The sequence below is a fragment of the Pempheris klunzingeri genome, chromosome 17 (assembly GCF_042242105.1).
Source record: "Pempheris klunzingeri isolate RE-2024b chromosome 17, fPemKlu1.hap1, whole genome shotgun sequence".
Lineage (NCBI taxonomy): Eukaryota > Metazoa > Chordata > Actinopteri > Acropomatiformes > Pempheridae > Pempheris > Pempheris klunzingeri.
Window position 1 is genome coordinate 15,945,512 of NC_092028.1, and position 121,896 is coordinate 16,067,407.

The following is a 121,896-nucleotide window of genomic DNA, read 5'->3' on the forward strand; positions in this document are numbered from 1 at the left end:
GTCTGTCAGAGTTGTCTGTCAGATCACCAGAACAGTATTATCAGACTTGTAGCCCCTCTTCAAGCCACTCTCCTGCACGCTCTGTAGGGCGTTCCCCCTCGTACAGCTCTACCCCTTCACCACTAATGACCAATCCAGAGTCATTTCAGTATGGCCAACCTCCCATGACGCCTGGGGCGGCGTCCTCCTCTTCATCCTCTTCAGCTGGTTTGCAGGAGCAAGCCAGTACCAACGCCATGTTGATGCCCCCACGCTCACACCCCTCACCCAACGTGCCCCACGGAGTCCCCCACAGTTACACAACCACGCCGCAGGTTCCCACCATGAAAGAACGCTTTTCAGAGAAGCTGTTGTCAAACCCAAGTTTGTGGAGCCTGAATGCCCTCACCTCTCAGGTAGAGAACATCTCTAATAATGTCCAGCAGCTTTTGCTTTCAGAGGCCCTGGTGGCCAACAAGAAAGGCAGCAAGCGCAGCAGTGGAGGGAGCAACAGCAGTGCTGGAAGTGGGGCATCCTCCAAAAAGGGTGAGGAGTACAAAGGTCCTCCATATCCAGATGGCGGTGGTGGCAGTGTGGCAGGAGGCCCCATGCAGGACCCTTATTCTACCCCACAACACCAGCCAATGCCCATGGAACTCCACGAGGGAGGCTACTCCAGCAGTAGTGATGAACAACTGGAGAGAGGCTACTACTACTGTGGTCAGGGCAGAAGTCCAGCACAGGCCCCCAATAACACACAACTCAGCGTGGACACAGCTTCTTCATGCTCCATGACATCTCCAGATGATATGTCCACCAGGTCTGGGGACTCAGGTCTGCACAACCTTACCCCCGACCCTACGAGATGCCAGTCAGGGCAGGGGGGAGATGGCATGAATACTCCTGTGAAGAGCATTGGCGATGAGAGGTCTCCTACAAGCATTACAATCCACAGTCCTATGAAACAGGAAAGGGACTCCCCTTCAGATATACAGCATATCAATGAGCCTGTTAAAGAAAACTTTGAAGAATCAGCCTGGACAGAGAAATCGGCTGAGAAAGAGGAGCTGACAGAAAAGACTCTTGACCGTGAGAGAGATTCAGACACAACTAAATCTACAGAGAATCTGGAGAAATGGTCAGATGAAGAGAAATGCCCAGCTCTCTACAGCAAAGTAAACAAAGAGATGACAGAAAAAAGCTATTGCTATAAGGAGACAGTGTACCAAGAGGTCCAGAGCAAATATGACCCTGATGCAAGAGACTCAGTTGAACAGTCCCCAGCAGCCCTCTCTGACTCCAGTCACAAGGAACACTTTGGCCAAGAAATGAAATCGGAGGCATTCAAATCTGAGTCTCCAACTGCTTCTGAGAGCTCGGTGAAAACATTACCTTTCATTTCCAGGGGTGACCTTGAGCAGGATCAATATTCCACAGAGAAGGAGGACAGCTCAGAGAATACCTCTCCAACCCCCCAAGTCGAGGCCTTGGATGAGAGCAACTCAGACAAGAGAGAGAGCAGAGATGAGATGGACGAAGAGGAGGGGGAAGGAGAGGAGGGGGCAGATGAAGAGGGAGAGGATGAAATACAGAAACAAAAGCAACACTCTGTTTCCCCTCCTCTGTCTGCAGAGGTTAGACAGGAACTGGGAGAGGGGGAGAAAGTGAGCCAGTCATCGACTGAGGAGCACATGAATAATAGAGATGGGCCAGAGAAGCCTCCTAGAGATCTCTGCAGCAGGACAGACAGTCAGAGTACGGAGCTCCATATTGACATTGATTCTGCAGGGGCGCCTGCTCATCCAAATGCAGCAGCTGCAACAGCAGCAGCTGATGCTTCTGCAAGGGAGTCAGCCATTGGTGACACGGCTCCTCAGCCTCAGTCTGCAATGCCAGTCTTCTCCGCTCTCAATGACAAGGCAGCACCTCCAGCACAGGCCAGGGATCATATTGATCACAGTGATGCTAAAGTGCTGGAGCCAGACTCTCCTCAGCTGCCAGGAAAGTCGATACTTCCCTCAGCCCCCTCCTGGGCAGACACTCCACCCTCCCCAAAAAAAGGTGATGAGGACATGGAGCCGGGCATCAGCTGCGCCAGTGCTGTGACCCCATTGGCCAAGCCAGAGCCTGTGGCCCCATCTGCTCAGCCAAGGGCATTTGGACGTAAGCATGCTAGGGGCAGAAGAAGAATCATGCATTCAGGTGTGGGAATCAGGCGACAGCTAGGTTTGGAGAGGGAGGGGGAAAAGGACGAAGAAGGTGCCCCCTCACCGACACAGAAACCCTGCATGCCTCCAAGCAAAACTGTGCTATTCTCAGATCAAATGGACCTAGCTCATCAGGAATCTATTGTGAGCCAGACTCCCAAAATGCTAACTGATGGTTTTCGTTCAAGAATGTGCACTCGCTCATTCAATGCACCAGACTTGCCACCCAAAGTTGAGCCTCATGTGAAGAGAAAACCAGGCCCAAAGCCAGGCTCAAAGCCCGGGCTGAAACCTGGACCAAAACCTGGACCAAAACCAGGGCCAAAACCAGGAGCAAAGCCAGGTCCAAAAGCTGGGCCTAAGCCTGGCCTAAAGCCTGGACCAAAGCCTGGACTAAAACCTGGACCTAAACCAGGACCAAAACCAGGACCAAAACCTGTGCCAAATGAACCAGAGCTGCCACTGAAAATTGAGACTCCTGTGAAACGAAAACCAGGGCCCAAATCAGGTTCAAAACCTGGGCCAAAACCCGGATCAAAACCTGGACCAAAACCTGGTCCAAAACCAGCTCTTAAGCCAGGTCCAAAACCAGGACCTAAGCCTGGACCCAAGCCTGCAGATGTTCTGCCCCCTGCTGATATTTCACCCATCAAGGCCCCAGTGGGTCGCCCCAAAGGCTCAGTTTCCAAGGCAAAGCTGGTACAAGACATTCAACCACTGACAGGACTGCAAAGCCGGGGCAGGAAGAGCCTAAAAGCTACAATATCACAAGTAAACCAGGAAGAAAAACAGGCAAACCACGAGGCAAAGGCACCAGAGAAGGAGGGTAAGAACATGGTGTTGAGATCCAGAAAGCCCTCACAAGAAAAACTGTCAAAAGAAAAAGAAAAAATCAGAGGGGAAGATATTGCACCCCAGACACTAACAGAAATCAAAGCAAGTGACATTTCTCCGAAAGCAGAGGAATCTGTTACTGTGGAACAAGCTTTACCTCCAATTTCTAATGCAGTCAAAAGCACAGATGTTCCAGCAGACCCATCCGCACCGCTTGACCCACCAGTCCCAATTACGCAATCTGAAGAAAAGATATCACTTCCATTAAAACGGAATCTTAGCCCAGAGCTTTCTACAATGCCAGTGAAGAAAAAGAGGGGTCCAAAGCCCAAACCAAAATCATTACCACCCAAACCTCCCCTGCTGGAACAGATTGTCTCTACACCTAAAGAGAAGTCTGTCCGGGGCCCCAGAAGAAAGCGAGGGCCACCCAAGAAAGCCCCTGTGGTCACTCCCCCACCCAAAGACACTCCTCCCAACATCAGTGACACTGATATCACAAGTGATGTGCCTGTGGTGCCTCCTCAGTGCCCCACTAAAACAAAGGTTCTTCCACCACGCAAAGGCAGAGGACAGAAGTATGAGGCCATGGTGCAGAAAATTACATCTCCTAGCTCAAAGAAACACCTCCCAATTCCCCAGATAGACAGCAATCTAACTGATGATGTGACAACCAAGGCTTCGTCTCAACATGTCTTAAAGGAAGGTGAGACATCTACGCTCATAAACAGCAGTGAGGTGATTGAGGGACAAGTGAAAAGCATAGAGTGTAGACAAGAAGGATTGAAACAGAGAAAAGAGGAGATGGCACAAGAAAGAGAAAAGCATGAGGTGAGTCAAGAGGCATTGATGCCAGAGGAGGTGAGACAGGGGGTGGGAGAAGAGGTTGTAGATAAGGAGGAGACGAGACAGGAAAATATTAAACCAGGGACACAGCACGGTGTTGGAGCTGACAAGGTTTGGAGCTCAATGGATGGCCCGGTGGAAGTCACAGCTCCAGGAAAGTGGACGCAACAGGCCTCAGAAGGCGTATCTACTGCAGCCACTAAGTCTGCCAGAACTAAAAGGAAGAGATGGGCCATGGTGGAGAGCACAGATGCCTCTGTAGTAGCCTTGGAAGCAGGGAACCTAATAGTTACAACGCCAAGGCTAGCTAAGCAGAGGGCCATTAAAAACAACCACGAGATGCACCTAAAGCAGAGGAGGAAGAAGAGAAAAGGCCAAACACCTCTAGAAGAAACGGAGACAGTCGAGGAGACAAATATTGAAACAACGGAACAACAACAGGAGAGGGTAGAAGAGAAGGTAACCCCCGCAGAGTCCACAGTACCTCTGCCAATCAGCCCAGATGAAATCACAGAAGCCCCCCAGGTGACCAGCACAGAACTCATCCAGAAACCCAGGAGAGGAAGAAAACCATCAGCAAATCCAACAAAGAGGAAACGAGGCAAATCCTCATCAGAGCAGATTCCTGGCAAGCCAGTGAAGGTTCACAAAAAGCCTGGGCCAAAGCCTGGGATGAAAGACGCCATCGAGGTTATTGAGGCAGTAGTAAGGGCTGCAGGATGTGAACGGGCTGAAAAAGAGGAGAGAGAAAAAGAAGAGAGGGAAAGAATGGAAAGAGAAACAGAGGAAAAGCAGGAGACGTGTATCGTGGGTCCTGTGGTCACAATATCAGAAAAACAGCCTGAGACAATTTCTGTGAAAAGAATCAGGCGCAAACCAGTCCATCAAAATTCAAAACTGTCTTTCTGTCCTTACGTACGGATTAACAACTCCAGAGATTTTTCCTCTTGGTGTGCCATCGTGAACAAGCCTGAGGATGCAGTAATATTTCAGAGACGAAGAAAAAAGGGCATACTCAGAATGAGGAATCCTTTCACAGTAGCAAAGATAGTGCCACACACTGCTGCCATGCTACAGGGACCCTTGGTAAATAAAGATCTAATTGACCGGTGTCTTACATGTAGCCTGTGTGGAAAGCCAGCAAATTACAGAGACCTAGGTGATTTGTGTGGACCCTACTACACAGAGGATGGCGTTCCACGGAAAAGTTTGACGATCAGGCACCCAGAATCCCTCAGGGAAGAGCCAGAGCAAACCACTAGTAGCAGCAGTGAAGAACCAGGCAACTCCTTGAAGGATGAGAGCGAGGACAGCACAGAAAAGGAGGGCAATACAGAAGCATCCACTCAAGAAGGCAGTAGTAGTAGGCACCATCATTGGCGCCACAGACGGGCAGAAAGAACAGAAAGAATGGGTCAGGAGGGTGGTCTGCGAAGATTAACCCTCCGTGAGAGGTTCAGGAGGATGAGGCAGCTCCAGGCCATCAGGACGGGGGCCTCAAGTGACCAAGAGGGCAGTAACAGCACGTTCCAAAGGCGACAAGTGGAGGCAGAGGCCAAGGAGCACTGGGCCCATGAAAACTGTGCCATCTGGACCAAGGGGGTAATTATGATAGCTGGGAGGCTATACGGACTGAAGGAGGCTGCCAACAATTCAGCCAAAACGGTACGATAGCAATCATCAACACTGAGTTTATACTGTTCTGTAATGTGCACATGTTTATGGAAGTTATCAGAGATACTGTGAACAGTCACTTTCAGAATATGTGAAGCTTCTTTGACATTTTTTTTCAACGTTTTTTCCTCTTTTCTTCTCTCTATCCCTATGTGCCCCTATTGGTCGATTTGTTTGTCTCTTTACTGGTCTCGGTCCATATGTCCGTCTGTCTGACTAACCCCAGAACTGCTACAAGTGCCAGATTGTGGGGGCGTCCCTCAGCTGCTGTTGGAGAGGTTGCTCTCATAAATACCACTATGTCTGCGCCAAAGAGATAGGTAAGAGACCACAGAGCGACAAGGGATGAAAAGGGAAGAAGAGTCAGGCAGAGGGAGGAGAAGCGAGGAGGGAAATTGGGAATGGGAAATTGAACGTGGGTTTAGTGGGCAATAGGGAGGGGAACAAATAAGGCAGGTAGGAAAAAAAAAGGAGAAAAATGAAAGGAGAGGGGAGAAAGAGAGGGGAGGGAGAGCGGATGTGGGTAAAACGAGAGAAGGAAAACGCATCAAGAAGTAACATTATTGAGTGCGAGGAGAGATGTCTGAGAGTGCTGGGGGAGAGCAAAAGAGGAGAGGAAGGAGGGAAAGAGGGAGGGAGCTTTGAATAAAGGGGATGATGAGAGGAAAGTGGGACCCTGGAGTGCGCAAGAGGGAGAGGGGGGAAGAGATAGAGGGGGGGGGGGGGGGGGGGGGGGGGGGGTGTATGTGTGCATTATTGACCACAACCCCTGTGGCTCCATCCATCCATTCTGCTGTCTGGGGACTGAACGTGCATGTGTGCGTGTTTGCATGAATTTATGTGTGTGGCTTGCCTAAATGCTTCATGATGAGTCTTACGTCTTACAACCACGATGCCAATGTATGCTCCCCTCAATGCTTGTATGTGTGTGTGTGTGTGTCCCTGTTCTTTGTTGTCAATATAAGTGAGTGTCTGTGTGTCAGCACATGTGTTGTATGGCCTCCCCTTACATTACCTCATGCCAAGGAAGTACAGTGTGAGGATTAGAAGGCCTGCCACGTCTGCCTAGCCAGCACAGGGAGCAGAGCGAGGCCCTTTTAATCCTGCTGAGTGCACCAGCCATATCTGACTGCCTGCCTGCATCGCAACTCATCCACTCAGTCTCTCTCTTTCCTCTGTTGCTCTCTCTCTCTCTCTCTCTCTCTCTCTCTTGCTGTGCACCTCTGTCTTGCTCATTTTTCATTTTAACCCCACCTCTATGTCATTTATCTGGATTTTTCGAGGGAGGTTGAAGGGCTTGTTGTGCGTATTCGCCTCGTGCTATTTGGTTCATTTATTGTTATTGTCTATCTGCAACACTGTAGCTTATTCTCTCCTTTTCTCTGCTTTCTCGGTCTTTGCCTAGGCTGCACATTTCACGAGGATGACTTCTCCATCAAATGTCCTAAACATGAGGTAAGAAAATGAAAGGCTCAAAACTTGTGAATACATGCACGTCAATCCTTACATTGTCCATTTTTATCTGACTTCTGCTGATTGGCTCCAGATTATTACTGCACCCTGCTTTAACATTACGTTATGTATTAAAGAAAGTGGGGGGGGGGTTGGATGGAGGGAATTTTTGGATCCAAGTTAGTGTGCCTTAGCATCTCCCAGGGTAACAACCTCTCAGACATGAATGTTTTCGTATGTGTGTATGCACAATAGGTTTCTTTTCCCTTTAGGATACTTATGCCCTCTCTGCTCTGAAAACCTTCTCCCCTCGCCTCCCTTCCTAGCCTACCCCCCCCATCCCACTCAGCTCCATCCTTCATCTCTCTCCTCTGCATGGAAAAAATTGAGTTCACACATTGCTGTCACAAGCAGCAGCACCGTGGTTGGATAGATGATACAGTGCAAAACAGAAAACACAAGTGCCAGCTCTTGTAAAACAGAGAAAGAATCGGAGGAGAAAACATCAGGGTTCAGGGTGGTGTTCATCCCTATCTACTCCCATGCCAATATGATGAGGATCAGGATCTCATTTTGGACTGACCGGTATTTTGTTACCAAATCAATATGTACCCAGTGACCTTGGCAAGCTAAACCCATATCACCCACCAGTGGCTGTGTGAGCACTTAGTTATGCCCCTTGTGTTTTACTGTCACTCGCTGTTATGACTGCAGAGCACTGCAATTACAATGGGTCACTGTTTTTGTGTTAATCTGAACAGTCCACACCACAGTCAACTTTCCTGCAAGACAGACGCCATCTGGTGGCGGCGTATTTACAGTGCAGCGCGTAGAGGAAGGTCAAATGCAGAGGGAGCTGGTGGCGGTGGTGGTGTGGGGAGGGAAGGGGGGTGGAGAGGGAGGGATGCTGACATTCAGCAGGGAGCAGCGGTGCATTGAGGCAGCAGTGGCAGTAGCCTCCCTTCCTCCCTCCCCTCTCTGCATCTCTCCGTCCTCCCTCCCTCTCTCCCCCTTCCTTTCCTGTTCTCCTCTGTGCAGACTGACAGGGATGAAAAGCTGGCTGCTGATCAAAACACCCCACCCAGCATAGCTGCCTGCTATCCTCCCCACATGCTCTCTCCACCCTTCCTCTCTCTTACTCTCTCCCTCTTTCTCTTGTTATTTTTTTTTTTCTGTTCCCCTTATTTTGCTTCTGCGCTCCCCCGCTGCTCCAGCTCCCTTCCGTCTCACTCCCTTCACCTCTCATCTCCTGCGAGCTCCCTTTTCCATTTTCAGCCATCCTCCCTTCATCCCTCCTCATCCCTTCCTCCCTCTTTCTCTCTCATCTCCTCTCTGCTCCTCTCCTCGCCTCTCTTCACCTCAACTCCCACGTCTAAGCAGCAGAAATAGAGTATGAGAAACAGAGAGAAAAGGAGAGCAAGACACAGAGAGATTGTTGTTAGCGGGCTGAGGCAGAGCTGTCATCAGCTCAGGGATCTGAGGGTCTGTGTGTGTGGGTCTGTGCCGTGCCAATTTACTCTGAGCAGCCTAATCAAAGGGAAGAGCAGACACACACACACACACACACACACACACACACACATACACACACAAGCACGCAACTACCCCACCTATGGGTCCCCCTCTGAAATTCTCCCTCTGCATGTGTTCACTTGGTTTCAGGGTAATGGAACAGACATATTGATGAAATTGCACACACATGCTGCCCTCAGCTGTGGATTTTTCGAGAGCTGAGGGGGACACACCACACAGGTTGATTAACAGGTTACCTGTAACCTCTCGCACGTACACGCATGGCGAGGGAGAGGGAGACAAGCGGAGAGACGGGGAGAGGAAAAACTGTTTTTGCGCTGCAGCTGAGTGGGAACAAAAGACGAATGGGGGCAGTTACATCAGAGAGCGACAGAATGAAAGCGACAGACAGAAAGAGAGAAGAAGGGCAGCAAAGGGAGAGACACTCGGTGATGGGGAAGCAGAAAAAAAAACAAGTGAAGGTGTAAAAAAAATGAGCTACTCCAGGGGATAAACAGAAAGAGAGGGAGTGAGGGAGGGTAATTTCAAAGAGGGAGTGGGAGAAAGAATGAAAGGGAGAGAAAGAGGGAGAGATAAGAGACAGAGGGCAGAGCTGCTGGTCTGAGTCCAGGCCATAAGGATGAGCAACTGGCAGTTCAGAGAGAAAGACGGTGAGAGTGAACGAGAGATACTGGGAGGCTGCAGAGGAGGATAAGGGGAAAGAAAGCACTCCACCATCAGCACCACACCAGCGCAATTAGTGGGCGTTCCTGCTGTGTCTTTCACAGTGGAGCTGGTTCACTGGCCAGCTGCATCCATCTCCCCACTTCTGCACACTGCAACCAGCTCGCTTTCATGTCTGCAGAAACACTCTGGCACACTCATAGATGCATGTACAGCACATGCGTGTGAGCTCCGAGTGGCGCATGGGGCGCCTCCACCTGCAGCATACCACCTGAACAAACACACAATTTAGCTCTTGTGTTCATAAAAACACTATCGCACTATACTTCAGACAGACCGAGCATGAAGGACAGTGACAGAAAATGCTGTGTGCAAGTATTATCTGTTGTGAGTGCAAGGTCAGTGTAGGCAAACAGGAAGCTCCTCAAAACCTCTGGCACATACCCTTCTTCATCTCTGTGCGTTTGTATTTATGTCAGTCTCTCTTCCCTTTTTCTGCAGGACCTGTAAGATATTCCAGTGCACCATCTCCACCACCGACACCACCCCTCAGCCAGTCAAGCATCACCTATCCGCCAAGGCAAACAAAAATGCCGCCCAAACAGCCACCTGTACCTTAAAACACGGTGATGACTGATGACGGACAGGCACATGAGCCAGTGGGGCTGAGGGAAGGGCGAAAGGCTGCGCTGTGGTGGAGCTAGGAGCAATACAAACCCCAGAGAATGGCTCCGCAGTGAATAGCTGCTCCCTGAACCCGGCCTGGAAATGTGTTTTCTCTACTGAGCCCCTTACTGGAGGGCAGAAGGCAGCGGCACTGTTTAACAGGAGGCTAGACTGCGCTTTAGAGACTGTGTACCCTGGAGCCCAGTGCACGGGGAAGCTGTTTGAAATGCAGAGCGAGGAACGTGTGTGTGTTCTGCCTTCGGATGGGTTGCTATCATATTCAGACACCTGGCGGACACTGATTGGGCCGGAGCATCCCTCTGGCCACCTTGTCTGTTGGCCAAGAGGTGTGTACGCGTGCGCGCGTGCGTGTGCGCGTACGTGAATGTGTGTCTGTGCGCGTGCGTTTGTGCGTGTGTGTGTGTGTGTGATAATCATAGAATTGTCATTCTACAACCACATCATCAGTGTGTTTGTGCATATGTGTCTGTGCGAGTGAAGAAATTCATCTCCAATCCAAGATGTCATGCATCAAAAAAGCAGCAGCCAACCACTGGATGTACTATCTCAATGTGTGCGTTTGTGTTTAAAACAAGATGAAACAAAAAAGGAAACTGTACATGATGATGTGCTTTACAGGTTCTAAATATTCTGATATTGAAGAGTTAAGAAAAAAATGGACGCAGTATTTTAATATAATGCTCTTATCTTCTGAGATGTATTTTGATGTGCATTATGACTATACAACATCATTGCGTCACCCTTGGTATATGTCAGGCTTTGTGTTACTCCGAAATTAAAAAAGAAAAATGAATTAAAAAAAAAAAGATGGCTCTGTTTAAGAGTGTAACTCCATTTTAACTGTGTGCACATTCAATATGTACAGTAAACGCCGCCATCATCAGGTTGCAGATCCGGGCTCCAAGGGTCCAGCCGGGAGTCAGGTCATCTCACTTCATATCTGTGTACAGTTCAGAAGTATTACTGTTAAACATTGCCATGATGTATGATTATCTCACTTACCACAGCAGTGCAGAAAGATGTACATTCGATTCAGACTTCATAACACACACGTCTGTTTGTGTATCTCAAATGTAGCCTCTTTCACTCTTCCATGCTATGTAACAATGCTCCGTGCAGGGCGTCAGTTAAAGTTCTGGTCATATCAAAAGGAGACATATTTAAGTATTAGAGCATAAAAGAAAGTGCAAAAACGCCACACCAAACTTTCTCTTTTATGAAGCTCATTATTTAATGGTGTATATAAGTATTTGATGCTGTTTAAATGTAAGATGTGATGTACTAATATAATTGTGTATAGTATTTCCTAGAGATGTTTATTTTCTATAAAATGGAATATGTTATTGCTTATAAAATGTTATTAAAAGAATCCATTGATGAAAAAAAATAACGACCTTTTTTGGGAATGTCACTTGTCTTAAGTTGGAGCATGCCGTTTTATTGATTTTCATGTCTCTTTGTTTGGAATCGATGACACAGCATCACTTTGTTTGAAATGTTTTTTGTAACGCCAATGTTAAATATACCAGCACCTTTCAATGCTGCTATGACCAATGCCTGCTCTTTTTGTCTTCACTGAACACGCACCGACATTAACATAACAGGGTATTTTCTCCCAATGCACTTATATTGTGCTGCTTTACGGATAAACACGAGTAACAGTGACCACAATAAGTCAGAAAGGCTAAACGTTCCATTATCTTAGCCATGATTCAGAACTTCCATTCCAATATTAATCAAAATGTTTCTCAAATTAAAACACTAAAAATCTGTATTTAAGAAAGCATATTAAAGGCAGCCATTATTATTATCAATTAGCATTTGGCCTTCGCTTACAAAAACAACGTTTTGAGAGAATAATTGGGTTCTGGCACACGCCAACAGATTAATTTATTTCAGCGTTTTTCCCAAAATAGGCATCTCCTGTACATTTTGAAAAAGTTTTGTCCCATTTTACATGCGAGCACATGACCTACTTACATAATTTTGAGCTTAGTGGAGGGAGACTTTCAACTACTTTGATTATCATCGTCGTCATTGTGTGGTAATCAAACTCTGTTAGCCAATTAAAACGAAAAGCACCACAGGAAACGCTACAGTCTTCTTTACAAAATGCTTTAATATTTACATCATAAAAGGATGAAACCAAAAGACAAGGAAGAGATGAAGAGATGTCAGTTAAAAGGACATGTGAATACCTTTATACATGGTTGCATCTCATTCTCAATCCCACGTCTTTCGGTATTTCACATTAGTGACACACTATAAAAACATACTGGTCCTGGGACAAACATACATGCCAAAGTTGTTTTGTTTTTTTTTACTTTTCTACAGTCCTCTAAAATGGTGGTTCTGTACGAGCATGAAACTACGACTGAAAGAGCGAGTATTGCTCTAAATGTTGGAGCTACAAAAGGAAAACCAGAACATTCACTACAGGCCCTCTTTGGAAAAAAAATAATGGTCAATTATTTTGAAATCTTCTGCATGACTTGTTGCAAAAGCACCAAAGGTTGCCGGTTGGTGATACCAGAATTGGACGCTGCCGGTGTCTTTTGATTATATAGTTGCATACGGAGTGCAACAGTGCAAAAGGTCGAATGAGTCAGACCATGTGACACAACTAACTTGATATCATCTCCATTTTGACGCTTGTCACCATGGCAATAGAGTACAGTAACTACATTATTTGGGCCTGGTCAAAAGCTACCGAGTGAAACAGATTTGAGGGAAGAAAATAGGCGTTTATCACTCTGTTTATGCAAAATACTGCTTAATCAAAGTTCATACAGATTATAAATACATTTTAAAATATGTACACAGCAAAACAAAGAACGACCTCTATGAAAATAACCTCATAAAGCCATATTATTACTCATCTCATAGATTTCAGCCTCGCAGGGCTAGTGCAGATAGACACAGAGCTTGTGCAGTGGCTCAACTCCCCTCAGATTATCAGTGAAACATGATTCAGATCAACTTTGACGCTAGCTGAACAACCTGCGGAGCGGCCTCCCACTGAACAAGCCCACGGTCGGACCAATCCGAGTTTTGGTCGTTTTGCTCCCACGAACAAGAGGTGCCTCACTCCGCAGCCAATCAGAGCAGCCCGCCACTCCAACCCACTGAGCACTCCTGCCTGTGGAAGGTGCATCTCTGTTGAACAGAGCGAGGGTGGGGCTGGACTGAATAAATGCAGGGCAAATATCTCTGTCATGCTTCTCACACACACACACACACACATCATTCACACTAAACCGGGGGTGGCTCCTCTCTGTGGTCAAATTGTGGCACTGCAATGTAATCTCACAAGGGGATTCAGCTCGTTAAGAGAGAAAAATGCTTCTTATAATTCTGGCAATAATCCACCGCAACAAGGGTGTGACTCTACAAGTGCCTCCTGATGTGGGGTTGGGCTGGCGGGAGGGACGATCCATGAAGAAAAACCGTTTTGATATGAATCTGAATAGTTTAATAAATCTGTTCCAACAGCTGCACGCCAAAATGCCAGACACTGAATGGCTGTGTGTGTCTGCGGGGGTTTGTTTCTTGTCTGTGTGTGCGTCTTTTTGTATGTCAGAGATGTTTCTATATACAGTGTCCATGCATGTCTCCCAGCCCCTCCCTCCCTCCCCCTCTCTCTAGCTGTTGGTGACGGTGGTGCCGCTGCCCAGCTTGATGATCATTTGCTGGCAGTCGTGGAGGGTCCTCTTGTCTCCCAGCTTCTCCAGGGTGCGGGCTGCGTCTGCCAGCATGCCCACCCTTTGGCCAGGAGCCGACAGAAAGGAGGGGGGGAGGTAGCGGCACGCCAGCATCACAGCCTCTGCCTGCTCCCGCTGGCCTGGCCGCGTCTCGCACTCCTCTGCACACAAAAAGCACAGAGAATGTCGTTACCGTGGCGTTCTGGGTGAGCTTCTCCATGCTGTCAGCCACCGACAGCCAATCAGGCTTTAGCAGCTTCATGCTTGATTACTGATGGGATTTAGCGAAGTGAACAACTGGGCAAAATAGATGAGAAGCCGATTAAAGCTACTGATTACAGCAATTCAGTGTCTCTCAGCTATCAACACTACTTTTGTTTAAAAAGTTGCACAAAAAGACAAATCTCCAAATCAGCGCTTGGAGAATAACAGCATCCCCAACTGATGTTTATTTGTAAGTTTAAAATATCTGATTCTTTCTTTGCTAAAAAAAGAATGAATCAGTATTTTAATGCTATTAATGAATTACAGCCTGGTAACGTACTAGTTTAAAATCATAAAAACAATGATGATTATGTTATTAGAACATCTCATGCGGCCAACATTACTTAAAATTCAGACACTGAAGCAAGTAGGAATTACTGACCAGTATGAAATGATGTTGCCATATTCATGAGGTTTAATTGGTGATTCATAAACAGCATAGCAATAGTGAAGTAATTTAAAAATAAAAAAAAATAGGTCTGCTCCATCCACACAATTCAAAATATGATGAACAGCAAAAAGCTCATAAAACAAGACCTGTCCTGCACACAGAGTTGGATGAAAAAGCACACACACACACCTGTCTTGGCTCCGGGCGTTGCTCTGCGTCTTAGTGAGCGATCCAGGAGCTGATGTGTGCGGGTGGGACTGGCCCCCGCCATCAGCCTGGCTGTAGCTTCATGGAGGAACAACTGGAAAGAGATGGAGGGAAGAAAGATTAGATGAGAGGGGAGGAGGAGGCAGAGGAGGAGGAGGAGGAGGAGGAGGAGCAGTGATGAGAACAAGTAATGATGACTCATCCAGCATATTCAGCTCCACCTCAGAGAGACTTTGAATCCTTGTGAACAACGCTACTAAACACTTGCCTCAGGGGCGTGTGTGTGTGTGTGTGTGCGTGTGGGTGTATGTGTGTTGCAACACCTCCCAGCTAATTTCTGCAGAGAACTGTACCGTGGACTGCCTGCAAATATGTGCACAGGAAGAATTTGCAGGTGTATATGCTATGTGCTTCTAATGTGTGGCCATCTGTATTTAAATTCAACATGTTGTTTCAGGTATGTGCAGCACATAAGAATCTTCGTCTTGATGGCCTGTCGACCTTCTGCTTGTCAGGTAAAACGTAGCGACTAATATCACTATACGTACTCTTCGCATCGCCGGCCTGAAGCTGTGCGCCAGTTTGCGTAGGGAGCTGAGATCTTGCTGGAAGCCTTGGAGCTCCGGCGGGGAGGCCTGGTGGACCCCCGCGGGGCCGCTGGTTCCCGCCGACCCTGACCCCGCCGGCCCGGCCCCTTGCTGCTGCAGACGCCACACGTTGGTCCTCATCACCAACAGGAGGTCACACAAGAGCAACTGGACGACCTAGAGAGGAGTGGACAAGATTATCCACAAACTGCAGTAAAGTAACACGACTGACTGACTGACTGACTTTTGACACAAAATTGAAAGACATGCTTATGAGAAAATGCAAGTTTCTACTACAACTGTTATTACGCTGAGAGTAAAGCAATAATGGGAGAAAAACACTTGACCAAAGGCGAGAGTGTGTATTTGCATTTATGATAACAGACATTGCAGAGAGTGATAGCAGGTAAATGAAACACACAAGATGTAACGACAACTACAACAGAGCTCTACTCTATGTTGAAGGGCATTTTCTACCCTGTGTGTGTGTGTGTGTGTGTGTGTGTGTGTGTGTGTGTGTGTGTGTGTGTGTGTGTGTGTGTGTGTGTGTGTGTGTGTGCGTGTGTGTTTTCTGCTGTTGGTGGCCCAGCTCTGTGTTGCACTGCAGGTACATTGCACTCCGCTGAGACACACATGCAATGCAACTACAATGCACCACAGCTCTGGCCGTAGACTTACGCACACTGTGAGCCACCTATCCACCAGCATCACCATCTGCTGAGCGCCAGAGGGTAGGACACCACGGTATCACAGAGAGGAGTAGCTACAGGAGATTCACAGTGTGTGGGTTTGTATTGGGAAAAGTGTGCACTCAAGCGGGGGGGTTTCTGTGTTTATGATTTTATACACGCACATGTGGGGGCACATCTGTCACTGTGTACATTCGCGTTTATGTTTTTTTTTGTTTTTTTTTTACATTTTTAATGAGAATGCCGTTGCCTTCACAAAATTTCTTTCATAGGAAGAATAAAAAAAATCAACTTGACTTTTATGTGTACTCTGCAAGTGCCTTTGAGTGTGTGAGTGTGTGTGTGTGTGTGTGTGTGTGTGTGTGTGTGTGTACCTTGTCTAAACTCGAGCTGTGGCAGTGTGGTCCTAGGTTGAGGCTGTCTCGGAGCAGGGTGCTGGCCTTGTCGCTGTAGCTCAGACTCAGCTGGCAGTTTTCTGGCTTGGACAGCAGAGCCCGCACTGCCCTGAAAGTGTTCAGACAAGCCTTGGGTAGGAGACTCCTAACAGAGAGGGGGAAAAGAGGCAGAGGACGCAGGTTAAAGTAGTGGAAGTGTGTGTGAGTGTGTGTCATGTTTGGCATTAGCAGCAATGAGTTATGCAAAACACTCTATGACGAGCTGCAGAAGTTCCGCATGTCCGACTTACTCTGCGTTTTGCAGACTGCGTGGTAAGTGCTCAACAGTCGGATACAGTCTCTCCGCCGCAGCGTCGTCTCCTTGGAGCCAGTTGATGATCACCACAGCAACCGAGGACCACCACTTGGAGTGGGGGTCGCAGCCTGGAAGTTTCAACAAAACCGTCAAAGGGGAGACACCCGCAGACAAACACGCAAATATTTGAATTCCCTGCTACACACTTTCATGTTTGACATGTGTGTGTATGCACACACAGAGCTGCTGTCTGTATTTTGACCTCTGAATCAATCTGTTTCTCCCCTCTGGCATAGTCACAATGTGCTGAGAGGAAGCAGCCATTTTGACCACTCCCTCATGAGGGAAAACTACTCCATTTAATATTCGGGCAACACTAACTTATAACGCTGTATGAGAGACCCGAGGCTCTGCCAAGGAAATTCTCACATTAAAATCCCTGCACAGCCTCCTTCCCTCCCTCTCCCTCCTTCCTTCCCTCCCTCCCTCCCCCCCTTCCTCTCAAGGTGATCACCGATTTGACAGCGCTGAAGATAGATGAAGCAATCTAGTGGATGCCTCCCTTTCACCTAGCCCCTTTTCGCTCAGATCAGTGATCAGTGAGGACAAAAGAAAGCAGTGGGAGGGGGGAAGTCAGCCCAGTGGAAATCAAGCTACTCCATCTCAATAGTGTAAAAATTAACTTTATCTCACCGCCTCTTATTTTGCAAGCACATTAAGGAAATCGAACAGTCGGGGCAAGTGAGGGAAAGATAGGGGGAAAGCAAATGCAATTCTCTTGGAAGAGATACGCAAGTCGTAATGATGTTAAGGAGCCCAAATCTACACTTGAATGTGTTGATGTACTCAAGCAACAGAAGTAGCCTCAGTCAGTGAGTGTTAGGTTGCCAAGATTTCAGAAGCCAATGTTGGGCTGGGATTCAAACACTGCTGCCATTAGCTGGCACTAATGTTCTCTGAATAAATGTGTTGTTGACAGAAATGACAGTTGCCACTGTGACTTACCAGTCACAGTAGCCATGTTGGAACCGATAGCAAAGGACTGAGAGGTGGCACCAGCCGCATCGGATGCACTAATCAACAACTGGAGGTACTCCAGGGCATCGGCATACTCCCTGAGGAGAGACACACACTGAATGGTTATTCATATGAACAGACAATAACAATTCCAAATCTGTTAATACCAAAGGCATTCTTGAATTATTTCAGATAATTTTAATTGTCAATAATGTTATCCTCATTGTTGTTGTTCCCCTTGTGTTTGTCTATTCACACTTAAATTGTGCCAAATCCTTGACCAACCATGAAATTACAACAAAATACATAAAAAAGGCAAACAAATTTCAGTGGGATGAGCAACATTAAGAAAAAGTTATTTAGAAGTGGTTCGTTTTCTCACCCTTCGCCCTGGCTGGGGCTTTTCTCTCCACAAGGCTGGGCCACACAGTACAGAGCCTTCTCCAGGAGGTGCTCCCTGAATGCCTGAGTCACCTGGGCCAGAGGATCCACTATGGGAGCACCAACAAACAATTAACATGAGGAATACAAGTCCTTGAGCGTGCATATACAGAACAGGGGTTTAGGCCATAGGTGAATAGGAGGATTAAAGGCATTAAATTATCCACTGTAGAACATAGGTACACGTGGAGTGTGTGCTGTATTTTTCTGCACTGACCTGTATTGCCAGCCTGGCTGTAGATGCTTTCTTTAGGAGTGCTGCGAATTGCCCAATCCCCGTCCACAAAGAAGCGGTGACCTAGCGGGTGACAGAGCCACTGCATAGCTGGAGGCACGCTGCCACTGGACGACAGACACGCCTGACGGGCGCTGCTCAGGAACACACGCTGTCAGACACAAAAAAAACAACCACAAAAAGTAGTTAGTTAAGTTCTTCGCTGTCATTTCTCACACAAGAGGACAGAATTACACAGCTTGTACTTTATTAATGATGTTTTACTTTCATGTCCCAGGGTCATTAAAAACTGAATGCATTTTAATTAAAGATTGAAGACAAATGAACCACATGTCAACTTAAAACTTAACTTAAAGCACAGTACAAATGACTGATCAAAACAGGTAAGCACAAACTGAGGAGACTTACAGAGGTAAAATGCAGGATCCTTGGCAGGCTGGCTTTGACCCGCAGAGCTGCAGAGACATAGACCTCCGCTAGAGAGGCCACGGGCAGACAGGAGCCAGCACACTCCGCCAGGTTCACCGCACTTAGAGCCATGTGCACTGCTGACAGGTGGCTACCATTCAGCTTACCTGTGTGCAGAGATAGAAGACAAGAAAAGAATATTTTCTAAAAATCTCATATTTTACATTGGACAACAGTCTTGCAATAATCATATAAAGAAATCACAAAAAAGAGCCCACGCTGTCTGGTATTAATTAAGCCAAGTGCTTTTACAATCTTAATCTAAACCTTTTATTGGCACTTAATCACAACACACAAGAAAGGGGACTCTTTAATCAGTTGAGCTTCTGTCACATTCCACCCTACAGTGTTCAGTCTGCTACACTGATTTAATTTAGAAACAGCGTTTTTCCCACCAACCGACCTGTCATGTGTAGCTGGTGCAGGCGGTGGTAGACCAGGGCGGCGTCCCGGCTGCTTTTGCAGGCGTCCTCCTGCAGGGGGCGATCAGATCGCAGCCCTCCAGCCCTGGCAGCCAGCCAGCGGCCCACCCAGAGGCGCTGGAGGCAGAATCTTAGCAGGGACCAGAGTGCAGCACAGGCCAGATCCAACTGGGAGGTGGGTAAGGGACGCCCAAGAGCCTTTAGACAGGTCCACAGGTTCTGACTGGCCTGAGCAAAATCTCCCTGAGGAGGGTGAAAGAGATCGGTGATTATGAGACGGACCAGATAACAAGAGACTCAGTCATTCATCTGTTTGTATCAGCTAAAGAACGTACTCTAGCTAGGTCCAGGTCAGCCTGCTTGCGGTGCCTCCAGAACAAGACAGAGGATCCAGAGTGTGGTCTGGTTACAGGCTCTCCATACACCAGCAGTCGGATCAGAACCCCTGACACCAGAATACCGTTCAGTAGCCACACCAGTATAGTTGGCAGCATCCAGTCCATCCAGCCCCACGAGTCCGCTGCAGAAAACATTTTCATCGTTTAGAATATGTCTAGCATATGTCAAGCAGCTAATTGTTGTGACCCTCCACTTGACAGTGGCTTTACTTTGTCCGGTACCTGAGATTTCCAAACCGAGGATATTCCTTCCTTGGTGATGGGTGGCAGCGGCTGCAGCACTTCCGGCTGAGCTGCTGCCAGCTGAGCAGAGAAGGGCAGCCAGAGGGTTGAGGGAGAGGAAGAGGAAGGTGAAGGTGCACAACGCCATGCGGGAACGGTCCAACATGCCGCCGGCGCTACCTCCTGCTGCCGATCCGTCTAAAGTGCCCACATTCGGCTGCCGAGTAGAAGATTGAAGGTCAATCTAGACATAGACAGCAGCTACGTTACATTTTCTAGATGTACAGGGCTCCCATGCCATCTAAATAGAGAGGCATAAATCAGCCATTAAGCACACTAGATTGTGGGCATTTAGGTAATTATGTGCCCTTTTAATACATGACTAAGAAGGGAATCCTCCATGAGGACACTTTAAAGGGCTACACAGTGCTTGCTGGGATCAAACACGGACTTGTTGTCAAGCAGACAGCCTCTCCGGGTCACCTAACCGGAGCCCTCATTTTATGTAAAAAAACAAACAAACATTGATTATCATCCTCTACTATTAATTTAAGTAAGAGCGACATACCTTGGTGTCCTCCCCCATCGGACTGTCAGGCTCTGAGTCGCTGCCACAGTGGGAGAAAGAGGTGGGGGAGCCCACGTCAGAGGCCGGCGGGGTGGGCAGCTCGTTCTTCACTTCAGCCGGTCCATCTACCTCCATGGCGACCAGGTCCTTGAGAGACTCTGAGGTAAGAGGAAAGGAAAGATGAGGGGACCAGTTAGAGGGTCAATCAGTGGCACAAAAGTAATGGACATGTTCAACCTTCAATTTCACTTACTTAGAGGCTATAGAAGACCATTTTCACTTTTGTCATTTTCAGGATAACAGTAGCTATCAATAGACCTCATCACAAAAGGTCAACCAAATGCCTGACTTTCAGGGAATTGAAATAAACTGCTGAAAAGCTCTTCTGGAATAAAAAAAGAAAAAAAAAGGAGAGAGAAAGGTTTTAAGCACATACTGTTTTTCTGGGCTGCCATTTTAAAAGCCATGTTCTCCTGTTTGAGTTTCTGGTTGGTCTGCTGCAGGTAACGGATGTAGTCGATGGCTTTCCTCAGCACTGCAGACTTGTTGAGCTGTGCGACAGCAGGAACACAAGCAACAATACAATTAGCTTTTTCTTTGTCTTGTTAATGCTGCCCATTGCCGCATCTCCCAAAAAGCCCTCACGCTTACAACTATTCATTTCAAATCTTTCCTGTACTATTCGTACCTTGGCCTCGGTACCAGCAACCAGATCCTTGAGCTCGATGATTTTGTCATTAATAGAGGAGCGGTAGCGCTTCTCGATGGCGTTGTGGGCGGTGCGCTTCTCTCCCTTGTGTGGCTGGCCAGCCGGCTTGCTGCTGATGGCGATGCGGTTGATAGGCAGCTTGTCAGCGTCCACCATGACAGGCACCGTGGTCAGGATGGTGCCACCGCCCATAAAGGCCTGAGGAGGTAAACAAGGAGACTGTTACCCAAAGAATGCACAGTGAAATCATATGTGACGCCCAATCAGCATCACTCAATAATCGCACAGTTTACATACTGTGTATTCAAGATAAAGTATTCAACAGAACCTGATGTATCTTTTCTTCACTGATGGCTTGATGATAACATAGAATTTCAATCTAAGGTCAAGGAAGTATTTGATCACCATAGTTGTGACCTTAGCTTCTTCTTACCTGCAGGGAAGTGCTCTGTACTGGGGTGGTCGTGGCCAACGATGTGGTAGAAGCCATAGTAGTGACGATGCAGGGGTCATGCTTCAGAGTGGTCAGCAGCAGTGACTCAGCCTTGATAAACTGGGGCTGCAGCAGCACCTGAGAAAACACACACACACATACAGTAAACATGGGCAGTTCTGCTTTTGGCTCCATACTGCACAAGCAAGCAGTATGGTGCATTTATTTTACATGTATGCGTCCATACATGTAAGCATACACGCTTACAGGGACTTGCTGTACGTGGGGTGCGATGGTTTGAGCTGGCGGGCTCGCTGTCGTGGCCAGAAGAGGAGACGTGGTGGTCAGCCCTTGGAGCGGAGTCTGAATGGTCACTGGCTGAACACTCGGAGGCGAGGACGACAAAATTGTGGTGGGTTGGCTCACACTGCTGGGAGTCACAGCTGGAAAACAGTTACGCGATTTTTTTTTCTTTCAGCCTCAATTCGAGTGTGCATAAAATGCATGAAGTATCCACAACGACAGTTCATCTCATATCATCTTAATTCAGCTTTTACTGCCGCACAATACAGTGTCAACAAAAACACTCAACAGGATATTCTACAGTGCAGTGTAGTAAAGTAAAACATTTTTACGTATCCTTAACACACTGTTAATCACTACAACATTTGAGCGAGTTTCCAGCTCTCAAAAACAATTGAGCAGCAATTATGTATTTGAGAAGTATACAAGAAGAAATTTGAAGCCAACCAATACTAAGTGTATGTTTATCTAAGTACTCTACACTGTGTCTGTATATGATAACAAGCGATGTGAAATAGCTCCAGTATTCTTTTTACCACTGCAATGTGGCAGTTTGTGATTTGTTAATGTTAAATAACATGTCACCTGAAACAAGAGTGAAATAAAAAGTGTCTTTTAATACATAAAGCATGTAAAAGCTTTCTAACGCACCAGTATGTGCACCAAGCCTGGACTGGAAGCGTAATGGTAATAGCCAATGGTGAATGAACATGAGTCATTTGTTTGTTTTAAAATGTATTGTTAATGGTACAACTCAAGAGACTACAACACTTTCCTCTGTGCAAGCCACAGTCTGTGGGTTTGTAGGCCAATAGGTGAAATACAATCTGATTAGAAATAAGTGATAGCAACAGTCAGTGTGCCACGTTATGTTTCTTATCAGCTCCACTGCAATCACCTATCAGTACCAGGGTGAAAAGCCACCTTGCTGGCCACTGGAACTAAACTAGAATGGGAAACACAAATCTGCCTTTAAACACATTGGCCCCAAGTGTTTTAATCCATTTCAGACCAATGAACTATTTTAGTAGGTGTGCACAAGAAGCAGCAGTAAAAACGTATCATCATTTAGCAGCACATCTGATGGATTATTACTTTTCCTTAAGTGTAATAATTACAACAGGCATTTTCATAACAAATAAACTCACTCTCTGTATCAATTCTTGTTCTTTTTCTAGCATTTTCATTCTTTGTTTCAAATAGAACAAAAGTTGCTCTCCATAGAGAGCAGAGATACTTAGACTTTCTTGATGCCAGCAGAATTGACTTTTAGATCATTTAAATTTAATCAAACAGGAACCTGACTGTTGAAGGGCAATTTTATTAAGTGAAGCCGACAGGATATATTATGGATTTTAGATTTATCCGATGGCAAACATCAGAAGACGAAAGAGAAAATAAGATTGCAATGGCCTTAAGTAAAATATCCCCATACCTCTTTAAAGCCTTTAACTTGGATCATTCACCTCAGGAGATTTTCAGATTTTTACCGTATACAATCTAACAATCAAAAAAAGGTCCCCGACAGGCACTATCATGAACCCTCATCGCTCAAAGAGTCCTTACCTGTGAAGCTGTTCTGGTTGATGTAGTTGGTCCGGACCAGTTGGGTCTGAGCTTGGGCCTGAATTTGTGTTTGGGGCTGAGCTGGAGTCTGGGGTGCAGGCGAGGTGAAGAGGGCCTGAGGCGTGGAGCTGAAAGCTGGGCTTGGTCCTGGTGAGCCATGAGGGGAAGCCGCCTGAGCCGGGGCAGACGGGCTGACAATGGGTTGTAGCTGCTCCACCTGGGGCTGTCTGACGCTCTGAGCCAGCGGCGGGGAGGCTGGCTGCTGCCTCTGGGTGGGGTTAGGCACCTGGGCCAGGGGGGACTGCTGGAAGGTGGGTGGCTGGAAGGTCTTGTCTGGGGTGGAGGAACTGCGGGTGATCGGGGGGCCCAAGAGTGCATCCAGGTGGGGGCTACTGCTTAGGATGGAAGAGGTAGATGAAGGTGGAGGTGCGGTAGTGGTGGTTGGGGGTGTGGATGATTTGATGGGCTGGGTCAAACCAGGAAGCTCTTGGGTGGGAGGGGGGCCTGTGTACGGAGGGTTATCGAACAGTCCTCCAAACTCCATGTCCTGGTTGCTGATGAGCTGTAGCATGTCTGACGAGGGACAGAAATCAGAACCACCATCACTGATATTGACCAAGTAGAAAAATACAAGAAATTGTCAAAATAACTCTAAATAAATCTGAGTATCAACTCAACCTTCAGTGCACTTCTGAATGGGAACCAGTTCCAAATTTACTACACTTTTCCAGCTGAATTGCACAGAATTTTTTTTCTAATATAACCATTTCGTATTAAAATGCCAAACTCAAGTAACAAAAATAACTATATAAATAACACAAGTTGATGTGTGCTTCAATAAAACTCTGTAGTCCGTATTTTTGGGTTCAGCTGTTAATGAAAACTATCTTGTTAAGAAAACACTGACAGCAGCCTGACACAAGCATGAGCACATACAGAAAACATGGTCAAAAACTGGTTTGCTTTCAAGGCTCCATAGCTTCAACTAAGCTTTCTAATGAGCACATGCAACATGTTTTTACATTTTAACCAATCGGAAGCCAAGGTTGACTGGAATCATTAATTAAGTATGCAGCCACGAAATTATTCAACAAATTGTCCTTAGCAAATCAATAACAGCTAAATCTACAACTATGTTTCTGCAGTATAAAAGGCTCTAACAATCCAAATTATGCATTGGTAAAAAAGAAAATAAATGTTTTTTTCTTTACTTAGTTGTTTTTCTCAAAATGCAATCGCCAGATAATCATGTCCATAGCAAATGATGATTGGCGCAGAAAAAACAGCTAAAATAAAGACAGTTTCTGCCTTCAACACATTTTGGTTTCTTTCCGTATCTATATCGGAATTAGATGATGATCAGAATTGGATCTAAACGGATAAAATAATGAGCCTTCTTCGCAGTGCATGCTGACATTTACAGTACAAACACACCAAGCACCAGCTACACATATACTGTAAATCCTATATTAAATGTTCGACAGCCCATGCAAGGTCAGACTATTTGTTATGATCCTGCAGGTGTGAGTCAAAGTATTTCAAAGAACGGACAGAAAACTGGCCACAAACATATTCCCATTAATTATATGAGAGTAGGAGATCTAAAAAGTTCTAAAATCTATTGTGTGCATGCAAATTGCTGTGATTTAATAGGTGATGCTTTTAAATGAATGAAATAAAGTCAAGATAAATGTCCCCGCATTGTGCTTTCTGTTTATTCTGGGGACTATTAAATTGCCAAATTGGGGAATAATGACTAACGTGTGTAGTTGTGACCAGGAACTGTGAGGATGTGTTGTGTCTGCAGAGAACCGCAGCACCCTGGGTTTGTAATCCAGTGTTTTGTATGAGGTGATCGCTCTTGACCAATCAGAGCGCGTCCTGGAGACTTGCTATGCCGATCAGCCCAAGACACGAAAGAGAGGGAGCGCTGTCTGCACGAGGTTACCATCGAGCAGCACCACGGAGGGTTACTGTCGGTCACACTTAGGAAGCGCCGCTGCAGGATATGCATCACCTCAATACAGTTCACACAGTGGTGCTTTGCACAAACATGCTCACATTCATTAGCTATAGCTGGGAAATAAATAGTGAAGCGACAAAATAAACGGTTTCACCACTTGTATATGTCTGATTGAATAATTTTATATCTTCTCTGCATGTCTAACATCAGAAAGAGAGATTAGGAGGTGATCCTGACACAAACAGCTGCTGAACTGCTATCCCACTATTACATTTTTAAGACAGTTTAACATTAATGTTTCCTACAAAATAAGAAAATAATCGAAGGGTGTCAACAGATCACACCGTTATGATCATCTTGATGCTTCTTGGCAAAAAAATTGCATACATTTATATACTGTTTATGTGTAAGATTTGATCGGTCAGTGAGGCACCGTGAACTCAACACGGAGGAATGAACGGCAGTAACCTCAGTCTGTGCAGGCTGGGGGCGGGGCGCGCTCACGACTATTTAGCAGCATGTTAGCCTCAAATATTAGCTTTGCATGCTCTTAATTAGTCATAATGAACAATAAGGTTATGACACTGAGGTGTGATAGTTCGTGAAACACACTGTAAGAGTTTTAAAACACCACCCATTAGCATCCCAGCTAAGCTTAAGGGAATACCAGCGCTACCGCTACATGGTTAACGTTAGCTAACTTAGCCTGGCTAACGTTAACGGTGGCTGATAAAGAGCTAAAACCTTTCCGTTAGTCTCTTATGGGGCTTTATGTTGGTATAAATTGGGGTTTTAGCTCAGGCATTGGGCACAAGAGGCAAGTCAAGTCAATGAGCGAAATACACAAAGCAAGCATGAGGTAGCGTTAAGTTACAAACAGTGTTGTTGGTTTAGCTTACGTTAAATACGGTTGGTTAGCTAGTGAACAGACACTATTTCTATATTCTCTTACCATCAATGTCGCTCAAGAGGGCCGTGTCAATATCGCTGGGGTCATTGAGGGACAGCGTTGGATCCAGATTATCCAAGGATGGATCGTCAAAAGACAGGCTGTTCATCTTTACTCTCGTGTGGGGCTTTTCCGATGTAGACTTGACTGAACTGTCGACACTCCCCACGTCCCTACATTTGCCAAAAGCGTCGGATCCCAAAGTGTGCGTGAAGAGAGCTGCAATTCTCCTATTGATGTGTCAACTAACTACTCACTCCTACCCCCATGATCGTCCAGGGAAACTTGTCAAACCGAAGCCAAACACTGAGGCTCATTCAGTAACTAACATGCTTACGGCAGCAGCCGAAAGAGCCCACCCTAGCTGATGGTGATTGACAGGCGCGTCAGCCAATCACCGCCTCCGAGCTGGATTCCCACGTCCCAGTTACTCGGGGTTGTTTTTATTATTTGGGTGAATGGGTGACAGCAGTGGAGCTTATATGCCATAGTTTTATAATACAACAACATCCAATAAGACATGATTATTAATGTGCTCAACACATTTATATAGTGGGTCTAGAACACCAGTTTAAGTCCAGTTGAAAATTAATATGTATCATATATGAATATAATATGTTTTATATCTAATAAATCATCCACTGCTGTTTGTGTATCGTGTACAACCACATTAATTTCTAATATATATTTCACCAAACTGTGTATTTTGAGGAAAACAGCATGGATGTGTTTATTGTGGGCTTGCCCCCCAACAGCCAATCAGAGCACAGTGGGCGTGTGTTACCGAAACCCAAGTTTGTTTGACTCGGAGCAGCGGCTCCTCCTGTAGAACCAGTGAAATCGTCCAATGGGAAGCGCAGGAACCGAGTGGGGTGATCTGACGTCACATCTCCGGGTCTAGTGATTACATCATGTGTAGCTATCTTAGAAAAGTGGTGGCTGCAGCAGGGAAATAACCTGGAGGGAGACACAGGTGACAAAAAAAGTTTTTAAAAAAAGTTTTAAAAAATAGACTACTTGTAATTTTTGGTTAAATAAATTTATAGAAATACTAAATCCATTCACTCAGTGCAGTTAGACATCTAATTTAGCTCAGTAAAGTGAGGCTTCTTACAGTAAATAATACACATTATTATTATTATTATTGTTACTACTACTGGTGCTTATAAAAATGGGTACATTTTCAGATTAGCTAAAGTAAAAGAATAATGGGTGCACACACACATAAACAAAAGAGGGAGGAAATAGGTCAGTGACCTAGAGTAGCACTGCAAAGTTGTTGTCAGTACAAGAGGAGTGGATGTTAAAAGCCTGTCAGCAAGCCTGGTATTGTTTTTGATAATTGTCTGTGTAAATGTGGATGTCTTATTCACTCTCTCATCAGAGTCTGGTAACCTGCCAGTGATGCTCCACAGGTGCCCGAGGGAAGCAAACTTTTCTAAAATCTGTCACAGTTTGTTTACAGTTTAAAACGTGCCAAGCTATTGGAGCAGAGTGGATGAAGTGTCCGTGAACCACCATATGAGAGGGGGTGAGAGGCTCATGTGACAATGAGTGGCCAGCACAGTGTAAGATTGAGGGCGGGTTGCATCAGCATGTGCACGAAGAGGAAGAAGAAAGAGATGATCATGCAGCCAATGAGTGTAAAATAACGACAAACAGTTGTGAGGTAGAGGTCACACATTGCTAGTGTTTTATTGGGCAGTTACATACGTGCATTAGGTCAAACAAAAATCTGACCATTAGTAATGGCAGCACAGCCAAACAGACATTGGACACCCACCAAGAGAAAACGAGCCCCTCTTCCATGTCCACAAAACTTCAGCCAAATAATCTGCTTCATCGGTATTAAAAGACATTCAGTAACCATTTTAAGATAGCCAGAATTTCGAGGAATACATGTTGCATTCGGGACTCAAGCTTCATAAAAGCAACTGACACAAAACAGTTACAGATCCAGAGATACGTAACACACACACACACGCGCACATACTGAAAATTACTCAAGTTCCCTTTTAAATGATCTGGTGTTACATTTTTAGTAATACCCTTTGTTCAGCCTGCATGGTAAAAGTAGTTGATTGTAAATTCAACGCTATTATCTCAGTTACCTCGCAACCATACTAAACCTATGTAACCATATGTAGACATACATAACAAAAGTTAAAGCTCATTAATCATTATTTTGCTTCAACTAAAATACATTAAGATATTTTATCATAATGATTATGTAGACACAACTGTTTGTTTTTTTTCAATGCCACCATTGCATTCATGTTAACAAATACAAGAAAATCAAGAATAATTCCCTCTAATGGAAGGCCTATACCGTCAACGGATAATTCAACAAGCAATTTTTCTGCATGATTAGGCTTTTACAGTTTGGGAGGAGATTCAAAAGAAGTGCCTCAATTGACAAAGCGTTTGGTGTTAAATGGAGTAAAAGAAAAATAGAAAATCTTTCAAGCTCAGAGCAACGTGAAAACAAACCAGAGCCTCCGTGAAAAAAAAAAAAAAAAAAAAAAGAGCTGGAATGAAGACAGGATTGCTTTTTGCCTCAAAGTGTGATCGTAAGTACACCAAAGACAAACTCCAGTGAGAGCTACTTTGCTTAAATCAGTCAATCACAGAAATGCTTGGCAGCAGCTCCAACAAGAGCAGATGAATCATATCAGAAAGAAAGAAAGAAAAAAAAAAAACAACACCAAGAATGAAAGTACATCTTTGACTGCACAAATCAAAGAGAGTACAATAATTTTTGTTTGTTTGTTGCATGCTTTAGCCTCAACAACAAAACGATCAATGATGAACGGTACAAACATGTTTTTTACTTTTTTTTGTACATGAACTATAAAAATACAATCAGGGGATCAAATAATACATAAACCTCTCTGCTTTCTGAATATTACTATGAGCCAATACATTTTTAACCAGATACAGAAACAGTATTCCTGTATTTTGAGGTATATAGATTATAGTATCGAGTAAGTGTAGATCTATCTATATGAATACATCCTTTACAACAGTGCATTACTGTAAGCTATACATTTTGCCTGTTAGTGGATTATGGTGTCAGCGTGAAGTAATGCTGATAATTTAAACGCCATATTTTGTCTAGCATCTTTATGCACTCCCTCATATTCTTACAAGTTTTTGCGACCATAAGTTTAACAGTCCATCAATCCACTTCCGTGTGAACAATCGCTGCAGTTTCACAGATAGAAAACTTATGTGCAAAATGAAGTCAATCTTAAGATCATTTCCCATCCCCTAGAAAAATAGTAACCATCTTGTAAACACAAAGGACAAAATACAGATTTGTTTTTGCTTCAAAGTGCACTGGCATTAATATCGCAGGGGAAGGAAAGTGTTCACCATCCTGGAGCATTTACAACACATGAACGTGATTATTGTTCATCAGTGCTAGTTGGTCATTAAAGCCTTAATATTCTTTGGAATGGCTAATAAGTGTCTGGAGTTGTTCAAGAGCATATTTCTTTCTGTGCAAATTTGTTGCAGCTTTACAGACGCCTGAAAATACTGATGGAAAATATACCGTGGCCGCGTTCCTTCCCCTTGAGCCATTTCAAATACATAACCGAGAATCCTAACTAGTGCTTTTTAGATTTTTCAGGTTTTTTTTTTTTTTACTCCCTTTGGTTAAAGAAATGCTGGCATACACGCCTCAAGATTAGCTATGAATTAGCTACTATATTCCAAGTTAGCAAAATTAGCCTGCTAGCAGAAGAATTTCTCCACACTGCTGCTGGCTGATTGGGTAATACAACATGTTGCCATTCCACACATATTCAGTATTAGATGCATGACTAGAGCTCTGATTGGAGTATTTGTGGAAAATAAAAATAAAACTTGCATGTATCCACCATGACCACAGCGCTAGTACATAGTACAGAACAAACCCTTATAACAGTAAATGCATAAATTAGCAGTTAGCTGAATGTAGTTAAACAACACAATATAATCCTAATTGTATGCTTCCTTACTGACTTAACGCATTGACCTGCAGTGAACTTTTTCCATTGATCTCGCAGTGATATACCACATGTTTAAACCACATCAGACAAGTAAGGCTGTCTTCCTTCCATGGCGTGTTACAAATGAGACGCGGGGCTGCGAGTAGTACATCCCACACTGACAGATTAATACATCCATATATACTGAAAACGCAGCACGGTTGTGCGCAGCGAACATGTTGGACCTGCATGTTAGAGCAACACTGTGGCAAGAGAGTGACGACGGGGTGGAGATCACCGCTGCGATGAGGTGGGACTGGAGGGAGTGTTTGGGAGGAATCATTTAGGACGTGGACCTTTTAGATGCCCTAGAGAGAGATGGAGGTTCTCTGAGAACAGTCTACAAGGCAAAGAGGGCATCTTCCGTCCGTTCAGCCTTCTTGTGGGAGCCACCGGGGGCCCGGGCGGGGTGAGCAGGGTTAGCTCCGGAGGGAGATGGCAGTGAGTCTGCTGCTTTCGCTCGCTCCTCCAGGAACTTATCAAATTCTGAAAGAAACAAATTGATTTGTCAGAGACATGGAGAATGTTATATTTTGAATCAGTTGTCTGAAGAATGGGTTGTGCCCCAAACATAGCATGGAGGCAATAAACATGCAGAGGAGCATTATCTAGTGTGCAGACTTTATATGTTTCATAATTTGAATCAGTAAAATCAGTCTCTACCTTCACTGGTCACGCCCTCCTCTGCGGCATCCCCTTTCTATTGTAAAGAAAGACATAGACAAGAAAGTCATAAGAAAATATGTACATTTTAGCAGAAACTATCATTAATGGAGTTGTCTGTCTCAAAAGACAGAAACAGACCTTAGTGAACAGAGTAAAAAGCATCACACAAGTCAAATGCCTGTAAAGTTCACACAAGCTGAGACGAATCCACACAAAGTCGCTCATGAAGGATCCGTCAATCATGCGTCCTTCCGCGCTTTTTCGCAGGTGAAGACAATAAGGAAAGTTCTAGAGCCCGACTCCACAACGTCCACATGCATGTTAAGGAAGCTCATCTCAGCTTCAGTTTTAACTTGACTACCATTAGCAATGTGTCGGCATTTGTAAGTCAAACCTCACAGTAAACTGTTTTAGTCACTTTTAGTCCTTGGTGGAAAAACATGAGATGACAGTGAATGAAAGGACCTGATGTGAAAGGAAACTAAAGTCAAACGTGTGCAGTTATTTGAGATGGATGGATGAAATGTGCTATTAAAGAAAAAAAATAATAAAAACCCAGGGTAGGAGAGAGAGAGGAAGAAGAGAAAAAGATATAAATCAAGGTAAAGAAGTCTCACCACGTCAGCACAGAGCCACTCCTCTATGTCATCCATGACAGAGGACTGCGATACGGGGATCTATGGAGCAAAGCCATGGACAAACCAAGGGGTAGCACCAAAGCCACGCAACAGAGAGACACCCAACCCCGACAACACACACAAAACAAAAATTGGAACACACACAAACACACAAAAATAACAAGAATAGGAATCACCAGAGGCTTGGAGAGGAAGATGATCAAAGTAAAACAAATCAAAATGAGAACAAAAATAACGTTTACTCAAAAGACACACTCAATTGCTCTCAAGTCTGTGCTCTTATTGTTTTATCACGTGCCAACAATTTGCCACTCAGCTGTCTTCTACGAGGACAGGAGTTCCCAGGTTGTGTATTGTTCTCATTAGTTCTGTAATGCTGACACGGCGTAACAGCTGCCGACTAATGTCACACACAGCAGTGTTAATTATTCCACATCATTAGTTAATTAGCAAATCGCTTGAACGTGATTAAGAGATTGATTGGATGGGAAAAGCTGAAAGCACAGAGGCCGTTGAGAGGCAGGGCAATCCCACGGCACACACACACACACACACACACACCAAACAGGGCGCTGCATGGCGTGCAGTGACTGAGATGATGGAGGCCATGTCAGGGTGGATGGTGTGCATTTGTGTTGGTGTTTATGTGGGCACCAAACGATCAGAGTGAATCCGGTCTGCTAGGGAAGCGTGTCGCATTACACATCGCTGAGAAATTTTACTGTGGCTCAAAAAAAAAAAAAACATTCCTGCTTTTTGTTTATAAAAGCACTACTTCCACATCCTTTCGCCGCCTATGCGATGAAGTCAAAGTCCGCATTTGACGTCAACCCTGATATCAGAGCTGAATGGAGAAAACAAAAATCGTTTTTTCCTGAGGCCCTGTTATCTACTTCAAAAACACTGGTGGGGTTTCCTCGTGAGAGAACAGTCAGCGCCGTGAAGGAGCATTTCAAAATAAAGGCCAAGGCAGCGGCAGTGAAAGTCATCACAGGAAAAAAAAACGAAAAAAAAAAAACGCATGCAGCTGTGTGAACAGGGGAGAAAATGTAGAAAAGTGCAGAATGAGATGTCTTTTCCTATCATGACTCACAGCAAATCTAATCCCTTTATAGTCAATTATTCACAGTCATAACATCAACGTAATTGTCACATTATTAAAAATATTATAACTACTAGTACATCTGTTAGTTGGTTTATCTATTTCTGGTTAGGGTGAGACGTGAGGTTGTTGTTAATTACATCTAATGTGTTATCTACGATCCGAAGATAGTTAGAGGACAACTGGCAAATACTCTCCACTATACAGCAAACCATCACCAGTGCTTATCACTGTTGACCTGACGCTGCTGAGTAGCAGAAGTATCTGTAGTTTCAGTGTGTGACTGTTAAGAGATGAATCGAGCTGATGGAAATTCCCCGTCAGGCTGGTTATTCCATCCATGAAGGGTTGTTTTACAGTGGAAATAATTGGTAATGGGTATAGTGTTTAGCTCCCCCGTCAGTAGAGTACAGTGGGCAATATGGGTAAAATATTACACAACTGTAAGCACATGCTGCTTTCTGGAAATTAAACTGGTTGTATCCATTGACTGTATATAAAGATGGATGATGTGCCTCCGCTTCCTCCTACTGAACAAAAATGAAGCCAAAACATGCAAAACACGGCTGCTGCCATCTTGTGCTGGTGTCATCAGTTGGAGCCATAGTGATCTGCTGCAAATCTACCTGTCTGACCCAATCGAGGGTGTCAATCATGATGTTTTATACCATCAAATAACTAATTAAAACCAAATTGATCAGAAAACTAAACACTTGAACATACATCAGCATGATGATTGCTACAAAAAATCTTCGAGAAGAATTTATTTGACGTATATTTTTACTTTTTTGTTCAACCCATGTCCCATCTGCTAACATACTTAATGACCTGTACTGCAGCCAGCCACCAGGGGGCGAAAGATGTTTTGGCCTCACTTTTAGTGAACCTCAGTGATCATCCATCTCTTATATACAGTCAATGGTTGAATGGTTTTATCAATAAAATACCTACAGAATGTCTGGTTTTGGTTTATCCATAAACACTAAACTAAAATAAGTGACAAATTAAGATACTTTATCATATAAGCATTCTGTAAATGCCCTAATAATGGTGTAATACAACCAGTAAAACAGATATTTAAGAGATGGCTACCTCAGCAGAAACAGAATAGCAAAATTAGTACCGGCAGATAAATATTTGACGCCTTATGGTATCGTCATATTGCCCAACACATGACATGACTGCACATGACAAGGAGGTGGATGTTCTTAGTGGGAGAAAATACTGTTATTGGAGCATTCCAGGACAGAGCAGTGAGATGAGGCTGAAAATGTAGAGCAGCTCATGAGGGTTATGGATGGCGCCATGGGAGGTTGAGAGCAGGGGTGATGGTGGACACGAGGGAGGGGTAGGAGGACACACTGAGGATGGAGTCCTCACCATTCCTTGGGTAATAAGCCAGCTGTCTATGGGCAGCTCCTGATCTGCTGGGTTATCATCCCCTTTTACCCTCAGCTGAATCAACAACAGAACAACACCTTACACAAGAGAAGAAAGGTAGCAGGCCCCACCACAGCATAGCACATAGTGCAGAGAGAGAGACAGAGGAGAAGTCAAATATGCAAGAGACGACTGCCATTTAAAGGGGCACAAAAGAGAGGAGAATGTAAGAAAATGGTGAAAGGTTCATTCCATAAAGATGAAAATGAGGAAAATAAAAGGGGAAAAAGACTCCCTCAAGTAACAGTGCTATTCCAGGCATAGGGCACCTGAGGTAACGTACCTAAGGTAAAAAAAAAATCGTATGATATGCGCAATCACCTCTGAATGTGTGCTTGTGTGTGTCGGCATGTGTGTATGAAGTTCAGTTTTAGGGATCATCTGTGTACATAGTGATAACCATGCAAATACACTGCAATGTGTGCTCAGACAGGGAGACTAGCATGAGACTTTTGTGTTTGATTTTCTGTACAAGCTGATTGTGTGGTGTTTTATTTAAATAAACAGAAACTGAATTTAGAAGGTGCTGATATGTGGCTCGAAGAATGAGAGCTCTGAATCCATGTTTTTTCTTAATTAAAAACAAAACTGCACAGATAAATGACACATACGGTACCATCTTATGTACGTTTTTATAGGCACACTTAACACTCCGTCACCATTCAGTGATAGCAAAAGTCAATTCACAGTCCTTCTCTTTCTTTCATTTGATCAAAGTTCAAGTATCACTGCACACGCGACAAATGTTACTGTAGACCATACAGTCTTACTTCACATGCAGGGAGTGACCAAGGGCTGGAGACGGACTGGTACACGAGGGCTTGTCAGCCATATAAATAACACAAGCTCCCACACTCAGTATGTGGGTGAAAGCTGCATTAAACTACATGCATCAGTGTACTCACCCCTCCTGCATTCTGCTGTCTCACATCCAGAGCCGAGGCCAGGCCGCCCAGAGCCTGAGGGTCCTCATACTTTACACTGTGTAAGAAAACATAAACGACACAGTTAAGACAAAGTGCTGAAGCAGCAGAATGGAAACATTAAACAACACCAACAAATACACTAAAACACTACACCTAATTACTCAGCACCTTTGGTTATACTACAGTTATATTAGGTTTCATTTTCATTAATATCTGGTCAAATGCCAACATACCGTATTTACCGGACTATAAGCCGCTACTTTTTTCCCACGCTTTGAACCCTGCGGCTTATACAACGATGCGGCTAATCTATAGATTTTTCTTCGCTAACGGCCATCAGGGGGCGCAGGAAGTGCAAAAACGAGACAGACGCAAGAGGTCAATGCAAAGAAGAAGATGCTAGTTTTTGGCGCACTCAACGCAAAACGCAGCACGACACGCACAAGGTGTGTGATGGACATGTTCTGAGGCTCTTCAACTCCGACACTGAAGAAGACGACTTCAGTGGTTTCAGTGCACAGGAGGAGGATGAATAAAAACATTAATGACTTTTCTGTTTTGTCCGATCAGCCGTTTTACTGCCGTGTTACAGGCACCGTTTGGAAACAATTAAGGTATGTAAATAAACATTTACAAAATCTTTCTGTGTAAATATCTCATTTCACAACGTATATATCTGCGGCTTATAGTCTGGTGGTATCTTTTAAAATTTAGTGGGTGCGGCTTATATTCCGATGCGCTCTATAGTCCGGTAAATACGGTAATTGAGATTCTTTAAGAACAGCAACAATGAGGTTCGATAGGAATCTTTATATTAATTTTGGAATTTATAAGACAGTACAGAGGAGAGACAGAAAGGAGAACAAAACACAGCAAAGGTCTCTGGCTGGGACATTACACGGTAAAGACCCCTGATGCACCAGACACCCCAACACACCCAATGCTTTTGCAATCTGCAAATACATTACTCAAGAACAGGAACAAATCCAGAGTACTGGATAAGTGGGCAAATGTACCAATTTCAAAAAAAGCAGCCAAAAAAACCCACAACTGTTTCCTCATTTTTCTCAACTGAGAAACTTGTCTGTCTTGCCTCCCATCTTATCACGTTTAATCTCTCCACTTAATGTTCAACAGCTGAAGGCAACAAATTCTTGGCAGAGAAAATAACAGCTTAATGTCCATACCCTTAAGGTATTCAAAAGCCATTCTAGGAAAAGCAGGAGGAAATAGCTTTCATAAGAAGATGTAGTAAAGACATCAAAAAGTTAAGTACAATACTTAATCACACAAAAAAAAAAAACATCAGGGAACAAACTGTGTGACAGTGCCCATGGGTGGATTTGAAATATTTAAGGAGGTTATGAATAGCCTTTTAATTAAAATAAATTGCACCCTGAATAATAACACGGGAGGATATGGGCTGTCTAGACCTACTTTTTGCGCTGTTCGGCCAGAGAGCTGCTCCTGGTCTGGGCAAACATGTCAAAGTCATCCTGGTTGCGGCCTGGCAGAGTGGACAGGGTAGCGCTCACGCTGTCTGAAGCTACATCTGGAGAGGGCGGAAGATGGGAGAAAAATTAGAAAGAGATACAAAGAACCAATGACAAACGTTGTGGCAAAAAAATAAAAAACGATTTGGCACTCAGTGCTCTTGTTTAGAACTGAGTAGCTGCCTCTACATCAAGATCAACAAGAACAGCAATATAGCTAAAGCTTTAACCAAATTACTATAGTGTACAGAGACTTTCTAGGGACCAACAGGGGAGCTAGCAGTGGTAGGGAAAAGTGTCTGGCAATGAGTTATGTTTCTGGGTTATTTCCCATTAGTAGCCAGATTAAGAGCTATTTTACACTCTGCTGCTTCTCCAATGCCAGGTCTGCAGAGACAGAGGAGGAGGAATGCTGCAGCCTTGGTGAGAGTGTGTGTGTGTGTGTGTGTGTGTGTGTGTGTGTGTGTGTGTGAATCTGGAAGCAAGGAGAAAGTGAAGTTGAAGTGCGCAATCTTTTTTTCCCCCCCACACTAGAAAACGGACTTGATGGCATTCTGTTCTCACCAAGACCAGCTAGTGCAGTGGACAGTGAGGCTGTGGCGGGGCTATGGGCTGGGGAGGCAGTTGCCCCGGCGGTGGACTGGGATGGGGGGCTGGAGGCGATCCTCGGGGTGACCACAGCAGGGGAGCCTGGGCCCAGGTCTATCAGGTTGTCCTCTGTGGCCTCGTTCAACATCTGGAAGGGGGACAGAGAGAGGACACGGAGAGATGTCCGTCAACAGTTCTGAATGGATGTAAATAAATGTGAAACAATGTAAAGATTTAGTGATTTAGAGGTTTTGCTAAAACTGATGAATGTAACAGAGTTAAGCCAGCAAATAGTGATGAAGGAAGCGTATAGGATTGTTGAGGAAATTAGATTATAGCATGTTTGGCCTTTGAATACAGAAATAATACTTTGTAGCTACTGACAGTCTACAGGATTGACTATTTACACAATTTGAGACAGCGCTGTGGGTCAGTAGACTGGAGGATGGGCACAAGACGCAGACTAAGGGTTGAATAAACAGTTGCACAAGACTTCAGATGTGTGAGACAGAAGGCAAGAAGGAGGGGAGGCGAGGAGTTATAGTATCTACTTTCACACAGTGGTATTGATGTTGACAAGTCTTATCTAAGCGTACAGCAGACGTGTTAACATTAATAACTCTGTTCATCCCAGCACACTGGCTCGGGCCGAACGTGGTACTCGCTTCATACTTGCCTCCATCAGCTAGCCACAACACAAACAGACAGAGCACACAGAATCAACAGAATGCAAAAACAAACAGCTATGTGGGATGCTGTGAGAGATGCCCCAATCCTCTGGCGAATCACTGAGACTGGCAACTGTACTGTCTAAATAGCAGATTGGAACTTGTTCCTCTTTGCTCTTCCAGTTTTAATGAAGCTAAAAATGCAGCCCATTTGCATTACATATTAATGCCCCAGTGAATTATGAATCCTGTTCACACAGACAGTAAATAGTAATTATTCATTTAAATACTAAAATGGTAAAATGAGCACAACAAATGGCTGGTTGAATGGACTTTAGTTTGAAACATCTTTCATATCATCCCTGTTGTAGGTGTATGTAAAAATAGATGTATTCAAATGTAAAAGAAAAAAAAAAAATACAGTTTTTCTAAAAACATGCTAAAAGCAAATGTGCAGAGTTTCTGTTGATGGTACTCACCCCGTTGTTCTGCGCGGCTCTACCCGACCTGTACCTCTCGTATCTGCGAGCAGCACAAAAGCCTTTGAATATTTCACATAAGCTTTGTGAGGTTCAAATGCTTTCACATCTTTCATCTTCAGAAACCTCATGAAAGAGACATTTTCTACCAGTTTGAAGCTGCAGAATGTTTAAAAGGAATGATTTATGCATAGTTCTTCATACAAGCTCGGTAACTTTGTGATGTTGAACACAAACCGTGTTCTCTTTTTTTTCCCCATTGATAAGCCTGGGTAGAATCACATCTGGAGACGCATCTTTAAAATCATGGACTGACAAACCAACAATGGGCAACAATTGTTTATCCATTAAACATACTGGACCACTGTGTAAGACCAGATCTTACACTTTGGGTTAGTAAAAAAGTTCAGCTGTTGGACATGATGCACCACCAAACAATATTCTGTTGAGGTACATAAGTGTTTAGCTTGCTGTCGATCACTAACAGCACACAAGCATGTCCTGTCAGTCCATGTAGAGATAAAGTCTGATCGATCGATCGTACCTCTCATACCGGAGGAAAATGTTGTTGAGGTCGTCGTTGACATGTAGCAGCTCCTCGGTCACTTCCTCGTTAGAGACGCGTGAAATCAGCTCAACCACTCTCTGCTGCATCGCCCTGCATGTTCTGTTCAGCTCCTTGACAGATTGGCACATTACGAGACTGATCAATAGATTAAGTGATGACTCGATAGATAGCAACAGAAACAAAGGGAGGTGGGGACAGACTGAGCTATAGAGAGATGGGCAGACTGAAATCGAGACGCTGAATCAGGTGCCTCTCAGCTCGGGGACGGCAAACTTGCAAAGGACATAAGGGACTGAAGCACACCGATTTGATTCACAGCATTTAGTTGTGCAAACAGGTGAGTGTTCATCTGAGTCAAAATATCTATATGTATATTTTTTACACACATATATATATATATATGTATATGTATGAACCACATAACTGTTACAGCTGGCACAGTCACCTCAGCAGAGGGCCAGACACAGCTGCAGCCGCCACAAATATCTGAGTGGATTTGGCCTTAAGAGATTAAACTCTGCATGGCTTTCTATACCACTGGTTAATGGCCAATTCCAGGAATTTTACCAAAGCCAACTGGCTCCTGATAAGTTGTGGAAGTGTTGAGCGTTTCCTCTGAAAACTAAAGACACTACTCCCCCTGGTGGCTACAAATAAATCCAACATTTTACAGCTTAAGTGCCGTGTTGGAAAGCTTTTTGCTCTTTCAATTAAGATCTTTTACAATGTGTGGGAATTCATCTTTTGCATGAGCATTTATTCACTCTGTTTAACTGTTATTTCTAAATAGGGATATTAGTATGATCAGATTTATTTCTGCTGTTTTAACTATGATGAACAATTTAAAGTCATGTCAGATGGAGATGTGACAAGTCGTATTTGGTTAAGATGGTCCTCATGGTGTATTCATGTGCCTCTAACCTGCAGCAGTTCTAGGTCAGAGGCATCTTCCTGGCCGGGGACCATCTCTGTTAGCATCTCGGACATGACTTTGGTGTTTCCTCTCACTACGTCCAGCTCGCTGCGCAGCCGGGCGATCTGAAAACATAGGCGGTTAAAGGGCATTTCAAACCATTCAGGGCGTAGTCAGTGTTCTTGAAGGCAGTAGACTGAGATAGTCATGATACTCAGCTAAAATCCTCTAATCTGCTTGAATTTATGTACTTCACTCAATTTAATGGCGAAACTATAAATAAATCTGCCCTATTGACAGACTCTAGAGAAATGGGCTGTATAAATACATTAAGTTGGCTTCACTTTGCAAGCAACTACTGCACCAAAATGTTAATTTCACTGGTCAAAGGTTGCTGTCGATGCCCCTCACCTGTTCAGGGGTTGCTGTGATGGGGCTGGGCACATTGGGGACCTGCGTGGCAGGGGTTGGGGTTGGGGTTGGGGTCGGGGTTTGGGTTGCGGTTGGAGAAGGTTTAGGAGTCCCAGCAGCAGGTGAGACAGGTACTAGGTACTTGATCATGGCTGGGTCCACCTCTGGTGTACCCTGGAAGACAAAAATACCACTATGGATATTGTTGCGTGAATATGAACGTGTGTTTGTACTCTGTCTGCGTTTCTTCGTTCTCTCACCCTCTGTGGTGTGTGGATGGGAGACAATGCATCCAGGTCTGCCATTGGGAACTCGATGCCTTTCCTCTTCAGTTCCTCATAAATGTGGACCACACCAGTTAGATCAGGGCTACTCCTGAAGGCGTCAGCCCAGGCCTGCCGCAACACACACACACACAAACAGACACACACATTGTGCTGTGAAATAAACATAAAAGACTAAATAGTCACTTTAAATAATCAAATTAAAGGTCAAGGAACTATTGCGTATCCCAGACACACACCGATATGTGAAAATAGGCTGAGCAAAGGACAGAAAGCCAGTGTCTAAAAGAAGAGCCTCTGGGGGGGTCTCCTTCAACAATTCCCTATAAATAATTAGAGGACAGCAGAAAGGGAGCTGGAGAACACCACCTGTTGGCTGAGGTACGCGACCTCAGGTAACTGAATAGCACCTGCAGCGGCTGCAGTCTGTGGTGCAGCACCTGTGAGGTGGAGGGACTTGCAGCTCCCATCTGGCTTCCCAGAGACCAGCACTGAACCTACATGATGCCATTTATAAAGCTGGCTGTTACCATCACACCAGGCAGGATAACTGTCATTGAACAGTAGGATGTCACACATTTTGCAATGGCAGTGTGACTCCAAGTGTGTGAGTCCAAGTCCAAGTCAGGTGTGCACTAAACAGCAAGCCTTATATCACAGCATACTTTAACATACAATTACTTAAGCACTAACAGAAAAACCCCATTACCTGAATGAGCGACAGGACTTTGTCTTGTACAATGGTTGGAGGATTGTTTTTGGGGGAGATGATTTTGACCAACACACCGTCTATGAAATCTCTGCTGGCCACCTGGACATGAAACCTGTGACCGCAGTTCTTCACACATGTTTCCAATACCTGTGGAGAGGGAGAAGATTAAACTGAGACAGAAGCCTGGCAAATTAAAAAAAGAAATGGAGAGCAGGAAAGTTTGTGTTAGAGCTGCAGCTGAGAATCTGAAGAATTGACTCTCTGGTGTATACAAAAGATCTCATTCGCACAGAGAGGCTTTTAACTAGAGGAGCTATCAAAGATGTGGGTGGATATGAACACGGCTCAAAGCGCATAGCTAAAAACAACCCCGACAGTGGACAGGGAGATGAGACACAGTGGAATAAAATGACAGAGAAAGAACACAAGATCTGGAGAGGTCAAGCTTTACGCACAGTTCTTTAATAGGGCCTACGCAATGAAATGCAACAACGGCTTAGACACGACTTCCTGAGAATAAAACTGTCACAAAGTGATTCAAGGCTCAAAGCCATTTTTGTCGGACAATTCCTACTGATGTGTCCTGAGGGTTGAATGCCAGGTTTACGATCAAAAACATCCAGATAAAAGAATGAACTTCTCACCGTTAGCGCCAGCATCACTTCTCTGTAGTTCTTGTTGCCACTGAGTCGCTTCTTCAGCGCCCGCATGGCGTCTTTTGGCCTAGAGGGAAACAGCAGAGAAGATACAGCTGGATGAAGCACCCCAGCTGAGAGTAGGCATAACATCTTTGACTTTGTTGGAATAAATGATTTTCTGTGCCATAACAACAGATGTCAGTCAGTCTGCCAGTCACACTGTTTGACTAAGACAGAGAAAAAACGCCACACCATCTGTTTCCCTCTCTCCTTCCTGCGTGACTATCTGGTCCTCCCAAGGCAAGATCAAAGCTGTCCATGCATGAAGAGGCTTTCTGCCTCCCTCATGCTGCTCGCATCTTCACTGCAGATGAGGCGTAATACACTTTTATGAACTCCTTTATGAGAGAGGGAGCTGAAATAGATACAAATGGGTGGAGGTGGTCCATAAAGTCTGATGTATGGCTTTGGATACAGTGTGTTTCTGATTCAGTGTTACCGGGGCCTTTGAATGGTGCATCTATATTGTTCTACCTTGTTTCAGTGCATACTGAACACGGTGGCATGTGTTAAGACAACACATGTTCACGAAAAAAAAAGTCATGTTCAACTGCAGCATTTCAGAAGTTGCAGAAGTCTGGAGCTAACCAGACATTGTCTAACTTGCTGGAAATCTCAAAGACAAGAAGTTCTGTGTTCTGTGAAGCTGAACTCCCTCTATCTGTCAGTGTGTGTGTGTGTGTGTGTGTGTGTGTGTGTGTGTGTGTGTGTGTGTGTGTGTGTGTGTGTGTGTGTGTGTGAAAGAGTCAGCCCCATGTTGGATGCCAAGACAATGAGTGTATGTAGGCATGAAGAATGTGAAAAAGCAGGGGAACAGAGAACAGGGAAAGCGCTGAGGGAAAAATGGAAAAGGACAGATTCCAATATTCCTCCTGAAAAACACTCTCTGCATAAGGGAGGTATTGGCTGGGATCCCTGACAAACTATATTCATTTAGGCTGCAAAAGAATGTTATTAAAATCTTTTTCTTGACAATAACATTACTGTACGTGAATGAAATGGTGTTACAGCGGAAAGTTACAAAAGTGCAAACTAAAAGGTACAATATATTATATTGTACATTCATATGCTGCAATGCAAAACCTGATCTGGAGCCACTGTGGACCGATAAAACTTTACATTTCTGAACGCCTGAGAAGGCAGATCAAGATTTTTGATTAAAATGCGAAAATACAAGTTTTTTTGTCTCACATAAGATGCAGGGTCTACATTGTGTCTTATAAGTAGGCTGGGAATCAAGACATAAGAATTTCATTCATTCATTCATTCAGTTAGTGACACCTAAAGAAAACAAAAGGCTTTCTGTAGTGTGGTGTCTGTTGGTGAAGCACAACAGTCAGTGTATTATTTACTGGAGTAACTCAGTCAGCTAGTGTGTGACAAAACAAGGCAAGATCCATTAAGATGTGGGACTGACCGATTCAGAGGTCTTTACAGACAAAATGGTCTCACTAGTCCTACAGATCGTTACAGCAAATTGTCACTCCCAACACTGATGCACGTGTAGAAAGCGCAGCAGCTCACCCTTCGTCTGTCTCGTTAATGATATCGCAGATCTCCATGTTGAGGGTCCAGTCTTCATTCTGTAGGCCTCCATCTGTGGCCCTCTCTGGAGGAAAAAACAACAAAGTTGGAAAGAATCTTTCTAAAATGTTATTTCACAGACCCAACATTGATCACAACCTACAGATCGTTTAGTTTTAGTGATTCATAAGGCTACTCCACAAACCCAAACCTGAGCATGGCTGGCACACATTTTAGTTTTGACACCTGATCCAGTGTTTACACCCAGCCAGCGGGCGCATGATGCTGTTTGTTAGTCAGGCTTGGTTGACGTCTGTGATAAAGTTTATGGCAAACTAATTAAAGCAACCCACGGTTTACATAACAGTGAGAGTAAAACAGCTTTCTAATGTCCAGTGAGCTAATCTCTGTTAGAAGTGTTGGGGTGAAGGATCAGGAGACATATCAGACTGCAACAATTCTTTATTACATGTAGTTGCCACAACCATGTTATCTTAAAGCCTCACATGCGCTAGAAAATATAGTCCACCACCTGTTGCTCCGATGCCTCCAGCTCTAGTAAATCAACTAAAAGAACCCAACAGTCAGCTGGACAGACGAAAGCTAACATCTCGGAGGAAAGTGAAGCTGGTTGTGGGTGTGATGCAGCTGTGTACTCAGCCACAGAGACCTGTGTTCCCCTTCACACTCCACCCTACCATTTAATAGCATTTTGGCTACAGCCAGGAAATAATGTGATCCAGACTGTGAGAAGCTACAGTGATGAACTGGCATTGTAGTCATCGCTGCGTTCCTCGCTCCATCTCCTCCTTTCACTCCCATCCCCTCTCCCCGAACCCATCCATCATGTCTGTGAACGCTGATATCTTTCAGGATCGCAGTCATGTGGGGAAGAGACTCACAGCGAAACAGACAGGTTTTCTACCAAAGTTAGCTGTGACCGGGTTCCTGTGACTGACAGTCAATAGATTCTCATTAGACAACTCTTGAGCTTGGACAGGAGGAGCTGCTCTCCCTGAAACCCAGAGGCCCTGAGCTGGCTGTCATGCCCAGGCCAAGAGCCTCTCGCTGGGCCGTGTTGTCTTCCTTTTGGGAAGCTCAACGTTGGATGAGCCTGACAGCCATGACTTATTCATGCTCTACCTCCCCTCTCTAATCAACTTGTCAATGACAGGGTTACCACAGGGAGAAAGGCATCTTTTTTTTGAGTCCCACCTGCAAACACATTTATCGACAAAAAACAGGCCTATAGAGACATAAAAGTGAATCTCAACAGGAGCAGTATTTAAAACTGTGCTGAGCCTCGGTGTTAGGCTTTACAGCAAATAAAGCAGAAGTTTGGAAGAATTAGCCAGCCACTGGGATATCCCACGTAATCTCCTCAAGTGGATTGTCAGGTCAAGACCTGGCAGAGCTTGGGTGGCAGAGGAGGAGAGAAAAGAGAAAAGAAAAATCTGATTTCTCCATGTGAAATGAGCTCGAACGACACAGAACAATCAGAGCCTTGCTAATGAAGTTAAATGCCTGCTGAGTGCAGTCATTCATGGTGTTGTGTCAATCCCCCCCCAGTCCTGGGAATCGACACCACACCAGTGGTCCCAGTCGATCACATGGCTTTAACGGAGGCAGGCTGTGCCACGCACTGCCAACAAAGCCACAAATCTCTGTCCCTCTCTGGCCTCATCTCTCGTTTTGTCCTCTCAAGACTCTTCCTCTCTCTGCACATGTTCCACTTGTCCTTATGTTTTGTCGTTAAGGTATTTGCTAACTTTTTCCTCTTCTAAGTACCTCAGTAATAGTCGATGCTTGAGCACAAAGAGATGACACGGCAAACTGAGGCACAGGCCTGCCTACAAAGCTATACAGATTCCAATACTGTGCTTCATTAAAAACAGGGGAGGATTCCTTTAATGCATTTTCTCTGTTCATTTGTTAGTTGTGCGTTTTTTTTTTTTTTCATTTCATTCGAAATCTGTGAATGTACTATTGCATTACCAATACTTCTCACTGACTGATAGACTTGTTGTACTAATGGTGCAGCAAGCACCAATATATTTATTTCCAGGAGAAACAGCAGCGGAGAAAAGTGGGTCTTGACCATGAAGATCCAGCATGGAGAGGAGGGAAAACAACATAAAACTTCCTGTCATGTAAAAGACAGCAAAAAGATGGCACACATCAGTCACCACCTCTAACCTCTCCACCACCTTCTCAGTCACTCCGGAAATGAAAAAGCTCAACGAGGCTTTCCACAATGCATCCTTTATCAGATCTTATCTGTCTCCTCTGTCAATCTCTCGCTCATTGTTTCAGGTAAGCTGATCATCTGCCCTGCTGCTGCTGCTGCTGCTGCTGCGGTTGCGGTGTACAATACCACTGCAACAGCCAAACAGACAGCTGGCTGTACAACTCAGCACAGTGCAGCAACTCAACCGGAGAGATCAGGCCGGAGATGCAGCCGTCTCCGTGAAATCCTAGATGTGCTGCATACATCCCACTGCATGGCCTAGAAGGACCTTTGCAGAGTACAATGCTCGAGATGATGCTCACGGTTGGTGCCTGAGGACCGTCTTGGATGACAGCAGCTGAACAGTGGGTGGTGACTAGAGGTCAACTCAAAGGTCCTTTAATTCCTGTATACGTCTTTCCTCTAAACTATTTCAATCCAGTGAGCCAGGAAGCTTGGTTATCTACTTTGTACATCTAGTAAGTAAAATATATGCAGGGTAAAAACATGAGAAAGTCTGAGATCTACACAGAAAGGCTCTTATTCTTAAAAGTGCAGACTCATGGAAGGAAAATATGTAAACACCACATTACTTTAAGCTAAACACACATCACCATTGTGAGAAATGAATGTTTGGTCCACATCTGTTTGGCAGGGGCTTCACTAAACGTTAATAAAACATATTTAGCATCATTTACACAACTCCATAAACACTGGCACACCAACCAGGTTCAAGACCGTTTACAAATAAAGAGGCTTTTAGAGTCAAGTCAAGGTCGGGAATTATCCAACAGAAGCGAAGATGGTGGACTCAGAGTACTAGTGTGGGTAATATTCACTAGATTTCATTGAAGTGCTAAGGCAACAAAGCAAAAGAAAAGTACATTGGTGCTCCCAGACAACACTTTTGAACCATCAGACAAATCAAAATGCTCTCATTATCATTTGGCCTTGGCGACAGCAGCTAGTGGTCAGAGGTTGTTTATCTCTCAGCAGTTTTGCAAACAGCAGGCAAGATGCAAAGATAGATGCAACCACATCACATGGATGTGGTAGGCCACGTCTTTCTTCTCCTCTGCAGGAGCACCGTAAGCACGCAGCTTTGAGATGTAAAACTAAAACCAGCTAGAATGACGGAACAGTGCGGTCAACTATTGTCCAGGACTTCAGGAAAGGCTGAACTTTAACTTGGCTGGGGCTCAGCCAGCCACTTTAAGCCATGTCACTACACTGCCCACGTCATTCCCCCTCGTTTTATTCCTTACAAAAAACCGCACAACACAGTCCACACAAATTCAGAGATTAAAAACACCTGTGATTACAGCGGACTAAGTTAGGAAGGTTAGCTAGCTAACATTAGCTGAAAGCTCAGTCCAAGTGGATGACGTTTACTGCGATGATGCTAGCTGGCTATTTCCACTGGCGCAACCTTAGACATCGTAAATCCCCGGAGAAAGCAGCTATTGTTCGCCCACGCTCAATGTGTCTATGTTAGAGGACGTATCACGTATGGGAGGAATGATTTCAAGGCTAACGTACCTATACACTGGCCCACGGGAGTGCTGTACGGATTTCCAAGTAAGAACTCCATTTTGACAACAAACAATCCGATCGGGAATGACAGAGGCTGAGGCCCGGTGCGGTCCACCAAGCCCCGCCCACAGAGCGTTCCAATTGGTCAAGAAATCAGAAGCTTCAACGTGTATGGCTGAAATCAACGTCAGTCAAATTTATCAAATGAAGCTACGTTCAACAAGCATTTTTTGTACGTTTATCCATCGTTTCTAGTATTTTGCTTGATAGCACACCGTATTTACATGTAAAATCACGGAAATGCGCACGATGAAAAACGAATACAAGCATGTATGTATATAGATATATGATATAGATACACATAACTACTGACTGGGTAATATTCCACTTTTCGAAAAATGTTGTCCAAAAGACAACAACTGTGCGCAAAATCTTAGTGTCATCATAGCTAATCATTAATTAATAACCCTTAAGTTCAGTTTCAGTTCAGTAAAAAAATTAGTTATTTTACATATATATACATATATAAACAGGACATGATAAAAGTTTATTTTAACGGAATCATTTGAACGTACTTGAACGCAGCTTAATGTCCGCCAGTTGCTATGTAACAGTGTGTAAACAACGGAGGTAAGAGATTACACAGTGACTTTATCTGGGTACTTTGCTACTTAAAGCTTGTATTATTTGATTGTTTTAAGTACCTTTAATTGGGGGAAAAAACAACAAATAGCTGGATTTTGCTGTTGTCGTTTGAAAGTAGTTAATTCTGGCTAATGTTTGTCCACTAAGCTAATTCTTTCAGTCATTTTAGCAAGGAAATGATGGTTTTTGCTAATATCATCCGAGTAAAAACATATTTTCTGGTTCGTCTTTAATTGAACAAGCCAAACTCCACGTAATAAAATATAACCTACTTTCTCCTTGAACAGAGGGTAAAGTGAAGTCAAGCCTGCCTCAAACCCCACTAGCAGCAGGATGCTAAATTCAAGGCCCATTTTTATGGATGAGGGGGTTCTGCAGAAGGCAGTAATGGAGGAGTTTTCTCAAAATCAGGCTGGGCATATTGCAAAGACGGAGGGTATCCACTTTAATGAAGTCCTTCAACTACATCTGGAACACAGAAGTGAGAGAATTAAAAAAAAATAATAATACCAATCAGGATATGACTGTGCTTTGGGTTCAGGTAATAGCTATGTCAGAGGTTGTTTGTTTGCAGAAATCCTGAAGATTGACCACTTGTGGGGATTCACATCCTTGACCAAGCTTGATATGAAAAACAACCTCATAACGAAGATCGAGGGCCTGGACTATCTTCTCAATCTGACATGGCTCAGTATGATGCATTCTCCTTTCTATCCTCTGCTCTCACTTTCTTGTCATAATTGTGCAGGTTTATCAGCCCAGTGCCCGCCAGTAATAAAGATTCCGTGTCTTTCAGATCTGTCGTTCAACAAAATAGAGAAAATTGAAGGTCTGGAGTCTCTGCAGAAGCTTGAATTGGTGAATTTGGCTAACAACAGAATCTCTGTCATTGAAAACATGGACCCACTTGAGAAAATCACTCATTTCTGCATTGCAGACAACCTCATTGGACAGTTGGACAACGTAACATTTTCTTTTTCTTTCATAAATCTGTCACATATTACACATATCATCCTGCAACTGCATTTGTATTGCAACTTGTGTGTAACATTTGTGTTTATGCGGTTTCATCTAATATAACATTACAGAATGCTTACATAACCTGATGCCAATTTAATGCATTTCTAAAGGTGCTCTATCTCAGGAAGTTTAAGAACCTGGTCGCCCTCAGCCTTAATGGAAATCCTGTCTGTAAGGCAGACGATTACAAATGTTTCATCACAGCCTACTTTCCAAACTTGAGATGCCTGGACTACAGGTTACTTGATGAGGAAACAGTAAGAATAAAGTTTTCTTCCTTTGAGCAGTTTTTATAGATGCTTTTCTTAAAAACCGTGACATGAAATGAGTTTTTAGAATTTGCCATGTTGACGCTGTGGAACTAAATCATTTGCGTTCGTGTGCAGAAAAATGAAGCATCTATCAAATACCGCCACGTCCTTGAGGAAATGAGACATGAGGAGCAGCAGACACAAGTTGCCAATGCTGAGCAAATCCGGAAAGCTGATTTAAAATTACACAAGGTAATATATACTGTATTTAACATTTGGTGATGCAGTTATTTCCCCCTGAGCTCTCAGCATTTGTTAATGTGCTGTGTGTGTAAGTTCAGTTCTTCCTTTCCGCAGGATGCCTTTGTGGAGTTCCTGAATGGTCCGTATCTGTTTGAGAGCATGCTCAAAGACGATCCAGATGCAGAGATTCTACAATGTTTGCCCGGAGTGGCTGTTGCACTTCAGACATATCCTTTGTTGCCTTGGCTTTCTAATCCATGCAGGTGTATTAACAATGAAGCATATAATCTGTGGAAATCATTACTTCATTTCCTTAACCCCACACTTACATTCAAGCACCAAATGGCGGAGCTCTGTATGCAGGTATTTGAAATCGGCCTGGCTGAGCATGAACGCAGACAGGCAGAGACTAACTCCTTCTTCAGTGGTCAGACTAAGGCTGTGACAGACTACCAGCAGAAAGCATCGATAATATTGGCAAATTTTGAGCAGCAATACAAAGAGGTGAGCTGTGAGGAATGTTTTCATCAGACCTGCACTGGGTTATATGCCAAAGAAGTTATGCATGACTCAGTAAAACTGTTATTGGTATAAGAATATCTTTTGTGTTTACACCTTTCTAGGTAAGAGTGGAATTGCAGCAGTTATCAGACCCAGACACACTGAAGGTCAAGATCAGTCGCTGCAATGATGAGATCAGCCAACTCTGTAAGAGCCTCATGGCTCTGGAGTTTCAGATGGTCAGCCAGCTGGAGGTGAGTGTGTCTGAATCTGGTTGAAGTTTATACAGAAAAATGTAGTGTGCCATTAAACTTGAGCCTCAGTCATCTTAAGACTCAATTATGTTGCTTAGATTATTATAGATTTTGTAGATACTTAAATAATTTACTTTACATTCACATGGCAAACACTGTGAGCTCCTCCACTGTGATTTTGTTCTTGTTCTTGTTGTTGGAGCCTCTTGTTCATTTCAGGATATCATGAAAAAGTTGGACGAGAGCATCTCAGACATGGTTGGAAACTTCAGTGAAACTGTTCAAGGGATATATCTTTTCTCACTGCATGAAGCTTTGGAGCTTTGAATCATTTCCAGTGACGCTGTTCATCTTGTTCTCAGGGTCTGGTCACAGTCCAATTTTATTTTAATCAAATCCTGGCCACAGCGCAGCTGCCTGCTTTGTGTGGTCAATAATCCAATCTTGTTTAAATGTCAGAGTTTGAATCATACACGGTGACACACGCCGAGTTTGGGTGCATTGGGTCTCATTTAGACTTTCCTTGACACAGTCGCACATTTGCGCAGTGTCGAGATCTGGAGGATAATCATCACGAGAAGGTGCGAGAGATTGTAACATCTCTGGAGAATTTGGTCAAAGACAAGCTGGAGGAGGACATACCAGATGATGTTAAAATGGTGAGTGTTATCATCCCCTTTAGACCAAACTGGCACTTCACAATATAGGATGATATTATAGTAACTATAGAATCATTGGGACTATTGTAGCCGTGTATCATTACAGCCACTACTTTTATATTAGATTATATTCAATTCTATTATCATTGCAGAGAGTACAACGACTGAGACAGTGAAATAGTTGTTGATGAGGCCAACCGCTGTTATGTCCTCTGCAAACTTGATAATGGCATCGCAAATATGCACTGGTGTAAAAGCTCAATTTAGCATATAAACAGGGTTGGTCAGATTACTACATGCAGACCACTGACCGCAGTCAAAATACAAATTATTTTTGTAATTAGTAACGAAAAAGTAGAGACACAAACTGCAGGCGCACTGTGTGTATTCTACAACATGTGGGAGAATGTTTCTTTTAAATCTGTGATTTTAGTGTAAATTTAAATCATTAAATATTTTACAGATGTTATCAAAAATGTATTCAAGTAATCCTGGCCAATTTAACTGTTATATCAATGCAAGGCTGGTTATAGTTACTTTTTTTTTTGTAATCTTATTATGTAATCCTGATTACATGTAATTTGTTACTTCCCAACCCTGCATGTATGTACAGAAGTATCTATATTGTTGCAGATTTAGCAGAATAGTAGAATTATAATGTGAATGCTGATGACTGACCTGAACCTGGAAGGGTCAGATGAGGCGGGGACATGGTTCATTACCAGTGTCAGCGCCCTCAGCCTTTCATGCCTGTGTTTTTCACTGTGTAGCTGTTTACAGACAAAGCCGCAATGATGGACGCAGTGACCGCCAGCCACGATAACCACCTGCTGACAATCTGCGACAGAGAGACGCAGCTGGTTACACAAATCAATGCCTGGAAAGTGGCTCTCATTAAAGGGGTAGAGAGCTGAAATTATATAAAAACAAATATCCAATTGATATGCATGACAAACTGTCCTCCGTATCTCACAGTCTTGTTGTTGTTTGCCTTTTGTCCTTATGGGTTATCACAGATTCAAGACAAGGAACTTAAGCGGAACCGCATGCGCATCTCAGACATTCACCGATATGTGGACCATCTGAGGGAGCAGCTGGAGGAGTTACAGTAGCATCATCAGTAAAAAACATTTCTCTCCAAATGTTCCTTTATGTATTTGGTAAAATAGTAACATGAACATGACATAAATCAGAACAGGATATTTTCACAACCTGATTTTACAATTGAAACAAATCTCACGAAGTGCAAGTGAAAATATTTGTCTTATATAATTTCTACTGTATATTTGTTTAATAAGCAATTAAATAATTCCAGCTTTTGACGTATTTTTTATGCCTATTTTGAGTTATAAAACAATGACATTTTAATGGACATTATGCTGCTTCAGTGTCTTGCTTTGTTCATACACATAACAGCACAGAGAGTGAAGGCGAGCAACAGAAAAGAACAGTACATATGCACATATAAATGAATGTAAACACAAAAATACATAAATTGCTTCAGAACTAAAACATTAAAATGAGAAAATGAATTTGCAAGTTAAAATTGTAATGATTGTAAATAGTCATGAATTCATTATCTGACATCGGTGTCCACAATATATCTTTAAAACAGTGACAGGTCCTGTTTTTTAGAATTATTACCAACAAATTACACCTTCAGTTATATTCAACAATTCAAAGGTTTAATTGTCACATACATAAACAAAGTATGTACTGACATATAATGTCCCATGCATCCATGTAGGAAAACTTCCTTGAAAAATAAGAATTAGAAGAAAATGTAATAAAGTTCCATGTACGCCAATATAGAATATTATCTTGAAAACTAGAGACTATGTTCTTACACAAACAAATAAACAAACATACAATCAAAAGTTACAGAATACACCTGTCCGTTTTGGATTTTAGAGGATCTTTTGCATTAATATTTCTACAGAAAGTTTCCAAATCACTACCAGAAACCATTACAACAGCAGACAAAATTAGGACACAGCACTGAACCTGAAGTTGAGTGAAGACCTCAGTCCAAAAGTTGCAGGTAGACATTTTATCATCAGGACTTTCATTTTTAATAGCTTTAGTGAGGTGAATGTAACACCTGACCTCAGTTACACTTACTGAATGTTTTAACTTTTTGGAAGAGTAATTCAAAAAACCTTAAAAAACATTAAAAAGTAACTTTAAGAAGTTGACAAAATGGTAAAATACCTTCCCCTTACTTTCAGCCAATCAGATTGGCTGTTCCTTTTGGCCAATCAGAGTGCTTCTCTTACTTCGTGTATCTTGTGCCTTCTAGGTTAAGCGTAGCTTATGTATATTTGCCTCTGTCTATTTACAAACTAATTTAATTCAGGTGTTTTGTGTATCGGGGTTGTTTTGTACCATTATTTTACATTTACGTCTACGCCGTTTGTTTTCCCATAGAAAGGGGCGGGGACGTGTCGCAAGTTCCCGGATGTGCCGACCTGATCTGTTCCTCTTCAGTAGCAACTCCATGGGCTAGCTTAAGAATCTGAGCTAAGTTTTGGACCTCGGGGATTTACTGCAGCTGGCAGACCCTCCTCTGTCAGTACCCCTTCTCTCTCTCCAGCTCAGCTCAGTCACTAAGTTCATGACGGTAGCTGACGCTGACACTTTAGCGCTCATCATGCCTGTCCGAGCACAGTGCTGCACTACCACCGGGCCGGCCTGCCCATCCTCGGCCTCTCTTGTTCCCCCTGCCCCGATCAACACCCACCAGCCGGGGATGGCCACCTCCCTGCTGTACAGCGGCTCGCAGTTTCGGGGTTACCAGAAGAGCAAAGGCAACTCCTACGACGTCGAGGTTGCTTTGCAGGTAATTTATTGTTGACATAAAATAAAAAATGTCTGGTTTTAACATTAGTTTGTTTATTGTTTTATGCAAAGTCAGCATTTGTGTAGCTTTAGCCGCTAAGTTAGCTGACGTTAGCTTCCTTTTTACTGGTTGTCATCCAAAACTAAAACGCTGACATAATTTTGAGCCAGCCCAGGTGACTGTGTTTCTACTGTTTCTACTACTGCATTCTGAATTTGGACCAATTTTCAGCAATTAAGTCATTTATTTTACAGAACTCCTAGTACCCAAACACGTTAGCAATTTGGGCAACTAGCGTTTTCTACATGAGTGAGTTAAAATCTGCTGGTTTTGACTTTGAGAGCAATGTCAGCAAAGATATTACCAGAAACTGCAATGCCTGCCTGCATGCCCACTTTCCAAGGATTATCTCTTTTCACACCAGCCCTCCTGCAATTTTTTACAGGAAGAAAACCATTTTGCACCTTTTGATTTCAGCCTATCCTAGATGCATAGTAATGTGTTCCCTAAATCTGTTTGTCCCGGGCAGCATGTGAGTGTGGAGGACTCCTATCTGTGTGGATACCTGAAGATCAAAGGCCTGACCGAGGTAAGCTTTGAAATGAGGTCAGGTGTAGTAAGACCGACCTTCATTCTGGTTTCCACGTTCAAGCGAGTCAAAACTGGCTCCCACTCGCTTGATGCAGGCTAAATAGTGACACTGATAAGACAAATGTGAGGCCATTGAGTTTAACCTCCTCTCTCAGGTCTAGTCCTTAGCTTAAGTGTGTCAACTGTATACCCGTTACGTTACGCAACAGATGGAAGGAAAAAGGTCAGCAGGATCCTGAAGTGAATTTTGGCTATGGCAGAGTGGAGTGAAAGATGAGTACCCAGGTTACGTTTGTGTCACTATAGAAGTAACAAGTCCTATTTAAACCGACAAATTGGTTATGAGAAAATCAAGCCAAGAGAACAAACGGATATGTGCTCACATTTCTGTTGTTTAAGCCTGCATCTGAGTGGATCTACTTATTGCAAAAAACCTCCTTTATGTACAGCAGGTCAACACAACAATGGCTGCATGCATTACGCTTCTGCTGATGCCCGGCTCGTAGCCTGCTGCCACATAAGAAATCCTGGAAACCTAAATCGTCCTCGTGTTGCAAAGTGATGGATTGACTGTACCCTTTAAGCATTTTTAAAGCTAATAGGATTTGCAGGCATGCACTTTGGACCCACCATTCACATTTCCTTTCCTCGCTTTTCTCTGCGTGACAGGAGTATCCCACTCTCACAACGTTCTTTGCCGGTGAGATTATCAGTCGAAAAAGGCCTTTTTCAACTAGGAAGTGGGACGCAGATGAGGATGTGGACAGAAAGCACTGGGTATGTTCTGTTCAACTTTATTTATGTTTCATATCTTTATGTTTTAATATTTTTTTTCTCTGCCGTAGGGAAGGGGGCGGGGGGTTGATTATTAAAGTATGGTCTAGCATCGTTTTCATCGACAGGGCGTCTGTCAATTTAAGATACAGTTTGTGAGTAGCTTTCCATATGATGAGAAAGGCACAGTTAATGTTTAGCTCTCTTTGAGACATGTGGGAGGTTTAAGTTCATCCAAACTGCAGAAAGTCCCTTTTTAACATGCAGCTCTTCATCTAACCAGTGCTACCAGAAAAGCACTGAGAAAAGCTCACGGACAGCGGTTTTCTTGATAAGCATATAATGATTAATGATAATTTACATGACAGATTTTCAATGAAGGACATTTGTTGTCTTGCCACTATCTCCCTAGTTTCTGTTCTCTTAACAGTATTTAATGAACTCTTTCCAGGGCAAGTTTAAGGCTTTTTACAAATATGCCAAAAGCTTCAACTCAGATGAATTTGACTACGAAGCACTCGACAACAGTGATTATGTCTTCATGAGGTGGAAGGTTAGTACATATTCTTACTGTCATCTCTCTCTCCTTTTGTTAGCTTTAAGCTCAAACTGTCACACTTTTTTTTTTTTTTTTTTTTTTGTACCTGTGATCTTAGGAGCAGTTTCTAGTTCCAGACCACACTATCAAAGACATTAGCGGCGCCTCCTTTGCTGGCTTCTATTACATCTGCTTCCAGAAGTCCACGGCCTCGATCGAGGGGTACTATTACCACAGGAGCTCCGAATGGTAACTGCAAATCAAATTGAGTGATTTTAATTTAAAAAAAGCTCTTTCAAGCTCATCAGTACATTCTTGTGCCGATACTACCGTTGGTTCTCTTTTCTGCTTACGTCTGCAGGTACCAGTCACTAAACCTAAACCACGTTCGAGAGCACGGTATGCCTATTTATGAATTTCGGTGACAAAAACACCCACGAGTATTGAGTCAAGGAGGGGACAGTTCATACTGCCCGGTGGTTATATGGGATGGGAACGACAGAGAGCCCTTTGGTGCCAAGACTGGAGCTGCCCCGCTTTCCTCGCTGGGGGAATTAAACCTGCGGTCAGAAACTCTTCTGTGGACTGAAAAAGAAAAGAAGGCACACAGAGAGAAGAGATGAGAGGAGGGCAAAGATCAGTGACAGGTGGACAGTTCTTACAGCTCCTGTAGAACTGATGTTTGCTTCAGATTTATTTTCTCATCTTATTTTGTCCTTTTTAAAAAGAAAAAAAAAAAAAAATGTGTTCCCTGACTTCTTGGCACTCTCATAGGATCTATCTTGACAACAAAATAAGTCGTCCCTCAGCGGAGACACTGAACACGACCGGCTGTCAGTGAAGAGTTGCAAAAGAAAAGGTGGTGATAAGAGTTTTGTCGGGTGAAGCTTAATTTATTTCTCTTCTTTTAAAATATACAGCATCTGTGCAGCATCACTGTGACGCCCCATAGTGATTAACACAGAGGGTGCTGGTGGTGTTATTGCCAAAAGGGTGCAAAAAGAAGCAATGATGAGCAGTGATCTACTTTTTATGCAAGGTCTGTAAGACTGTAAGTTATGGGCTGATGCTCAGGAATGGCATGTTCGGGCAATACGTATTTAATAACTGAAAACCTACAGCTGAATGTGGGAATCGGTTGAGTCAGGATTACAGCAAAGTTGACCTCAGAGCAGGTCATTCAATAACAATCATTTCCAAGCTGCTACTTTTTCCAAGGACCCTCTAAACTCGGTTGAACATAAAGTCCACACATGGCTTTACATCAGATTCTCTGAAGCCAAAGGTCACTAGTAGGTAGGATTTCTAGCATAAACCTAACTTATTTTATTTTCAGATTATTTCTCTTCCAGAGTGATTTATTTATTTTTTAAATCAAGAATGACCTTGAGTGAAAATGCATAAGAAGATGAATAGATTTATTTAATTTAACAATGACCAGCGTTTGAAGCTCAGATGCGTGACAGTACATTCCAGCTCGGTTAGTTTCAAAATGTAAGTTTCTTTTTTTTTTTCTTTTAAGACTTTCAGTCACGTTAACTGTAGGCCAGAAGAATCGAGGCTTCGCGGCACACATGGCTTTTGACTGGCTGGAAAAGTTGAGATGTAACGCACCAAAATGCAGTGATTTGAATGTTAATTTTTAATGCAGTCCGTGGACGTAATCATCCTTTAGTTTGAGTCCGCTCGTGGTCATATTCCCACATCATTTCCACCTTTTTTAGAAGCAAGTTAAATGTAGCCGAATGAGTTGCTTTAGTTTTGTTTTTTTCTGTTAACAATGGCACAACAGTGGGACGTGACATGAAAAGCCTCATACAACATGCTTATCTACAATGTGTTACTGTTCTGTCCTCAGTGGAAAATATGTGAAAAAGCACCTTTTTGTGGTTCATGGAGACAAGTCTGAAGTCGGAAAGGGTGACGGAGAAAGAATAAAATCTTTCATGCTTTAGGAAAAACCTGCTGCCTTACAGTTTTAATGTTTGTAAAGCTCCCTTTTTTAAAAGACAAATTAGGTTTGTATTGTGTTATTTGAATGAAACCATGAAAGTATATTTCTGTGTTTGAGAGCAATTGTGCAAAAAAAAAAACGACTGAACTTTTAAATCAACCACACGAGGATTCTTAAAGCTTCTCGAGAAAGCGTTGATATGAAAGTTATGTTCTGGAGAGTGCATGTGCTCCGCCTGCGTCTTTGTTGCTTATAGACTGGCTCGGCCGCCTGATGGGTTTAGCACGTCAATTTTCTTTTTTTTTGTTAACCCAAGTACGTGGATCGAAGATGTTACAGTCTGAATGACTTGGAAATAATTTGCTTTTAAAAAAAAAAAATTAAAAAAAATTAATCATATAAGAGAAAACAAGAAAATGTGCAATGTCAGAAACAAATGTTAATGTGGGAGTGTGGACTGAATACACCTGATTTTAAAAAGGTCAGTTTAATGAAGATGGTGTATGATAAATGTGCTATGAATGCATTTTATGAGGAGAAATAAAGACTAAGCTATTTGATATACAATTGCATATTCTTGATATTTTATTTTCTAATAAACTCTACTGATAAAGTTTTGAGCTTTTTTGGCATTTTTGCCTGCTTGACAGCGTGGGAAAGAAAAGAGGGGAGAAAGGGGGATACAGAGGAGCGACAAAGGTCCCTGGAGTTAACCAGTAGGGGTTAACTTGACCAACCTGTGAAGGAGTTCAGGCCACAGAGATCACAGCAGCCAGCACTAGGTGTCAGTAGTGGACTATGAAAGAAGGCTTTTGATGCTGAAAATCAAGAATAGGGACCAGTTTGGCAGCTTTGTGTGCTGGGTTGTTCAAAAAACAGGGTTAGGTTATATTTAGGTGCTTAAATAACAAAGGTAGTCTGACAGTCTGTGGCTTTAACAGAGTAATGTGCAGAGCAACAACAAATGTTTTCTTTTGGGAGTTCCTTAGCAGCAGGCTGATGATTAACCCATAAAGCATCTTCTCAGAAATCATAAAAAAACAGAGGAGGAAACATTTATCCTTATGAACCACAAATCGAAATAAGGACAATTCTTCCTCATCTGGCTGTAATAATGCCGGCCGGTGAGGATTCCTGAATCCTTTGTGAAAAGTGTCCTGACAGAGATCAGCTTCATTAGAAATACATGTAATTTCTTCATCTCTTACACTGTAAATGTGCTGTATGCTGCTTCAGTGTCTGCCAGCTAGAGGAAGTATTTATTATTTTAATGAATGCATTTATTCGTTACAGTGTAGTTGTCTCATTACATTAATATTAATAATAACTATTTATATAGCATCTTTCAAAAACAAGTTACAAAGTGCTTTACAATAAAAAAATATATAAATAAAAAAGTAGATATAGCAGCTAAAATACATTTATACACGTGCAAATGAATACAATTAAAAGAAAAAGCATTTGTCTTGTCAATCGTAAGGCAAGAGCACTGTAAGCCATTTGAAATGATCTCACATGTATTGATGATTACCTGTGGTGGCTTTAGTTTGGTTCTGTGATGTATCGCAGGGCCCCAGATGATCCCCTCAAGTCATACTTACAAATCAAGCACCTGAGTGAACGGTTGAGCATTAACCTCCTCAAAGATGGTGTTTTAACCGGACCAATGACCAGGATAGTGTGAGGACACATTCTGGAGGAAGAGGATGGTGAAGAATAACTTGAGGTGAGGTGACCCCCCCCCCACCCCCCAGTCTGCTTCACACAACTGAGCTGACACCATCTCTCATGTGGAAGAGCAACTGCAGCAGCTCTGGATACACCTGCCCCATGTTTACCTGTGTGTGTGCGTGTGTGTGTGTGTGTGTGTGTGTGTGTGTGTGTGTGTGTGTGTGTGTGTGTGTGTGTGTGATTTAATAACCAGGACGATCAATCTTAACCTGACTGAACAGGAAAATATCTTCTGAAGGAAAATGGGAACGCAGCCATCGCACATTTCCTTTGGCACAGAGCGTGAATGTTGCCTCACGGCCGCATCCTAAATTAGATTTGGACACCCAATCTGTTTGTGCAACGACACTTTACATGCATTATATCGTGCCGTCGCGGGTTTGGAGCAACGCTGGAGTTTCCTGCAGGTGATGAGGTCACTTTCCACCTCTGAGTGTGTACGTGACTTCCGCAACCACGCCTGCGCAGGTGGAGGACGTACATAAGCACCTGCAGAGCATCCCTGGTTCATTCCCCGAGGCTGAGAGGCTTCATCTGCAGCTCACAGCTGGACTAGTCAGCACACTGTGTCTCTGTCGCAGCATGGAGGCCCAGCGGTACCCCATCAGCGTGCGTTTAATTGGAGTGATGCACAAGGAGAAGAGCAAAGTAAGCGCACATGAAGTTTTCTCGGGTTTTCTGAAAAGATGCGTGATTTTTTTTTTTTTTTTAAAGGTGTTAAACTTCTGTTTTCCTCTTCCAGATGTACATGATGTCCGTGCTTTGGTCGGACCACAATGATATTGTAATATATAGAACTTTTCCGGATTTCAAGAAAATGCATGTAAGTATTAAAATCCTGCAGCGCATATATGTTTTGCGCATGTGCAGACGGCTGTTGCCTTTAATATATACTTTTTTAAAAATCTGTAATTCTTTTTTCTGTCACAGAAACAAATGAAGAAAGCATTCCCACCCGCAAGTAGACTGAAAAAATCCGACAGAATCATCCCCACATTTCGAGGTATTTGTGCGTAAATTAAAGCTGCGTTTTTTTCTGTGAGTGGTTCTGCGCATTTTCCAGACTGTCCGGACTCTGACAGTGAGCGTCCTGTGTGCTTGTAGACAAGAAGGGGAAGCGGCAGAGGAAGGGCCCCACCAAGTCACTGGTGCGCCTCAAGTTCCTGCAGAAATACTGCAATGAACTTCTGGGCTGCGACCCGCGGGTGTGTCAGTCTGCAGACCTCATCCAGTTCTTCCACCCCAAAGACCAGGACCTGCAGCCGGAGTTCGCCAAGAACAGGTGGGCTCAACACATTCATAGGGATGAAAATGCAGCCATTTGATGGAGGGGTGCCTTCTGCCTTAGGATTTGGCATCAAGCTGCAAGAAGCTCTATAGTGATCTAAGCAGTGACATTTCAGATTTTTAGGCAAAACGAGGCAAATACCCTGAAATTGATTGGATAAAACAATTTAGAGGACAAGATTTTTAGACTGCACTCTACCCTCTTCTACATCTATATTTGTCTTGAAAGTTGCCACTATCTACAGGATTTTTTTCCAGTTCTTTAACCCTTAAAAAATGTCACTTTGGGAACATTTGACTCAAGAAAAACTGCTCCATCTTGACATAAAGTTTATTTAATCAATGTGTCACTCTCTACTAAGGACTTACAGAGATATCCCTAACCGCAGCAAAATGTCTGCACGATTGTTTTCTCTCCGAGAAGGTGGAGGGGAGTAACATTTAGAATTAACCAAGCAAAAAGGAAAAGCAGGAAATGTCAAAACAAAACAGGAATTAATTCACAAACTAAAGTAACGTGCTCATAAAGGCCACTAAACAGAAAACAAGCTCTGTGGAAAGGAGTAAAACTGATCCAGTAAAACAACCAAATGTGAAAGGAAAAGTCAACCAGCACCCTCCCCCTGAAAAAGGAGTAATGTTGGTGACAGCAGTGCACAGCAACTCGAGTATGTTTCACAATGATTAACAATGATTATTACAGTTAGTAGCAAAAAAAAAAGTGATGGAAGAATGTAAAAGAATTGGAAAAATAGACAATCTGAGTTTTTCTGTAAGCATGTGGACCTGGATAATGTTAAATGCTTAAGACATCTACATCAGAGGCCTTTAAAACACTGCTTGATGGACTAAGAAGAGGGGTGAAAAAGGTTTTTCTATATGGGGGCTCATGCATAAGCGGCTCTGTGCTCCACATGGGAGTCTGTTAAACTCCAAGTTGACCGGCTGCTCTCCTCCTCAGCATCATGATCATGCCATCAGACGATGAGATCGGGGCCGATGCTGGACACGGGAGCGGCGGTAACGTGACCCAGCCGTTTGTCACGGAGACATACAGATGCGTGGCCCCGTACGAGACCAAAGACACCAGGAACAAGCCGTTCAAAGTGGCGGTGGATGAAAAAATGGACGTGCTCATCAAAGACAAAGCAGGTGAGCCGTCGGTTTCCTGCTAATGGTTGAAGTGGACTGTAAATAGTCAGAGAACTGTTTAAACGTGTGCTCGTGTTGGTTCAGGGTGGTGGCTTGTGGAGAAAGAAGACAAGCGGATGGCCTGGTTCCCTGCTCCCTACCTGGAGAAGCTAGACGATGATGACGATGATGACGAAGATGGCGTAAATGGGACTCCTGAAAGAGGTGCGAGCATAGACACAGGTTTTATCAGCACTATTTGCTTAGACAGTGCATACAGTTTTTAACCAGCACCTTAGTGGGTTAACATCACTCAAGACACTGTGACATAATGCACTAAAGTCATTTCTCTGGATCTCAGGAATGATGTACACTGCAGTCAAGAGCTACAAGGCCACCACAGATGACGAGATCACCGTAGCCATGGGGGCGATGGTGGAGGTCCTGCAGAAGTCTGACAACGGCTGGTGGCTCATTAGGTATTTAACACGTCTTTTAACATCACACCAGGAAACTGTAAGATAATAGTCTTACATGACTGTCAAAGAACCGGAGACATAGATAGAGAGTAGGTGGGCATGATAGGCATTTTTCTCCATAAGCTGAAAGCAAAAGGGGAAAATACGTCAGTCTCTGTGAGGATCACTGCTCTGGCAAGACAATGTTGGCAAGATGAGTCGTCTATTGTTATATGCAGCAAGGATGAATACCAGAGCGTGTTTGTGCTCACGCTGGCTTTACATTCAAGAATCCTGGATTAGTCTGGAAGCCTCCAAGCTTTAAACCAGTCCAGATTTTCAACCCTATGCCCATGTCTTTGTTTTTTTTAACAGATACAATGGTAAAGCAGGCTACATTCCCACCATGTACCTGCAGCCCTACAACTACCCTCATATCCGCATGACCAACCGCCAAGATCATCGCATCCCCCCCTTGCTCCAAGTGCCCTCCCTGAGCCTGGAGCAGCAGTCCCGCCAGCTCAGCCTCTCACAAGGAAACCTGCTGCAGCCTCCACCTGTCAGGTCTTCGTCACCCCAGCAGCTCCAACCAGACAGCATGCAGAGGTCGCGCTCTCTCAATGTCCTGTCTGAAACACCTCCTGCTCAGCCTGCAGCAAGCACCACTGCACCTGCCACCAGCGTCGACGCCACACCAATGGCCCCAAGGCACGCTCCCCCACCCACAATCATGGTGGAGATGGACGAAGAGGACCATCCAGGCAGCCTGACGGCGGACAGCGAGGGGAGCTTCGGGAGCGACAGCAGCGACTTCAGCTCCAATTACAACTTAAGTTCCTCATCAGCGAGCTCGAACCTCAACCTGAGCTACAACGCCACTGACGAGCGGCTGCGTCTCAGCCGCACGCCTCCCCCCATGGTCAGCAACCGCCTCACCCCAACAAGCCCAGATGGAAAAATGATCCCCAGTGTCTCTGATCCCAGCCTGTACAAGGGCCCGACAACACCTAGGGTGCCACCCAGACCGCGGGCCCAGGAGATCCTCACACGGTGCTCCACTGTCACCCGCAAAAATGCAGCCAGAGGCGGACTGTCGCCCACACAAACTGAGGTACTGAGTCGATGAAGCTTCTATTGGTTGCCATGCTAGCTTTATTTCTATTAATGAGGAACCTAATCTACATTTTGGCCTAAGGATGGAGTTCTGCTAATTATGACTGCTTGTGAACTTTAAAAAAAAAATTGACACACTGTGTTCAGAAATGTAACTGAGTAAAGAGCTGCAGAATAATTTCTTTATAATGAAGGAATTAAGAGGCATTACACCAGATGTACTGAGGCGACTGTGGGGAAAAAAAAATTTCTAGTGGAGTCTGATTGAAATGTCTTGTTAATGTTAAGAGAGAGTGCCAACAAGTATGCAGAAAATGAACAATGTACTAAGTCCTTGTTTACATATATCCGTATACAGATAAATGATCAGGATACATTCATAAAGCATCTCTTAGCTGTCTGTTTTGAATGATCATTTATTTTCCATAGTGGAAACCTTGTGTTGTGCCTTATATGCATTTTGACTGCTGAGTTCACAGAGAGAGATTGATGTGTTTGCAGCAAAAGTAAATGTTTGTCTGGAATACCAGTGTGTGCAGACTGGCCTACTTCCTGCTAAAGACTATTTACAGCGAGTATGTGCTCTGCAATCACACACGTGTTTGAGGAGTTTGAAACAAATTAAAGCTTTCTTGGGAACATACACGATTCAAACCTCTGTTGTGTGTTTGTTTTTACCAGTTTCACAACTACATGTAATCAAGACTTTTTCCTGACTTCTCTTTTATGGGTCAAACTTCAAATACACTAGATCCTACATTTCCCATAATGCAACCAAAATCATCTTTTCGACATTCCTGTCTGGTTAAAAACCACCCTTTGAGAACTTCATGCTCCCTCAGTTTGTGACACCGGCTTTCTGTTATAAATATTCATTGTCAGGGTTTTTTTGTTTTTTTAAAATCAGACCTTCCAGAGAGGCAAATGACATTACACAACTATTTTAATGAGTGAACTGACCTGTGAAATAGACAGAATGTCTCTTTAAGCAAAAAATTGCATCACAGTTTATTAAAAGCTCAAAAATCAATTAGATCCCCTTATCTAAATACACCAGCTTACAGCTGTGGCTAAGACTTATTTTCACTATTGATTAATCTGCAGATAATTTACTAAATTGATTAATTGTTTGGCCTATAACAGTCTAAAACCCAAAGATAGTCACAGACTATAAAAAAAAAACAAAAAACGACGGCACATTTTCACAATATCCTTTAAGGCAGTCACCCAGCATGTCAATGACAAATGGGTTACATTTAAAAGACACCCACTCAGGCAATTTATAAAGAATATACTGCATATCGCTATATAAAACTACAAGTCATTTTAAATCATAAGTTTTTATTTTATAAACATTTGCAGTCATGACATATAAAAACCTCATGGTTATTTAAGGGAGCTTTTGTATTGTGGTCGAGCCGGTCAATCAGGACTACACAACATTGCAGAACTAGACAATGGGTGCTAGTATCTGCAGCAAGGGAAGAGAAAACTGGCTTCAGTGCCTGAATGTTAAGGCAGCTCTTTCTTCCCTCCTCCTCCTCCTCCTCCTCCTCAACGTCCATTTTGTCTGTAGAAATAAGACTTATTAACTTTCTTCAAATTCTGCTCAAACTCTGAATGGAGGAACTGATGCACAGTTCAGGTGTTGGCACAAGACGGGAAGTCTTTACGACGGGAATGCACAGAGCGGCCTATTCTCTGTATTATCATCACTCCACACCTGTCCCTCTGTCTCTTTCTGCACTGCTACACATTCGGTGAGTCGCTCCAGCTAATGGCCCGAGATAAGACGAGCTCCTGGGTTTTTTTTCTTCCTTCCAGGAGTGAGTCATCTGTTATCAGCTTGGAGATCCCCCGTCAGCTGGCGAAAGTCTGGCATGGTGGAGTGGAAGAAATTGGGAGGCATTTCATCGCTTTTACTCCTGTTTGATCCTTCTCATCTTCTTCCAGCTCTTCCTCCTCTGAACTCTCCTCCTTTTCGGAGTGGTGTGTGCCGTTTGCTTTGGGGCTCCCTCCGTTCTCTGCTCGCCTGTCTTTGGTGGACGCTTTCTTGGTGACACTGACCTCGTCGTCCTCCTCTTCGTCTTCTTCTGCTGGGCAATTTGGATCTTCATCTTGTCCGCTGTCGCCATCATCTCCGTCCTGTCTCGCCTCATCGCCGCTGCCCACTCCTCTCTCTTTGTCAATCGTGAAGAAAGGCTGTGCAAGAGGAGCGGTATCCATTTCTTCATCTTGGTCCATGCTAGACAGGATAAACCAGCAAAGATTAGATACACACACTTTTCAACAACAATAATCAGACACATATTAAGTTTAAAAGCTAGAAATGTGACGTTTAGAAATGCTATATATCAACAGCATGTGCAGTTTTGTATATTATCTGACTACAATGGAAGTGTCTGTCTGTCTGTATGCCTGTCATTGTGTTTCCTTGAGAACCATTTATCTGATTGACTTTACAGCTCTTCAGAATCAGATATATTTATCATGGTGCGCGATCACTGCCAGGAATTCACACTATGTCGAGTATTAAGAAGTGACCCCTATAAACTGTTACGCCGCCAAACAGCATGCTGGGTAGAGCTGTCGCTCTGTTGCTGGAGATGTTGAATTGTGGCGAACATCAGCGATAAAACTTTCACTTTCGCCTTTGTTCATGGCAATAGCCTGGTCTGAAAGATCAACAAGACAAAGGCTATGTATAAAAAGTTTGTTAGGATGAGCGGCTCTTAAGAAAGCTACAAGCGGCAATACCAAACACTCGGCCTGTTCTGAACAAGCACTGTGCTAGTGCTAGTTGTAATGACACCAACATGTATGATCAATGGCTTAGAGAGGTAGAAGTTTCCAGGTATCATTTTCAGTGTGCTGGTATTAAGTTACACCTGCCACTCCAGTTGGACAGCTCATCAGTAAATCACTCCTGCAGTTTTGCAAACAGTCAAAGCTTCATTCAGAAAAGGCAAAAAAAAAAAGTGGCGGCGTGCCAGGCGTAACGCTGACATCGCTGCTTGGTAATAAACACCACCAGCTTTTCCTCTCCGGGATTCCGACGATACCGCAACACAATCGCGGTCTTTGTGTCGTGCTCCAAAGCTCCACTGGATCAATTACATACTTAATATCATGTCTGACCCACATTAAGACAATATCTTGTTACTGAGCAGACGAGTGAAGAACACTGAATGCACTTTTTGCTGCGTTAAGTGTTTTGGAGTTTCAGATCAGTGGAGAACGAGGAGGAAGTCAGTGTGCTCTAGACTGTGGCCGAGAAGTTTAAACAAACCTTTACTGACCCGAGACCTGCTTGAAAAAAACAATGCAGCGCTCTCATTAAACACATCAATCTTATCAATCTGTCGCTCTAACTGGACTTCCTGGATCGCATTTTCTTGTCTCACTGGTATCTTAAACAACACGCTCCTCCCTCCACCCCTGTGCCGTTTTCAGTCTGAACACCAGTGCCGCCTCTCACCTGGATGGCGCTCCGGCCACTCTCATCTTCTGCCACATGTAGTTCAAGAACATGGACGCCTGAAGCAGCTTGCCAATCCTCTGCATGTGTCTCTCTGTGGGAGACAGAGAGCCAATAGTTTTAATTTGAATCAGTAAATCTTCATTAGTAACCAAGCAGTGATGCACACACGCCCTCCGCTGACCTGTGTACGGGATGAGTCCCTCCAGGTGGGCCCGGGCGCCCTGGTACTGCAGCAGCTCCTCAGGTGGCAGGTGTGTGAGGAGCACCTGGAGGACGGCCTGGGCGTCCTGACAGTTCCTGGCATTGGTGTTCCACACCACACAGTAGCGCAGCATCGACTCTGAGGGGGGGTTGTAAGGGTCGTGAGAGGGTCAAATATGGCGGCAGGCCAGTGGTGAGGACAGAAATGGAAGAATTTCTTTATTTTTTTTCCCTCCAAACTTTTAACACCTGGCCTACTGCAATGCAATGACGCCAGGGCCTTTAGTCATTTTCTACATTGTTTCTGTGTTCCATCATTCGAAGCATCAAAGGACATTATTGACTTGTTACCTTTCTGATCCTGTCGGAGTTTCAGCACCGTCTTCTCCAACAGCTCCTGGTTCTCCTCCCCCTGACGGATTGCTACAAGCAACATGAGAGAACAACGGGTCAGAGAGAGCAGACAGCCAGTTGCTGAGGTACATTACTTCATGTCAGTTTGTGATAGTGACTTGGTTTATTGTCCTCACATGTAGATGATCAATTATTCAAATTACTGGGGTTGAATAATTCGTGAAAACACTTGTTTCAACCCGTTTCTGATCACACAACAAATATAGGTGATATTATTTTTGTGCCAGCCTAATATTACAGAAACACCAGTGTTTGAAAACTGCAATACGAAACAAGATACTCTGCTGGGTTTGGCTACATTCACTGCAGTGCAAGCATGACTTGCATGACTGTGATGGATACTGTTTTGCACTGTCATTATAAAACTAAGAATGACACAAATGTAATGAATGACATGCTTGCTGATTCACACCTTCCAATGCCGCACAAGGATGAATGTCGACACTTAGAACTTTAGATAATTTCCATTGTTGACACACATATTCAGAGAGAATCAGAACAAGAACAACAGTCCAAATGTCAGCTACAGTAACATTATAAACAATCTGTGATATGTCCCACGAACTTCTTTGTCTTGTGTCACCTGACATTCGTAGCTCTTCAGTTTCAGAATGACAAAACATCACTGCGCTTATCAAGTTTGTTTTGGCTTTGCTTTTTCTCCGCTGTGTCACTGGACAGGACAAAAGAATGTAACACTGGGAAATCCAGGTGGCTTTTTGTTTTCATGTTCACGAGCCCATCCTTTGACAGAGAAATGCGCCGTGTACGCATCAACGCTTGGGTGACTCAACTCTTTAAGCGAGCAGCCTTCTACAACGAGCCGTGACAGATTGACAAGGCGACAGCTTGTCAAGATAATCACTGGGGACATGATGAAGGACAGAGATGTAGTGTGTTCAGAGGATGTATAATGCCTGAGGGGCACTACAGAATAAAGTGACAACGTGTGCACCGTGTACATGCAAGAAAACTTAACAAGAGACAAGTGAGATGGGGAACCTAGGGTTTTAAAGGATAGCTGCACTGTTTTTATATACTTTCAAAATGACTGGTAGGTTTAAAAACTTGGAATCGGTCCAGTAGATCGCCTCCACTGGTAGCATAAGGGTTGAATGACTACAGTGGTTGTAATGTAATGTTAATCCTTCATATCAAAGAAATCTCCATTAACAAAAGCAGTAATTTCACTTTGCAGAACACAGAAGTGTCTTGTCTACTTCTGCCTTGAGTGGTTAGTTTGTTTGTGTTATAGTCTGTCAGACAGATATTGTGTCAGATCTGAACTAAGCCTTTAAAACACCAAAGTCACATAATGACGCAAACACCAACCACCAACCAAACCAAATGCTGGAGACAGCGGTAGACCAGCAACTCCCGTGGTAAATTGCTGTTTTGGTCAATTGAGTTTGGTGGCTTTGATCTGAGCAATAAAACTGCTGATTATGGTTAAACAAAAAGAGTCTTACAGGTCTGTCTATGTACGGATTCTTTCTGTAACGGTGTAAGACACTTCGAATAACAATCTGAGCCTGTCAGTAGCAAAAACACGCAATTTTAGCCGTGAACCACGTAATCACAACATCCAGTGTTGACCCAACCTATGGCCTTTGTTTTGTCTCGCTCCCTTCATTTCCTGTCAGCTCCCTCACGTCCACAGTTAAACAGATCTCACTAAACAGTTGTAGCACAACATACCTTTGATCACAGTGAGCACAGTGTGAGGCTGGTCCAGCGAGATGGCAAGACCCAGGGCCTTCAGATACTTCTTCTCATGGAGCAGGTTGGACAACTCCTGCTGCCTTCAGTCACAAGACACACACACAAGACACACACACACACACACACAACATGTTCCTGTAAGCATACCAATGTAGAAAGATTCTCGACATTCCCTGCAAATTAGCTCAAAGATTGATGACCAAACCAAAAACAAAAATGCAGTTTGTTGATTATGGATAGAAATTGGATACCAACACATTTATTGACTTGACAGATTAATACATCAGTCACATACACTGTATAGGTCCTATGTGCCTCAAGGAGGGTTCTGCTAAAGTGCACTATAACTTTCACCAAAAATATACAAACTTAAATGTACATAAAAATGTTGTCTCATCACACAACAAATAACTGTGTAAAAGAACTGTGTTCATGAGCAAGAGTCTGAATGGAGGAAGTTAATTATTGAAGGAAGTAACTTTATTATTAGACTTATCTCTTTGAGCAACAGTTTTTCCCTCATTTCTTTCACTTCAATAAGAATGTGTTCTGGCCTGAAACGTGCAGAAATCTTTAATACAGCAATCCATCATAATCACATCCCACATAATTTATCTTCTCTGACTGTGGCGCTGCCTGATAACAGCAGATTTGTTACCCCTGATGTCAAAAGGAACATACATGTCTGAATGCATACTCAGACATGTAGTGAGTACGCAAACATGTATGCACACATCTGTGAGCAAACACGCCCACACATTTCCACATATAATCACTTGTCTGAGGCTTGAAATTCCCACATTCTTATCAGAACAGCAAAGCACACATCGAACACACACACACACGCAGCCCTGACCTGATCGTGACCTCTGCCAGGCCTGACCTGTGACACAGAGAGGTCCACCTTGGCCCAACAGTCTCTGTTTATTTATCGGGCGCCAGGCGGAAAGACAGGAGTCATTTCTAGCAAACTCTTATAAATAATTTACCATTTTTTAAAAGTATTTCTATGTAAAAAGTTTGGCTCCTCACCTTGCATTTCAGGAACCTTTCTTTCAATCTCTGGCCCTAATTTTACATATTTTGGGTTCAAAATGACTGGTAGGTACAAAAAGTGCAGTTCTGCCTCAAAAGGTTAGGCTGTTTTTTATTTTGGTGTTTTAAAAAGGTTATTTCAGATCCATTTGGTTAACACACAATAACACAGTATACAAAATATGTATCTACAGGGCACAAGATTAAAAATAGCTGGATTAATATAGTATAATATATTAATATAGTGTTACAGTCTTTAACTGTTCCATGTGTGGTTATTTTTTTGTGGTTTATATCTTGGTTTTGTTTGATTGTTTCAGTTATTCTGGTCTGTTTATTTTTGGCAATGTTTACTTTGGTTCCGATTTAATTTAGGATGTGACAGTCGCAGTTTATAGCCTAACCTGACAACTTTCAATACACCATTCAACAACCCTTGGACCACCGGATCCTTCATGGATCAACAAACTATGTGCAACTAACTAACCAACCAAAAGAGAGCGCATTGGTCATGTCTAACATTTTGATATCTGTCCTCCATCCCGGTCTGAGTGAACAGATGAAGGCTGCAGGGCTGAATGACATCGGCCTACTCTGTGACTCTGTGATCAATTTGTCTTATCTAAAAGATAATGTTGTGTGTAACTTACTTGAGTATCTGATCCTCCTGCTTGGCCTGCTCCTCTGCCAGCTCCACTTCTGACACATCCTAGCAGTGGACAAAAAGTGTTAATCAGTTGATCCCTGCAGGATAAATTCCTCCTTTCCCCCCACAAGAAGACAGGTTAGTTAAAGAAAAAGGTCAGCCAAAAATAACCTGTTAGATAAGATGTGTACTGAATATTTTGCTACAGGGCACTTCAGCAAGTCAGATATTTGCAAATACCAACCAAACAAGCACTGAGTGCATTGTCAAGTGATTACCTGACATTGTTTTTGAAATATAGTGAATTCTGAGCTGCTTAATGACAAAATCACACGTTGTTACAAATATCCAGGCTAGTTTGATCAAAGCAAACAATCGGTGGACATCAAAAAGTTTGCTTTCTTAATCTGGTAATCAATACTTTGAGCTGTTAAGGAGCTTGACTGTTAATCGATCCATCATGCGTCAGGTGACTGTCAGTCAAACCACACTTACCACCCACACGGTGATGTTAGAGTCCGCTGAGCCCGTCACCATCTTGTCGTCTTTGCGGCTGGCGTGGAGACCCCACACTTTGTCCTGGTGGGCGTCCAGCGTCTTCACGCACTCATTGGTCTTTATGGTCCACAGCTTGACTAAACCATCTGAGCCACTGAGGACGGAGCACGGCCCGGAGAGAGGAGTTACTGCTGAGCGTCCACAGTTAGACGGACAACCATACCCTCCACACCACATACTAATTCTGACAAGGTTCTGAGCAGTGCATTCACACGGGAAAACTGACAAAGTAAAATATATGTTATTAATGGCTAAGCTGACAGGAAATTAGTCAGAAACAATTTCTATATAGTTTTTGGTCAAGCCTCTCAAATTTAAAGATTTGCTCATTTTCTGTGTTTCCGACATCTTATAGACCATACAATTAACTGAACATATTAATCGTTGATCTGAAAATAATAATTAGCGGCAGCCGTGTACTCTAAAGAAAAAAATTTAACTAATTATGGATGGCGGTGAAACAGCTCCAGGAGCAAAAAAAACCAACAAACTTTTGTGAGTGAGTCATGACACGGTTTTTGAGCTCAGTTTTCCTGATGCATAATGTGAGGCAGCTTTTTGTCCCCAACAGACTCAGAGTGAAAAAAGATGATTTTATTTGAAAGTGGGGTTACCTGGTGAGCAGCTGAGTGCCTCGGCTCACAAAGACGACCTTCAAAACTGATGCATCGTGGCCCTCGAATGTCTTAAAAAAAAAAAAAAAGATGAAAAAAGAAAAACAAACATATCATTTCAGCCACAAAAGTTCCAGTCAGCTATGGGAATAGAACTAATCTATAACTTTAACAGTGTTATCTTGACATAACCAACCAAAGAAAAACCACCTGCTGAATGTAAAGTAAAGTGTGAGATACGTCATAACGTGTCTAATGAAGTGTGTCAGTGTGCAATAAAGTGTTTCAAAAAAAAAGAAAGGGCACCGATAAGGAAGGGAACTCGCGGTATATACACAACTGATGTATGCCATCATTTATCGGATTCTGTGACGCATGCACACTTAATCTCGCGGCCCACCTTGAGACAGCTGAAGTCTTGTAGGCTCCACAGTTTGGTGGTGCCGTCTGCGGAGGACGTGGCGAGCACCTGGTCGACGGGGGAGAAGCAGACGGCCCAGATGCCACGCCGGTGGCCCCTGAACACCCCCAGCAGGCTCACGTTCCCGTCGCCCGCCAGCGACCACAGCTTGGCCGTGCGGTCCTGGGAGCCCGAAGCCAGGAGCTTGTCATTTGGCGACACCGCCACGCTGTTCACGTCCTGGGGGAAAGGCAAAGGAGGGAGATGGGGAAACGAGGGATAACTTTTCACATCGTGATGTTAATAGTGTTTAAGAGAGGGAATCCATTTAAAAAAAAAAAAAAAAAAAGGAGGCAGTGTTGAGAAAAAAGATGGAAAAAAGGGTTTCCTCCAAGAGAAACCGATCCTCTAAATTCTTCCCAGTACACTGCCTCCAGCGTCACCCCACTCGGCTGTGATTGACATTTTACATTACTATACTTCCTTAAGAATATCTTACACGTGACAATAAAAGAAAAGTTAAGTAAGCAGATGCTGCTGACGAACAGACTGTCGATTGTTGTATCTTATATCTTGAGCCAGGAGTGTCGCTGCAGCAGGAAATTGCAGCATGTTCGAATTATACTTCCCAGCAACTCACAAATGGTGACCAGTTCCACAGGTGAGTTAGCGGCCAGCAGGTTTTCTGCACTTCCTTATGAGAAGAGTCGTATATAACAGTTTACAAAGAGATGTCTGGAGACTGACTCACCTCTGTGTGTGTGTGTGTGTGTGTGTGAGAAGACCAAGGTTCCCTGAATTTGGCTTGTAATGTGAGCCGGTGAAAATACCAGAAATTAAATGACACTTGACGAACTGGACACACCTCTATAGATTTTAGCGCTTTAGAGTCACCATCTTACCTTGTATGGAAGCTAATGACATATCGTACAAATTGTCAATAAAATATGAATGTAAACTACAAGGGGCACTATAGTTCAATATAAAGAAGTATGTCCTCTGTGGCCTGTGTGGTGATATATTTTGGTAATGATTTCGAGTCATAACGTCACATTAAATGGACGTTATTGGAAAAAAAAAATCTTTACTTTTAATTAAAATATTTATGTAAAATGAATAGATGACACATTAGCATTCAAAATAAGTGCGCTGTGTTAAACTAATTTAGTTCACAGTTTTAATTACAGTTTTCATAAATGTTGTCTAGTCAGCATGAGGGGAGTGAAAAAAAGCATTGATATTATTATTGTAATAACAACATTATAATTAATTTATTATTATAATTTATTGACTGTCCATAAGTCAGCCTAAAGGGGTTAAGTGTGAGGTTCTGGGAGGTCAGCTAAAGGTTCTCCTGCTGCCAACACTGGAGGAAACTGAGTAAGAAGCTGGATCCGCAGTGAATGTCTGCCAAACTTTAACCTGACTTCCCTCTAGTTCACGGACCGCTGACACTGCAGCGAGGCCGTGCGAACGTGGAGTGAAGAAATGCAGATGATAGTAAAGAAAACGTTGCTGTGCATTGATATTAGAGCATCGTCCCGCCACAGCGACAGAAAATACATTTGTTACATTACATGGAAGTCTCCTTTACCTTGTCATGTGCCTTCTCGGTGGCGCGGGGTGTCAGCTGATGTATGTCTGCTCCTGTCGTAGACAAGTCTGCTGGTAGATCCCACACCTTCACGGTGCAGTCCTGACTGCCAGACACTATGAAAGACGCTTTTATCCTGGATGCAAACACACACAAAAATGGAGGTTCACTACGGTCACACAGACTCATTGACCTCCTTCGTTTTGGTGCATGTGATAAGACGCGCATGCGTTACCTGGAGCAGGTGATGGAGCCCACAGCATTAGTGTGGCTGGAGCCTTGGGCCACACAGTGCACCCGACCACTGTCCCCGTCCATCTGCCACACACGCACTGACCTGTCCTACAGACAGAGACACGGCAGGCACATATTACTGCTGGCTACAACATGGTGTTAAAAACACACGTGCTGAGTGTCAACATATTTCAGAGGGCATGCTTATTGTTTCTGTGGTTTCTGTTCTTTGTCTGCGGTGTGGCTGGACGGTGCTCACCTTTGCACAGCTCGCAAAGAGAAAACCTTTTTTGAACACGTCCAATGAGAGGACAGTATCTGTGGAAGATGAGCAGATAAAAGAAATGTCATCGGGTGTTTGAGTAGGTAAACATCTATTCAACCTGCTCAGCGAGTCAGTCTGACACCACAAAGGCCCGACGACCTGATTGTCTCAGATCTGAATTCTCTGGATTCTGGTTCCTCTGATGACAGCTTTCATTTTCACTAACCCTGTCGTGTTTTTTCTTTCACTTTTAGCAGCTGTTGTATTATGGATTTACATTATTTTAATAAATGAATAAGTTACCTGTTTACATTCTTCTTCATTTATATCAACGACAAAGAAATGGACAAAGAAATGCATGCCTCTGTGGGGCAACACAAGCTCACTGTGGAAAGTCTCTGCCCTCTGGTGAAGACATGCCCACACTGTGGGGTATTTCACATGCAGGTAAACACACACACACACACACACATGCTGCCCTCTGCTGGTGACTGACCTGTGTGTCCGTAGAGGATCTGGCAGCTGTTGGTGAGCAGCTCAAACACCTTGAGCTGGCAGCTGTTGGTGGCCACGACGATGTGGCTGTCGTCTTTGCCCAGAAACTTCACGTCCAGCACCTCGTCACTGTAACCCACAAACTGTGGCAGTGGGGACAGAGGGAGCAACACGGAAGGAGAGTGTCCATTAATTCTACACAAATGACAATAAAACCAGCCCTGGATGTCTGGAGTCTCTGGTTTGATGTCACATAAGTTCCCAATAATAATGTGCAAAAACAACATATCTATAAATATAAATAACGTCACACAAATACACGCAAATTTACAGAGGGGAACTTCATCTGGCACCTCTCACACGAATCGTTGTTGTTGACAAGGCAACAATGAAGACAGAGACATACCTGTCTGTATTAAGCAAGGGTATGGAACGCCAATGATTAATTATCAGAATCATAATGGTTTTGGTCGGTACTGGATCTAAATAGCCTCAGTACCCACCTGCTGCTGTGTGGCGAGAGCAGACAGCTGGTACAGCAGTATGTTGTGTTCTGCTGTGACTGTGGCAAGTCTGGAGGAGGCGGGCAGGTGGAGGAGATAGGTTAGACCGCGGGGGTCATCGTCCTTCTCCTCCTCCTCTCTCTCCTCCTCCTCCTTCTCAGAGACAGCGGTGAGGGTCTGGGTGTAGACACAGCGCGCCGTGCTGGCCTCCCACACTCTCAGTACGCCTACGAGTGAAGAGGGGAGGAGAGGTGAGTTACAGAGAAGACGGAAACACGGTTTGGATCATCGGGACAATTCAGGGGGCCGAACCTTTGCTGCCAGCTGTGACAAAATGCAAGTCGTTGCTCTTCACGCCGATCTGAGAGAAGTCCTCATCCTCAGGAAGAAGCACAACACCCTCCACAGCCTGGAGACAAAGACGTCACACAGAAATCAAACCGCAGCATTTTCCGCAAAAAGATTTCACTTAGTTATTCTTTGTTGCTTGAATAAGACACTATTAACAAATTAATCTCTTCTGTCTTCACAGTCTTACCTCATAAACCGGAACAGTCCTCTTGGCTTTCTGAGTCTTCAGGTCCCACACTGTGCAGATCTTGTCTCTGCCAGAACTACAAATAAAGATCACCACACAATGAGGAGACAGCTTTAAAAACACACAGCATTAAGAAAAAAAAACACTTAAATGCTAACAGTCCATCCGTTGAGCAGCTGAGTCTACGGTACCTGACCATGGTGCCACCGTCGGGGCTGAAGCAGAGGGAGGTAACGGCGCTGTAGTGGCTCTGCAACACACACACGCACTGACTGGAGCGCAGGTCCCACAGCCGAATACCACAGTCCAGAGAGGAGGAGAAGAGCTGCAGCCTGCTGATGTCTGGGTGGAACTGGACCAGGCTGCAAAGATGAGCGGATGACGTTTATTAAAGAGGTCACGTTTTCGGCTCGACTGTTTTTCACGCACAAACTACTGGCCCGATTTTCATGAAATACGGTTGACATAATTCTTGCAGTTTTGGAAATATATCCAGACATATTCAGTGGCTGTGCTTGCAGATTTGTCGATCATAGAAAACTGGACTATCATAGGTGACTATAGGTGGAGGTCTGCGTTCTCTGAGTGCCATTCTAGTTTTTGTTACTCAATGTAGTTACTTAGTTATAGGATCAGTGTGATACTCCACCACAAAAATACATCTACGATTAAATCATAAAAGCAACTATAAAGATGCCAGCTTGAAAAACACTCTGGTCCTGGAAAGACTGAAAACATGAAGGATAAAGAAACGAGTTCATGCCTCATGCATACAGCAGCTGGCTGTTCAATACATCATCTTTGTCCTCTTTTAAAAACACACTTTCTAAATGTGCTTAAACGTATTAATTCCTTGCTGTGTATGTCTCAAAAATCAATGCTATTTTTTTAAATTTCAATATGTAGTCTATTTTTTGCTTTTCTGTTTATATTGCTCTCATTTTATTGTTATTTTATTGGATTTATTTTGCAGTGTTTTGAAATGCGCGATATAAATAAAGTTTATTAATTATTGTCATAGAGAACTGTCAGGTCCAGAGAGTTGGCATTGAATGTTATAAAACCAAGTGTACAAATCTTTGAATGCAGAAACAACTTACTGCACAACTCCTGATGACCCTTTAAGGTTGTGGGTGCAGTACTGCTTCACCACGTCCCAAAGCTTTATGGTGCCGTCACAGCCACCTGCAAGACAACAACAAGACACATTCTGCAAACTGTACAATGTTGGTGTAGCAGAGATCAGGCAGAAACACGGGACACAGTTAGTCCTGTAAGTGCTGACCTGTGGCCAGGAGCGTGGAGGTGGAGTCAAAGGTCATACTGGCTACAGGAACTGTGTGAATGGCCCTCCAGGAGCGCGTGCACTGAGCCTGCCTCCAGTCCCACTGCTTCAGCAGGAGAGCTCGACTAGCTGTAACCAGCAGCTGTGGTGGGACACAGAGCGGAGAGCGACATAATCAACACATGCTAAACACTCCTTTACACGTCAATATGAGAAATGAGAAATATGAAAAAACACCATGAAGTTTGTCTGAAGTAATGACAGATAGTCTGAGGTGTTTGCTTTACCTCATCGTCACAGCTGAGAGAGAAAGATGTGATGTCCTCTTGATCCTCCTGCAAGTATAATGTGGACAAACAAGACAGAAAGGACCTCAGCATAATCAGAGGGAACAAAATGCATCATATTTAGCGCTGTAGCTAAAAATGTATCCATTGTCGTTCTTCGATTTTTTTTTTTTTACTGGTCAAATGTTTAGCCTGAATTTTGAAAAATTATCATTTTTATATCCCAGAGCCCAAACTAGCATCTTCCATCTTCTTTTTTCTCCAACTAACAGTCCAAAAAAAAGTATACATATGGGAGGTAGAACCAGAAAATGTTTGACATGTTTTGTTTAATAAATAATTACCAATAAATAATTACCAACGTTGTTGTCAATTAATTTGATCAATTTCGCTCTAATCATATAACCAACAAACCCATACAATCAATACCTGATTATCATCAATAAAAACACTTGGAAGTAAAAAGGTAATAATTTAACCATCAAGTGCTGACGTTGGCAGGCAAAAGTCAGACATACAAGCTCTGTTATTCTGGGAATGAGTTCTCCAAACCCCATAAATGTTGTCTTTGACATTACAGTCGTGTGGACTTCAGAGCTAGCCACTCGTTCTGGACTCACATGCTCAACACTGTGGACAATCTTCCCCGAGCTGATCTCCAAAACATTGACACGAGTCCCACAAGTGCAAAAGATGTACTTTTCATCTTTGCTGATCTGAAAAGCAAACAGACACAGACGTTAAAAGGGGCAGTCCCACAATTTCACAAGTCAAAATCTATTCACACGTCCAGAGGCCTGTACCAAGAGGCAGGATTTGGTGTTTAGATATCTTTAGAGTTTTCTGTTGAGGTCAACGCCTACTGACCAACTAATGCACCTGGATTTGTGTAAGATCGCATACATAAGATCCTGACAAATCCTGTCGACGTGTCAGGATATTGACACGTATTGACATGTGATATTGATGTGTTATGTTAGTGATTAGAGTTGTTTTGTTGAGTTTTTGGAGGATGTACCAAACTGCAGACTGAAAGTCAGGGTGTTTTAGTGTCTGCTGTATCTCTTTTGACTGTTCTACTTTTAATCTGCCAAATACCTTTATGGTAGTGCATTTGTAAAGCCTGCTGAATTAATATGCCCCTTTATAAGATCATTTCAGGCTGGTACAACAGGTAACACACGTTGGTTTTACCAACACAAATATTTTTGACACAAAACACAGAGCAGAAAACTCACCTGTACTTTCCCTCCTTTGTAAAACGGTTCAATCTTGCTGGAAACAGCATAACTATAACAGAACGACAGAAATGTGACTGTTAGTTGTGGCGACTTTAAATGACACTTTAGCCTAGCTCGTGTTAGCCACCTCACAAGGTTTACATTCTGCACGCGCCACACGTCAAAAACTTACTTTGTTTTGAACTGAAGATTGGTATTTGCCATCTTGCTCACGAGAAATGCCAAAGCCCTAAATATCTGGGCAGCTGTGGGGGACGTAAATGCCTTATTTCTCACGCAACACGTTGGCTGCAGTCAACACAACCATCCCGCATGTTGATTGCCGAGTCGCACTCATTCTACGTCATCCGAGCGCACCGAGCTGTGATTGACCAGGTGGTGTTTTGGCTCTTAACACTGTAAAGTCCCACTTTTACTGTCAGCGTGCAAACAGGCAGAATTTCACTTTAAAAAAAAAAACAAAAAAACATGCATGCTGGGGCTTTATTGGAAAATTGAAGATTTTAAATAAATGGATGAATTCTGTGCGATCATTAGACTTAAAGAATGAACTTTGACTTTCACATTTGGTCCCCGCAGGCCGACAACAATAGAGTCAGCTGGGTCTATTCATGTTTAAAAGTTCCTGTTTGACGCGTGGAGGCTGAGCTTTTGATGCTAGAACAGCAGGGAAAGGACGCGCTCCATAATGAGCGCCATTATCTCCCTTAGTTTTCATAATTTACCGTTTTCATTTGTCCCCCTCTCCCTCTCTCTCTCTCCCTCTTTCTCTTTCACACACACACACACATGCGGTCCTGTTCTGTCAGGAATGTTCATGTGTGTTGTATTGATAAGGCGGGTGTGTGTTCCGTGTGTGACATGTGAGTGGACCGATATGGAGTAAACCAGCGCCGGGAATGGAAACACGGTGAGAACAGAAGATTATCATGGTGAGTAGACAACAGCTTCTCTTATTTATTTTATCCAGATTGTGTTTTCTCGCTTTAATGTGTATTTTCAGGTGTCTGTTACATATTACACATACACTTAAAATATTCCACACATACAGTACATGTATTCTTAATATGCGAACAGCTCCTTTAATAATATCTTTGGTGAACTGTGTTGTCGTCTTGTATGATGAGGACAGCTGTCTCCTTTATATTATACATTTTAATTTAATTAATTAAAAGGACATAATACCACACATCATGTGTTTATAAGTATTTTGTCACTATCTCATGTTTTGTGAGGAAATAGAGTTTTGTCAGAAGGATTGCATCTGCTTTTTGTTATCATGTAATCAGTCATATGACTTTCCAGAACAATTCTGTTTTGTCATCTCTCGGCTTTATGTTGACACACACTGCCGACCTGTTGTAGGCAACTGTAGGGAAAACACTCACCTGTTGGTCTGTACATCCCCTCAGCTGACACCACTTTAGTGTCTCCCCGAAGTAAATGATGATACTGATAAAGATACACAATGACAAAGTATTTGTGGTGGCCATGTCCAGGCGGACCCAGAGGTGTCATCACAGAGCGGGGGCTACGATGTGGAGCTGTTTGTGGACACCCCAGACTACGATCTGATCTGCACCATATGCCAGGGGGTCCTCAGGTGTCCAGTAAGAGCTGCGTGCCACCACATCTTCTGCAAGAAATGCATCCTACAGTGGCTGAAGAGGTACCGAACATAACGTGGATCAGTGTCGCTGGACAAGAACATGTAGATGGTCCGTATAGATGAACAGGACTGACTGTTATGTGTCCTCCGCAGGCAGGAGACCTGCCCCTGCTGCAGGAAGCCGGTTAACCCAAGCTTGATCTTTGTCATGTTCAAGCTGAGCAAATCTATTGGACGCATGAAGATCAAGGTAGGAAATGGAAAATAAAAGGTGTCACCATCAACGATAGTCATCATTTTATTAACTGAGTGGCCACATTAGCACTTTGAGAGAGAAAAGGGGCCTAACAAAACCAATAAGACGGCCTGACAAGCGGCCCTGTACTATCTCGCCTTCAAGCTATGGGGAGGGGGCTGGTAAAGGGGTCTACTGTAGATTTTTGCCCTCAGTGTTTATCTGTCCTTATTAACAGAGTCTCTTCTGAATAACTCATTTTATCTGAGCTGCTATCAACACATGTACTGTCCAGCTGGAGAATGTCACTAAGTACTCAAGTACTTTACTTTTTCCTACAATATTTTATTGAATTTTCAACAACATAAAAGACAGGATTTTATATTCATATAGTGTATAACACATTGTCGGTTGTTGCTTTGAAATGAAACAAAAACACAGAACAGAGATGTTCCTCTTTTTAACAAAAGGAAATCTTTATAAAATGGAGTACATTAATTCCTGTGTGATAACTCTGCAAGTTTGGAAACTGTATAGTCTGCAGAGGTCAGTCAGTCTCTTCTGTTAGATCTAAGCCCTTCACGCTAATGAATGAAGGGCGTCCATATGCTCTCAAATACTTGCTGTTTAACCTTTAAAACATAAGTTATCCCCTCTAACTAAAGGCTTAATAACATCCGTCTTATCCACTGAGTAGTTATTTGTCTGTGAGTCTTTTTCCACAACAGTGCAACACATGTTTTGGCATAGAGCCAGCTGAGATCTAGAAATGTTTGTTCATTTTTTACTACAATTGGGTTTCTCCGGATATACACCCAACAGAAAAGGCTTTGGGTCAAGTAAGATTTGTTTTGAAATACTCTTCTCGATTGTAGCTCTTAACTCTTCCCAGAACTTTTGAATTTTTCTGAATTCCCATTTACTCAAGTACTTTACTTGAGCATAAATTTGAGGTACTTCATTCTACTTTATACCTCTGCTCAACTACAGTTCAGATGGAAATGCTGCACTTTTTTACAAACCTACATTAATTTGACTGATCAAGTTATTAGATACATTACAGATTATTAGAAGTAAACTACCAGTACTTCGAGGTGACAGCAGGCGTACAGTATGTGAACTACATCTTTTACAGCTTTGATTTCTTTGTGTTTCTCTGTGTCTGACCGCTTGCAGTGTAAGAACGAGATCCGAGGTTGTGCAGAGACCTTCCCGCTCTCGGAGCAGTACTGCCACAGCATGAGCTGTCTGTACGAGCTCATCCCCTGCCCCTACCAGGGCTGCCGGGCGCAGCTCCTCCGCAGGGACCTGGACACCCACGCACGCCACTGCGAACACTGGCGCCAGCCCTGCCACATGGGCTGTGGGACGATACTCTCCCACCGCACCCAGGCTCAACACAACTGCTACAAGCAACTGAGGCAGGAGTATGAGGCCAGACAGAGGAACCACAGGGCCATCGCCACCGCCCTGCAGAGGAAGATGAGGAGGATGCAGAGCACCATGGCCCACATGAAGAGGCAGATAGGGCTGATCTGCGAGAGCCTGGAGGTGATGGACGACCTGCACGAGGTAGAGGAGGAGGACTTGGGAGAGAGCAGCGGCAGCTCCAGTGGGACTCCAAGTAGCAACAACAGCAACTGCTGAGGGACGAGTCAGTTAGTGCTGCTGGTTGGCCACTGCTGTGTATAACTTCTGCATGTGTTCACTTCTTTGGAGGTGTCTTTGATGGTTTTTGAATATGTAGGCAGGTATATGATGATGAAGAGTGAATTTGTAACACATTTTGGTGCTGTAGTTTCACCTATTTTGTAAATAAAGAAATTAATATTACACTTTCATTCAAGAGTCTTTGTCGACGAGTGATGAATGACGCTTAATACACCAATTCATCTGTGTTCAACAGAAAACAAGGCCAGGTGGAAGAGGTCAGTTTTTTTATTATTATTAGTAGTAGTAGCAGTAGTAGTTGTTGTAGTAATAGTAAGGTGACTGTCTAAGTTATGTAATTATAAAATAAAAAAGTAAAATAAAATAATGTCTTTTTTTATTTGCTTTTTAAAATGCTAAAATATTTCCTTGTTCATTCAGTAGATGTAAAATAAAATCCATACTATTATAGTCGATGCATTTGCTCCAGTTATTCAGGTTCAGGTCTGAAAAGCAGCCAGCAGAGGGCAGCAGTAGTTAGCTCAAAGTATCGCGATAACACGTCATACATATAAACCGACGAGACTTCACTCAGGTCTTCTTCCTGTTTTAACGATCACGTAAGTTGGATGCTCCGCTATTCTCACTGAGTAAAATCCAGGTTTATCTCACTCATCGTTCAGCCAAACACATCGATTAAACCTACAAAAGTACTCTTGGATTTTATATTTTCAAATCCTGCCTGTATTTGTGAGGACACTGAGGCAGAATTTAGGATATTTGTGAATATTGACATGAAGTCCTCAATGTGCAATATGGCGGCGATGCTGGTTTTCAGTGAGCTGCCTGAAACAATTGAGACACGTTCCTCTAATTTAAGCGCTCACTTGTTTTATAGGTTTAAAGAAATATTGATTATGACCTTTTGTCTTTGTGTTCTGTAGCAAATGGCGGACGACGCCGGTGGTAGAGGAGGTTTTCGCGGAGGTTTTGGCGCAGGTGGCCGCGGTCGGGGCCGTGGACGCGGCAGAGGCCGTGGCAGGGGCCGCGGTGCTCGGGGCGGCAAGTCCGAGGACAAGGAGGTCAGTTTAAAGCCTTGCATGAGTTTAAATGACTATTTGGGTTAAAATGTGGTGATTCGTAACCTCACGGTCAATCTTTCTGTCCTGTTAGTGGGTGCCGGTCACCAAGCTGGGCCGCCTGGTTAAGGACGTGAAGATCAAGTCCCTGGAGGAGATCTACCTGTACTCTCTGCCCATCAAGGTAAGCTCCATGTGAGGATGACTACAGTAACACACTGACCGCATCATGTAAAGATGTCCTGACACACTAGTGGAGGAGTAAAGGGAGGAAGTGCATTGATCTCTGCAGGATGGTCCTCTTGTTTGAAGTTGAGTGCTGTTTTGTGTGTTGTTGTCCCCTCATGCAGGGTTTGTAGAAAGTCTGGGAAGTGCTTAGTTTTAACTGATTTCTGAACATAATCATTGTCGTATGTTGTCTACAGTCACTCGTAAACCAAAAATCTTGAACCTGTTGTAATATCTGTCTCCTGGCGTCTCGATCAAAACATATAAAGCTGATATGAACAGCTGGTAAAAAAAACGTGAAAATTGACATTGGTTGTGGGGTTAAAGGAATTCTGTAAACTTTATATTTGACAACAAACTGCCTGTGTGTGTGTGCGCGCGCGCAACAGATGTTTTCCAACTGTAGTGCAAACACTTTTTCCAAGAAGTTTTCCTGACTTGCACCTCTGAAGATGGTAGCTGAAAATTGTCTTTTTTTGTACAATATGAAGACAAAACTGCAACAACTAGTTTTTCAAAGATTGTCACGGGTTTCTTAAGAGATGCTTTATCTTAATACATGCAAGGAACAGGGTTATTAGAGCTTATTACAACTGTATGAATGTGTGCTCAACACTTTTCAACTTAAAGCGTTGTGAAAACCGCAGTCTTGAACATCTAAATGGATGCATTGGTACTAACTGCAATGCAAGAGCTTCTCACTTCAGAGCTGCACTTGGCCACAATCGAATCCTCAAATCCGTGTTTTTTTCTTCTTCTGCAGGAGTCTGAGATCATCGACTTCTTCCTGGGTTCTGGTCTGAAAGACGAGGTGCTCAAGATCATGCCTGTCCAGAAGCAGACCAGGGCCGGACAGCGCACCAGGTTCAAGGTGCGTTGTGAAGAGTTCTGTAAAAGTGTAACACTTTATTGCAGTTCTCATCCCATAGTGGCGATGGTCCAAATGTGACGCTCTTGCTCCTTGTTTACAGGCCTTCGTTGCCATTGGCGACTACAACGGCCACGTGGGTCTGGGGGTGAAGTGCTCCAAAGAGGTGGCCACAGCCATCCGTGGGGCCATCATCCTGGCCAAGCTGTCCATTGTCCCCGTCAGGAGAGGCTACTGGGGTAACAAGATCGGCAAGCCCCACACCGTGCCCTGCAAGGTGACCGGCCGCTGCGGCTCTGTGCTGGTGCGTCTCATCCCTGCACCCCGTGGTACTGGCATCGTGTCAGCCCCTGTGCCCAAGAAGCTGCTCATGATGGCCGGTATCGACGATTGCTACACCTCTGCCAGGGGCTGCACCGCCACACTCGGCAACTTCGGTAAGATCCCTCTGACGTTAAACACATTTTTAATCTGGTCTTTTCTCCTTGCTCTGCTCAGCTTCACCTCTGCAGTGGTGTAGTTGTCGTTATCAGGAGAGAAAGAAACGAGTATTGTAATGCACGGCAGAAAGACCCCTTCAGTAGTCTCTTCTGTTCCCCCTTTCAGTACTCAACACTTTTTTTAAAAAAATGTTTTTCCTGAAAAGACTGCAGCACTGTTATCTGCTTGGAGCTCAGTCCCTAACTAATAGTTTCTTTATTTCCTCATCAGCCAAGGCCACTTTTGACGCCATCTCCAAGACCTACAGCTACCTGACCCCTGACCTGTGGAAGGAGACCGTCTTCACCAAGTCTCCCTACCAGGTACGGTATCAGCACAGACGAATCAGATTTATCATGCGTTTTAATATGTGATGCCTATGTATTAATGGACTTCTCTACTTTTGTTTCTATTCCAGGAGTTCACTGACCATCTGGCCAAGACTCACACCAGAGTGTCTGTGCAGAGGGGACAGGCTGTCCAGGCTGCTTCCTCCTAAACTTTTTATACAGAGAATCGTTGAATAAACATTCTGAAACGCCACTAAATGTGTCTTGTTTTACTTGTGCTGCCCCTAAGACAGAATGGGAATGTTGTCTAATACTAAGAAGCATTTTATTTATACATTTTATTCATACCTTCTAGTTTAGGATGAGTGCAGTGAAATGTCAGGACATGACAGTAGGCAAAATAGTGATTTGGAGTATATGCCACGAGCACTACCAGGCAGAGGTTGGTGATACATTTAACAAGTTACATTTGTAATTTTATAATTATGTAAGAATATTTATGAAACTGCAATATTTAATGAATATTGAATTTGGCAGATGAAATGCCTAACCCAAACATTTTAGACAAATGAATATTTCTACAGGTCCTGATCACTTGTCAGTTATCTAATGTGTTTCTCAGTTCTGGAGGCCCTTTGCAACATTTTAGATGTTTCCCTGCTCCAACACACCTGATTCAAATTAACTGGTTAACAGGCTTCTGCAGAGCTTGATGGGCTGAACATTTGAATCAGGTGTGTTTGAGCAGGGAAACACCTAAACCATGCAGGACAGTGAGCCTCCAGGAATGGGGAAACACTGAACTAATGTATCCAGAGATATAAGGGAGAAATCTACTACACAAATGGCAAAATCTGACACACATCTCTGTGCATCAACCTCAGTGTATAGATTTATTTGTGCAGGAAAGTCACTTCAAAATATAAAATTGCTGCCCAGAGCTCCAGAAGCTGCACGCACTGTCAGATAGGAGGGTGTAAAGTCATTTTGAGGACAAGCGAGGAAACAGACTAACACATGATTTATGACATAAACTTTATTTTACAATTATTACACACGACAGGGGATAACCGTTTTTAAGCACTCTGGGCCTGAGCTGCCATCCGTTCTCTTTGCTTCATCAGACACTTCCTCCCACTGGCGTACGCTCCCAGGTCTCCATCTGGGGAGAGGCACAAGGAGCAAATGTTCAAAGTGACAAATTATTTTCATTCATTATATCTATAAAATGTCAGAGAAATGCTCATCGTGATTTCCTTTTTGTCCAATTTATATAAAAACTGAAGAGACAAATTATTGCATTTCAGAAGTTAGTACCGACACATTATCTTATCAAAGCATTTTGACATACTTGTGTTTATTCAACTGTTTGACATGACACATGTACAATAACTGAATGCTTCCAAGTCTTCTATTACACCAAACATGTCCACAGTTCTGTCCATTACTTACAGCGTGACAGGAAGTTCTTGGTCACCTCGTTGAACTGTTGCACTTCGTTGGCACAGTTCTGGTGGTAGCTGGCTCCCTCTCTCTGGTGGCAGGCCCTCATACGCTCCTGGACTATCTTCACAATCTCCTGGTCCACTTTGCTGAGGGGTGACGACAACAACACAAGGTGACACTCTTCAGTGGCACCCTAAGTGCTACAGCAACCTTTACAGGTGTATGAGTCCTTTTAATATGGACTGCATTGTTTTGTATCCAAACCAGACTGGGAAAATCATTTCTTTCTAATTGCTTTATGCAAGATATGATATTTGAGCTATAGGTCCCTCCTCATCCCCCTGCTGCACCTGCACTTTTATGCATTGTGCATATGTTTGTAGTTGCCTTCAAGTGCCCATTAGGTAGAATACACACCTCAGACCACACATAGCAGCTTCATTGTATTTCATCCAGAGCTCCAGAAAAAGACCTACTGTAAAACTGACCTGTCCAAGGTTTACTGCATGAAAAGCCATTACACTGGGCTACAAACACAGGGGCTGCCACTGAGCATATTATGCCCTCCAAAATTCTGATTAACCAAATTATCACAAAGTGAAAGTGGAGCCTTTGTGCAGCTGCATACTGTAATTATTTTATCAATCATCACCTACAGAGGGGACACACATTTCCTCTAGCATGAATAAATCTGGACTCACAAGTCTCTCCTCCACTGCATCTCAGCCTCATAGTAGCAGACATAGTCTCCCTGCTCGCACTCAGTCAGGTCTGGGACACGGCGGAACCTCTGGTGGTAGTAGACGGACTTGTTTTTAGCCCGGATGCTGTCAGCAGCATCTGGAGAATGAAGAAAATCATTAATCACAGTTAAACCTCAAGAAAACCGTGTGGGCTGTAACGTTGCAGTGCTGCGTCTATGAATGACGCTAGCTGGGTTAGCATCATAACACCTCGCTAAAAGCGCATACATAGCTAGCTAGCACTGTTACCACCACAAACAACAGCGTTGTAATTAATTAGGTTTAGTACTTTTGCACCGTTATACGGTTTAAATAGATCAGCCATTTGTCTGTAGAGCTCCCTTACAGCTCCTGATAGCTGTGGTGTTGTGCTAGCCTGTTAGCCCAGTTAGCTTCGTTAGCTTGAGTTACCTCTAAATGTGGTGACGGGAAGGTCCACGGAGTAATAGAAGAGCTTAGACAGAATCACAGCGGGGTTTGGCAGCGCTGACTGCTTCTCCACAACCGGAGTCTGCCGAGGAGGCTCCGGATATGCCTCTTTATCAAAGTCTGCAGGCATTTTGCTTTATTTTGACCAAGAGCACAATTCGACCTCGACAGCTCTCCTTTCGAGGCAGCGCATGCGCAGAAGACACACCACAATGGCGAAATAGAGGTCATTAATGTAAACCTTAACTGTTATCTAGATACTTTTTATTCTGCTTATTATGAAGGTATAAATATGTGCAAATATTATTTCTTACGAGGAATTCAGTACAAGCCCACTTACAGTGTTTTTAAACAATGAAGGTCGAAGGGTAAAGGTCACAGGTGGAGCTGTTGTACCATTTCAATGCAGCAGGCGGTGCTGCAGAGCTGACAACCTGTTACCATTATAAAGCAGAACATAAAATACTATGACATTAGTCATCATTCAGCATTTAAAATGAATATAATATATGTCAAGTTGTCAACACTAAGACAAGATTGTGATATGTTGCATGTATGTATGCCAATGAATGGCCTCATGCACACATTACACATATTATAACTGTGAATATCTCAAATCGTAATAATGTGTCATCCTGGTTTTTTTCGGTGCCTCCATCTCTATAAAACCCAACATGCTACATGGTGGCGGTGGAGGGTGTTTAACAACTGTTTGGTGTATTATTTCTTTCTGAAGGAAGAGAAAAGACTATCCGTCCTGAGGCAGATCAGGTGGATGTCGGCCTGCTTTCTCTCTCCTTTCTTGGCCATGTGGTTCCTGTCCACTGGGCTTCCCCACCACCTCAGACCTATGAGCTTACCCTCTATCCCTCCTCCTGTCTTCTCCTGTCAAACTTGGCAGAGGCTGCCTTGTTTGAAAGCGAATACGGCTCCTCAGCTGGGTCAAACACCAAATTAGAGCCCTTACACTGTGTATCATCTTATGTATGACCCTTACACCAGCACTGGCCCCTCTCTCTTTCTATCCCTCGACAGGAGAGTGTACGGACATGGTCAGTTCTCCTCTTACTTTTGCTGCTTTTCTACTATAAAGGATACATGGATTTTAAGTTTTGTCTGCCTTTTGACTTCTACGTGTGCGCATGTGTGTGCGGTTTATAACTTTGTTTCGCCACATGGGTTTAAAAAGGAGGACGAAGCATACTGAGAAGGCGTCTTGTAATGGCTGCCTTCAAGGCAGACCACGTGGACTTCTTTTTATGGGGGATCCCCATCGAGGTTTTGTTTTTGATTTGGCCTGTGCTGGATTTCTGAATCTTGTCAAACATGACATAGAAATCAACGCAGAGAGTACAAACACATGGCTCGGACAGGAAGGCAACACACCTCAAGATTAAGGGACATGACTCTATTACAGTTTTTGTGATGCCCTGTTTCATTTTATCACAGCTTTTGGAGGTTATTGATATCGGAGGATTTAAATTTCTGAAGAATGTGGAGAAATTTTGCTAAACTCAGGACAGAAGACCGAATTTTAGTTCAATCAATGATAAATGTGTTTCTTCCTGATCTACTGCTGTACTTCTTGTAGCATTATTATTTAAAAAATCACTGTAATACATCTGGGTTGCATTTCCATTGGTGTGTCTGAGTTTCGTGCTAGTAAGTAGTGACTATTTGTGGCGTGTGTCCTTTCCAGTCACATAGAAAATTCCACGCGCCCCGCCATGGGCACATGGGGTTCCTGCCCCACAAGCGTAGCAAGAAGCATCGGGGCAGGGTGCGAACGTGGCCCAAAGATGACCCCAGCCAACCCGTTCACCTCACCGCCTTCCTGGGCTACAAGGCTGGAATGACGCACACGCTGAGGGAGATGCACCGCACTGGCCTCAGTATGTACAACAGGGTTCACTGCAACATGGATGCATGGGAGGATTGAGGGGAAAACATTAGCTTTGAGAGATTTTCTGTTTGTTTGAAAGGATACTGAGTGGGGGGGCTTATAAGATCAGGTGTTACATGGTACCTGACTTTGTTCTGTACACATTTAATTCAGTTTAGCTTCTGAAAGCACCAGTATGAAACATTATAGCATCATAGTCGAACAGAATCTATGCTTTACTGAACCCAGACACTTAAATATCTAAGCACATGAATATTTTCCATATTCGTCCCACAGAGCAATCAAAGCGAGAGGAAGTAGAGGCCGTTACCATCATTGACACTCCTCCGGTCATTGTGGTGGGGGTCGTGGGATACATTAAGACCGTCCGTGGCCTGCGTTCCTTCAAAACCATCTTTGCTGAGCATCTCAGTGACGAGTGCAGGCGCAGATTTTATAAAAACTGGTGTGTGATTCTACATAATTCCCCTGCTGCACAGTTATTGCCTCACTGACTCTGTTGTTTCTCATATTTAAAATGAGCTTCTCTATGTTTCAGGCACAAGAGCAAGAAGAAGGCCTTCACCAAGTACAGTAAGAAGTGGCAGGATGAGACAGGAAAGAAACAGCTGGACAAGGATTTCACCCTGATGAAGAAATACTGTTCAGTGATCAGGGTTATTGTTCACTCCCAGGTAGGTCAGACAGTCTACAACTAAATCCAAAGCACCTCAACAGACTCCGCTGGTGTGATCAGCAGCTATTCACCACATATCTCCCCATCTCTTGAAGCCACCCCTGCAAAAAGGGCAGAGGTGTCAGAGTCATGCACCTGACCTGACATGCAATGGAAAGAAAAGCTGCCACATCCCAAATCCCCCTCCTGCCATGAGCTAGACAGCTCTAGGCCACGACACTCTGTCAGAGGGAGGAGCGTGCCGTTTCAAATATCAGTTTAAAAATAATTTGCAGGGCAGAACCTGTCTACTCACCCAGGCTTTGCCAAGGGGAACCTTTACGCTGGCAGCAAATTCTAGCGGGAATAAGATCAAAATGTGCCTTCAAATGTCAAAGCTGTAGGTGTAACCAGGTGTGTTAACATCTACTAACTTATTACTATGACTTCAACCATGATCTCGCGCTCAATAATACACCCCATTATCATCTTGTAAGCATAGTGATAGCATTCAAAACAACTTTCAGGCTACTGAGTGAAGCTTTTTTTAGATGTTTGGACTCCTCTCAGTTGCAGTTTACAGGCTTCTCGATTTCCAGATGCGGCTGCTGCCCATAAAACAGAAAAAGGCCCACATGATGGAGGTGCAGCTAAATGGGGGAAGCCTGTCGGACAAAGTGGACTGGGCAAAGGAGCGTCTGGAGCAGGCTGTGCCTGTCTCTGCAGTCTTCTACCAGGATGAGATGATTGACATCATTGGAGTAACCAGGGGCCGTGGCTTTAAAGGTTGGCAACGTGCTCTGCCTAGTTGTGCCGGTCCAAGGTCTTCTAAAACAAAGGTACTCTGACATATAGGGTGTGCATGTAGTTATTTCTTGCTCTTTGTGCTGATAGGTGTGACGAGCCGCTGGCACACAAAGAAGCTTCCCAGGAAGACTCACAAGGGTCTGAGGAAGGTGGCCTGTATCGGAGCCTGGCATCCGGCCCGTGTGGGATACACTATAGCTCGTGCTGGTCAGAAGGGCTATCACCACCGTACTGAACTCAACAAGAAGGTTAGCTGACAGATAAAAGTCCAATTTCACCCACAAAACTCAAACTTGAACCATTTTCAGCCAAATCAGCTCTTGATTGAATAATCATGTGGATACTATGTGCCCACAGATCTACCGTATTGGTAAGGGTGTCCACGTCCAGGATGGAAAGGTGATACGGAACAATGCCTCCACTAACTACGACACCAGCCAGAAGACTATCACGCCCCTGGTACTCCCATTTTTCTGAGACAAGATTATAAAATGCACTAAAGAAAGGAACAAATTGATTCCCAAATCTACCAGCTTATGTAAAATTTGGTACCTCCATAACCACACCTGTATAACACACTGTAACACTGCATATAGCATTACAATGTTGATGTATCACTGCTGGCATTATGAGTATGACAATATTTTATAAGTTCTAATTCACATGAAAGGTTAAAAGCTTATAGAACAAATGTTATGATTCATTATTAGGGGTTTGTATAGAGTTATAGCTAATTTCTTCCTTTACATTCTTCATTCCCTTTTTAATCCCTGCTGCCCTGTTGTCTCGTCCCTGTAGGGAAGCTTCCCCCATTATGGTGACGTGAATAATGACTTCGTCATGGTGAAGGGCTGTGTGATCGGGGCTAAGAAGCGCATCCTCACCCTCAGAAAGGTACAGTGTGATTGGTCCATTTTAGATAGTACATTTTAAATACACAGTTGTACTTTTCATTTATTAGATAAAGGTTCTAATTTACTCTCAGAATAAGAAGTAAGGCGACTGGTACATCACTGCAGGACATGTATGGTATGTGTACATCTGTGTGTGTTTCGCCCCTGCAGTCTCTGCTCGTGCACACGTCCCGCAAGTCCAAGGAGACCATCGAGCTCAAGTTCATCGATACCACTTCCAAATTTGGTCATGGCCGCTTCCAGACTGCCCAGGAGAAGAGGGCATTTATGGTGAGTGTGAGAAGAATACAGTGCACATGCACGATTATCAAGAAGTTGTCCAGAGTGAACATAATCACTCCTGAACTATTTTAACACTGACTTCTGGTTGACCCGCAGGGGCCACTGAAGAAGGACGCCCTGAAGACCCTGCCGGAGCCTCTGGTGGAGGACGCCTGAAGAAAACTCTCATATCTTAACTCTCATACAATAATAAAACTGAGTACACTGTGTGTTGTTGTTCCATGTAAGTTTGGTAATACATAACCGCAGTCACTGAGTGTTTGCGTTTTGACTGCAACTTAAATCCCTTTTTTTAGCAGTTTAATTTCAACAAATAACACAGATTTACAGTTCGAAACAGGTTTTTATTCAATGATAAACACTGGTCAGAAATAACATGCACCATTGATTGAACATAATCAGATCATCATCTCCATGTTCTTCCAGTTTCTGCTTTGTTCAAGCTCGCAACCCTTAAAAGTGGATTGGAAAATGGATAGTTTTATGGATAACTTGTTCAATCAGCATTCTTTTGAAACATTGGTCATCAACAACATCTTGTTTTAACGTGCAGTGAAGACATCCAGTTTCTCATTCTTCAGTTATCTTCACAGCAGGGGGCACTGTAGCATCATTCTCACAGTCCCGACGTCCCTGCCATGTTCAGCGTGCCTCCAGGGGGCGTCTACCCTGCACTGGTTACAGTGAACACACTGAGGTGAACACTGACCTGGTACCCAGCTGCAGCAGCCTCAGAATCCATTAAGGATTCATTACAATAGCGGCACAGTGGTTATTTTGTTTCGACACAATCCCGTCTGTGGCCTCAGAGCGGCACTACTCTGACAGGTACTCCTGGGACTCCATGGAGGACTGGTGGGATGAGGAATGGACCGATGATTGGTGGGATACAGGTGGGTTGTCCAGGCCAGATGTCATCAGCGGCAGATATAAATCATCCATGTTGGGCATGACCAACACTTTCTGACGAAGCCCAGGGGACAGCAAACAAATAGTTAGTGCAAAGATCAAAAGCAATGTTTTTAATGATATGGAAAATGTTTCACTGGTGGACCGACCTGGAACTCGCACTGCAGTTTTTTCTCGATCCACTCAGTGACATGAGAGAAGGTGACCTCCCTCTCCCCGAGCGTGGGACGCACATGAAGGTCTAACCTGGGAGGCACCCGGAAGCTGTACCTGAAGAGAAAGAAGGGGAGAAAAAGACAGTGTGAGGAAGAGAGAACTTTGACCTTTGAGTTTGTGGTATGAGACGACAAAGAGAGCGACTCAGTACCATATCCTGTCAGTAGGAGGAGGTGGGATGTTGATGGCCAGAGTGCCAGAGAGCTCCAGGACCTCAACGCTGAGCATCAGAGGCATGTTGGACACCTCAGCTATCTTCTTCCTGATGTACTCGTTCTCTGTGGCTTTCTGGAAGTACTTGGACTTCGCAATTTTGTCCACAAATCTCAAGATCTTCCTACTTGTGCTGCCACCAGTGTGCCTGGAGGAGAAATGCAGTAAAGGAATAAAGGAGAATCAGAGCTCGGGATGTACTATTTCAGTAGTATACGGTGAACTGTTTAAACTTGGGAGTGGTGACTGCAGTAGCAACATTATTAGTTACTCCTGTGTTTGTCAAGTCAAAATATCTGCCGTGAAAAAGATACTCTTTTTCTTGGGACGCAGCCACAAGTGCAACACGCTTCAGAACCTACAGTGCAGTCCAACTTTGAGTTTGATCAATGGTATATTTGAAGTTTACCCTTCAGCTGCTGCCACTGGGCTTTTATCTCCCAGAGACCCCTGTGGCTCAGAGAGAGGGACTTCCTCTTCATCAGACGAGCCTGCGCTGGATGACTCTTCATCACTATCAGCCAGTATACACAGCCTGGGCTTGGAGCTGAAAAACACATCAGTGGTAAACCTTAATGCATACTACTGAGCTTAGCAGACTCATTTCTGCTCCTGCTCTCTCTGCGTTTATCTACAGGAAGCTGAGGTGGGCCTCACCCGACTTGCTGGGTCTCTGGAACACTGTGAACCTCGTCCTCTCCATCTTTACCCAGCTTACACAGGTTCATCTTGGTCTCCAGGGTCATCTGTAGGCAGCCCGTGTACACCAACTCCAGCTCCAGCCACAGGCCTTGGGGATAAAGGGGATGAAGTGAAGGGGGGCAAAATAGCTAACAGGTAGCAGGTGATGCTTCAGCTTCCTTAACAAGCTTTGATGCGAAGAGTTTGGTTTGGAGACTGAGCCATAAGATCTGGCCTTGCCCACAGGAAGATAGCTCAGGCATGCTATTGTCAGTTCAGCTTAATCAAGGAAAAGAGGATTGCTAATCACTTAAGCAGGAGACAATAGAAAGCTTTATGGACAAGCATGACAAACTCTGTAATGAAACAAATGAGATCACAGGCTGAGCTGAAAGCTGCATAGAGGCTGTTGGGTGAACTTTATTTGGTGACTCCTCCGCATCCATAGTGATACAGGAGAGAAAAAACAGGACAAAAGCAGGCGAGCGGCTCTGCTATTAGTGTTAGATACAGAGTCGGAATCACCAAAGTAATCAAATGAATGTATCAAAGAGAAACTGTACCTCTGCGGTCCAGTGAAGGTTTGGATGTGCTGAGGACTTGTGGTAAACAAGTGCCCATATCCAGATCAGCCAGAGTCAGCTCATTCATAAAGTATGGCAACTATAATGGGACAAACAACACCCTTAAATTAGTAAACATGCTGCGTTCGAGTCAGACATATCCAAATTAAATCTGTGTAGAGGTAGCTGATTACTCCAAACAAATGAGCGAGCAGGAGAAACCTACAGTGTATATGAGTGTGTGTTTGTGTGTGTTCTTGTATTACTCACTTAGTGGGGTCAGAAAACTCACAGTGTCTTGTGGGGCCATTTGTATGAACTAGTTTTAGACCTTTGGGGAGGGGATATTTTTGGAAAGGAAGGACATTTTGATCTTCCCTCACAACTTCAAAGGGCGGTTTGAGGGTTTAGACTTGGTTTTAGCTTACGGTTAGGCTAACGGGCTGAGAAATGCATTAAGTCAATGAGTGTCCTCACAAGTATAGTACAAGTACAAGTACAAGGTTGTGTGTTTGTGTGTGAAGGACAGAGGCAGAAGATAGTGGTGTAAGAGGGATGGTGTGTGTCAAAGAGGAGATCAGGAAATGAGTAATGAGATGCTGCCGTGCCATCAGTGCTCTACCTACTCCCACCTCCTCCAGAGCCAAAGGGAGTGCATTATCAGCACACTCTTAAACACACACACACACACACACACACACACAGGAAAGAGAGCTGCAGCATTGATGTGCCTAATGCCACATCTTTTGACCTTGTGCACCGACCAGTGCACAAGCTCTGACATACAGTCTAGCCGTGACATTATTCAGTACAACACTGATGCTGCTGCTGATGTTGGTGTGAATATGAGGATGAAAAGCACAATGAAACCAATCATTCTGTCAACCAAGGTCTAATAGATTACCATCCTCGTCCATTCTCACCTTGATCTTGCTGAGTTTCTTCTGGATTTTGTGTGCCACCTGATCGGTCCAGTACTTCTCCCGGAGAAAGTCCCAGAAGATCCTTCCCACCAGGGAGTTCACCCAGGTGGGCTGGCCCTCTGCAGAGCACCTCTCTGCCCCTGAACCTGCACAGGGCTCAGCTCCAGCTTGACCTCCAGAACCATGCTCTTCATTCTGACTCTGCAGGGAATAACAGTCATAATCATTGAAAGGCACGTGTGTATGAATAAGCATTTTCAGAGCTTAAATGATGCGATGATAAATGATGCATAGAACCGTGATGCAAGATATAAATCTTTGCCATTTCTATGTTAATGTATCCTCAAGCCACATTTATGCTGACTCTCTTACTGATGCTGCATCTACCTTTCTAAACATCTAGACAGACTGTCTCTTCGCAGGATGCTGATCCCAAACCACCCAAGCCAGGATTAGCAGCTTGGTCAGGTATGCTGCAGATGTACCACAGTCAGCTCCTATTAATATCCTTCCAGCCAGGTGACACCTGATATGTATGCACATTGACATTTGGTCTAGTCAGCAAGGCTGTGTTTGGCTGAGCTAGCATCAGCATCAGCTGAACAATGGAACAGTAGATGATATTGACCAGCTCTGATCAATGAGAGCTTGTAGAGCATCATGACATGCAGAGGGTAAGTAGAGCTAATTCTGATATCTGATCACGATTGAATGGGATGCTGTAAAATGTGATACTAGATCAGAAAGCTAAGTAACAGTGTTGGTTCTTGACCTTTTTATGGGTTGTGGGGCTTCCCTTGTCACTGTGGCAGGGGCTGGGGGTGGGGTTGCAACTCTGTGAGACAATTATTTGAGCCATGTAGGTGCTGTAGTCCAATAGTGTTCTCGTTTTCGTAGCTCCTGGCAAGTCGTGCAGCTCGTCTGTGCTTTCTTTGACAGCGTCTCCACCAAACTGTGTTTCTGAGCAACAGAGAAAAGACAGACACAAAGCGAAGTGAGTGGGCTGGAAGGAGCTGGCAAAAAGCATGAGTATCAGTCTGTCCTGCACTCGCTGCATCGATTCAACAACAACTACATGCGTGTTTATTATCACTGTGAACCTAAGCACCCTCTCACCTGTGTTCTCCCTCCTGATCACACTGCTCTTGGCTCCAGCCCGGGAGGCAGACAGGAAGTGCTGGAACCACTCCTCCTTCTCTCTTCCTGTGCGGCCAAACAGGTAAAGTGTGACAAGAGGCTGTTGGTCCAGGACTGAAGGTCTCTCTGTCCTTTCTTCCTCCTCCTGCCCTTCAACCACGCTCTCCTGCACCACCTCCCCCTCAGCCAGAGTGATGCAGATGGGATATTTCTTGTTCCACACCCTCTTGCGAGCCAAACCAGGCGGCAACAGAGTCACCTGGAATAAAAATGAACGCAAAGGAATGATAAAAGGAAAAGTGTAATTTTCATTCTATAAGAGATGATGGCAGGCAGAAATTATGTTGACAGTTTGGCATTGCCAAAGCACTCCCCACATTGATTAGACTGGTGTTATTCTATTACCCCATTGGAAGCTGCCATAACCTGCCTCAATATGCAAATGAGACAGTCGCCGGGTCAAGTTTATTCAGAGCATCATCACTTCAGGCGTAATCCTTCTGGTCTTTCACCTCCGTGTTAGGTGACAACGTGGGCGCAGACAGATGAGAGTGAAGAGTTCAAACAAGAGGTCACCTTGCCTCTCTCTCTTTTTTACTCCCCTCTGAGAGACATGCTTGCTCCCCTTGGACCCACAAACGATTTTTCTTTTGCAAATGCACTGACCTTACAGTTAGCCAGCTGGTAAGTGCGAGAACCCAAAAATACAGCGTCGTGGGACGTCTCGTCGAACCCTGCCCACCGGGGGATGTTGGCACGTGGGTATGCCAGGCGCAGCCGGCTGCCCTCCAGGGTGACATAAACAGAGTATGTGATGGAGGGGTGGAAGGTCTCAGGGTCGTAGCTGTGTGTCTCATTCATCCAGCCCTGAAGGAAATGATGAGGGTGTTCATCCAACAGGAAAAAATGATTGCAAGCAGCAGCAGTCAGATAAAAATCACTTCATATTTGCATTATATTGAAAGCTGTGTTGAGGCTATGTTTTGATAGATTTAACTGGCAAAGTGTTCATAAATACATCAGAAAATCTAGCAAACACTCTACTCAGGCAAATGAAATTCACAGTGAGTGGTGCAAACTGCGACAATACAGCTCAGCAGGAGGGGAAACATGAGACATGGCAGAATACATCTGTCTCATTTAACACTGTGGACAAGTCTTTGAAATGGCCCACGGCCTACTGTTAGTAACTCCTCTATCCTCATAAATGTTACCTCATTTGAACCCGCTAAGTCGGCATTTTCTGGGGCAGCCACCCTCACCCTCTCAGCAGAGCTGTCAAGAAGTGCTTTGAGAAAGCTATTATCGAAATAACCTGCTCTGCACATGCTGAACCGGCTCTTCCTGAGGGAAGTTTTTTATACTGTAATTACCTCAAAACTAATCCATTAAGCACCACTGATAGCACTATCTTTAGTGCTATCCAATGCCTCATGTGGCTGCTGTTGTTTGCTGTTTCGATCTCTCAGCCTGCAGAACAAACAGCCGTGCTTGAACCTCAACAGAAACTTAGGAGCAGCTGCAGGGCAAAGCTAAGCCATACTGTTTTCAGGCCAGCGATCTTTCCACATCAGTACTTGACCTTTTGCTCTCTGCTACAAATCGTGCATGAAGTGGATAAAAGTAGAGTTGCGTCATGTGTGTGTAATTCTTTGTTTACATGCTGTATTTTACTCATTTATCACCTCTAGGAGTTCTGGATCTGCGAGTTCTCCATCCAGTGGATCCATGGTTGGGGGTCTGGATCTGCTCAAACGAGAGCCCCTGTTGCTTCTGGCAGATGAGCGTCGAGGGGCAAACATGAACACCACCACCAGGCCCAACATGAAGCCACATGCAACCCCCACAGACAGGCCTGTCACATAGGAGGGCAGGGGCAACACAAAGAAACCGTACGCTACAAGACCCACAGGGAAGAGCCAGTGAAGAGGGAGCGAAGAGCCTGGCACTGTGACTCGAGACTGGGTGTAAGTTCTTTGATGGGTCCCTCTGGATCCACTCTGGAGTTCCACCACTTGAATCATATCTCCGTAAGTGCGGATTTCATAATGGCTGTCACTGCCTAGGGTTTGCCGATCTGGGGTAGCAGTGGATTTTATTAAGGAGCCCTCTTGTAGTCTCCTCAGAGGCGTGTCAGACACACCTCTGTGCTCGCCATCTGTTCTCCTGCGGCACTTAAGGTCTGCATCCTCACCACCTCCGTCTCTTCCAACGCTGCCTTGGGAGGCCGGTGAGTCCCCAGCACCATAAGCCCTCCCCTGCTTGGGGCTGCCAGAGCTTTCGTCCCCCATGATCTTACTCAGCATGCTCAGCGGATCCTGCATGGCCTCAGAGAACTTCCTCCGCGTGTCCTCCAGCTCCGCGATCAGCGAGCTGCCCCGCGGTTCAGCGGGAGGCAATGCACCTGTGGAAAGAGGTGATACCCAGTCATCATCCTCATTCAGTGCTCCTGCTTCAGGCCTGGCCTCTGGGATTTTTGGATGTGTAAGCTGCTTCCAGGGATGCAGATGCAGCTTGGAGTCTGACTTGGAGAGGTTGACCTCTGGCTCGACCCGGCGGGAAATCTCTGTGCTCAGAGACTTGACCAGACTGAGCAGGGGTTTGCCCCGTAGAGAGCTGCTCTCGCTCGGGTCCAAGTCTGTGGAAGAGGATTTGACCAGGTTGGTGGTAACAAGCAGACCTGCTGACGACAATGATAGATCAGCTAAAGACCCAGGGGATGAGGGGGAGTGAGGCAGGAAGGGGGGCTGGGAACGATGGCCATGGCTCAGGTCCAAATCCATTCCCAAGCTGAGGTCTGGCTGGCTCTCTCTGCTTTGTAGTTTGTCTTTGGAAAAGGCCACAGTGGGACCTTCGTCGTGGCGGTCCAGGCTGAAGATGAGCTTGCTCTCCTCCATGCTGGCCATCAACCAGGAGCTACTGTAAGGATGTGGTCAACCAAATGGAGCAACAGCAACAGGAGAATGGGGGTAGCACTGGTAGACTTGTAATATCCCCCTCAGATAGTTTGTAGTCCATCATGTTGGATGCTAGAAATGTGGCGAGAAACAAGGAAAACACATTAAAATGTGGTTATTTGTAGAGCTTCAGTGAAATGTTGGAAACATTACTTTTAATGACAGCGTAACATTTAATATTGCAGCTCAGCTACTTCCTAATCTGCTGCTCTGACCTTCCTGTTTCTGCCCTCTCTGTTTCCTCCCCTCCATTGCTTTTCTAATTTCCTCTCCCCTGTCACCTCTCAGCCTTTCTTCCGGCTCTCCTCTGTACTCGCTCCTTTGTCCTTTTTACAATTCCTCTGCACTGATTCAGGGAAATTTGTGTTTTTCATTCTGCGTGTGTGCTGTCACTTCACATAAAGTCTGAGATAAGGTGGGAGAGGATGAGTGCTTTGTTTCTGGAACCATCACAAAGAGTCTTTAGCGCAGACACTTTAATCCCACAGTCACAGCTAATCCCAAATTAGATCCAACGATCCCATTCATTAGCCTTGTTTGTGCTTAACTGACATATTTGCATTATCCAAAGAGCTCCGAACGATGTCAGCAACTACTGGTCTTCTTGTCGGCACATTTGAAGACTGTTCCTGATTTACAGCATCTGACTACTCTGTTATGTCTCAGAGTAAGAGCTCAGTTGTTATGATCATAACCGGGAAAACAAGCTGCTTATTTTTTTAACCACACCCTACCCGTCCATTATGCCCTCAACCGCACAACAATTAGACACTCCCCTTTGGAGGGCTTTGACAGAGCATGGATTTAACAAGCCCTTAACAGCTTGTTTACATGTGACAGTCATGATGGCAGGCAGGCTGCAAGGCCCAACTCCCTGAGAGTCGTTAGCTACGGTACAGTCCAGACTGAGAGTGGATTTACTGTAATCCTCCATATTAAACAGGCTTTTACGAAGGGAAATTAAGACACTTGGGACATGAATTGAACCTGATGAATGGGTAAACAGTGCCAGATAGATCTTTATATTCATTGTTATTCACACACACACACGTAAAAAACACTAACCTATCCCTGACCCTGACCTTAATCATCACCAAACAAATATTTTGACACTTTTAGTTTTGTCAATAACAATAATATAACAAAAAACTGTGGACCCAATAAGTGTGTAGAGCACACACACACACACACACACACACACACACACACACACACTGCACTATCAGATGTAGTCACAAGCTAGCTTTCTTGGCAATACAAGGTGTCTGTACTTGCAGAGAAGTAAATATCATATCACTAAGATATTAGACATAATCATCCAGTAGAGGATTTTCAAATAGAAGATGATTATTATGTTCCTGCCATTCAAAAGCTACATTTTTACATAGAAACCGCACCAGCAAAAATGGAACAGTGTTAAGACACTTGAGCCACGATTGGTTATTGTCCTGTACGTAAGCATAAATTCTAACTCTGACCTGGATGAAACCTATTTTCAAGGCCACAGATACTCATTTGTAACCATGTTGCTCGAATAATTAGTAACTTTCCCACTGGCTCCCGGCTTATCTTTTCTCTGCACCCTGTGTATACGAGAAGATACTATTTTAGCACCAACCTGCTGCGCTGTTTGTCAAATCTAATTAACCAAAAGTGCTGCTCCGCCAGTGCTCAAGCTGCCCTAGACAGGACTTACCCTAATCAATTGCTACTTTTGAGTCAATTCGGATCAGTTCATGCTGACAGGGTGAGGAAAACCTTTGCTGCTCTGTGGAATATGTAGTCAGCTGAGATTTGGCAGCTTTCCCGTCAGTATTGTGGATGAACACTGCAGGAATAACACTGACTCAAAAACAAACATGAGAGAGCTGAAGGCTGGAACACTAGTTTTTGGTTTGTCCCTTGAGAGTGAAGCAGATTTAGCTATTTTATAATTAGTGAAGGAGGAATAGTTGGATATGAAAACCCTTCTTCCTAACTGCTTCTGCATCAAACATATTCCATTAGAGAAACAGTGTTATAAAGAAAAAAGAGCTGCAGTCCAGTCCAATTAAAATGTACTTAATATTGCCATTTTCCACAACAACATCTGACTTATCAAAGGCAAGAAAGGTCACATTAGCAATTAATTATTATTTTCATTATTTATTAGTTTGCCAAAAAGTGACATTTTAAGTGACTCAAGGATAAAAATCCAAAGATTAACAGTTTCCACTGATACAAAAACAAAGAAAATCTCCAAATTAAAGTGTTTAAAATAAAGGAATCAAAGTACATTTGGCATATTCGCTTAAAAATTGACTGAAATGATTAATTTTGTATCAACAAATCCCTCCGTAAAAAACCTTCAGAATATGTATAGGAATAAAAGTGTAAAGTTTGGTGTATGTTGCCGCTGAGGTGGAGATTTCTGTCTCAGAGTCTGACAGAAAAAAACTCATTTTGAAAAAACAGCCTTCAAAGATATGAATTTAGGAGAAATCTACAGACACAACTCGACAAAGAGCAATGAGATAAACACCCAAATTTGTATTCTGGACATTTTCTTTCCACTCCTCTGAAAGAAGAAATGTTATTAAAGCAAAATAGCTAAAAAAAAAAATCTCAGAATTGACCAGTGCATGAAGAAAGTATACCTGTCTTGTATCGCCTTGACTACAAGTTTCCACTCTAGGTCACATCTTTTTTGATGCAACAACAGTAGGACACTGAAACGTGTATGAGTAGACAATTTTGACTGTTAAATGACAAAATAAAGTTCATTAAAGTAACTGCTTATGGTTGCTGGGTCCAGAGCGCTCAGCGTGGAGGAAAAAGTTAATGAAATTAAACGGAGTCTGACATTTTTGAGAACTGGTGTGGACAGGGAATTGCTGGCAAACGCAGACTTTCACTGGCTGAAGGTGTTACAGGCCAAATCATCCATGATATTCCAGATCCTGTGCATTTGCCTGTGACAGGATGGGTGTATTCAAGAGTCTATTGGCAGTAGGTCACTTCAGCTGGATTAAAAGGCAGAGGAAGAAATGACGCCAGCAGCTGAAAATCCCAATTTATCCCTGACGTTTGGCAAAGGATTGAAATCCTGCCAAAAAAAAAAATGTCTCTCCAACTGTGTCCTCCTCTTGGCCTTTCTATCCTGTTAGGACAAGGACAATGGGATAAAAAAAAAAGGTGACAGAACTTCATGAAAACCCAGTCGGAGAGCTTTAGAAGATTGTGTGAGGGTTGTCTACATCACAATTTGTCCACACAGGAGAGCCAGGACGTTTTATATCAACGGCATGCCTGTTCTTAATCCCGTCTTCAAACTTCAACCAGTTGACCCCGATGACTGACTGACTGACACATTTGGCACAGGACTGCATGTTTGCCTGGGTATCACATGGTCAGTGTTACTGAAGCTGTACCTCATCTCATTAAGACAATACCTCCAGGCCTCAAGGAGGTTGCTTATGGACAATGTAAGTCGCCCTATCACTCAGGCATTCATGTGTCACCCTTTTACCCTTTTTTATCACCCCGAGCTCCTTCTGTCCTCACCTGCAGAGATTTTCTCAAGTCTCATTTTTTTAAAAAAAACAAAAAAACAAAGGCAGCTATTCTACTGAGGCATAAAAAACAAACCACAGACGTTTGCTTACCTGAATCTCGCATGTTTGATCAGCTGCTCCTGAGGTGTGTGTGGCAGAGGTTTGTGCAGGACTGTGCTCTGGGCGCAGGCTGCAGTGATCTCTCTGGATGCTGCAGAGCGCGCTGTGCGGTGCTTCACGCGGGGATGCGCACCATCCACCGACCGCGGGCTGCAAATATCCGCACAACTTTACTCAGATCGCAGCAAATCTTCGACAACCAACTCCTCAGAGAGATTTACTCCAAAACAAACAGCTCGGATTGCCGAAAAAAAAAAAAAAAAACGAGAGTCGGCGACGTTGCCTCCGTCTCACGGCTCCTTCCGCTTCAGGAGGCGTCAACCCAAAACACAGTAATGTGATTATTTGGAGTCCTGGCTGCAGACTGGACGGAACTCTAATCCAGATTAGATCTGAGAGGCCAACAGTTGACAGAGCGACTCCTCCTCTCTGCTCTGTGCGCGCAGCGTCAAAACACAGACCGAGCTCAACTCTGACACCGCAGTCCTGTACGCAGACTTATGTAATTACACGACCTGGAAAAATTCACGCCAATGTTACCGCTCAAAGCCTCTTATTTAATAAGACTTCTTTTTCACTGACCGTAAGGACACGGAGGGCAGATGTTAAAGCTGTTCTGAGATCTGCATACGAGCAAATGGGATACTTCTGCGGGTTTCACTTATAATTAGATAGATTTACATTTGGTCTCAATATTGGGGCTTGGTGTTGTTTTAATAAGTGAAATATTTGTGATGTTGGTCATTTTACGTGTACATGGGGTTGAAAGGAATACACGTGGAGTGAGAGGAAGAGGAAGAGGAAGAGGAGGAAAGGGCTTTGAAGATTATTGGTGGCTCCTGATCATTGTAACATTAAAGCCATGAACACGTGAATGCATCAATACTATGACATATATATTATTCTAAAATGGGCCATTCTGCAGAATTAGTACTTTCTGGTACTTTAATTGTATTTCGATACTAATATTTTTATACTTAGTTACTCAAGTAAAGATGTGAGTAGCTCCTCCATCTCTGCTGTCAGGGAGGTAAAAACCTGATCTATTATGATCTGACTATTAACAGAGCAGCAACTCCCAACCAGGGACACATGTAAATATTTTAGCTCAACTAATTGTGCACAAATCAACAGCTACGTTGTTTGGTAAAAGCATTAAACTGTTTAAATAGTTTGCTAAAGGTCATGGGTAAACGGGTGAAACGTCCAGCTTTGGCCTGACCAAGTAGCTGTGGGCCTTAAACATGTTGACATTATTATTGTTAAAGTGTTGAAAACAGCCATTTTTTAAATGATCCGCTTGAATGAACACATTGGGGATGTGGTGGGTGGTGTAGAGACTAAGGGTGTGTTTGTGCGGAGGGGGCTCCATCTGACAGAAAATGTTGGGCAGGCCTGCTTTAGAGCAAAAATAGTGTTACAATAGCCCAAACTGCCCTCTGAAATTGATGCTATTTTGATCCAGTTAGAAGTGGATTTGTAACAGTGTTATTTAACACATGATTTTGATGTGAAGTGAAGGACCTCTCAGTGTTAGTGTCAGTGCTCATGTTACGGACAGCTGTGCCCTTCAATCCTGCTCATACTGAGGGATTAACGGTGGTTTGTCTGCTGCCACCTGCTGCTCAAACTGCAGAATTAATCTTCCTTTTAGGGCACCAGGGTCAAGCAGGAAATAACACCTGATTAGGGGCAAGCACGCACAGATCACAAAAAGGCTTTTTACGGTCCCATTTTAGGACACTGTGGGCTTATATCTATAAATATTTCTGTGAATCCTTCAATGCTTCACATATTCTTTATATTTTTTTTTACATATGCTTCGTATATAAAGTTTGATATGGAATTATACTCAGTAGTGCTTTTATAAGAAAACCTTACCCATGTTGGGTTTTCCTTACATGTGATGTACTCTCTGCTGTGTGCTCTGCGAGTAGTTTTTTTTACTCCTGGAAAATGTTTCGTCTTGACATTTAAAGTCTTTATCCCCCTGGGTGCATTTTTGAATGTATCTTTAGGCAGCCGGGGCTGGTGAACGTCCTGCCACAAACATCACAAACCAGCCGTTTTGCTTTGCAAAAGTGTTCTTGTGTCCACATGTAGGACAAACAGAGCAGTCTGAAGAAAGTGGCTGCAGTTCAGAGGACATTTGTGTATTTAGCTCACTTTGCACTAATTCAGTGGAAGGAAAACTTAACATCCTGTGTATGACCGTCATCCCCAAGTTCCTCCAGCTCCCATTTCCCAGCAGTCCTCATTTTTGCTCTGGTCTGAGAGGCCTGTCTTGTATCGAGGGCTGTGTTAAGGTCTGCTGCTGCATGCTGTAGTCTGTTTCCATCTCCGGCTCCAGTGCTGCTCCACCGGCAGACTACAGCAAAGACAAGTGCTCTGGACACAACAGACTGATGAAACATCCCCAGCATCTTGCGGCACAGGTTGAAGGATCAAAGCTTCCTCAGAAAATAGAATCTGCTCATCCCCTTCTTGTACACAGCCTCAGCGTTGTGCTTGCAGTAAAGTCTGTTGTCGATGTAGACGCCCAGGTCCTCCACCGCGGCGACATCCTCTCCCATAATACACAGCGGTATTGCAGCCGTCCTCCTCCCTCAGAAGTCGATGACCATCTCCCTGGTCTTGGTCACGTTCAGAAGCAGGTGATTTCTTCCTGTCCACTCCACAAAAGTTGTGCACCAGTGCTCTGTACTCCTCCTCCTCCCGCCCCGTCACTTCTACATCCCTCCACTGCAGAGTCGTCAGAGACCTTCTGCAGATGGCATGACCACGAGTTGTACTGAAAGTCAGAGGTGGACGAGGTGAAAAGGAAAGGAGAAAGCACAGTGCCCTGTGGAGCACCTGTACTACTCACAACCACTCCAGACTTAACACTGTCGGACAAACTGTGGTCTGTCTGTCAGGTAGTCAGTAATCCAACATCATCTCTCTGGCTACAGTAATGTAATAATAAGCATATAGTTCACTGACTTTAATACCACGAAGTGATGCACCGACCAACTGAGGGATAATTTTGCTGTTAGTATGTTTACCTTGTGGGCACAGCCAGGAAAAGATAAACAGACCACAGCACTGTAACTGGATATTAAACTTTATTGCCCTCCATGCGGACATAAGAAGACATTACACAGAATAGACAAAAATGCATACATGAAACATGTGAGTAAGAACGGTGCCAGAGGTGCTCTGCACTCTGATGGTCAACGTGAAATTGGTTTCACCCAATAAATACCAACATGTGTCATGTTAACAGAAACCTAAAGGGTTTTATGAAACACAGTTAGATTGTGATGTTTTCGATAACAGGTGATGGGTCTTTTCTTATTGTTCTTCAGAATTAATCAGAGTAAAGAAAAACATTACAGCAGGACATTCACATTGTCACAGGTGTGTTTGTGTGTTGATGGGATTTCCTCACGAATCTCTTAACATTGCTCATTTTAGCTGTTAAGGCTCCACACCACCCACACAGGGGTTTGATAGGACGTCTCGTGTTAGTTTTGTTACACCTGTCAAAGGCCCCGCACACCTCACGGCCCAGGCACGCACACACACAGACACAAACACAGACACACACACACACACAGACACACACACAGACACACACACAGATGAGTGTTTTCACTGATCTTACCTAACTACACTCAGGACTGCGCAGGCATGTCTCGCTCTCCTGTTACGGTGCAGTCAGACCGGGTTTCATCTGGCCTTGGCGGTTTCCCAATCAGATTGATCTCTGCAATAAGTGAAAGAGGCAGGATCAACTTGTGACTGAATGCGCCCTTGTTCCTCACAGGAGTGAACAGGGAGCGAAATCCGGTGTGGCCGCGCCTTTCGTTTAGCTGAACTCATTAGAAGAGGACATTTTACAAGAAAGTGATTCTGTTTGTGAAAAGTGCCTCAGTGTGTGCTGACACCAGTATCTACCTGTCCTGTACCAAAGCAAACTAACAGTTTAAGGTATGCTTACTGGCAGTAATTTAAGAACAATGTGCTTCGAGGTTAAACTAAAAGATGGCCGACAGGTGAGTTATGCCATGCACGTAAAACTCTCTTATCTAACTCATGCAAAAGCTCTGAAATGGTGCGTCTGGTTTTCACTCCGCAGCCGCCTTTTCATGAGTTTGCAGATGCACCTTAAGATTAGGCGCAAACCTGTATCTCATACCACAGACATGGCAGGCATACGGCCTCTCTCCTGTATGTGTGGTCCTGTGTCTAGTCATCTGTCCACTCTGGCGAAAGCGTTTACCACAAATGTCACACGGGTATGGTTTTTCTCCTGAATGGTATCTCATGTGTGTTTTGAGGTGACTGCTAGTGTTGAAAAGTTTGCCACACAGGCCGCAATGATATGGTCTCTCCCCCGAGTGACTTCTTTTATGAATTGTGAGGTTCTGGCTCTGACTGAAAGCTTTCCCGCAAATATCACAGTGGTACGGTTTCTCCCCAGAATGGGTCCTCACGTGCACAATCAGATGCTCTCTTCGGTAAAACGTTTTGCCACATTCTTGACATATAAACTCTTTTATGCCCGTGTGTATTCTTTCGTGCAGCCGGAGACAGCGGTTATTGGCAAAAGTCTTGCCGCACACGCCGCAGAAATATGTTTTGTTGTGACGGCCTTTCAGGTGAGTTATGAGCTCTTCTGTCGACTGGTGTGTCATCCCGCAAATGGTGCAGTCGTTTTTGTTCTCGTGCGTTTTTATGTGCTTCATCAAAGAGCCGATGTACTGAAATCCTTTGCCACACAAATGGCAAAAACTGCGGCCCTTTTCATTTTTAGTGGAACATTTGTCATGAGGCAACGGCGCTTGGTCCTTATTGTTATTAACGCTGTCACTTTCTCCTGTCTTCCCCTTCTGTTCCATCGCTGCGGGCTGTTCTCCATTGCTGTTCACCAACTCCTCGTCATCGATGTCGTCGTCGTCGTCGTCGTCGTTCTCACTCTGAGCCGCGGAGCAGTCTGAAGAGACTGGCTCCATTTCGTATAATACTTGCATCTCTGGCTGCTCTTGCTCAGTTTTCACATTTTCCAGAGAAGGAAAATCAATCTCCTGTGACTGATCATCTTCATCCTCGACTTCCTCCTGCTCTTCTTTTATCTTAGACACCACAAACTCTGTCTCAACCGTGCAGTAGCTCCAGGTATTACTGTCCAGATCTGAGTTGCTTTGAGAGGGTCCCGGGACCTCGGCGCTCAGACTGATGTTAGACTCCTCCGGTGTTGAGGGTCCTGGGTTTTCCTGCAGCAGCGGGGCTTCACTTTCGTCTCCATGCTCCACTGAGCTGCTGGTCAGCGAGGGATCATCAGCTACAGAAGAGGAGCAAAAATATTACCCAAAAGTTGCCCTGTTATGTCTCCTTTTTAACTTGCAGATACACACAAGAAAAAAACCCTCAAATTTGCATGCTCTCTCCTGGAAAATATTGCTCACAGTACTCTGAAGCTGCACAGTATTCACATATTTCTACCATTATTTCTGCTTCTGCAGAGCTTGTTCAATACTTGGAGTGGATCGTGTGCGTGTGCGTGTGCGCATGCGTGGACAAGCCACATTCACGAATATATAGTTAGCTACTTCCTCCATCACCAGTACGAAATGTAGGGGTTGAAAACGCAACTTAACAACACATATAACCGGAGTCCCAAACCTGGCTTCTTTCGCAGGAGGTCCAGCTGGTTTCGCAGACTTTCAACCTCCTCTTTAGATCGACTAACTTCGGCTTCGTACAAAGCTAACGTTATGGTTTTCTCCACCTCCCCGAGGATCTCCTCCGCCGCCGTGTACAGCCGCTGGTGAACGAACGACCTCAGCTGAAACATCGCGGTGTCCATGTCTCAGGAGAGAGCTGCGGCAGAGGAAAAACATCAACTGTACTGGCAGGATGGCTAGACGATAAACTCAGCTAACCTAGCTATCAAAGCTATCAATCCTCCAGTCTGAGACCCGTTAGCAACCACGGCTCTGCTTCCGGTGTCAGTGTTTCAGAATAAAAGCTTAGAAGTAACCAAGCTACAATGATCACAACAGAAGGCGTGCGCAGGGGAGGGTCAAGACACCAGATCTGACGTGGCAAGAATAAATGACTATCAAAAACAATAATACAATACACTCAACAAATTATAGTATTAACAATGTAAGTCACTACCTAAGTGTTTTATTAAACAATACCTATTGTAAAATATTATTGACAACATCAAAACAAATCCATCAGATATAAAAACATTGAAAAATATCAATAGTATCTGGGTCTGTCCAGAAACACAATCTAAAACTAAACAAAGTAAGAAAACAAACTCAGGAAAGACATCCTATTTACAGACTTAATATCCTACTATACATGCCCTCTGAGCCAGTCCTTAAGAGCCAGTTTGAACCCTTCAGAACTACTCAATATTTTAAGATGTCCTGGCAAACTATTCCACAGATTTACTGCCATGTACAAAAAGTTTCCTTCCCCAGGTTGCTAATAAATATATAGCACTAACTGAATAAACATGGTGCACAGCAATTAGGAAAACGGAATGATTGCTTAAATACCAAAGTGAATTAATTTCCAATCTAATTTAGTAAATACAAATACTCAATTCAGAACTGCCGTTCACAATGTAAAAATGTTTCAGTTAATTATGTTTTAACACTGAAAGTCTATCCACAACACTTCTTACTTCTTACCAAGGTTTTATTTTGAAGGGCAGGCGGTCACACCGGAAGTCTGATTGTTTCCAGCGGAATGTTTCTGCTCGGTCAGAAAACTTTAACACCGTCAAAGTGGATCCGGATAAATAAACCGTCCCGAAACCAAAGGAATGTCGTTCTGTCGTTTCGTCGGAGGAGAGGTCTTCAAAGACCATTTTAAATCAGGTACCTTTATCACTTTAACTTCCTGTACTTCATTTAACATTCCTACAAAGCGACTGCTGTTTAGAAAAGTGGAGTTAACAACAACTAGCTAGCTGCTGTTAGCTAGTTACTCATTGTTGTCAAATAACTACATAAATAACTGTGTAGCTCCACTTTATTATCCACTCCTGTCTCTGTAGGATGTAGCTGCTAATAGAAACATTTAAGAGGTGATGACTCTGTACATATTATCACTAAAAACTCCATTAATGGGCTTGGAAATATCAAAAAACCTCGTTAGCTCTTAGTATGCTTTTGTAATCCAGCTTCAGGTTACACAACAACCCGGTTACCAAACACGGATGTTGTTTAACTGAGAAGTTAAGCATCTACTACTGGAACACACTGTTAAAAACAAGTACAAGATATTATCAGACATCAACATTATTTTTAAGAAGTATAGAAAATGTTGTATGTAATGTTACAAAGAAAGAGAACTCATTTAAGGAAAAGAAAATATAACTGTGAATGTTTAAAGAAGGCTAACATAGTGTCAGAAATGTCTCTGCCAGGGTCTATCTAAATCAGATTTGTATTAAAATGTTGCACTCAGCCATCATCTCCTCCATCCTTTGCTCCTTAGGGGTTTATGCATGTTCCCAGTGTGGCCACCAGCTGTTCTCCAGCCGCTCCAAGTACGAGCACTCTTCCCCCTGGCCGGCCTTCACAGAGACCATCCATGAGGACAGTGTGTCCAAACACGAGGAGAGACCCAGGACATTTAAGGTACAGTCGGTAGAAAAGACATTTCTCTTCCTGTGGTCACTTCTAGACCAGGCAACACATGTATAAATACCCATGTAGCACCTACTGTATGCTACTAGCTGTAGAGATAAATAACTTTTAATGCTTAAAGTCACAAATCTGCTCATTTTAAAGTTCATGTTTGTGTTTGGAGGTCCTACTAGAACAGATTTACATGGATTAATGTTCAGAAAACATTTTTTTCATGGCTGCTGCTGCAGTTTTCAGCTTCTGTCTGAACGCTCCATTTTAGAAGAACCGAACAACCTGCTGCTTCGCTCTCACTTTAGACATCTTTGTGCTGGTGTTAGTGAGGAAAAACCAATGGCAAACAGTGAGGTAGATTAAGGAGATTTTGAATGAGTGGGGACGGTTGGCCTCCTGAAGGACTGGAGGAGGTCACATGATCAACAGATCCCCTTATGATGTCATTAAGGGAGCCAAGCGTTTCCACAAGTACTTACTGACAGATGGAGCATAATTTGGCGCTCTCATAGCTCTCATAGACATATTTATGTTGAAGATACTTTAAAAGTTGCAAAATATGGGACTTTCTAAAGGCTAGCGAAGGATTTGTTTAATACATTAAATACTGACTATGGAAATGCTCAAAATCCTGATGTATGATGTTGCTCCAGGTGCGGTGTGGGAAATGTGGAAATGGACTAGGCCATGAGTTTGTGAATGATGGGCCTGCCAAAGGACTGTCCCGCTTCTGAATATTCAGCAGCTCACTGAAGTTCATCCCTAAAGGTACGATCGTCAGGTTATATCACAACGCCGGGTTGCAGCTACTCTTTCTCACCTCCCCGTCTCCTCCCCTCTCCACAGATAAGGTTGATGAGCAGTAAGGTGAGCCATCAGAGGGAAGCGCTGCTGGAGTGTTAAGACATTTCTCTGTGCTGCTGAAGGTGCGGACACTGGATGAAGTGCTCTGGGATAAAGCCCGATCTGGGACCACCAGGGCTCTGATGAATGATGGCCTCACTGGACAACAGGAGCAGAGGACTGGTCTCAACACCTTTATTATGCAATCACCACCTCCAGGATAGTCTCATTGATTATTCAGTCACAGCTCATCTGTTTTGTTGGATCAATTTATAATTATTGAGATTGTCCAAGTAGGAGAACATATGTTTTTCAAAGATATTTCTTGCTGAGAGATGAAAAGTATTTATTTGCCATCACTGTTTCATCCATAGTTCTGCTGAGGGCTGGACTACGAAGCAGGTTCAACAGAGCCTGGCTTTCTTTAGTTATTGGCCAAATCAAATGGAAATATATTATTGATTAAATTCTATCTGTGATAATCAGTTTTCTAATCAGTGGAGCTGCAATACCAGCACCATACATGTAGTTTCCTCTGGCAATGCAGTGCTACAGTTTGCTCCACTGTAACTGCATATTCAGTGACATAACTATAATGAACAGCTCAACATGTTTGCATCACGGTTTCCACACACAGAACAACGTCTTCCCTCAGCAGAGATCCTGCAGTGGTCAGAGAGAATATCATCAGGGGAAAGTCAGGGAGTCTTTTTACAGTTTACTGTCTAGTACGGACCAGGTCGGGTTTGCAGCCTCGCTACCTCGCTAACCCATTAATCTTGTTTCCTAGTCCACCCTCAGCCTTCCCAAAACTGTTACCAAATACACTAGTCTATCAGAAAGAAATAGCTTACGAAACTGTGAATCAAAGACTGGTTGAACCTCTTCCAAAGACTCCTCATATAATATTGTAATTTATTTATCAACAATGGCCTTTACCTGCTATGTTTGCTGTGTTAGATGCAGGAACAGTACGTATTTTCACTCTTGGGAGACTTTTATGTAAATGATTAAAAATGACTCGTATGCAAATATATTTTAAATCGAAACAAAACAATGCTTTGACTCGACTCGACTTATTTTCAAATATTAATGTCACTTTTCACTGCTGACTGAATAGTTTCAGGCCACTTTGAAGTCACTTGTCTCTACAAATATAATTATCTAATAATATGATATTGTATGAATTGATTACAGACAGAGTAATGTTATTTTTAAAGCTTGAAACAACACACTTTTGGGTGCATTGACAGTGCACAGTGGCACTAACGCTCAGTGATGAAAGTGCTGCCACCAAGTGGAAGTCGTGCGATCAGACATTACACAAGGAGGGCAGAGCCGCTGACACTTGATCTGGACGTGCAGGCCCGTTCCAGCTCCGGCCGGACGACTCTCTGTAAACATACGTGTCAAACTAAAGAGAAATCACACGTGAAATGGATGAAATGTCATATTGCTCTTTCTCTGGTGGAGAAGAATACAAGAATTTCTTCCAACCCGGTGAGCATCAAAAAAGCACAGGCTTGTTATTGTAGAGAAAATATAAGTTTGTGCTTCATAAGCTGTCTGTTCACTGATACTGGTTTCTCCTCAGGCATGTATGTGTGCTCTGAATGCGGTTATGAGTTATTTTCTAGCACGGCAAAGTTTGAGCACTCTTCTCCTTGGCCAGCTTTCTCTGAGACAATCCATCAGGACAGTGTCTCCAAACACCCAGAAGCATGGGGACCCTTAAAGGTAGAACACCCCTGCTACAGTAGCACTGCTGGATGTTTGTCATGATAAACTAGGACACGTCAAGCTGGACAAAATGTGGTTTACTTACTTCTTTACTTGAATCTTTTGGATTTAAATATCTCAGGTGTGTTGTGGGAAGTGTGGCAACGGACTGGGTCATGAGTTCTTGTATGACGGACCAAGAGAGGGGCAATCACGCTTCTGAATATTCAGCAGCTCACTGACGTTCATCCCTAAAGGTAGAGTCCGTGAGTGTTTTCTAACTCATAGATAGAATACATTAAAGAGCTGTGTTGACAGATAGCACCCTTATCATCCACCTTTAACCCACTTTTTGTTTCTTTTCTCTCTCCACAGAAAAGATTGATGGACAGAAAGTTGAGCTGTGAAATAGGAGGAAAGTTTGCTGCTGCTGACGGTGCGGACAGTGGATGAAGTGCTCCGGGATAAAGCCTGATGGAGGTCCGGGGCTCTGATGGACAGTGGCCTCACTGAGCAGAAACATAAGACACCCTTTTTTTAAACACACAAAAACAGCAACTACAGGGCATCATTTGCACATTTGTTTAGCTACTACTATAAACGTTCAGGAGGGGTGACCATGGACACAAAACACTGAATTAATGGGCTTTTAAATACTGAAAAAAATCTTTCTTAGTAATCCATGTTCAGGTTCACTCTATAGATCTTAAAAGTGTAATTGCATGCTTCCATCAGTTGATGGTGCTATGTGCCTTAAAGAAATCTATTTACAACTAACCTAATGCATGATTGTGGATACACAGTAGCTGCTGTCATTGCAATGTATGAGTTAAGCGTTACTGCTGTGAGCAGACTGACTGGAGCGCAGTACCCACAGCAGTTATAGTGACTTTATTGATGCTGTCAATTCACTTGCAATAATCTCCCTTTTCAGTTAAATGTATTCGAGTAATCGTAGAGGAATTCTAAAGGCTGCCTGCAAAGAAAATCATGGAATTTAGTTGCTATTCTTGTTAAAATTCACCAATTAAGAGTACGGTTATTATCTGAGCAACACATCTCCTCTGCATTGTGCTGTTGAGCAGGAGATGTACCCTCTTCCCTGTCACAGCAGGGGCCTGTTTCAGGATGCACACCCTGGAGTTTTGTGGATAACTTTGCTGAGTAAAACTCAGACCTCAGTCCTGGTTACAGACTTGAGAGGCTGATGTGTTTTTCCTCCTCGGCAGAGTTTTCCAGACAACTCAGTAAACCCGCTCCTTGGCTCGTGGAGCGGAGGAATTCTAAACAAAGTGAGGATGTGGGGGCACGTTCAGCAGCTCTTGTGCTGTTTAAGTGTCTGGGCGAGCAGGTGTGGAGCTGCACATTTCAAAGGCTGGCAGATCAGAGGGGGAGATGAAAGCTGCAGTGTCAGGCGGAGGATTAAGGAAGGAAGTGCAAACATTCGTAGATTGTAATAATGTGCAGTAGTAAAGCATTTAAAGCAAAGACTGTTTTGTGCATTTGAAGTGATGATTTTGTCTGTGAGGTACGATCAAAACTCTTTTAGTTGACTTCAGAGAGAGCTGCTGTTGCTTTTGGGAGGAGTGATGTTTTTAAATTTCAGTATTCTGAAATTATGGTGTTCAGTTTTTGAAGGCCGCAGATCATAAATCCCTCTGACTTTGAGTTCAAAGGTCAAACTCGTCCTCCGCAGTTTGAATCCAAAAGTTGCCTCACTTCAAGCTCTTCATTAATTGAATAATACCTTTCTTGCGGCCGATTAGATCTTTGTCGTGGGTTCACGGTTGTGTCGCCACGCACAGCTGGCACACAGACTGAACTGTTCTTGGGGATGGGAAGAGGAAGGCAGAGTTAGGGAGGGGAAGAGCAACAAACCCAACATCAGACAGACAGACAGACAGACAGACAGATGGAGATCAAAATACAAAGATAAACCACATGTGAGAATGAGAGATGGAGAGGAAAAGGAAATTGCCCTAAACACAGGACTGTAATTAACATTCGCTATCTGCGAGAACACTCTTTCTGGTCGGCGTCTGAGCACAGCTGTATGGCCAGGAGGAAGCAAACAGGAAGGAGGAAGTGGTAATCCTCTGATAGAATCACATAACGTCTCAAATCCACTGACCTCTGGGTCTCATCCTGCTCGTAACCCTAATGACATTAAACCACTCCAAAGCCTTCCAGTAGTCCCGAAGGCGAGCCCTGAGGTACAACTTAAACGCACATGTGTGCCAATGACTCATTCGCGGGACAGCTTGTTTTAATTGTAACGTATACCAGCCCGTTGCTTGGATGTGGATGTTTACGGGCGCTGCACCTGCTTCTGTTTTGAGCCACAGAAAATTGCGTCTCAACTTTATAACTTTATACCCGTTTCATCAAGGTAGCATTCCCTAAAAACATGTGTCATCCAGTGGCTCTGCTTCACACACCACAGACGCTGTGATCACTTTGTGGGAGGACTAAAGCCCCTGAATGCGTGACTGTGGGAGAAATAGAGAGGAGTCCTTTCATCAGGGAGTAATATCTGCAGTATGTGAGCTACCCTGCAGTATGTGATGTCTCCATCCATACTTGGGGGCTGCCCTCCACATGTTACGGACACACAACTGTTGGCCAAACATCTGTCTCCCTTTGTGTTATGAACAAAAGGATAAACAAAGCTTTTATACATGACAGTGGAATGTGATTTCCGCATTGGATCAAAGGAAAGTTCTGGAAACCCAAGGCACTCCAGGTTGGGCATTGTTGTAACTCTGTCAGGACGACATGTGTTTGAAAGAGACGGGGCTTATATGAAAACCAAAATGAGCATATTTTTGCTCATCCTTTCCGAAAAAGGCCGCTCAGTGAACCGCGACGTGTAATTTACTGAGCGTGTAAACAGATTTTATGTGGTGTGGGTATATGAAATGCATATCTTGAAGGACCGTATTGGTTATAAACACTGTAAATGCGGAGCGAGGAGTAATAAAAATACAATTACATTAAGGAAGAAACAATGCAAAACCTCAGTTTTTCACCAGTTCCAACAAAATGTCAACAGTTTTAACATGTGAGGGATCGATTGCAGAATGTAAACTTGCACAGCGAAGCCCTGTAAAATCCCAAGTATGAGGGTTCCCAGTGAGAAGATAAACAATAAGAGAAATATCAAAGATTATCTTCAATGGCTTCTGCTGCTTTATTGTCACCTTTATCACACGATCACATTCTTGTTTCTGAGCTCCACCAGCTTCAATAACACAGATGGGTTTTGAGCATAAATGTATTTGCAAACATCACTCGCTATCTGCACTCTGATCTGTTTTAGACAGATAGGACCCTGAGACAGCAGCACAGGTTGGTCTGAAAGCTTCAAAGGGAATACTTGAGGTGTGTGGCACTGGTATTGTTCGCACAGATCACGGAGAGGGGGTCCTTACTTTCGGGGAGGATTGACTTTGGGATAAGAGAGGAAGTTTAAAACAGGAGAATAAGACTGGGTGATTGTGTGCCCACATGTCAGCTTTTATCCTACCCTGATCAGAGATTGTGGCTTTGAAAGGCCTCAAAGGTGTGCACGGAAATCCAGAAAGAAACTGTGTGCTTCATGTCAAACAACTATTCTTTTCTACTTTGTCTTTGCTGCAGAGTTTCAGAGGAGGCTGGTGAAAATGATCAAATGGAGCCTCAGATATAAATGTGCCAGAGGCAAGGAAACATTTATCAAACGCGCTTCAAAGTATGGAAATATCAGAGCATTTTGGATTTCAGCTGAATGATTTAAACGGAGCCTAAGCTCACTGATAGTCAGAGCAGTGATGGACTGTGGAAAATGCCGTATTTGTGTCCACGCTTGTCCAAAAATGTCAGAGGCCTTTGACGTCTGGAGAGGTTTATGGCACGCTAAAACCATCTTTTCGCAGACAGAGGCTGAACACTACGAAGGAGAAGAAAGTAATTACCTCAGTCTTTCCCTGGGTACAGTGCCACAGACTGTCTTCTCCACCCACCAGACCTACACCCACCCACCCAGCTAACCTCAGCTCCCTGCAATTTGTGGCTGCTCATCCCCTGTCATCGTGGTAAGTAATCCCAGTGGGCTCCATACGAGATCCAGATCATACTGTTTGTGTGTTAAAAAGAACTTTTGTGCACACTCTCTTCCTTATATGATAACACACTCTTTTATTTGTATGTGTGTGCTTGCAATGCATCAATACATGTAGTCTGTATAAAATTTTCCCAACCCTGCGACCCCCCACATGTCCCAGATGGGTGGCCTTAATAGTGAAAATTACTCCCTTCTTTGCGCTGATTGTTAACTTCTGTGCGGAAAAGTTCAGAGGTGCCTGAACTCTTTATTCTCCTCAGTGATTATAACCCAATCAGGAACCTATAATCTACATCATTCCCAGTATTATGGGACAGTTACGGAGGTGTCCCGACTTCAGTCTTTCTCAGCAGATGTTGTATCAGAACGTCATATTTGCATCTTTTACCCAAAACTCAACAAGCAGGGAAAGGAGGAACAGTTATAGGGAGAGATGATCTGCTCTGTTAGTGTTTTTGTGAGTCTGTGTGTGTGTTTGTGCACATGTGTGCAGGATGTGCTGTATTGCAGCATGCCCTTAAAAGAATTGTTCAAAAATATGGGAAATATATTTATTAGAGTCTGTCCATTAAATATGAATCAGCAAGCTGTTATCTTAGCTTAGCATAAAGACTGGAAACAGGGGGAAACAGCTAGCCTAGCTCTGTCCAACAGTAAAAAAAATCTAAGTAGCACATTTTATCTGTTTCTTTAATCCAAGCAAAAGCTAAAGTATAGAAATAACTTCATTTTACTCTAGAATATTTATTTGTTTATTTGATAAGGCATGTTAATGTACAACAGTATAAAAATACAAGATCTAAACATGCTGGAGTTAACAAGAATGCTAATTTACATGTGTAGTCCAATGTGCTGGACTGCGTCCTTGCTGACAGCAGTGACTCCCACAGTCTCCACAGACCAAGAAACAGTGTTGCCAACTGTTTTCAATGGAAAAGTTTGTTCGAAATGACAGTAAACGTTGCTGTCGTTGTCGCATTTCAGTTTTTGTACAGGTTAAATGAGATATGCCATTAGAATGAATGAGTTTTAGGTGTTAGGTAGATTTTGTTACATTTGGACAGGTTAGCTGTTTCTTCCCCGTTTCCAGTCTTCATGCTAAGCCACGCTAACCAGTTGCTAACTCCAGTTACATATTCACCTCAGAGACATGAGGGTGGCATCAATCTACGCATCTAACTCAGACTAAGGGTATTACCCAAAATGTTAAAGTATTCCTTAAAAGCCCCCGTAATACTGTATTTTACCCCAAATGAATAATATTTACCAGATTTAAATAAGGCATTTAACATGTGTGTGTTTATTTGGGTGTTCACATCTGGATCCCCCTCGGTGGCATGAATAAGGGGAATTCCACATACCTCCTCAGCTTTATACCCCTCAGCACGTATTGTGCAACACACAAACACAGACACACACTGATTTTCACCTTTTTACAGCAACTCCTTCAAGTATTCAAAAGTAGCCAACTGTCATCACCGGCTTTCATATGTCAAAAATAATCCTTGAATAAAAGATTAATATATCGTCAGCAGCAAAATTTGGCACAGTCAAACTTTAATTCTCCACATTTGCACTTTCACTTTGGTGCCAGAAGAGCAAATTCCTTGTAACCTCGCCTGTCAGTCACTCTGCAGTAATTGTTTCTCTAGATCCCTCAGCCTCTTCCCATTGGCTTGTCGGCATCCTGGATTTGTGTGGAGAACACCGTGTTACACCAGTACTAGAGACCGTGAAGACGGTGAGTGGACTTTGTGTCGCCCTGTGCATCTGTAGCAGTAATTTCACAAAGTAAATGATTGCTTGGTCAAAACAGAATCCAAATTAATTTAAAACGTATTTTGGGGAAGTCCGCAGAAAAGGCTCCCTGCTGTCATTCGGACCGGCGGCTCTGTTGTGTCCCCAAAAAACACAGACCTCAAAACCCAAAGTGAGACCAGATGAGATCTACAGGAAGGGCAGGAAGATCTGTGTGTGAGTGCGCGTGACTATGTGTGTGTGTGTCGGTAAAGGGGTTAAAAAAGAAGAGGTCAAAGACTCAGAATACATTCCCACAGGAATGAGGCTCACAGACAACCCAATATGATTATCAGCTTTACGACAAAGTGAGGGTGTGGTGGTGGTGGTGGTGTTTTTAGGACAAATATCCAACTTTTCTTTGACCAGGGCTCAAAACCATGAACCTGTGCTGATTTGTAAAATTTAAGTTTTGATCCAAATAATTTCTTTGCCCCATAAGTTAAAAAAATAGTTGGGCATTTTAGGAAATTTGCTTTCTTTTTCAGAAGAAAATTAGATTTTAGCCAGTTAGCTTAGCATGAAGATGAAAACAGGAGGAAACAGTATAAACTGTATGAAGGTAACAAACGCTGCCCTCTAATGGAACTTGTGCGCTCGTTATTTCACGAACTTCTGTGACACTGGGTTGCCAAAAGAATCATCGCTGTAACGCGAGAAAGCCAACCAGGCTAACGAGCAGGTAACCTTAACGCAGGAAATGTGAGGCAGCTGGGAACATTTTCCTCAGACATAAAGTTACAAAGAAAACTCCATATGCTTAAAATTACAATATATTAACTTACCTCCATGGCCTCTGCTATTTCTGAAAACATGTCACAACTCATGGACCTTTCCAAAAAATTCCCCTTTAGAAGTTGTGACTACCACAAGAGCGGACCTTTAAAGCTCGCTAACTCTTTCTATCTCATTTGTTTATTCTGTTGGAAAAAAAAAACTGTAAATTCACCATTTTACAACCATCAAATTGCCTGGTCCATTACATAACCCCTTGTAAAATGGCAATTAATCCTTGTTACAATTCCATTTTCATACGAACAAAATACAACAACATATTGGTAGGCTGATGTTTTCGCCTTTGGAGACATTCGGGCAAACTGTTTCCACCTGTTTTAGCAAACCAACTAATGGCTGTAGCTCAATATTTAGCATACGGACATGCGAGTGGCATCACTCCTCTAATCCAGCTCTTGCCAAGAAAGCAGATAAGTGTCCCAATGTCTTAATAAGTTCAAACTAAGCAACATATCAATCCCTGGAGTGAAATATGCAATTTTTAAAGTTCAGTTATCTCCTGCCAGGCCTGTTCTTTCCTGGTGGGTCACATATTTGGTACGCTCCTGTCCCCTTTGGCCAAAACAACCATCAGCACCTTCTCTGATGGTTTGCTTGTCTGAGTTGCACATGATTTCGCATTCCTGTGAAATGCAGACTGGCCCCACAGGGTAGAAGCCCATCTCCTGTTTCTGCAGCATGAAACAGTTTGACACACACATGCAAACACACACACACACACACACACACATACACATATTACTGTTGGCCTGCAGGATCTCACAGGACAGGTGATACTATTTTAGCAAACCTGACTCAACAGTGAGGCAATGGACAGAGCAGTTGTGTCTTTTTTTTTTTTTTTTTTTAGGATGACAGCTCTCTTTTCTCACAGTCGATGTGACAGGTTGGAATTCGAAAAACATGGGAAACTCCAGAGAGTGGAGAGACAAACTGCTGTGGTTTTACACCAGTAATTACAGTCAGTTAACACCCATCTGATGACTGTTTTTATTTACAGAGATCGCCCAGGTTTGACTTGTTTATATAAATGAACGCGGAGCCACCAGTCAAATAATGAGACATTCACCCAGTTGCTCGTTCACACGCATCTTTAGCCCATCCAATTGTTTTGGATAAGCTGAATGACTGTGAAAATTAACAAGCACGTCTATTTGGGTGGCGGTTCTGGCCCAGTAACAGTAGCACAGTGTTCGATCCATCAGTCCGTGTCGGTGAATTGCAAAGATGGAAAGAAAGTTGTTTTTCACACACTGGGCGGAAATAGATGGTGACAGTGACACATAAAAGGCAGGGCTGTGGTTTGGAGCTGACGTCATGGCAATCAACATTCAAGACGACGAGGCCTTTCAATGAAGGAAAGCCACACAGAGCAGCCCACAAGCATTTCAGTAAGTAACAGTCTGGGATTGGGTACCACAAGTGGTACATGTGCACGCAGACTGGAACAATAGGCGTCCGCCGGCACATGGATGCATGCAGAGGACCTTGAAGACATAAAAGTCTCTGCACGCACATGCGCACTCTTCACATAAACAGTCAGACACATGTTGCACTTCAAAATGTTTCACCTTCACGGCTCTGTCAGATTTGCAGCCACACGTCTTTGTGAATCCC

At 43.7% G+C, this 121,896-nt stretch overlaps 13 protein-coding genes and 1 pseudogene across 17 annotated transcripts in view; 8 read left to right on the top strand and 6 right to left on the bottom strand.

The window, feature by feature from the left end:
* Nucleotides 1-7,007, top strand: part of LOC139217369 (retinoic acid-induced protein 1) — an 8,013-nt gene extending 1,006 nt beyond the window's left edge. Inside the window, exons 1-3 of the mRNA XM_070848706.1 lie at nucleotides 1-5,531; nucleotides 5,767-5,860; nucleotides 6,946-7,007. The exon at nucleotides 1-5,531 is cut by the window's left edge and continues 1,006 nt beyond it. Coding sequence (XP_070704807.1) covers nucleotides 1-5,531; nucleotides 5,767-5,860; nucleotides 6,946-7,007 — 5,687 coding nt within the window. The remainder of the gene's footprint in view (nucleotides 5,532-5,766; nucleotides 5,861-6,945) is intronic.
* A 4,969-nt stretch (nucleotides 7,008-11,976) lies between these two features.
* srebf1 (sterol regulatory element binding transcription factor 1) lies at nucleotides 11,977-26,406 on the bottom strand. Of its 2 annotated transcripts, none has more exons than XM_070847312.1 (19): nucleotides 26,102-26,406; nucleotides 23,187-23,759; nucleotides 21,585-21,760; nucleotides 21,318-21,455; nucleotides 20,864-21,082; nucleotides 20,612-20,726; nucleotides 20,176-20,333; nucleotides 19,608-19,824; nucleotides 19,323-19,507; nucleotides 18,969-19,230; nucleotides 18,506-18,672; nucleotides 18,080-18,248; nucleotides 17,804-17,912; nucleotides 17,410-17,519; nucleotides 16,400-16,532; nucleotides 16,089-16,254; nucleotides 14,987-15,202; nucleotides 14,421-14,532; nucleotides 11,977-13,737 (listed from the first exon to the last, which is right to left on the bottom strand). In XM_070847312.1, the coding sequence occupies exons 1-19, from the start codon at nucleotides 26,205-26,207 to the stop codon at nucleotides 13,517-13,519; spliced, it is 3,552 nt and encodes a 1,183-aa protein (XP_070703413.1). In that variant the 5' UTR covers nucleotides 26,208-26,406; the 3' UTR covers nucleotides 11,977-13,516. The 2 variants fall into 2 exon arrangements, with proteins under 2 accessions (XP_070703413.1, XP_070703412.1); XM_070847311.1 differs by having other exon boundaries at nucleotides 19,608-19,851.
* Nucleotides 26,407-27,768: 1,362 nt separating this feature from the next.
* LOC139216398 (TOM1-like protein 2) lies at nucleotides 27,769-47,077 on the bottom strand. Of its 3 annotated transcripts, none has more exons than XM_070847494.1 (15): nucleotides 47,009-47,077; nucleotides 43,243-43,327; nucleotides 41,665-41,743; nucleotides 41,018-41,167; nucleotides 40,285-40,419; nucleotides 40,025-40,198; nucleotides 39,622-39,738; nucleotides 38,686-38,810; nucleotides 38,133-38,175; nucleotides 36,962-37,133; nucleotides 36,342-36,456; nucleotides 34,884-34,959; nucleotides 31,416-31,475; nucleotides 30,796-30,832; nucleotides 27,769-30,618 (listed from the first exon to the last, which is right to left on the bottom strand). In XM_070847494.1, the coding sequence occupies exons 1-15, from the start codon at nucleotides 47,058-47,060 to the stop codon at nucleotides 30,473-30,475; spliced, it is 1,566 nt and encodes a 521-aa protein (XP_070703595.1). In that variant the 5' UTR covers nucleotides 47,061-47,077; the 3' UTR covers nucleotides 27,769-30,472. The 3 variants fall into 3 exon arrangements, with proteins under 3 accessions (XP_070703595.1, XP_070703594.1, XP_070703596.1); XM_070847493.1 differs by having other exon boundaries at nucleotides 38,677-38,810; XM_070847495.1 differs by lacking the exon at nucleotides 31,416-31,475 and having other exon boundaries at nucleotides 38,677-38,810.
* A 927-nt stretch (nucleotides 47,078-48,004) lies between these two features.
* On the top strand, nucleotides 48,005-85,201 carry LOC139216800 (small ribosomal subunit protein uS5-like). The gene is made up of 13 exons (XM_070848034.1): nucleotides 48,005-48,128; nucleotides 48,222-48,338; nucleotides 48,444-48,610; nucleotides 48,778-48,924; nucleotides 49,054-49,170; nucleotides 49,276-49,388; nucleotides 49,491-49,512; nucleotides 82,955-83,080; nucleotides 83,172-83,261; nucleotides 84,069-84,176; nucleotides 84,277-84,610; nucleotides 84,885-84,976; nucleotides 85,072-85,201. The coding sequence occupies exons 1-13, from the start codon at nucleotides 48,005-48,007 to the stop codon at nucleotides 85,150-85,152; spliced, it is 1,638 nt and encodes a 545-aa protein (XP_070704135.1). The 3' UTR covers nucleotides 85,153-85,201.
* On the top strand, nucleotides 53,070-57,817 carry gid4 (GID complex subunit 4 homolog). The gene is made up of 6 exons (XM_070848356.1): nucleotides 53,070-53,414; nucleotides 53,944-54,003; nucleotides 54,675-54,782; nucleotides 55,231-55,332; nucleotides 55,436-55,566; nucleotides 55,679-57,817. The coding sequence occupies exons 1-6, from the start codon at nucleotides 53,190-53,192 to the stop codon at nucleotides 55,740-55,742; spliced, it is 690 nt and encodes a 229-aa protein (XP_070704457.1). The 5' UTR covers nucleotides 53,070-53,189; the 3' UTR covers nucleotides 55,743-57,817.
* On the top strand, nucleotides 59,535-63,634 carry noxo1a (NADPH oxidase organizer 1a). Its single transcript, XM_070848355.1, has 8 exons — nucleotides 59,535-59,650; nucleotides 59,745-59,825; nucleotides 59,933-60,005; nucleotides 60,107-60,284; nucleotides 61,251-61,441; nucleotides 61,526-61,645; nucleotides 61,782-61,899; nucleotides 62,254-63,634. Exons 1-8 carry the CDS (start codon nucleotides 59,585-59,587, stop codon nucleotides 63,002-63,004), a joined length of 1,578 nt encoding a protein of 525 aa, XP_070704456.1. The 5' UTR covers nucleotides 59,535-59,584; the 3' UTR covers nucleotides 63,005-63,634.
* On the bottom strand, nucleotides 63,917-78,825 carry tbl3 (transducin beta like 3). The gene is made up of 23 exons (XM_070848449.1): nucleotides 78,677-78,825; nucleotides 78,502-78,553; nucleotides 77,884-77,979; nucleotides 77,264-77,311; nucleotides 76,977-77,118; nucleotides 76,792-76,876; nucleotides 75,883-76,053; nucleotides 75,692-75,767; nucleotides 75,466-75,562; nucleotides 75,154-75,380; nucleotides 74,652-74,793; nucleotides 74,150-74,208; nucleotides 73,892-73,998; nucleotides 73,657-73,792; nucleotides 72,063-72,302; nucleotides 71,663-71,733; nucleotides 70,986-71,142; nucleotides 70,495-70,553; nucleotides 68,786-68,889; nucleotides 67,025-67,096; nucleotides 66,654-66,812; nucleotides 66,470-66,563; nucleotides 63,917-65,236 (listed from the first exon to the last, which is right to left on the bottom strand). Exons 1-23 carry the CDS (start codon nucleotides 78,706-78,708, stop codon nucleotides 64,852-64,854), a joined length of 2,811 nt encoding a protein of 936 aa, XP_070704550.1. The 5' UTR covers nucleotides 78,709-78,825; the 3' UTR covers nucleotides 63,917-64,851.
* Nucleotides 79,398-82,275, top strand: rnf151 (ring finger protein 151). The gene is made up of 4 exons (XM_070848558.1): nucleotides 79,398-79,436; nucleotides 80,004-80,173; nucleotides 80,267-80,363; nucleotides 81,525-82,275. Exons 1-4 carry the CDS (start codon nucleotides 79,434-79,436, stop codon nucleotides 81,993-81,995), a joined length of 741 nt encoding a protein of 246 aa, XP_070704659.1. The 5' UTR covers nucleotides 79,398-79,433; the 3' UTR covers nucleotides 81,996-82,275.
* A 763-nt stretch (nucleotides 85,202-85,964) lies between the features above and the next one.
* ndufb10 (NADH:ubiquinone oxidoreductase subunit B10) lies at nucleotides 85,965-87,759 on the bottom strand. The gene is made up of 4 exons (XM_070848313.1): nucleotides 87,544-87,759; nucleotides 87,091-87,229; nucleotides 86,396-86,535; nucleotides 85,965-86,105 (listed from the first exon to the last, which is right to left on the bottom strand). The coding sequence occupies exons 1-4, from the start codon at nucleotides 87,689-87,691 to the stop codon at nucleotides 86,020-86,022; spliced, it is 513 nt and encodes a 170-aa protein (XP_070704414.1). The 5' UTR covers nucleotides 87,692-87,759; the 3' UTR covers nucleotides 85,965-86,019.
* Nucleotides 87,760-88,532: 773 nt separating this feature from the next.
* Nucleotides 88,533-92,331, top strand: LOC139217027 (large ribosomal subunit protein uL3-like). The gene is made up of 10 exons (XM_070848294.1): nucleotides 88,533-88,613; nucleotides 89,261-89,453; nucleotides 89,741-89,909; nucleotides 90,003-90,138; nucleotides 90,719-90,905; nucleotides 91,014-91,174; nucleotides 91,284-91,385; nucleotides 91,725-91,820; nucleotides 91,991-92,110; nucleotides 92,219-92,331. The coding sequence occupies exons 1-10, from the start codon at nucleotides 88,548-88,550 to the stop codon at nucleotides 92,276-92,278; spliced, it is 1,290 nt and encodes a 429-aa protein (XP_070704395.1). The 5' UTR covers nucleotides 88,533-88,547; the 3' UTR covers nucleotides 92,279-92,331.
* Nucleotides 92,332-92,483: 152 nt separating this feature from the next.
* Nucleotides 92,484-99,662, bottom strand: LOC139216611 (testis-expressed protein 2-like). Its single transcript, XM_070847785.1, has 11 exons — nucleotides 98,450-99,662; nucleotides 97,431-97,631; nucleotides 96,744-97,023; nucleotides 96,400-96,587; nucleotides 95,628-95,828; nucleotides 94,705-94,804; nucleotides 94,118-94,250; nucleotides 93,870-94,007; nucleotides 93,399-93,608; nucleotides 93,181-93,301; nucleotides 92,484-93,085 (listed from the first exon to the last, which is right to left on the bottom strand). The coding sequence occupies exons 1-11, from the start codon at nucleotides 99,659-99,661 to the stop codon at nucleotides 92,939-92,941; spliced, it is 2,931 nt and encodes a 976-aa protein (XP_070703886.1). The 5' UTR covers nucleotide 99,662; the 3' UTR covers nucleotides 92,484-92,938.
* A 5,987-nt stretch (nucleotides 99,663-105,649) lies between these two features.
* On the bottom strand, nucleotides 105,650-109,309 carry LOC139217009 (zinc finger protein 239-like). 2 transcript variants are annotated; one of them, XR_011585591.1, is made up of 3 exons: nucleotides 109,042-109,309; nucleotides 107,021-108,700; nucleotides 105,650-106,165 (listed from the first exon to the last, which is right to left on the bottom strand). XR_011585591.1 is itself a non-coding variant. In XM_070848272.1 (2 exons), exons 1-2 carry the CDS (start codon nucleotides 109,223-109,225, stop codon nucleotides 107,484-107,486), a joined length of 1,401 nt encoding a protein of 466 aa, XP_070704373.1. In that variant the 5' UTR covers nucleotides 109,226-109,309; the 3' UTR covers nucleotides 106,472-107,483. The 2 variants fall into 2 exon arrangements, 1 of the variants encoding a protein (XP_070704373.1); XM_070848272.1 differs by lacking the exon at nucleotides 105,650-106,165 and having other exon boundaries at nucleotides 106,472-108,700.
* Nucleotides 109,310-110,119: 810 nt separating this feature from the next.
* LOC139216507 (methionine-R-sulfoxide reductase B1-A-like) lies at nucleotides 110,120-112,923 on the top strand. The gene is made up of 4 exons (XM_070847645.1): nucleotides 110,120-110,255; nucleotides 110,878-111,020; nucleotides 111,677-111,791; nucleotides 111,870-112,923. The coding sequence occupies exons 1-4, from the start codon at nucleotides 110,201-110,203 to the stop codon at nucleotides 111,887-111,889; spliced, it is 333 nt and encodes a 110-aa protein (XP_070703746.1). The 5' UTR covers nucleotides 110,120-110,200; the 3' UTR covers nucleotides 111,890-112,923.
* Nucleotides 112,924-113,229: 306 nt separating this feature from the next.
* On the top strand, nucleotides 113,230-115,087 carry LOC139216859 (methionine-R-sulfoxide reductase B1-A-like; annotated as a pseudogene).
* Nucleotides 115,088-121,896: the final 6,809 nt, after the last annotated feature.

Coding starts and splice junctions, on each gene's coding strand:
- srebf1 (XM_070847311.1), bottom strand. CDS start 26,207: ATGAACAGCCTGTCTTTTGACGATCCATCCTTGGATAATCTGGATCCA. Junction 18,249..18,505: donor GGATCCTGCATTTTACCTCT/GTAAGTCTCCTC, acceptor TGTGTCTGACAG/CGTGTGTTCCTGAGCAGCGC. Junction 13,738..14,420: donor AACGCCCGGAGCCAAGACAG/GTGTGTGTGTGT, acceptor TTTTGTGTGCAG/AGGAGTGCGAGACGCGGCCA.
- LOC139216398 (XM_070847493.1), bottom strand. CDS start 47,060: ATGGAGTTCTTACTTGGAAATCCGTACAGCACTCCCGTGGGCCAGTGT. Junction 40,199..40,284: donor CCATCCACACACCACAGAGG/GTGAGAGAACGA, acceptor TTTGTCTTCCAG/GGTACACCAGAGGTGGACCC. Junction 38,176..38,676: donor ATTTTCCTCCGGTATGAGAG/GTACGATCGATC, acceptor TGCTGCTCGCAG/ATACGAGAGGTACAGGTCGG.
- LOC139216800 (XM_070848034.1), top strand. CDS start 48,005: ATGGATGAGGGGGTTCTGCAGAAGGCAGTAATGGAGGAGTTTTCTCAA. Junction 49,389..49,490: donor GTGGCTGTTGCACTTCAGAC/ATATCCTTTGTT, acceptor CCCCACACTTAC/ATTCAAGCACCAAATGGCGG. Junction 83,081..83,171: donor GCAAGTCCGAGGACAAGGAG/GTCAGTTTAAAG, acceptor CTGTCCTGTTAG/TGGGTGCCGGTCACCAAGCT.
- gid4 (XM_070848356.1), top strand. CDS start 53,190: ATGACGGTAGCTGACGCTGACACTTTAGCGCTCATCATGCCTGTCCGA. Junction 54,004..54,674: donor AGATCAAAGGCCTGACCGAG/GTAAGCTTTGAA, acceptor TCTGCGTGACAG/GAGTATCCCACTCTCACAAC. Junction 54,783..55,230: donor ATGTGGACAGAAAGCACTGG/GTATGTTCTGTT, acceptor AACTCTTTCCAG/GGCAAGTTTAAGGCTTTTTA.
- noxo1a (XM_070848355.1), top strand. CDS start 59,585: ATGGAGGCCCAGCGGTACCCCATCAGCGTGCGTTTAATTGGAGTGATG. Junction 59,651..59,744: donor TGCACAAGGAGAAGAGCAAA/GTAAGCGCACAT, acceptor TTCCTCTTCCAG/ATGTACATGATGTCCGTGCT. Junction 61,442..61,525: donor GCTCATCAAAGACAAAGCAG/GTGAGCCGTCGG, acceptor GTGTTGGTTCAG/GGTGGTGGCTTGTGGAGAAA.
- tbl3 (XM_070848449.1), bottom strand. CDS start 78,708: ATGGCAAATACCAATCTTCAGTTCAAAACAAA. Junction 73,793..73,891: donor GGCTCCATCACCTGCTCCAG/GTAACGCATGCG, acceptor GTTTGCATCCAG/GATAAAAGCGTCTTTCATAG. Junction 70,554..70,985: donor CTAACATCACCGTGTGGGTG/GTAAGTGTGGTT, acceptor GTCCACTGCTAG/GATGTGTCAGAAGTGGAGCT.
- rnf151 (XM_070848558.1), top strand. Junction 80,174..80,266: donor ATCCTACAGTGGCTGAAGAG/GTACCGAACATA, acceptor TGTCCTCCGCAG/GCAGGAGACCTGCCCCTGCT. Junction 80,364..81,524: donor TTGGACGCATGAAGATCAAG/GTAGGAAATGGA, acceptor GACCGCTTGCAG/TGTAAGAACGAGATCCGAGG.
- ndufb10 (XM_070848313.1), bottom strand. CDS start 87,691: ATGCCTGCAGACTTTGATAAAGAGGCATATCCGGAGCCTCCTCGGCAG. Junction 86,536..87,090: donor ATGCAGTGGAGGAGAGACTT/GTGAGTCCAGAT, acceptor GTCACCCCTCAG/CAAAGTGGACCAGGAGATTG. Junction 86,106..86,395: donor CAAGAACTTCCTGTCACGCT/GTAAGTAATGGA, acceptor GCCTCTCCCCAG/ATGGAGACCTGGGAGCGTAC.
- LOC139217027 (XM_070848294.1), top strand. CDS start 88,548: ATGACCCTTACACCAGCACTGGCCCCTCTCTCTTTCTATCCCTCGACA. Junction 89,910..90,002: donor CGCAGATTTTATAAAAACTG/GTGTGTGATTCT, acceptor TCTATGTTTCAG/GCACAAGAGCAAGAAGAAGG. Junction 90,139..90,718: donor GGGTTATTGTTCACTCCCAG/GTAGGTCAGACA, acceptor CTCGATTTCCAG/ATGCGGCTGCTGCCCATAAA.
- LOC139216611 (XM_070847785.1), bottom strand. CDS start 99,661: ATGGAGGAGAGCAAGCTCATCTTCAGCCTGGACCGCCACGACGAAGGT. Junction 95,829..96,399: donor GCCCCACAACCCATAAAAAG/GTCAAGAACCAA, acceptor TATTCCCTGCAG/AGTCAGAATGAAGAGCATGG. Junction 93,086..93,180: donor AACTGCAGTGCGAGTTCCAG/GTCGGTCCACCA, acceptor GGGCTTCGTCAG/AAAGTGTTGGTCATGCCCAA.
- LOC139217009 (XM_070848272.1), bottom strand. CDS start 109,225: ATGGACACCGCGATGTTTCAGCTGAGGTCGTTCGTTCACCAGCGGCTG. Junction 108,701..109,041: donor CCTCCTGCGAAAGAAGCCAG/GTTTGGGACTCC, acceptor CCTCTTCTGTAG/CTGATGATCCCTCGCTGACC.